The sequence below is a fragment of the Macaca nemestrina genome, chromosome 8, assembly GCF_043159975.1.
Source record: "Macaca nemestrina isolate mMacNem1 chromosome 8, mMacNem.hap1, whole genome shotgun sequence".
Taxonomy (NCBI): domain Eukaryota; kingdom Metazoa; phylum Chordata; class Mammalia; order Primates; family Cercopithecidae; genus Macaca; species Macaca nemestrina.
This window is the reverse complement of record NC_092132.1, coordinates 120,924,810-121,068,988: the sequence shown is the minus strand read 5'-3', so window position 1 is coordinate 121,068,988 and position 144,179 is coordinate 120,924,810. Positions and strand designations below refer to the sequence as shown.

At 42.5% G+C, this 144,179-nt stretch overlaps 1 protein-coding gene and 1 pseudogene across 3 annotated transcripts; both read right to left on the bottom strand.

Annotated features, from left to right (window-relative positions):
- Positions 1-30,173: 30,173 nt before the first annotated feature.
- LOC105476614 (fucosyltransferase 10) lies at positions 30,174-132,840 on the bottom strand. 3 transcript variants are annotated; one of them, XM_071068411.1, is made up of 5 exons: positions 132,718-132,840; positions 123,884-124,178; positions 54,510-55,345; positions 32,275-32,435; positions 30,174-31,842 (listed from the first exon to the last, which is right to left on the bottom strand). In XM_071068411.1, exons 2-5 carry the CDS (start codon positions 124,173-124,175, stop codon positions 31,770-31,772), a joined length of 1,362 nt encoding a protein of 453 aa, XP_070924512.1. In that variant the 5' UTR covers positions 124,176-124,178; positions 132,718-132,840; the 3' UTR covers positions 30,174-31,769. The 3 variants fall into 3 exon arrangements, with proteins under 3 accessions (XP_070924512.1, XP_070924510.1, XP_070924511.1); XM_071068409.1 differs by having other exon boundaries at positions 132,602-132,816; XM_071068410.1 differs by having other exon boundaries at positions 30,174-32,435; positions 132,602-132,816.
- On the bottom strand, positions 98,558-112,466 carry LOC139355875 (RNA-binding protein 4 pseudogene; annotated as a pseudogene).
- Positions 132,841-144,179: the final 11,339 nt, after the last annotated feature.

Here is a 144,179-nt window from a genome sequence, read left to right as displayed (position 1 = left end):
ATATATACCAAGATAGGCCATATATCTAGCATCACAAAACAAACCTAAAAATTTTAAAGTATTGGAATCATACAAAATGGGTTCAGTGTCCACAGTGGAATCAGACTGAAAATCAATAACAGAGCACTAAGAGAAAAATACTTGGCCAGGTGTGGTGGCTCACACCTGTAATCCCAGCACTTTGGGAGGCCATGGCAGGCAGATCACTTGAGGTCAGGAGTTCAAGACCAGTCTAGCCAACATGGAAACCCTGTCTCTACTAAAACTACAAAAATTAGCCAACTGTGGTGCCATGCACCTGTAATCCCAGCTACTTGGGAGGCTGAGCCAGGAGAATCACTTGAACCCAGGAAGCTGAGGTTGCAGTGAGCTGAAGTTGTGCCACTGCAGTCCAGCCTAGACAACAGAGTGAGACTCCATCTCAAAAAAAAAAAGAAAAAGAAAAGAAAATATCCGAATACTTGGGAACTGAATAGCACATTTATAAATAATCTTTCAGTAAAGAGGAAGGCTCTAAAGAAATTGAAAATATATTGAACTGACAAAAAAACACAACTAAAGCAATACTGAGAGAGGAATTTATAGCACTAAAGGTATACATTAAAGGTGGGGGGAAGATAAATAATCCAAACTCTCACCTCAAGAAGCTAGGGGAAAAAAAGAGCAAGATAAATCTAAAGCAAACAGAAGCAAGGAAATAATAAAAATAAGAGTCAAAATCAATGACATTGAAAACAGAAAAACAATAAAGAAAATTAGGCCAGGCTTGGTGGCTAATGCCTATAATCCCAACACTTTGGGGAGCCAAGGCAGGAAGATTGCTTGAACCCAGGAGTTCAAGACCAGCCTGGGTAACAGAGCAAGACTCCATCTCTACAAAAAAATCAAAAAAGGCTGGGCGTGATGACTCATGACTGTAATCTCAGCACTTTGGGAGGCCAAGGCCTGCGGTCAGGAGTTCAAGATCAGCCTGGCCAACATGGTGAAACCCAGCTCTACTAAATATACAAAATTAGCCAGGCATGGTGGCATGTGACTGTAATCCCAGCTACTCGGGAGGCTGAGGCAAGAGAACTGCTTGAACCCAGGAGGTGGAGGCTGCAGTGAGCTGAGATCACACCACTGCACTCCAGCCTGGGTGACAGAGAGAGATTGTCTCAAAAATAAAAATAAAAATAATTTAAAAATTAGCCAGGTGTGATGGCTCACACCTGTGGTCTCAGCTACACAGGAGGCTGAGGCAGGAGGATTGCTCGAGCCCAGTAGGTCGAGGCTGCAGTGAGCTGTGTTTTTACCACTGCACTCCAGGGTATCTGACAGAGCAAGACCCTGTCTCCATAAAAAAAAAAAAAAAAAAAAAAGAAAACTGACAAATCTGTAGCAAGACTGACCAAAGGGAAAAAATATTGTAACAAAGGACTAGTATTAGAATATATAAAGAACACTCAAAACTTAGCAGTAAAAAAAAAAAAAAAAAAAAAAAATCCAATTAGAATATGAGCTAAAGACATGACCAGATATTTCACAGAAGATATACAGACAGCATAAAAACCCATGAAAAGATGTTCAATCTTCTTAGCCATTAGGAAAATGTGAATTAAAACCACAATTAGATAATCACTACACATGTATCAGGGTGGCCAAACTAAAACTAGTGACAACACTAAATGCTGGTGAAGAAGCAGAAAAACTGGATCACTCAAACGTTGTTAGTAGGAATGTTACAGCCACGCTAAAAACCATTTGCCAGTGTCTTTAAAAACTAAATGTGCAGTTACCATATGACTCAGCAATTCCACCTCTAGTCATTTATCCTAAAGAAAACTGGCCAGGCACAGTGGCTCACGCCTGTAATGCCAGCACTTTGGGATGCTGAAGCAGGCAGATCACCTAAGATCAGGAGTTTGAGACCTGCCTGGCCAACACGGTGAAACTCCATCTCTATTAAAAATACAGAACATTAGCTGGGTGTGGTGTCGTGTGCCTGCAATCCCAGCTACTTGGGAGGCTGAGGCAGGAGAATTGCTTGAACCCAGGAGGCACAGGTTGCATGCAGTGAGCCAAGATCGTGCCACTGCACTCCAGCCTGGGCGACAGAGCAAGACTCCGTCTAAGAAAAAAAAAAGGAAAAGAAAACTTATTTTCACGCAAAAACCTACATCAAGTTTAATTTTAAAATATTTAGTTTACTTCTCAAGGGTTCCACAGGTGTGTACAGACAGATACAGGACTAGATCTCTGTCCTGACCTCTATCCTTTACTACATATCTGTCCATGATGTCTGGAATGGTGTTAAATTTTGTCTTCATCTGATGGACAACGGTTGCTCAAAGTTCTGTGCTGAAAAGGTTTCTAAGGCCTTGGGATTCTAAAACTAGCAGAAAAATTGATTAGAGGTGTCTGCCATGAGTGTAACCAACAAGAAATGCAATAGACAAGCTTAATATTTGCCAATCCTAAATTGAAATATGCTGCCTCTCCAATTATAGAATATTCAAACCAAAAGAGATATTGGCAATGACCAAGTACAAAATCCCTTTATTATACTTATGAGGAAAAGCGAAGTAAAATAAGAGAGATCCAGACCCCAAGTTTACTATCTCACTTGTCCATCCTTGTGTTTAGAGCTAATTGACTAGATATTTCAAGTCAGTGAGTTTTTTTCTGAAATAATTTTACTTGTTCAGTTATTTTTCACAAACAATTTCTTGACGCTAGAGGTTTCCTAGAAAAATGGGAGATGATCATTCTAGAAGAGAAAATGTCCAACTTCAAAATTTGGAGCAGAAACTTACACGCATCATCCTGAAAGTCAAGCTAACATTTTCTAAGGATATCTTGTCTTATTTTAAGAAGTACATGTGTTCTCCTCTCATATGGCAGAAAGTGGTAGAGAGATATAATATGGGGTGTTAGAACCCCCAACCCACACTTCCTTGTGGGGACCCCCAAACCCTCACTTCCCTTTGCCTATGCAAATCATTACCCCATTGTTTCAGGAATTCCCAGAAGTCTTTTCAGCCTTCCAAAACTAACAGGTTCCATTTTTCCGTTAGTTCGTTTGTCTTGTTAATATCAAAGAGACCCCTAAGAATGAATAAATGGAGTAAAATTAAAATTTCCAGGGGTAATCACACTCCTGAGAGTTTCCCCTATGCATGTTAAAAATAAGTTTTGTGTGCCTTTTTCTCCTATTAAAAAAAAAAAATGTCAAGTCTGGATACGCTTATGTTTTTAAAAGAGGGAAAGAAGCCAGCTTCTTAAATCCTTCACTCCTAAGAACAAGCTGTGCTCAGAGATGTGAATTCATTACTGGTTACTTTGGTTCTGTGCGCCTTGAGGCCTTACCGTCTGAAGCCTTGCTGCCACCTCCCTGAATAACCACATATCGATGGTTAATGAATATATAAAGATTTGAGGATCTGACTGGTGTGAGCAGGCCTGACACTTGATCTTTTGAGTGAAACTTGTGATAACAGCTCGCAGAGGCCCCTCTGAAAGCTCTCCATGGCCTTTTCTGCTGCCAGCCTCCTGCCTTATCAGCAGGCACCAAAAGCCTCAAATTACAGCAGCTAATTGGATGAAAACGGAAATGCATCCTTCTAATGGAGTGAGATTAATGCCCTGATCTTCTTCCTTCACTTGCTGAGGGAAAACAAAAACACAGATGAAGGTTGTGATACAGAAAAGTAAATTAGCTTGCTTCAGAGCCACAGAGTAGATGTCCCAGCTAAAATCTAAGGTGACTAGAGCCACGTATCAAAAGCACAGAAAACAACCCAAGATAGCAATTTCCAAATTATTGAAGAGGCAACTTGCCAAATCTCTTGCTCAGGAAAAGTTAACAGTAGGATTTACCTTTGTACACGGATAAGTCACTTGTCCCTAAAGGTAATTTCATTTATGGCCTGATTTTATGACATTTTTATAACTGTGACGCCCTATTTGGGTCCCAGGAATAAATAGAGCTGAATAATAAGAGAAATCAAAATAAAGATTGAATGTGAAATTGTCTAATGCAACTGAGACGGTGATATAGTCAACTGAGACGGTGATATAGTCAACAGGGCATATTTTTATGAGCATTCTGTTGCTCCAGTAGGTTTCTTACGGACTAAAATAGTTTGCATTAAAACACATTTGCAGTTGATTCAGGAGAGAGGACTTGGATGACATCAACCTATTTTATCTCAAGAATTGCAATTAAAAACGTATGCAGAGTAATTTCATCTTTTTATTAAATTACCCCGAAAAAAAAGAGCAATGCTACTATAGGGTGATTCAGACACTAAAATTCAAAGGAGCTTGAGAGTGACAGACATTGAATTTACACCATTTAAAACACAGGTCTGACATCAAGGCCCTGGGTGATGTGCTTGTGACAATTAATCACCATATGTGGTATATTTTAATTTTTTTTTTTTTTTTTTTTTTTTTTTTGAGGCGGAGTCTCACTCTGTCACCCAGGCTGGAGTGTAATGGCATGATCTCGACTCATTGCCACCTCCACCTCTCAGGTTCAAGTGATTTTCGTGCCTCAGCCTCCCAAGTAGCAGGGATTATAGGCACCCGCCACCACGCCCAGCTAATATTTGTATTTTTAGTAGAGACAGGGTTTCACCATGTTGACCAGGCTGGTTTCAAACTCCTGACGTCAAGTGATCCGCCCACCTAGGCCTCCCAAACTGCTGGGATTACAGGCTATTTTAATATGTTTTTATACTCCATTTGCAAGGGATGAAATGTGTGAGTGCCTTAAGGAGGTACCAGCATGATGGCAGGAGGAACAACGGGGTGTGGAAAGAAGAAAAAAGACAGTAAAGCAGCTACAGAAGGTGGTATTTATTACTTTTTTTTTTTTTCTTTGAGATGGAGTTTCGCTCTTGTTGCCCAGGCTGGAGTGCAATGGGGCGATCTCGACTCACCACAACCTCTGCCTCCCAGGTTCAAGCGATTCTCCTGCCTCAGCCTCCCAAGTAGCTGGGATTACAGGTGCCTGCCACCACGTCCAGCTAATTTTGTATTTTCGGTAGAGATGGGGTTTTTCCATGATGGTCAGGCTGGTCTTGAACTCCCAACCTCAGGTGATCCACCCTCCTCAGCCTCCCAAAGTGCTGGGATTACAGGCGTGAGCCACCGCACTTGGCCCTACATTTTTAAATTACAGTCACTCAGTGCAGTGGAAAGAAAAAAAAACAAAAACAAAAACTCGGTGAGAGGCACTCAAACTGCCTAATTGTGAGCTAAATTTCCTTAGAACTTAAACCTAACTGCTTTGCATAAACTTCTAGATCAACAGATGTCCATCCTCTTCTATTATCTGAGGGTCTGGTTTACACTGTCAGCCAACAAACCCTTCTCTATTAAGCACCAATTACAAGTCGAGCTTTAGATTACACACTTCATGAATGACCAGTGTGGAATAAATATAATTATCAGATAACATAAAAAATATACCACGCCCATAACTAACCACTGCTGCCTCTCCATTTTATTTTGTCAGCGAAAGGACCACTAACTGTTTCCTTTGGAAGAATTCTGTTTCTTTTCTGAGCGTACTGCAGAATGATCATAAACTTTGCTCTCAATCTGGACACTACCCCTTGTTTGCTGCATACATTTGGATGTTACTCAATATTCCACATCTGTTTTTCAGGCTGCAGAAATCAGACTTATAATGTTTCCATCTTACAAAGTTGTTTTGAGGCTCAAGTCACATCAGGGCCATATGTAAAAATGTTTGGAACATATATTGAGCTATAGAGAATGCAAAGAAAGACATAAGGCCCCAGGATAAAATAATCTAGTAGGTGAGATACAATTTGGGATTATTCTAAGGCATCATATGAACAAACATAATATAAATATAGAGAACAGAGATAGCCCATGTGAATGTCACAGTTATTCAAAGCAAGCAAAGAGTCATCATGAGGTAGATTAGTCAGAGAAAACTTCTACGAGGTTTTAGTCCCTGAAGGAAGTATAATTTCTCCATAAAATCAAAAATTATAATACACTATTGGCATTTGTTAGGAATATAGATCTCCAAAGTGCCTTTTGAATGCTTTACCCAACTCTCTGACACTTAGCAATACAGCCTATTCTTCAAAATATATCCAGGTGTTCCTTCTCCTGCGCCTGTCACCATCTGCACAAAAACAAGAGAAATGCTCCAGGTTCTTCCAATCCCTAAAAAAAACAAGCATCTCCACCTTGATCCCTGCAATCAACACTCTGAACTGACACTTAGCTTCCTTTTCTGGAAGTGCTAATGAAAAAAGTCTGCACTGTTTGGTTGTATTTTCTCTGATCATTTATTTTATTCCCTTTTAAAGTACCATAGGTTCTGCAAATACTGTTTGTACCTATATATTACGTCTACATGTCCACCACCAGCAGTAAGACTTGACAAATTATCTAAATTAATTATTCAGACTTGGCTTTAGTTTCTATTTTAAAATACGATGCATTGAATTTGAGGCATTGGCACATGAAAATATTACTCATGCTTGTTGCAAATTTTAAATGAGAAAATGTTTTAAATTCAGACATATATTCAAGTACATTTTATTTACTCATGGGCAAGTTTTTAATTAAGGCAAAACAGGCTACTTAACATAAACCATTAACTGGCAATAGAAGTATAGGCAGAATTCAAAGTCATAAATTCATTCATTGATGGATTCTGCCAGGCACTGTGCTAGGCATTAGGGATGTATACAGAAAAAGATACCATCTGACGTTCAAGGAACTCAGTCTGCAGGAGACAAATACGTAAACAGATTCTAAAATTTACAATGTAATAAATTCCTTTACAGACAATGCAGGATTGATTTTTCTTTTGCCTCCTGATGACATGTGCATACCAGACTAACATAAGAGAAGACAATAGGAGAGAGATATTTTAAAAAGACAACTTAGTGGCCGGGTGTGGTGGCTCACACCCATAATCCCAGCACTTTGGGAGGTGGGATTACAGGTGTGAGGTGGGCGGATCACTCGAGGTCAGGAGTTTGAGACCAGCCTGGCCAACATGGTGAAACCTGGTCTCTACTAAAAATGCAAAAATTAGCCAGACATGGTGGTGGGCACCTGTAATCTCAGTCACTCGGGAGACTGAGGCAGGAGAATTGCTTGAACTCGGGAGGCGGAGGTTGCAGTGAGCCAAGATCTGCACTCCAACCTGTGTGATAAAGCAAGACTCTGCCTCCAAAAAGACAACAACAACGGCCATCTACAGACAATGCCTGTGGTATTGCAGATGAATGCTACATAGTCCAGAACATTGAAGACAAAGAACATACTGTCTCAGAACCAGTGAAAGAATCCGGAGAAAGAAAAACTAATAAAATGTGGCAGAAGAGTCACTCCCAATTGATCATGAGTCAAAATAATGAGTTCACCTCCTCATTAAAACTCTCAAAGAGCCAGAATGTAGAATTTCAACCAAAAAAAAGGAGTCAGAGTGTTGGGTGTGTCCTTCCTTGTTCCTTGTAGGTGTGTGGATGTGCACACATGTAAGTGTATACGTGTGAGTTAACCAGGTCACTGTTAAGACCATGTAGGGAATGGGTTGTACCACTTCCTCCTTTTCCACATTGGTGTATAACCTGGTAATTAACCAGGAGAAATACAAATATGTAATGAAAGAAGAGTAATAGCCTTTGGGGATATTAGGGCAGGCTTCACTGAGAAAACAATTTGAACCGAGTCCTGAAGAAAAAACAGGAATCATTTATATCATGATATTCCTGGCAAAGGAAATAAAACAGGGTCTACAAAGATTTAGAGGTATGAAGAGAGCATGGAGTGTTTAGGGAACAGGCAAGCAGTTTGATGCAGGCAGAGCACGGGGCACATGAATGGGAGGTGAGAAGGAGGTGAGCCTAGGAAGTCAGACAAGGGCTATATCAGAAAGTCTTTATTCTAAAAGTGATGAGTGGCTCTTAAAGAATATTGTGCTAGAGAGTGTTTCATTTATATGAGAAAAAACCCTAAAATAAGCAGCATATAAAGGTTACACCACATAAATACATTGCAAAAAGACTATGTGAAGTTCATCTAGGCTGAGAGCCAAAGTATGTGGACTTGACCTTGGAGGAGATCCGTGGAGCCTAATGTATGGGGCATGCATCTAGAGAAGCCTCATGGAAAGGAGTAGTTCAGTGTCAAGAGTCTTCCCTGCTGTATTGGCTACCAGTGCCAGATAACTGTAGGAGTCAAGCCAGTGGCCACAGACATTTGTCCCCATTCATGAATGTAGCCCTTTTCCTGGGCAAGTAGCCAACCCAGCTGCTCTTCTCCTTGCTTTTTTCACAAGGGGCTTTAAAAAATTTTTTTTTGATAGTTTTGGGGGAACAGGTGGTTTTTTGTTACATAGGCAAGTTCTTTAGTAGTAATTTCTGAGATTTTGGTGCACCCGTCACCTGATCAGTGTACACAGTACCCAATGTGTAGTCTTTTATCCTTCACATCCCTCCTACCCTTCCCCCTGAGACTCCAAAGTCCATTGTATCATTCTTATTCATTTGCATCCTCATAGCTTAGCTCTCACTTATAAGTGAGAACATACAATGTTTGGTTTTCCATTCCTGAGTTACTTCACTTAATGGTCTCCAACTCCATCCAAGCAGCTGCAAATGCCATTATTTGGTTCCTTTTTATGGCTGAGTAGTAGTCCATGGTGTACATATACCATATTTTCTTTATCCACTCATTGGTAGATGGGCATTTAGGCTAGTTCCATATTTTTGCAATTGTGAATTGTGCTGCCATAAACATGTGTGTGCAAGTATCTTTTCCATATAATGACTTCGTTTCCTTTGGGCAGATACCTAATAGTGGGATTGCTGGATCAAACAGTAAATCTACTTTCAGTTCTTTAAGCAATCTCCATATTGTTTTCCATAGTAGTTGTACTAGTTTCCATTCCCACCAGCCGGGTAAAAGTGTTCCGTTTTCACCACATCCACACCAACATCTAATTTTTTTTAATTTTTAAATTATGGACATTCTTACAGGAGTAAGGTGGTATCTCATTGTAGTTTTAATTTGCATTTCCCTGATACTTAGTTATGTTGAGCATTTTTTTCATATGTTTGTTGGCCATTTGTATATCTTTGTTTGAGAATTGTCTGTTCGTGTTTTTTGCCCACTTTTTGATAAGTCCCTTGTAGATTCTGGATATTAGTCCTTTGTCAGATACATAGTTTGCAAGTATTTTCTACTATTCTCTGGGTTGTCTGTTTCCTCTGCTGATTATTTCCTTTGCTGTGCAGAAGCTTTTTATTAACAGCTTCTTGCATGTTGCCTGTGGATCATCTGTAATTGAGATTCATCTTGGCTGAGGGTATGTTGAACCCCATCTGAAATGACCCACATCCTCTTCCCAGGCCCCGTCTTCTCCCTGAAACAGAGGGTGGTGTCCTTGACACCCTAAGGGACAAGGATGAGTGGATGTGAAAATCCACAGCCAGCTCCTGAACTTGATAAGACTAGATTGTGGTTAGTTAGACCCTGCCCAAAAATAGTAGCAGAAGGAAGGGACAGATGTGAATATATTAAGGAAGTGGAATATTGAGTGGGATTGATTGACATGGGAAGAGGAGGCAAGGAAGAAATATAGGATGATTCACAGACGTACAATTTTGATGACAGAAAAAGATCCTGATTTCCATTGTTTTAAGGTCAAGGGGCTTGCATGCATCTAAGTCAAGTTTCCCAGTGGGAAATTGATCATATATATATTTGGATCAAGATTAGAAGCATGGCTTTGAAGACAAAAAAATGTTTGGTGTCAGAAAGGAGATCAGTGATTGTCTAGGGCCAGGAAATGGGGAGTATTGACTACAAAGAGAAACTAAGGGACTTATTGGGGTGGATGGACGTTTTAAATGTTAATTGTGGTGGTATAAATACATCTATACACATTTGAAAAAATTCAGTAAATGTGAAATGGGTGCACTGTGTTTTATATAATTATAATGCAATAAAGTTCTGTATTTTTGTTTTTATTTTTTGGGACAGAGTCTCACTCTGTTGCCCAGGCTGGAGTACAGTGGCACGATCTTGGCCACTGCAACCTGCCTCAGCCTCCCAAGCACCTGGGATTACAGGTATGCACCGCCACACCCGGCTAATTTTTGTATTCTTAGTAGAGACAGGGTTTCACCATGTTGGCCAGGCTGGTCATTAACTCCTGACCTCAGGTGATCTACCCACCACCTCCTCCCAAAAGTGCTGGGATTACAGGCATGAGCCACTGCACCAGGCCTAAAGCTCATTTTTAAATATGTTTTAAAGTCATAAGTATATGCTATAATTTGAATGTTTGATCCCTCCAAACCTCATGTTGAAATTTGGTCCCCAGTGTTGGAGGTAGGGCCTAATGAAAGGGGTTTGGTCATAGCAGCAGATCTCTCATGATAGATTAATGCCCTTCCTGGTGATGGGGAGTTGGCGGGGGGTGGGGGGTGGGGGTGAGTTCTTGCTCTATTATTCTTGAGACAGCTGGTTGTTAAAAAAGAGCCGCGCACCTCCCTCCCTAACCTCTTCCTTGCCATGTGATCTCCGCATGCACCAGCTCCACTTCCTCTTCCACCAAGAGTGGAAGCGGCCTAAAGCCTTCATCGGATGCAGATGCTGGCACCATGCTTCTTGCACAGCCTGAAGAACTGTGAGCCAAATAAACCTCTTACCCAGCCTCTCATATTTCTTTATAGCAACACAAAAGGACTAAAACAGTAAATTAAAACAGATGAGGTGGAAAATATAAAACAGGCAAGACAGATGAGGAGCATTAGAGAGTGAGATTAAGCTGATAAGCAACTTCAGCAAAGTCTCAGGATACAAAATTAATGTGCAGAAATCACAAGCATTCTTATACACCAGTAACAGACAAACAGAGAGCCAAATCAGGAATGAACTTCCATTCACAATTGCTTCAAAGAGAATAAAATACCTAGGAATCCAACTTACAAGGGATGTAAAGGACCTCTTCAAGGACAACTACAAACCACTGCTCAGTGAAATAAAAGAGGACACAAACAAATGGAAGAACATATCATGCTCATGGATAGGAAGAATCAATATCGTGAAAATGGCCATACTGCCCAAGGTAATTTATAGATTCAATGCCATCCCCATCAAGCTACCAATGACTTCCTTCACAGAATTGGAAAAAACTGCTTTAAAGTTCATATGGAACCAAAAAAGAGCCCACATCTCCAAGACAATCCTAAGTCAAAAGAACAAAGCTGGAGGCATCATGCTACCTGACTTCAAACTATACTACAAGGCTACAGTAACCAAAACAGCATGGTACTGGTACCAAAACAGAGATATAGACCAATGGAACAGAACAGAGTCCTTAGAAATAATACCACACATCTACAGCCATCTGATCTTTGACAAACCTGAGAGAAACAAGAAATGGGGAAAGGATTCCCTATTTAATAAATGGTGCTGGGAAAATTGGCTAGCCATAAGTAGAAAGCTGAAGCTGGATCCTTTCCTTACTCCTTATATGAAAATTAATTCAAGATGGATTGGAGACTTAAATGTTAGACCTAATACCATAAAAATCCTAGAGGAAAACCTAGGTAGTACCATTCAGGACATAGGCATGGGCAAGGACTTCATGTCTAAAACACCAAAAGCAATGGCAACAAAAGCCAAAATTGACAAATGGGATCTCATTAAACTAAAGAGCTTCTGCACAGCAAAAGAAACTACCATCAGAGTGAACAGGCAACCTACAGAATGGGAGAAAATTTTTGCAATCTACTCATCTGACAAAGGGCTAATATCCAGAACCTACAAAGAACTCAAACAAATTTACAAGAAAAAAACAAACAACCCCATCAAAAAGTGGGCAAAGGATATGAACAGACATTTCTCAAAAGAAGACATTCATACAGCCAACAGACACATGAAAAAATGCTCATCATCACTGGCCATCAGCGAAATGCAAATCAAAACCACAATGAGATACCATCTCACACCAGTTAGAATGGCGATCATTAAAAAGTCAGGAAACAACAGGTGCTGGAGAGGATGTGAAGAAATAGGAATACTTTTACACTGTTGGTGGGATTGTAAACTAGTTCAACCATTATGGAAAACAGTATGGCGATTCCTCAAGGGTCTAGAACTAGATGTACCATATGACCCAGCCATCCCATTACTGGGTATATACCCAAAGGATTATAAATCATGCTGCTATAAAGACACATGCACACGTATGTTTATTGTGGCACTATTCACAATAGCAAAGACTTGGAATCAACCCAAATGTCCATCAGTGACACACTGGATTAAGAAAATGTGGCACATATACACCATGGAATACTATGCAGCCATAAAAAAGGATGAGTTTGTGTCCTTTGTAGGGACATGGATGCAGCTGGAAACCATCATTCTTAGCAAACTATCACAAGAACAGAAAACCAAACACCGCATGTTCTCACTCATAGGTGGGAACTGAACAATGAGATCACTTGGACTCGGGAAGGGGAACATCACACACCGGAGCCTATCATGCGGAGGGGGGAGGGGGGAGGGATTGCATTGGGAGTTATACCTGATGTAAATGACGAGTTGATGGGTGCTGATGAGTTGATGGGTGCAGCACACCAACATGGCACAAGTATACATATGTAACAAACCTGCACGTTATGCACATGTACCCTAGAACTTAAAGTATAATAATAATTTTTAAAAAAAAAATACTGAACAGTAGTGTTAAAAAAAAAAAAAAAGGATAGAGGCTATAACTGTATATAACAGGTAGAAGATGAAAACTAGCAAAATCATTAGCCAGTGGTTAGCCATGAGAATTATATCATTTTAAAGCTGTTTGGGAATTTATGTGTCATCTAGTTTCACTTCATTCTACAGATGAAGGAGCTGGGGTTCACACTGAGACAAAATGTTTTGCTCAAGGGTCATAAAGGTTTAATAACAAAGATAAAACTAGATATAAGCCAGAACTCCCAGGCCTGGGATGGCTGTGTGTTGAACGGCTCTGTCAATGGGACCCAGCTATAAATGACACTTTACACAAAAAGAAACCCCACTTGTGTCCTGCTGAGGGTGAAGCCACAGTCACTGCTTTCTGTGTCTAGTGTTCATCAAATAGCCATGCAATTCCACACGCTTGTAAAAAGCCTTAGAAAGCAAAACCACCTTATGAGGAAGGAGAGGTGTTCCTGGCCGTCAGTACCTGAGATTTTGGAGTTAGAGAGAAACAAAATGTGTACCACTTGGCTGGAGAATGAAGGGGCCACTTTTCTTTTACACAAATACCTTAAACAGGGCTTTATTTCCCCGTGCGATGATGCATTTCTTCACATTGCACACGCACTTTCTGACAAATCAGATAAATAAATACGTCCACAGGCTAGTGAAAATCAAGAAAGTGTGGAGAAGTTATTTAACAATGTATCAAGTCAAATATCCTATTTTTATTTTTAATTCTTTTTTTTTTTAAATGAACCCACATACGTGTATTTTCACTTATAATGAGAAAGACAAAAAGTTGACTTCATCAGTGAATATCTAACAGATGGAACCGGAGACATCTAGGGGAGAGGAAATAGAGACAAATATGGTTGTCATGGTTTCTTTGAGAGGCAGTAAACAAAGGGACACAAATGGACAATGAAATCGCCCATTGGGAAAAGCCACATGTCGCTCTTTTCTTTGTTAGATAATTGCCAAGCTCACTTTGAATGTCGGGACTTGGCAGGACATGAGAGAACAGAGATACTGTCATTCGCCCCCGGCTATCCTCAAATCAGATTACCCTGGGACCACCCTATCGTCCTCTACAACAGACATCAAACAATTAATGACCACCTCAGATTAATCAATTATCCCAGTGGGCAGTGCCCTGAGGACAAATGGGACACATGTAAACATGAGAGAAGCTATGCACAGCCTGAGACCAAGTTTTCTGTTTAATTGGGAAGCAGCATGCCTATATGAGGAGAGCAACATTTCAAAAGCTTTGTAAATCCCCTTGAACGCATTCAGGTTTGTAGTCCCCAGTGTCACTTTCCCGCCATCTCCAAATTCATCTAAACTCAACTCCACCATATCTGGTTAATACATGAATAGTGCAAGAGCTTGATAAATCTCCATTGTTGAATGTCTCCCTAGAATTTGCTTGCAGGGGTGTTAGACAAAGAGGGGACGGAGGTAGACAGGGATCCCTTCCCAACATCTTTTATGAGAGTAAAATTAAAGCCCAGTGCAATGAAGACTGTGCCTACATGATGTCAAACAGGCAAATGTTGGAAACAGTTAGTTTGGCTGAACGCACCAATGTTTTGTCTGGAGATTCTGATCAAGTTGACACAGACTAAAAGTCTTTTCCAAGGTCATCCTAGAGGCTGCCAGCACTGAGATCACTGCAGAAACCCCGGAGTTCTACAGCCATCCCCCTCCTTGCTATTGCCAAAACAGATTCTTTCTTGTCTGCACAAGATTAGAAGTTGTTTTCTCCTTGTTTTTCTTGCCCTTCATGAATGACCCCTTAAGTTTGCTAAAGGATTGTGCAACTTCAACGGAGCCCCTGTGAGGACATGGGGAATGTGGTTGTGTTGAGCAATCACTAGTGTTGGGGTGCTTGGCGGTGAGATCTGGCACCTGAGCCAGCTGCAGTCAGAGGGAGAAAGGTGGCTTCACCTTGGCTTTGTGACATGCCCTCAGAAGCCAAGAAATCACTGCGCAATTTTTAGGTTGTTAGAATTTATCTCTTTCCTGAGTCTGTCCCAAAAGCCCAAAGCTTGCAACATCTTATTTCCTGTTTGGGGATTTCCTGAAATCAAAACTAAGACTTTGGCCCCGGTAAAGAAACCAATAGAAAGCCTCTTTTTCTGGAATTATGCTGTGTGCATCAGCTCCACTGCACAATTCTGCTTCGCCAACTTAACACTATTTTTGTATCTCCTCAGAAAGTGCATTTTTTACTCTCTTTCTTCATTATCCATACAGCTCTGTTATTCGTTATTGTCATTCCCTCCCGCAACTTTTTGAAAATTTGAAAGCCTCTTATTATAGTAAAATTTGTTTGGTGTGTTGTTGGTGTTTCAAAAGATAGGCAGAATATGAATTTTGGAGAACGATGTCATATTTGTCAGGGTTCTTCAGTGAAACAGAACCAATAGGAGATTGCATATAGATAAGAAGATTTATTATGGAATTGGCTCATTCAGTTATGAAGGTCAAGAAGTCCCACCATCTGTTCCACAATCTGGAGAAGAGGAGGGTTGGTGGTGTAATTCCCTGTAAGTCCGAAGGCCTAAGAACCAGAGGAGCTGCTGATGTAAGCCCCAGTTGGAGTCTGAGGGCAGTAGAAGGGTAATTCCCAGTCTGAATCTGAAGGCCCAAGAACCTGGAGTAACAATGCATGAAGGCAGAAGATGGATGTTCCAACTCAAGAATAGAGAGATAATTCAATCTTCTTGGCCTTTTTGTTCTATCTAAGCCCTCAGTGGATTAAATAATGCCTGTTTTCATTGGCGATCTTTTTTACTCAGTCTACTGAGTCAAATGCTGATCTATTCTGGAAACATTTTCACAGACACACCCAGAAATATTTTACCAGCAACCTGAGCATTGCTTAGCTCTGTCAAGTTGGCATATAAAATTAACCATCACATGTTATCTTCTATAATTGCAAAAATAAAGAAAATTTTGGATAAGAATCAAATTAGAGAGAATAACAGACTTGACTAATGGCATCTTTGTTTCTTAGATCTGAGACTCATATGCGGAGGAGCATAACAAGTAGGGCATGGGGGATGACATCATATGCTATTTTTCTTTGAACTTTATAGTCATTTCCCATAACTATGATCATGGTTTACCATAGTGTTGCTTCCAAAATCCCAACAGTGCTTTTTTCTGAACTTTTGTTGTTTACACAAATATGTGATCTTTACTTCACAGTGCTTTGTGAGCCTTATTCTGCCAGTACCCACAATGGAGAAAGGGAAGTACTTTTGGATGCAGAATTACAAGGGCATCCTGCAAACAAATCAGGTGAGAGACCACCACACCTAGGCTTTCCTATCAATGGGAGTATCTTTTAAGGCTTACACAGCTGCTGCAGGATTTTCCAAGTGTTTAATAAGTGCAAACCAGATTATTTATTTTCCAATATCAGTATTACATCTTCCTTTCTAAAGAGGGGAAAAACAGGCTCACTTATAAGTGCTGACAGAGGCTCCCTTCCGCTTGTAAAGAACTCATATTTATATTAAAGGTTGTAAGAGTACAACTGGATTTTTCCATATCAATGCGGAAAATGAGCAGCTTTTTCAGGAGTATTGCAAAAAAAAATTGCAGCAGCCTCCATCGACTGATTTAAATGCTGATCTCTTCTGAACACTCCCTCACAGACACACCTAAAAATAATGTTTTGCCAGCTACCTGGGCATCCCTTAGTCCAGTCAAGATGATATAAAATTAACCATCATGCATTATCATAAACCAACTTGGGTTGAAATTTGGATCTGCCATTTGTTAGTTATATAACCTGGGATGTTATATTTATATTGATATGTCCTGCTTCATCATCTCAGACAACAACATCACATTTATTTTAATATGAGCTTCTATCTTTCCTGTCTCAAAAAGGTTTTGATCTTCTTTTCTAACTATTCTAATAAATCTAAGAATTTTGGGGGGCCTATTAGCCCAAGGAGTTGTTCTTGGTTACAGAGAGAAAACTAAAAAAATTAATCGGTACATTAGAAGACTCCATTCTCTATCACCATTACACCCTTGCAAATATATATATATATATTTCTCTCTGTATATACCTCTTAAGTTTTCTTTTGTTTTCCCCTATTCCCTTTCCTCCTATTTTTCTCCTTCTCTTAATTCTCTCAATCCCAAAAATTTGTTGTAGATGCACATACACGTGCACATACACACACAGAACTACATAAAAAACTGTCCTGTAGACCTAGGTGTTAAAGCCTGAGTCACCACCCCAGACTCTGTTTTCCCAAATAATCTCCACTGATAGGCAACTGGTCTCCTCTCTAATAGGTTGCCTCGATCAGGGTTCTTTAGTCCATTAGAGATGTTCTAATAATGTTGAAGCTCAAAATGAAGGGGGTCCATGAATCTAATCATGAGAAGGCAATCAGATAAATCTACATTATGGGATATTCTACAAGACAAGGCTGGGCGCAGTGGCTCATGCCTGTAATCCCAACACACTGGGAGGCCGAGGCGGGCAGATCACTTGAGTCCAGGAGTTCAAGACCAGCCTGGATAACATGGCAAAATCCCATCTCTCTATACAAAAAATACAAAAAACTTAGCCAGGTGTTGTGTTTCTGTAGTCCCAGTTACCTGTGAGGCTGAGGTGAGAGAATCACCTGAGCCCAGGAGGTATAGGCTGCAGTGAGCCAGGATGGCGCCACCGCACTCCAGCCTGGGCAACAGATCAAAACCATGTCTCAAAAATAAATAAGTAATAAATACATTTTTAAAAGGGATATTCTGTAAGACAAATGTTTTTGACTCTTCAGAAATGTCAGTGTCATAAAAGACCAAAACCAAAGTGAAACAAAGTAAAACAGGAGAACTGGTCTAGATTAACAGAGGGATGTGTAAAAAATACATGCAATTCTCAGTTGGATCTTGAATTGGAAAGAAAAAAGAAAGATAGCAAATCATCATTGGGGCAGTTAGAAAACTATAAATATGGACTGTGCATTAAATAACAGTATTGTATCAGTGCTCAATTTATTAGGTGCAATAATGCTCTTGTGATTACTTAGAAGAATGTTACTGTCAGAATGTTCGTTCCCCTTCGAAGTTCATGTTGAAATCCTCACCTGCAAGATGATGGTATGAGAAGGTGTGGCCTCTAGGAGGTGATTAGATCATGAGGATGGAGCTCTCACGAATGGGATTAGTGATTAGTGTCCTTATAAAAGAGACCCAGAGTACTGGGCTCAGTCTGTAATCCCAGCACTTTGGAAGGCTGGAGCAGGTAGATTGCCTGAGCTCAGAAGTTTGAAACCAGCCTGGGCAACATGGCAAGACCCCATCTCTTAAAAAAAAAAAAAGCCAGGGAGACCCGCCAGAAACTCTCACTCATTTTGCAATGTGAGGTTATAGCAAAAAGAGGGTTGTTTATGAACCAGGAAGCAGTCCCGCACCAGACACCAAATCAGCTGGCACCTTGATTTTGGACTTCCCAGCCTCTAGAACTGTGGAAAATAAGTTTCTTTTCTTTGTAAGCCACCAAGTATATGACATTTTGTTATAGCAGCCGGAATAAACTAAGACAAATCACAGAAGATGGAGGGGTGAATTGTTACAATGGCTGCAACTTACTTTCAAACAGCAAAAAAATAGAGAAAGTAAAGGAGATAACGCAAATGTGGCAAGATATTGTCAATTGATGAATCTAACTGAAGAACATTCAAGTGTTATTTATAGTATTCTTACATCTTTTTTGTACTTCCAAAACTTCTTCAAAATAAGATATGGGAAAATGGGTTTTGTAAGGTGAGGAAGAAGGATCTCTAAGTCTCAATGATTTGCTTTCCAAGAGTTTATGGCACCTATTCTCAAATTGCCACTTCTTCCTATAATTGACTTTTGACTTTTCCGTAACTAAGATGTCTGGTGAAGGCACTACCCTTTCCAAACACAGAAAATTACTCCCACCCTATAGAATAGAGGGAGCCTCAGTGCCTTACATCACCATATGTAAAGGGCTTGCACAAGAGGTTCCAGCTAGAATTCAGATCATCTCCACCAAGAGGCTTTGGATCTGCTCTACAGCCACAAAAAGAAACCATTGGCACATCTTAACTATTGACTTCTCACAATGAAAAGAAGTTTAAGATTTCACCCCACCGTGGCTATATTATTTTCATTTTATTTTGTTTAGTATTATAAAAGCAAGGAAATAAAAAACTATCTACCTCAGCCAGGTGCAGTGGCTTATGCCTGTAATCCCAGCACTTTGGGAGGCTGAGGCAGGCAGATCACCTGAGGTCAGGAGTTCGAGACCAGCCTGGCCAACATGGTGAAACCCCATCTCTACTAAAAATACAAAAATGAGACAGGCTTGATGGTGCACACCTGTAATCCCAGCTCCTCAGGAGGCTGAGACAGGAGAATCACTTGAAACCGGGAGGCGGAGGCTGCAGTGAGCCAAGATCATGCCACTGTACTCCAGCCTGGGTGACAGAGCAAGACTCTGCCTCAAAAAAAATAAAAAAATAAAATAAAAAATAAAAATTAAATAAAATAAAAATAAAAATAAAAACAAAAACAAAAACAAAACAATCTACCTCAAATGGTTATTGTGTCAGATAAGGGCCATTATATATGACAGAATACAGCAAAGTGCCCGGCACACAGTGTACCCTTAATAAATATCAGTAACCTTTTTTCTCATCCAAGGATCCCATCACCAGAGACTGTTTCTGAACATAGTGGTACTGACTTTTCCTCCCCTACACCCCCTATAGCTCAAGTGACCACACATCCCAGTTTATGCTTATTGTCCTGGCTTAACCAATAGCGCCTCTTTCAATCTCAGAGTGCCCCAACTTGGATGATAAATTATAAGGTCACTCTACCTATTGTTGTATTCTTTCCAGAAAATGTATCCTGCTAAAAGGCACAGAGAGCTGCATGGTCTTTCTGAATAAAGGCTACCAAAATGTGTCTTCAATGGTAGCCCTGAAGTCACTGCAAAAATAAACACACAAGCAAACAAATTGGGAGGGGGTGCCCCAGCAGACACATTTTAATTTTATTGTGGAAGTGATGGAAGTGGTTCATCACTTACAGGTTAACCAAACATTTGAGGTGGATTTTAGACCACAGAAACAGGAAGTAGTAAACATCTGTGATGAAACTTTGATACTTCAAGATGCTTGTCCTAGGGACCAACATTTTCTCAGACTAGCAGATTATTTCCATGGTGAAAGAGTCTTATTAATGGTGTGTAAACTATATACATGATGACTGAAAGCAGCTCATAAGATAAAATTCATCACCTTTTCTGAGGCACTGAAGCTGAGTAAATATTGACTCACCCCAGCCTCTCTACTTAAGGTGAACAGATGTGGACTGGCTGGAGCAGAACTGCTTGCCCCTGTGGGCTCACCATAGTTATTTTCATCCTCCAAGCCCAAATTGCCCAGTGTTGACAGAAAAAAATGCCTCCTCTCCCAGGGAATAGGAATAAATACTGGTTTAAAAATAAAAAGGACTTATTCTGGACTTGCCAGCTCACTTCATATGTAAACTTTTAGTACTTTTAACACATCTCATTAATAATATAGCCCATTTAATATACTCTATAAACAGAATCCATTTGTATCACATTTCATGTTTCAAATAGAGTGACAGATATCCAGGAGGTAAATTATATCTCATGAGGCATCCACAAAACAGAAATAAAAGTTTCCTTGAAGTGGTTTACATTTTGCTAAAGCATTTCTGTTCTAATTCCCAGCTAGAATTAGAATGTAAGCTCTGTGGTGGCAGCGGTTTTGTGACTTCCATTCACTGCTGAATCCCATTTGCCCAAAATAATTCCTGGCACACAGTAAATGCTCAATAAAAATATATAGAATATGTTAATAAATTTCAGGCAGTTTAATATTCTGAGTAATGCAAAATAATCATAATTTCCTTGATACGGTTTTGAGGCACGTTCCTTAATACATTTTTTTCTGTGTTTCCCAATTGGAAAAACCAAGGCTTCTTTTCATTCATTGATCGATAGCTCTGGTTATCTCTTATCCTATTCCAATTTTCAAATTTAAAGAAATGATTTTTAAAATCTCCACTTAAGAGCAATCCCAAGACATGTAATTGTCAGACTCACCAAGCTTGAAATGAAGGAAAAAGTGTTAAGGGCAGCCAGAGAGAAAAGTCAAGTTACCCACAAAGGGAAGCCCATCAGACTAAGAGCGGATCTCTTGGCAGAAACCCTACAAGCCAGAAGAGAGTGGGGGCCAATATTCAACATTCTTAAAGAAAAGAATTTTCAACCCAGAATTTCACATCCAGCCAAACTAAGCTTCATAAGTGAAGGAGAAATAAAATCCTTTACAGACAAGCAAATGCTGAGAGATTCTGTCACCACCAGGCCTGCCTTACAAGAGCTCCTGAAGGAAGCACTAAACATGGAAAGAAACAACTGGTACCAGCCACTGCAAAAACAGGACAAATTATAAAGACCATCGATGCTATGAAGAAACTGCATCAATTAATGGGCAAAACAACCAGCGAACATCATAATGACAGGATCAAATTCACACATAACAATATTAACCTTATATGTAAATGGGCTAAATGCCCCAATTAAGAGACACAGACTGGCAAATTGGATAGAGTTAAGACCCATCAGTTTGCTGTATTCAGGAGACCCATCTCACGTGCAAAGACACACATAGGCTTAAAATAAAGGGATGGAGGAAGATCTACCAAGCAAATGGAAAGCAAAAAAAAAAAAAGCAGGGGTTGCAATCCTTGTCTCTGATAAAACAGACTTTAAACCAACAAAGATCAAAAGAGACAAAGAAGGCCATTACATAATGGTAAAGAGATCAATTCAACAAGAAGAGCTAACTATCCTAAATATAAATGCACCCAATACAGGAGCACCCAGATTCATAAAGCAAGTCCTTAGAGACTTACAAAGAGACTTAGACTCCTACACAATAATAATGGGAGACTTTAACACCCCACTGTCAACATTAGACAGATCAACGAGACAGAAGGTTAACAAGAATATCCAGGACTTGAACTCAGCTCTGCACCAAGCAGACCTAATAGACATCTACAGAACTCTACCCCAAATCAACAGAATATACATTCTTCTCAGGACCACATCACACTTATTCTAAAATTGACCACATAGTTGGAAGTAAAGCACTCCTCAGCAAATGTAAAAGAACAGAAATCACAACAAACTGTCTCTCAGACCACAGTGCAATCAAATTAAAACTCAGGATTAAGAAACTAACTCAAAACCGCACAACTACATGGAAACTGAACAACCTGCTCCTGAGTGACTACTGGGTAAATAACAAAATGAAGGGAGAAATAAAGATGTTCTTTGAAACCAATAAGAACAAAGACAAAATGTACCAGAATCTCTGGAACACATTTAAAGCAGTGTGTAGAGGGAAATTTATAGCACTAAATGGTCACAAGAGAAAGCAGGAAAGATCTAAAATCGACACCCTAACATCACAATTAAACAAACTAGAGAAGCAAGAGCAAACAAATTCAAAAGCTAGCAGAAGACAAGAAATAATTAAGATCAGAGCAGAACTGAAGGAGACAGAGACACAAAAACCCTTCAAAAAATCAATGAATCCAGGAGTTGGTTTTTTGAAAAGATCAACAAAATTGATAGACCGCTAGCAAGACTAATAAAGAAGAAAAGAGAGAAGAATCAAATAGACGCAATAAAAAATGATAAAGGGATATCACCACTGATACCACAGAAATACAAACTACCATTAGACAATACTATAAACACCTCTACGCAAATAAACTAGAAAATCTAGAAGAAATGGATAAATTCCTGGACATATACACCCTCCCAAGACTAAATCAGGAAGAAGTTGAATCTCTGAATAGACCAATAACAGGCTCTGAAGTTGAGGCAATAATTAACAGCCTACCAACCAAAAAAAGTCCAGGACCAGATGGGTTCACAGCCAAATTCTACCACAGGTACGAAGAGGAGCTGATACTATTCCTTCTGAAACTATTCCAATCAATAAGAAAAGATGGAATACTCCCTAACTCATTTTATGAGGCCAACACCATCCTGATACCAGAGCCTGGCAGAGACACAGCAAAAAAAAGAGAATTTTAGACCCATATCCCTGATGAACGTCAGTGCAAAAATTCTCAGTAAAATACTGGCAAACCAAATCCAGCAGCACATCAAAAAGCTTATCCACCATGATCAAGTCAGCTTCATCCCTGGGATGCAAGGTTGGTTCAACATACACAAATCAATAAACATAATCCATCACATAAACAGAACCAATGACAAAAACCACATGATTATTGCAATAGATGCAGAAAAGGCCTTCAACAAAATTCAACAGCCCTTCATGCTAAAAATTCTCAATAAACTATTGATGGTATTCATGGAACGTATCTCAAAATAACAAGAGCTACTTATGACAAATCCACAGCCATTATCATACTGAATGGGCAAAAACTGGAAGCATTCCCTTTGAAAACTGGCACAAGACAGGGATGCCCTCTCTCACCACTCCTATTCAACATAGTGTTGGAAGTTCTGGTCAGGGCAATCAGGCAAGAGAAAGAAATAGAGGGTATTCAATTAGGAAATGAGGAAGCCAAATTGTCCCTGTTTGCAGATGACATAATTTTATATTTAGAAAACCCCATCGTCTCAGCCCAAAATCTCCTTAAGCTGATAAACAACTTCAGCAAAGTCTCAGGATACAAAATCAATGTGCAAAAATCACAAGCATTCCTACACACCATTAACAGACAAACAGAGAGCCAAATCATGAGTGAACTGCCATTCAAAATTGCTACAAAGAGAATAAAATACCTAGGAATCCAACTTACAAGGGATGTGAAGGACCTCTTCAAGGAGATCTACAAACGACTGCTCAACGAAATAAAAGAGGACACAAACAAATGGAAGAATAGTCCATACTCATGGATAGGAAGAATTAATTATCATGAAAATGGCCATACCACCCAAAGTAATTTATAGATTCAATGCCATCCCCATCAAGCTACCAATGACTTCCTTCACAGAATTGGAAAAAACTATTTTAAAGTTCATATGGAACCAAAAAGGAGCCAGCATTGCCAAGACAATTCTAAGCAAAAAGAACAAAGCTGGAGGCATCACGCTACCTGACTTCAAACTATACTACAAGGCTACAGTAACCAAAACAGCATGGTACTGGTACCAAAACAGATATATAGACCAATGGAATAGAACAGAGGCCTCAGAAATAACACTAGACATCTACAATCATCTGATCTTTGACAAACCTGACAAAAATAAGAAATGGGAAAAGGATTCCCTATTTAATAAATGGTGCTGGGAAAACTGGCTAGTTATATGTAGAAAGTTGAAACTGGATCCCTTCCTCACACCTTATACAAAAATTAATTCAAGATGGATTAAAGACTTAAATGTTAGACCTAAAACCATAAAAACCCTAGAAGAAAACCTAGGCAATACCATTGAGGACATACACATGGGCAAGGACTTCATGACTAAAACACTAAAAGCAATGGCAACAAAAGCCAAAATAGACAAATGGGATCTAATGGCTTCTGCACGGCAAAAGAAACTACCATTAGAGTGAACAAGCAACCTACAGAATGGGAGAAAATTTTTGCAATCTACCCTTCGGACAAAGGGCTAATATCCAGAATCTATAAATAACTCATACAAATTTACAAGAAAAAAACAACCCCATCAAAAAGTGGGAAAAGGATATGAACAAACACTTCTCAAAAGAAGACATCTATGCAGCCAACAGACACATGAAAAAATGCTCATCATCACTGGTCATCAGAGAAATGCAAGTCAAAACCACAATGAGATACCATCTCACGCCAGTTAGAATGGCGATCATTAAAAAGTCAGGAAACAACAGATGCTGGAGAAGATGTGGAGAAATAGTAATGCTTTTACACTGTTGGTGGGAGTGTAAATTAGTTGAACCATTGTGGAAGACAGTGTGGCGATTCCTCAAGGATCTAGAACTAGAATTGCCATTTGACCCAGCAATCCCATTACTGGGTATATACCCAAAGGATTATAAATCATGCTAAATCATGCTACTATAAAGACACATGCACACGTATGTTTACTGCGGCACTATTCCCAATAGCAAAGACTTGGAACCAACCCAAATGTCCATCAGTTATAGACTGGATTAAGAAACTGTGGCATGTATACACTATGGAATATTATGCAGCCATAAAAAGGATGAGTTCATGTCCTTTGCAGGGACATGGACAAAGCTGGAAACCATCATCCTCAGTAAACTATCCCAAGGACAGAAAACCAAGCACCACATGTTCTCACCCATAGGTGGGAATTGAACAACGAGATCACTTGGACACAGGGCAGGCAACATCACACACCGGGGCCTGTGGGAGGGATAGCATTAGGAGAAATACTTAGTGTAAATGATGAGTTGATGGGTGCAGCAAACCAACATGTCACATGTATACCTAAGTATCAAACCTGAATGTTGTGCACATGTACCCTAGAACTTAAAGTATATATATTAAAAAAAAAAACCTTCATTTATAGAACTTCTCAACTAAAAAAAAAAAAGTATTTAACTTGTAAAAATTGCTCTCTCCAGTACTTAACACTTCCTTCTTTAGAATTATAAAAACAAATGATAAACAAACTAAAAACATTATTCCACATCATTATTTCTGCATTTATTCAGTGTCAAAAGTAACATTTGTTAATATTACCACCAATCTCCTCAGGAAAATCTTTTAAAGTATTACGAAGTTGTCAAACTCAATATGGTGGATATTCATTTTCCCAAATTTCACTTTTCACTTGAAAGCTGAGATTTTTATCATTGGCAACAAATTCTGTCTCTTAAAGTGACAGGCTCACTTTGTTTTCACAAAAATTATTGACAAAAACACAAGACTGAGTAAGCATAATTTGTCAGATTTTTTTAAGTAAAAATCATATTCCATGGAAAAAGCAGTTAGTTCAGCTCACAACTCAATCACACAAGCACTGTGAGACTCCTATTATACTGTAATATAGAGCACAAGTGCTTTACTCTTATTTTTGTCACACAGAATATTAAAAAGACATATACTGGCCGGGTGTGGTGGCTCACCTGAGGTCAGGAGGTTGAGACCAGCCTGGTCAACAAGGAGAAACCCTGTCTCTACTGAAAATAGAAAATAAAAAATAAAATAAAATAAGATGAAAAAGATATGCTCTTAAAGGTCAAGATGTAATAAAATTCATCATTTATATTGCTTCAATAAGGGCATTCTTATGTAAAACTGACTTTTTTCCCCCATGAGGGGACTCATCAGATTAATTTACTCCATTTATATAAGAAGCAACTTATGTTACATTCATTCCAAAAGCTCTTGGGATAATATCCTAACCCAAAATCATTACTATTACCCCTACCTACAGTAATAGTCTTTAAATGTAATTACTTTCATAATCAGTTTTAAAAAAAAGAAGTTTAAAATTTCAAATATTCATAACGGCCTATTTGGGCTAGTTGAATCATCTTCTCTGGTAAGCTGGGGTGGATGATGTGGTTATGGCTTGCCTGGGAAATAAAATAAACAATAAATTTTTGACCTAATGCTCAAAATGCCCTTGGAGGCATTAATCAATTCCAGTTCTGACTCATTTCAGAGGCTTAGAGACAATAATTTAACTGCTCGTGTCACTGTTCCAGGAGGATACAAAGGGGCAAGGGTAATATAGCAGGGAGGAGGCCTCAGGAAGATAAAAGAAGGTCTCTCCTTGCCGGGCGCGGGGCTCACGCCTGTAATCCCAACACTTTGGGAGGCCAAGGTGGGCAGATCACTAGGTTAGGAGATCGAGACCATCCTGGCTAACATGGTGAAACCCCGTCTCTACTGAAAATACAAAAAATTAGCCTGGCGTGGTGGCAGGCGCCTGAGCTACTCCGGAGGCTGAGGCAGGAGAATGGTGTGAATCCGGGAAGCGGAGCTTGCAGTGAGCCAAGATCACACCGCTGCACTCCAGCCTGGGTGACAGAGCGAGACTCTGTCTCAAAAAAAAAAAAAAGGTTTCTGCTGGTCATGACTGGTCATATGCTCGTTGGGATACAGCCATACCTCTGCCTGACCAGAGGCTTGGGTGTTAAGCCCAATGAGTTGAGAGGACAATAATTCTAAAGAGTCACTTCTCCTTGATGCCTCTGCCCCTTGCCGATCTCCTTAATTGGGCCTACTACCAGCACCAATGGGGTTGCTAAGTTAATGGGTTGAATCCCAGGATATTAGTGGGGCTACATTTTACTAGTGAGAAAGGTTAATATGACTTAAAAGTAAGTTCCCATGCATTGTACTCCATATTCTCGCATCCATATCACATGGAGAGCAAGAGAGGGCTTGTCTCTTAGGAGAAAGGCTGATCAGGCTCCTCTTCTCCTTCTTCAGTTGATCTTCAGTATGAGCAAGCAGGGTCAAGACCTACAGATCTAGTCATTTTTCTCTCCTCTTTCTTATTGTAAGCACATTGAATAGACTAGTCCCAAGATTCAGAATTGGGAAATGGAAAGACAGTAAAAGATTCTCTCCTAGTTAGACTTCAAATCTAAATAACATGCTCAGCTCCAGCTTATACAAGAAATCAGTGTACTGCATTTATGTGGTTTGCAAAGCTACTATAAAGAGGCTGTTTGAGTCTCATTATCCTAATGAGAGTTTTGTGCAAAACTCCACCAGAAATCCCATGGAGGGCGGGAAGAGTCAGAGAACAATTTAAGCTTTCCTCAGTCCTTGGTTTTAACACCATCATAATATCAAAGAGCCCTACCCAAAACCCTTCACACCTGTCTCTCCTATGTCTTACTCCTATCAGCAGTGGCGCCTAGTATAACACCTATTTTGTAACACGATAAATGTGTACCACCCCAGGTACTATCATCAATGATTCCCTTTTTCTGGACAAATCTCAATCAAGCTCTTCAAACACAAAAGGGTACTGACTACAGATAGTAACCACTACAACCAGCATCTATTGAGCTTAGTGAACACCAGCTTATTTAATCATCACAATAACCTCACGGGGGGTTGGATATTATAACATCCATTTTACAGACGAGCAAACTGAATCTTAGAAATGCCAAATAACTTGACCAAGATAATAAAGCCAGTATGCTGCACAGTGACAACTAGATATTTCTTTTTTTTTTTTTTTTTTTGAAACGGAGTCTCACTCTGTCACCCAGGCTGGAGTGCAGCGGCACGATCTGGGCTCACTGCTGGCTCTGCCTCCCGGGTTCACGCCATTCTCCTGCCTCAGCCTCCCGAGTAGCTGGGACTACAGGCACCCACCACCATGCCCGGCTAATTTTTTGTATTTTTAGTAGAGACAGGGTTTCACTGTGTTACCCAGGATGGTCTTGATCTCCTGACCTCATGATCTACCTGCCTCGGCCTCCCAAAGTGCTGGGATTACAGGCGTGAGCCACCGCGCCCGGCCAAAACTAGATATTTCTTAGAGTCATCATTCTATATCCCCTCTGAGTTTTTCAGGCATTTTTATGTCTGTAATCAAAAACAACAAGATATATGCTGATATTAGAATTATACAGTAAAGATATTACCATTAAAAATAAAGATTAAAAGAAAGAAATTTTCTTTTTTTTTTTTTTTGAGACGGAGTCTCACGCTGTTGCCCAGGCTGGAGTGCAGTGGCGCGATCTCGGCTCACTGCAAGCTCCGCCTCCCGGGTTCCCGCCATTCTCCTGCCTCAGCCTCCTGAGTAGCTGGGACTACAGGCGCCCGCCACCGCGCCCGGCTAATTTTTTGTATTTTTAGTAGAGATGGGGTTTCACTGTGGTCTCGATCTCCTGACCTTGTGATCCGCCCGCCTCGGCCTCCCAAAGTGCTGGGATTACAGGCTTGAGCCACCGCGCCCGGCTAGAAAGAAATTTTCTAAGGAAAATTATTTGTAAAATATCCAGGATTGCAAAATTACCTGAAACCAACTAACCACCACTATTCTTGGTCTATTAATTTCTAAATAGTATACTTTGAAGATTCCAAGGAAGACATATGTCACTTATCCAAAGTTGTACTCATCTTGCTTTTAGGGTAATCAACATAATTCAGTGAAAATTAACTCTATACTGATGCTATAGACTGAATTCTGTGTTTCCCCAACATTCATGTTAAAATTCTAACCCCCAGTGTGATGGCATTAGGAGGAGGAGACTTTGGAGAGTGAGGTCATAATGATGGAGACTACTGAGAGTTCTGTCACCCCTTCTGCCACATAAGGACACAGCAAGAAGACAGCCATCTATGAACCAGGAAGTGGGCTCTCCCAGACAACAAATCTGCCGGCACCTTGATCTTGTACTTCCCAGCCTCCAGAACTGTGAGCAATAAACTTCTGTTGCTTATAAGCCACCCAGTCTATCGTATTCTGTTATAGCAGCCTGAGCTCCTAATGAATTGTCATCTTTAGCAGGACTAATGTCCTATTAATGACTTTTTTAAATGCACATTTTCCTGGGCATTTTACTGGGCAGGTCGGCACTGTGCTTGGATTCATAGTCTTCTATAGATAATGAGCAGGTTCATCTATGTGTAATATACAATGTGTGGCTGAAGGAATGATGTTCATTTTTGCTTACGTCTTCTACGCATAGAACACTATACGTTTCCAATCTGTTACTAACAATGATAACAACCCCAACTGATATTCTAGTTACTAGAATCTAGTTCTTAACAGCAACAAAGAAGCCAGTCAGCATTCAGGTTCCAAAATACATTTGCTACACGATCAAGGGTCAAGGTTGCATTCATTTTTAGGCAAAGACTATTAACTAGCATTAGTGATCATTTTCTCCAACATTTCTGAAAAGGCTTCTGACTACTTTGTCATATGGCTTTAAAAAATTAGTCCTTGAATGGCTAGGCGCAGTGGCTCATGCCTGTAATCCCAGCACTTTGGGAGGCCAAGGTGGGTGGGTCACTTAAGGGCAGGAGTTCAAGACCAGCCTGGCCAATATGCTGAAACCCCATCTCTACTAAAAAAATACAAAAAAATTGTCCGGACCTGGTGGCAGGAGTCTGTAATCCCAGCTACTTGGGAGGCTGAGGCAGGAGAATTGTTTGAACCTGGGAGGTGGAGGTTGCAGTGAGCTGAGATCACACCACTGCACTCCAGACTAGATGATAGAACAAGACTTCGTCTCAAAAAAAATAAAGTTCTTGAAAACAATCCAAGTAAAGTGTTCTGAAGGACGAAGCAAAATGTTGCATTGTACAAACTCTTTCACAGCCATGAGGCATTCCTCACAACAGTCCTGTGAGGGAGGTTGCTTTCTTAGAATATTTCACAAACAGAGACAGTGAGGTAAAGTGAAAGGTATGGCAAAATGGGATCAACAAAGATTAATGATTTTATTTCACTAAATTTGTTCAGGGATACATACTTCAGAAACGCTTAGAGAGGATTTTATCTATGGACTTGATGAAGAACTAAGATGGAACGAGACTGCCTGAAAAGTTGAGGTTTAAGACATACATGCAGCCGCATAAGCACTGGGTATTTGCTTAAGGCATTTATGGAGGAGAACTGAAGTTATCATGATAATATCTTGCCAGAGGCACAAATCACCTCTCAGGCTTTCTTTTGAGGGTTCAAAAACAAAAAACAACTCACTTCATTTTATATGCAATTTAAAATCTGATCTTTAACAAGCAATCCCCCTTTCCAGTCTTTATTTATTTAATATTATCAAATAAAATGGCAGAGAGAAATTCCCTTTCATCCTCAATACTACCCATTAAGTATGCTCCTTCCTCCAAACAGCGTGCTTCCCTTGAATAATATACAGCGGTTCCAAAATAGTTTGTTACCCTCTTTAGTAAAAACATCTACAAAATTAAATTTCTTAAATGTTGATGAACAATTAAGAGTGTTACACAGGGAAAAAAAACAAAAACAAAAAACCTTCCAAGACCAGCCCAATCACTTCTTTTTAGATGTAAAAACTAAGGCCCATGGAGGTTAAGAGACATGTCCAAGATCATATTTAGTTAATGAAAGAGATGGGATTAGGAAGAACCCAGTTATAGACACCTTCTCTCACCCAATGTGATCCTTCTGGCTTCTATAAGGAGGTATTGGTTTTCGTTCTCCTTTCTCAATGCTGGCTGACAAAGCCCAGCCAGAGCTACCTAATGAAGATACTGCTCACTGCCAAGCACACCAAGGGCACAGTCTTCAATAGGAGCCAAAGCTAAGGAGAGACTTGTCAATTCCCCCTCATGCCATGACACAAACATGAGCATCACAGACTCTTCCTGTCCTCTGGCTGCCTTCTGAGGCTTGCAGCTTTCCATAATGAAGAATAGAAACTGTGACACAACAGTGGCAACAGGCTTTTAGTATCATCTAGAAGCCTCCCCTCCCTCACATGGAAAGAAAACGTGAACCAGTGTTTTCCTCCTTGTCTTCTGAGGTGCTCCAGTAGATGCCCCAGACAGGACAGCTCAACCTTCTCTGTGGCAGGATCAGAAATGACAGGAAATGCTTACAAACTGAATGCTGGTGGCTGCCACCATGACAGGCTGCGCATCATCCTACGAACAGACAAATCAGCTTCAGCACAGTTGGAGTTCCTGGGGGTATTCACTTCTACTCTTGCGCTGCTCAAAATGTCCAGGCTGTCCAGACTGAATCATAATCATAGCAATTCTTGATATTATTCTGCTCAGCAGAAGGGATAAGTGGTAACATCTCACTAATCAAAACACACAGGAGTTACTGTGTCTTTACAAGACATTCTACTTTGAAGGGAAAATGGGAGGCGATAGGGCAAGGCATTACTAAAGAAGGTTAGAGAGTTGGCTCAGGGTATGAAGAAGAAGGTAGACACACATATGTTCTTTTCACTTGAAGAGTGGATAGCGGATAAACTTGAAACAGCTTTTATTACTCACTTACGTCCCTGGAAACCAACAGATGGGATCTCTCATTTCCAAGTTCTAATGTATTTCATGGTCATGCTCAGCTGCAGGACACCGGGTTTGCCAAATACCAATAAGCTGTTGAGAATGAGGTGAGTATCAAGAATCTACAGCTAGATTGTCTCCCTCCACTGCACAAGGAAAGTGCTCACTTTAGGTGAATTTCCACAAAAGGCAGTAAATATGTGGGTCCACAGACATGGACATGGAAGATAACCAGTGTTCATAAGAAATATTTCCTTTTTTAGTATAAAAAATATAGAGGCAACCCCTAAGGGTAATTTACATCTACTCTTTGAAAGGGCTCATTATGAGTACTGCAGCAACTAATTATTATCCTGCTGGATAGTCAACAGAATAGCTATTATGTTCAAATATTAAGGCAACCTAGAAAATAAATCTCAAGAAGGCTCTAGTCTGTTTCATTCTGATCGTTTTTGAAATCAGTCCTTGAATACTAGGCCCCAAAACTCTTGAGATGAAAAGTTTTGATTCCTATCAACCAGCCACCTTAGTGCCTGGGCTTCTTTCTTGGATTGTTCAAAGCTGGATATCCACATCTCTCGCAAAGAGCTCAAAGGTAGAGCCCGGAGTGGTGAGAAAGCAAACACCGTGGGCTTTGGGCAACTCAGGTGGGTATCTTCTGCCTCCCATCTTTTGGGTGGTAAGCCCTGCATGAAGAGAAGAGAGAAATGAATTAAAAACATGTGATAAGGAAGCACAATTCCCGTGTTCCCATCTCACAATAATGCAACGCAGCCCAGACTTTCCTTAAAGCAACAGCTTTACCCCATGGGGATAAAGCATGGGAAAGAAAGCATCTCACATATTGCCTCACTTAATTCTTATGGCAAGCATATTAAATAGGTGCTACTACCCCATTTTACAGGAGTGGAAACTAAAGCACAAAAAAGTTACCTAAATTGCCCCAAACAGTATATACTTAAGATCGAATGTCGTTCTCTTTAGATTCTAAAGCCTCCCCCTCTCTCTGGTTATTTATCTGTTGATTTTTTTATTCCTTTTCCCCCTATTATCCCACCCCTACCCTCCTCCCCATAGGCAAATATTTTAAGATATTTAACACAGTTCTTTATATTTGCATGTAAGTGTATTTGAATACTCATTGTGAAATGTGTTCTCAATCTCTGGGCATTTATTTTTAATATACTTATATGTTATTGTATATCGCATTTGTTTGCTGCTTTTTCACCACGCACTGTTTTTACGTTTATCTATGTTGTCACATGTTACAACTAATCCCTTGTTTTTAATATATTTCCACTGCACTCAACTGTCCCCAGTACTAAGATGTTTCCACCCAACAATAATGATACCTGACATTTGCATAATACCTCCCAGCTTCAAAATGCCGCCACAAGCTTGGTCTGTGCTCAGTCTCGGCTTATTTCCATGGTCTCCTAACTAACCCCTTGATTCTACGTTTGATCCTCTGCAGGCTGCACTCAGCAGCCCTTCTCATTCCAAGTTAAAGTCTAAGTCCTTAAAATGGCCTACATGTTCAGGATTTGACCTTCCAATAATTTAGAAGCGAGAAAGGGAGAAAATTTTTAAAAAGTAAAAGAGAAAAAGGGGAGACAGAAAAACTCCAGAATAACAGAGTGAACACACATATCCAATTTCATTTCCTCCAGAAACGCCATTAAAATGAGAGTAAAAGGACTGTTCTTGAAAGGCATTAACCTGTAAGAATTGGGAGAATGGAAGAGGGCAGATGAGTAACAAAACATAGAACAGGAAAATTAACAACTTCACAGTGGGAAAACCTAGCACATACCACCTGAACCAAGCAATCAAAGCTAATGTTACCAGTTACACATTATGTTGGTATAATGCATCCCCTGATACAGGGGTCCTCAGCACCCAAGTCATGAACCAGTACTGTTCCGTAGCCTATTAGAAATAGGGCTGCAGAGCAGGAGGTGAGCAGCACACACGTGAGCATTGCTGCCTGAGCTCTGCCTCCTGTCAGATCATCAGCGGCATTAGATTGTCCTAAGAGGGTGAACCTTATTGTGAACTGCACACACGAGGAATCCAGCTTGCTCACTCCTTATAAGCGTCTAATCCCCCACCCACCCACCGGTTTGTGGAAAAACTGTCTTCCACAAAATCAGTCTCTGGTGCCAAAAAGGTTGGGAACAGCTGCCCTAACAGGATGCAGTGAGAACACGTTTACCTCAGTGGTATTATTCCCCAAAATCCATAACCCAAGTGTTAACATGAGAAGACATTAGACAAACCATATGAAGGGACATTCTACAAAATATTGACTAGTACTCTTCAAAAGTTATTAAAAATAAGAAAAAGCTTGCCATCAGAGACTGGAGGAGACTAATGAAACGTGCTGGCTTAATTACAGCCTGGTATCCTGGATTTGATCCTAGAGCAGACAGAGGATGTTACAGAAATATGGCCAAATACGACTGAAGAGAAATATGACTAGACTCTACAGTTTAGCTAGCAGTAATGTGCCAATATGAATTTCTTATTGGTGACAAATGTACCACAGTTACATAAAATGAATAAAATGACAGCATAAGGGGAAGCCAGGGAAAGGGCATACAGAACTCTGAACTATCTTTAAAATGTTCTGTAAACAAAATTAAGTTTTTTTAGTAAAAGACAATGGCAAAATGCCTTCAAAATTCTGAGAAAAATGGATGTACATTTTAGTGGTTTATAGTCAGCTAACCTATTGCTTAAATTCAGGGTAGAATGAAGACATTTTCTTTCCTTTCTTTCTTTTTTTTTTTTTTTGAGAGGGAGTCTCGCTGTGTCCCCCAGGCTGGAGTGCAGTGGCGCGATCTCGGCTCACTGCAACCTCTGCCTCTTGGGTTCCAGTGAGTCTCCTGCCTCAGCCTCCCAAGTAGCTGAGACTACAGGTGCCTGCCACTATGTCCGGCTAATTTTTTTTTTTTTTTTTTTTTTTTGTATTTTTAGTAGAGACGAGGTTTCACCATGTTGGTCAGGTTGGTCTCGAAATCCGGACCTCAGGTGATCCACCCGCCTCAGCCTCCCAAAGTGCGGGGAATACAGGTATGAGCCACCACGCTTGGCTGAAATGAAGACATTTTCATACATTCTCCCATGTACCTCTTCTCAGGAAGCGACTGGAGAGTATGATCATCCAAAACAAGAGAATAAACTAAGAAAACAGGAGACATAGCATGCAGGAAACAGATGTCAACAGAAGAGAAAAAAAGAAAAGAAAGAAAATTCCCAAAATGCTGGGGAAGTGACATCTCAGGCTGCTGCTCCACACTAAGGTAGAGGACAATGAGCACACAAGGGAGTGGGTCAGAGGCTCTGGGAGAGATCCCTTCCACAAGGTCAAGAGAGCTGGACGCCTGCCGTATCTCAGCATCTTCAGAGGAGAGTTAAACAATCAACAAAGACTGAATGATTGACAGGTACCTGGAAAAATAATCAAATAAGAAGGCAATTATTACCTGGGAAAAAACAAAAAACTGTATATCTAAGGGGGGAAAATGATAGTGTACTACGTGGTTTATTTTTTAATAATAGTCACACAGTTATAATCAAACACTGAATATTTTTTTAAAAGTATGTAAATGTGTTACTTTGTAGAAACAGAGAGTAAATAGGCCAGGTGTGGTGGCTCACTCCTGTAATCCCAGCATTTTGGGAGGCCAAGGCAGGTGGATAATTTGAGGTGAAGAGTTCAAGCCCAACATGGTGAAACCCTGGCCAACATGGTGAAACCCTGTCTCTACCAAAAATACAAAAATTAGTCGGGCGTGCTGGCATGTGCCTGTAATCTCGGCTACTCAGGAGGCTGAGGCAGGAGAATCACTTGAGCCTGGAAGACAGAGGTTACAGCGAGCCAAGATCATGCCACTGCACGCCAGCCTGGATGACAGAGTAAGATTCCATCTCAAGAAAAAAAAAAAAAAAAAACAGAAAAAGAAACATTAGGTAAATACCAAAATAATTAAATAATTAGCTAAATATTGTGGTTGCTTCTTGTGGAAGGACACAAAAGGGAAAAGAAGTGGAAGACTGCTGTTTTTATTAATTAACTTTGTAGAAATAATTGATTCTTCAACCTACATGCATGTATATATTTTTCTTTAAAAAAAAATTGTCTTAACGGGAAGACAGTCCATTATGTGTCAGGTTTATAATAATTAGAATATTCATCCGTCCCAAATTTAGAAAGCATGGCAGAAAAACCAGTTTGGAAATATAAAAATGTGGGGGCTACCTATGATTGGCTCAACAAATTTTCTTTTCCTTAAAGCTCCCATAGGAAATATATGAGGAGATACTAGGAGTATTTAGTGTGAAGAGGTGATGACTCTGAGCGAACAGAGTTTTGTCTTCAAGCAAAGAAGTCCCTTCAAGTGAAGGGACTATGTAAGTGGAAGTGTGAATTAACTTGTTCGGTAAAATGTGAAGGATAGAGATTGCCAAGTCCTCCTTTCTCTTGGGAACCACTGATGGATTATCATGAAGTCTCATTTCCAAGGGCCTAGACCTTGAGCAGGAATTCTTTACCAAGCACAGAGAACCAGAGTGCAAATTGAAATTGCAAACCGTTAGGAATGCTAAGACTTAAAATCTGGAAAATCTATGAATACCAAGTTCAAAGGACCAAAGGTAGGCTCAAAATTGTGATTACGTTAGCCAGAGTTCATGGCAGGATAAAGACTGGATTTGAAGCAAGAGCAGAACAAAATCAAGTAAGGAGATGCAAAACAACTTTCAACTTTTGAGAGGCCACTGTTCACCCCTATTGGCTGGTAGGCACAGATGCCAGACTGTACCCTGCCAAACTGAGGAATCAGAGCAGGTAGCTAAGAATTGACTATAAAGGCCGGACATAGCGGCTCACATCTGTAACCTCAGCAATTTGGGAGGCCGAGGCAGGTGGATCACGAGGTCAGGAGTTCGAGACCAGCCTGGCCAACATAGTGAAACCCCCATCTCTACTAAAAATATAAAAAATTAGCTGGGCATGGTGGCATATGCCTGTAATCCCAGTTACTCAGGAGGCTGCGGCAGAAGAATCACTTGAACCTGGAAGGCAGAGGTTGCAGTGAGCTGAGATCACGCCATTGCACTCCAGCCTGGGCAACAGTGCAAGACTCCGTCTCAAAAAAAAAAAAAAAAAAATTCACTATAAAAGGGGAAGTTTCAGTTCAACAGAAAGAACCATATAACTGTCAAGACAAACAAAAGATAAAATAAGCTACCTTTAAAAAGAATGAAATCACCAACACTGAAAATGCCCCAGCACAAATTAATGGACGCCTTGTTCATGATACTCGAGCCACCAGTCAGCTGGTAATTGTACGGATCACATAACCTTCCATGGTCTTCCCAACCCTGACCTTGCATAACTGTTTATATGAGAAAGTCAGTAATAATACCCTATTTCCTTGCCTTCCCACTCAGGAGAGGAGCCCATTAAGTGTAGGATAAAGTTCCAACTCAAGGTGACATCACAGAGAAAAGAATCTTATGAAATGAACTCTTTTCACTCTAATATTCTGCCAGAAATATTTCACAGTATGACCCGAAGGAAGTGTGTCTGATGAAGTAGTTATGAGAGTTTTAGAAGTAACTTTAGTTTTAGCATCCGTTTCCAGCTGAGGTCTTGGGCAGAAAAACCAGCTGTTTCTAAAGTATGATTTTTAAAAGATTTTGTTTCCGAAGAGAACATGGTTCCTAGCAATGAGAAAAATACAGATAATCCTCAAATTCATAACTTCTTGAGCCCATTAGGGAACTGAATTCCAGAGGGTGACAGAGCCCCTTTGAGGAAAGATGGATAATCTGTTTCACCTTTGGCAGAACACAGGAGAAGAGGTGATCACCATAAAAACAGGTCACAAGAAATCAGTTAAGCCGGGCGCGGTGGCTCAAGCCTGTAATCCCAGCACTTTGGGAGGCCGAGACGGGCGGATCACGAGGTCAGGAGATGGAGACCATCCTGGTTAACACGGTGAAACCCCGTCTCTACTAAAAAATACAAAAAACTAGCCGGCCGAGGTGGCGGACGCCTGTAGTCCCAGCTACTCGGGAGGTGGAGGCAGGAGAATGGCGTGAACCCGGGAGGCGGAGCTTGCAGTGAGCTGAGATCCGGCCACTGCACTCCAGCCTGGGTGACAGCGCGAGACTCCGTCTCAAAAAAAAAAAAAAAAAAGAAATCAGTTAAAATTTTAATAAATTCTTAGCAGTGGAGTAACCATATCAGCTGGAATAGCTGGGATGCCCAGACACAAAAATGAGAGTTCAAACTCATCAAAAGCTCTTTTCTATGGGCCTCATCAAATGCTCAGAAGGAAGACTGAGGGCAGCACAGGATTGGAAAGGATCCCCCTCCTTGGCCCAGCACGGTGGATGATCTTTCTCTGCTAGGGGACATTCAGGAAGCCTCTCCACCCTCCCCAGACCTTTTCCTCATAAATGTAAAAGCCTTAAGCCACTGCGGGAGCGGTAGCACACCCTTCTGCTCCCAGATCCAAGGGAAAAATCTATTACTTCTGGGGGAGAGGGAGAAGTAGAACTCCTCTTTCTCATGGTTGGGGGCAGGATGGAAACCATTTTGGGCCTAGGATCCTATCATGGTACCAGAAGTTACACCACTGGAGAGGGGCATAAACTCTCCCTCCAAACTAACCACAGATACAAGGCAGAGCTTGGCTGCCAACGGAAGAAGAGGCAAGGACACTGGAAAAGCTTCACCCCTGAGACCCAGGAATCTAGAATCTGCCTAAGCCTGAGGCTGTGAAGATAGCAAAGAAGTTGCCCTACTCCCAACATAAGCCTACTGCTAAGGAATGAGTAACAGGAGTTTGCTGGTGGGGAGAAGCAAGAATATTGAAATAGACCTCATCTGTGGCATAGCAATGCAGGAATTGCTAAAAGCTGAGGGTGGAGGAGAAATACTGAGAAAAACTCTTTAACACCCCAGGCCCCACTTTAAACATAGGCAATACCAGTGCTTAGCTACTGGATAATTATTATTACTGGAAACACTTGAAACCTGGGGAGCACAAAAGGTAACAATAGCAACACAAAATCCAAATCTAGCTCAACTCTTTACTAAACTGACTCTACCTCCCTAATATGGTTTGGTTTTGTGTCCCCACCCAAATGTCATCTTGAATTGTAATCCCCATGTGTCAAGGGAGGGAACTGGTGGGAGGCGATTGGATCATGGGGGTGAGCTCCCCCATGCTGTTGTCGTGATAGTGAGTTCTCACGAGATCTGATGGTTTAAATGTGTGGCATTTCCTCTCTCTCTCCCTCTCTCCCTTCTTCCCCTCCTGCTTTGCCATGGTAAGATGTGTTTGCTTCCTCACTTTGCTTTCCACCATGATTCTAAGTTTCCCAAGGCCTCCCTCGCCATGCAGAACTGTGAGTCAATTAAACCTGTTTCCTTATAAATTACCCAGTCTTGGTTGGTTCTTTATAAGCAGTGGGAAAATGGAGTAATACACATCCCTCCTCCCCCACCCACACACATTAACAGCCTTGACAGAAAACAGGCATGTCCATTGCCACACATAAACATTGATCTCAGTCTCTATGTGCTTGTACATAATGTCCAGGAATCAAAAAAAAAAAAAAAAAAAATCATGAAACACATAAAAAGAGGAAAAAAAAAAAAAAACCACTATCAAGAGATAAAGCCATCAACAGAACCAGGCTCATAAATGACTCAGATGTTGGAACTATCAGGCAGGAACTTTAAACTACCATTAATATGTTAAAGAATATAGTAGAAGGCTGGGCGCGGTGGCTCACATCTGTAATCCCAGCACTTTGGGAGGCTGAGGCAGGTGGATCACGAGGTCAGGAGTTCTAGACCAGCCTGGCCAACATGGCAAAACCCCGTCTCTACTAAAAATACAAAACTTAGCCAGGCGTGGTGGCATGCACCTGTAGTCCCAGCTAGTCAGGATGCTGAGACAGGATAATTGCTTGAATCCAGGAGGCAGAGGTTGCAGTGAGCCAAGATCATACCACTGCACTCCAGCCTGGGCAACAGAGCGAGACTCTGTCTAAAAAAAAAAAAAAAAATTGAGGGGGGCGCCAAGATGGCTGAATAGGAACAGCTCCAGCCTCCAGCTCCCAGCATGAGCGACACAGAAGAGGGGTGATTTCTGCATTTCCAACTGAGGTACCAGGTTCATCTCACTGGGGTGTGTTGGACAGTCGGTGCAGGACAGTAGGTGCAGCCCAACGAGCAAGAGCCGAAGCAGGGCAAGGCATCGCCTCACCCGGGAAGCGCAAGGGGGAAGGGAATTCCTTTTCCTAGCCAAGGGAAACCGTGACACACAACACCTGAAAAATCGGGTCACTCCCACCTAATACTGCACTTTTCCAAGGGTCTTAGCAAACAGCACACCAGGAGATTATATCCTGTGCCTGGCTCAGAGGGTCCCACACCCACGGAGCCTCCCTCATTGCTAGCACAGCAGTCTGAGATCTAACTGCAAGGCAGCAGGGAGGCTGGGGTAGGGGCACCCGCCATTGCTGAGGCTTAAGTAGGTAAACAAAGCGACCGGGAAGCCACTGAGCTCAAGGAGGCCTCCTAAGCTCAAGGAGGCCTGCGTGCCTCTGTAAACTCCACCTCTGGGGACAGGGCATAGCTAAACAAAAGCAGCAGAAATCTCTGCAGATGTAAATGTCCCTGTCTGACAGCTTTGAAGAGAGTAGTGATTCTCCCAACACAGAGGTTGAGATCTGAGAACGGACAGACTGACTGCTCAAGTAGGTCCCTGACCCTCGAGTAGCCCAATTGGGAGACCCTAACTTGGAGTAGCCTAACTGGAGTGGACCTCAAGCAAACTCCAACAGACCTGCAGCTGAGGGTCCTGACTGTTAGAAGGAAAACTAACAAACCGAGAGGACATCCACACTAAAACCCTATCTGTACATCACCATCATCAAAGACCAAAGGTAGATAAAAACCACAAAGAAGGGGAAAAAGCAGTGCAGAAAAGCTAAAAATTCAAAAAATCAGAGCACCTCTCCCCCTCCAAAGGAACGCAGCTCCTCGCCAGCAACGGAACAAACCTGGACGGAGACTGACTTTAACGAGTTCAGAGAAGACTTCAGTCGATCAAACTTCTCAGAGCTAAAGGAGGAACCACAAACCCAGCACAAAGAAACTAAAAACCTTGAAAAAAGATTTGACGAATGGATAACTAGAATAACCAATGCAGAGAAGTCCATAAACAAACTGATAGATGAACACCATGACATGAGAACTACGAGACAAATGCACAAGCTTCAGTAACTGACTCGATCAACTGGAAGAAAGAGTATCAGTGATTGAAGATCAAATGAATGAAATGAAGCGAGAAGAGAAGTTAAGAGAAAAAAGAGTGAAAAGAAATGAACAAAGCCTCCAAGAAATGTGGGATTATGTGAAAAGACCAAATCTATGTCTGATTGGTGTACCTGAAAGTGACGGGGAGAATGGAACCAAGTTGGAAAACACTCGGCAGGATATTTTCCAGGAGAACTTCCCCAATCTAGTAAGGCAGGCCAACATTCAAATTCAGGAAATACAGAGAACGCCACAAAGACACTCCTCGAGAAGAGCAACTCCAAGATACATAATTGTCAGATTCACCAAAGTTGAAACGAAGGAAAAAATGTTAAGGGCAGCCAGAGAGAAAGGTCAGGTTACCCACAAAGGGAAGCCCATCAGACTAACAGCAGATCGCTTGGCAGAAACCCTACAAGCCAGAAGAGAGTGGGGGCCAATATTCAACATTCTTAAAAGAATTTTCAACCCAGAATTTCATATCCAGCCAAACTAAGTTTATAAGTGAAAGAGAAATAAAATCCTTTACAGAAAAGCAAATGCTGAAAGATTTTGTCACCACCAGGCCTGCCCTAAAAGAGCTCCTGAGGGAAGCACTAAACATGGAAAGGAACAACCGGTACCAGCCATTGCAAAAACATGCCAAAATATAAAGACCACTGATGCTAGGAATAAACTGCATCAACTAACGAGCAAAATAACCAGCTAACATCATAATGAAAAGATCGAATTCACACATAACAATATTAACCTTAAATGTAAATGGGCTAAAGGGTCCAATTAAAAGACACAGACTGGCAAACTGGATAAAGAGTCAAGACCCATCAGTTTGCTGTATTCAGGGGACCCATCTCACGTGCAGAGACACACATAGGCTCAAAATAAAGGGAAGGAGGAAGATGTACCAAGCAAATGGAAAACAAAAAAAGGCAGGGGTTGCAATCCTAGTCTCTGATAAAACAGACTTTAAATCAACAAAGATCAAAAGAGACAAAGAAGGCCATTACATAACAGTAAAGGGATCAATTCAATAAGAAGAGCTAACTATCCTAAATATATATGCACCCAATACAGGAGCACCCAGATTCATAAAGCAAGTCCTTAGAGACTTACAAAGAGACTTAGACTCCCACACAATAATAATGGGAGACTTTAACACCCCACTCTCAAATAAGACAGATCAACAAGACAGAAGGTTAACAAGAATATCCAGGACTTGAGCTCATCTCTGCACCAAGCAGACCTAATAGACATCTACAGAACTCTCCACCCCAAATCAACAGAATATACATTCTTCTCAGCACCACATCTCACTTATTCCAAAATTGACCACATAGTTGGAAGTAAAGCACTCCTCAGCAAATGTGAAAGAACAGAAATCACAACAAACTGTCTCTCAGACCACAGTGCAATCAAACTAGAACTCAGGATTAAGAAACTCAATCCAAACCACTCAACTACATGGAAACTGAACAACCTGCTCCTGAATAACTACTGGGTACATAACGAAATAAAGGCAGAAATAAAGATGTTCTTTGAAACCAGTGAGAACAAAGACACAATGTACCAGAATCTCTGGGACACATTTAAAGCAGTGTGTAGAGGGAAATTTATAGCACTAAATGCCCACAAGAGAAAGCAGGAAAGATCTAAAATCAACACCCTAACATCACAGTTAAAAGAACTAGAGAAGCAAGAGCAAACACAAAAGCTAGCAGAAGACAAGAAATAACTAAGATCAGAGCAGAACTGAAGGATATAGAGACACAAAAAACCCTCCAAAAAAAATCAATGAATCCAGGAGCTGGTGTTTTGAAAAGATCAAAAAAATTGATAGACCACTAGCAAGACTAATAAAGAAGAAAAGAGAAAAGAATCAAATAGATGCAATAAAAAATGATAAAGGGTATATCACCACTGATCCCACAGAAATACAAACTACCATCAGAGAATACTATAAACACCTCTACGCAAATAAACTAGAAAACCTAGAAGAAACGGATAAATTCCTGGACACATACACTCTCCCAAGACTAAATCAGGAAGAAGTTGAATCCCTGAATAGACCAATAGCAGGCTCTGATATTGAAGCAATAATTAATAGCCTACCAACCAAAAAAATTCCAGGACCAGACGGATTCACAGCTGAATTCTACCAGAGTTACAAGGAGGAGCTGGTACCATTCCTTTTGAAACTATTCCAATCAATGGAAAAAGAAGGAATCCTCCCTAACTCATTTTATGAGGCCAACATCATCCTGATACCAAAGCCTGGCAGAGACACCACAAAAAAAAAGAATTTTAGACCAATATCCCCGATGAACATCAATGCAAAAATCCTCAATAAAATACTGGCAAACCAAATCCAGCAGCACATCAAAAAGCTTATCCACTATGATCAAGTGGACTTCATCCCTGCGATGCAAGGCTGGTTCAACATACACAAACCAATTAATGTAATCCAGCATATAAACAGAACCAAAGACAAAAACCACATGATTATCTCAATAGATGCAGAAAAGGCCTTTGACAAAATTCAACAGCCTTTCATGCTAAAAACTCTCAATAAATTTGGTATTGATGGAACATATCTCAAAATAATAAGAGCTATTTATGACAAACCCATAGCCAATATCATACTGAATGGGCAAAAACTGGAAGCATTCCCCTTAAAAACTGGCACAAGACAGGGATGCCCTCTCTCACCACTCCTATTCGACATAGTGTTGGAAGTTCTGGCCAGGGCAATCAGGCAAGAGAAAGAAATAAAGGGTATTCAGTTAGGAAAAGAAGAAGTCAAATTGTCCTTCTTTGCAGATGACATGATTGTCTATTTAGAAAACCCCATTGTCTCAGCCCAAAATCTCCTCAAGCTGATAAGCAACTTCAGCAAAGTCTCAGGATACAAAATCAATATGCAAAAATCACAAGCATTCTTATACACCAATAACAGACAAACAGAGCCAAATCATGAATGAACTCCCATTCACAATTGCTTCAAAGAGGATAAAATACCTAGGAATCCAACTTACAAGGGATGTGAAGGACATCTTTAAGAACTACAAACCACTGCTCAATGAAATAAAAGAGGACACAAACAAATGGAAGAACATTCCATGCCCATGGATAGGAAGAATCAATATCGTGAAAATGGCCATACTGCCCAAGGTAATTTATAGATTCAATGCCATCCCCATTAAGCTACCAATGACTTTCTTCACAGAATTGGAAAAAACTACTTGCAAGTTCATATGGAACCAAAAAAGAGCCCACATTGCCAAGACAATCCTAAGTCAAAAGAACAAAGCTGGAGGCTTCACGCTACCTGATTTCAGACTATACTACAAGGCTATAGTAACCAAAACAACATGGTACTGGTACCAAAACACAGATATATACCAATGGAACAGAACAGAGCCCTCAGAAATAACACCACACATCTACAACCATCTGATCTTTGACAAACCTGAGAAAAACAAGAAATGGGGAAAGGATTCTCTATTTAATAAATGGTGCTGGGAAAACTGGCTAGCCATAAGTAGAAAGTTGAAACTGGATGCCTTCCTTACTCCTTATACAAAAATCAATTCAAGATGGATTAAAGACCTAAACCCATAAAAACCCAAGAAGAAAACCTAGGCAATACCATTCAGGACATAGGCATGGGCAAGGACTTCATGTCTAAAACACCAACAGCAATGGCAACAAAAGCCAACATTGACAAATGGGATCTAATTAAACTAAAGAGCTTCTGCACAGCAAAAGAAACTACCATCAGAGTGAATAGGCAACCTACAGAATGGGAGAAAATTTTTGCAATCTACCCTTCGGACAAAGGGCTAATATCCAGAACCTACAAAGAACTCAAACAAATTTACAAGAAAAAAACAACCCCATCAACAAGTGGGCAAAGGATATGAACAGACACTTCTCAAAAGAAGACATTTATGCAGCCAACAGACACATGAAAAAATGCTCATCATCACTGGCCATCAGAGAAATGCAAATCAAAACCACAATGAGATACCATCTCACACCAGTTAGAATGCCAATCATTAAAAAGTCAGGAAACAACAGGTGCTGGAGAGGATGTGGAGAAATAGGAACACTTTTACACTGTTGGTGGGACTGTAAATTAGTTGAACCATTGTGGAAGACAGTGTGGCGATTCCTCAAGGATCTAGAACTAGAAATACCATTTGACCCAGCCATCCCATTACTGGGTATATACCCAAAGGATCATAAATCATGCTGCTATAAAGACACATGCACACGTATGTTTATTGCGGCACTATTCACAATAGCAAAGACTTGGAACCAACCTAAATGTCCATCAATGACAGACTGGATGAAGAAAACATGGCACATATACACCATGGAATACTATGCAGCCATAAAAAGGATGAGTTCATGTCCTTTGTAGGGACATGGATGCAGCTGGAAACCATCATTCTCAGCAAACTATCACAAGAACAGAAAACCAAACACCGCATGTTCTCACTCATAGGTGGGAATTGAACAATGAGATCACTTGGACACAGGAAAGGGAACATCACACACCAGGGCCTGTTGTGGGGAGGGGGGAGGGATAGCATTAGGAGATATACCTGATGTAAATGACGAGTTAATGGGTGCCGCACACCAATATGGCACATGTATACATATGTAACAAACCTGCACGTTGTGCACATCTACCCTAGAACATAAAGTATAATTTAAAAAATATATATTTTATATATATATATATATATATATATAGTAGAAAAGGGAGACAATATGCATGATATGCATGAACCTAAGGGGAATTTCAGCAGGGAGATGTAATATAAAACAAGAGTCAAATGGAAATGCTAGGTTTCTGCAGCTAAAGAGATGGTGAATTAGGTGATCCCTAAGCTAGTTTTAATTCTGACATTGCATGATTCTAAGACCACCACTTTAAGAAGGTAAGAGAAGATAAATAAGAAAATGGATGGTTTATATGTAGAAAACATGAGATAACTAATAATCTCCCATTTGGAATTGTTCCTTCTCATCTTCAACTTAAAACACAAAAAATGATCATGTACAGTGGCTCATGCCTATAATCCCAGCACTTTGGGAGGCCAAGGTGGAAGGATTGCTTGAGGTCAGAAGTTCAAAACCAGCCTGGGCAACATAGCAAGACCCTGTCTCTACAAAAATAAAAGTTACAAAATTAGGCATGGTGGCACATACTGTAGTCCCAGCTACTCAGGAGGCTGAGGCAGGAGGACTGCTTGAGTCCAGCAGTTCAAGACTGCAGTGAGCTATGACTGCACCACTGCACTCCAGCCTGAGTGATAGAATGAGACCCTGTCTCAAAAAAAAAAAAAAAAAAAAAAAAAAAAAAAAAAAAAAAAAGGCCAGGCACTGTGGCTCACGCCTGTAATCCCAGCACTTTGGAGGGCCAAAGCAGGAGGATGGCTTGACCCCAGGAGTTTGAGACCAGCAGGGACAACATAGTGAGACTCCAACTTTACAGAAAAACTTTAAAAAATTAACCAGGCATGGTGACATGCACCTGTAATCCTAGCTACTCAGGAGGATGAGATGGAAGGATCACTTGAGTCCAGGAAGTCAAAGCTATAGTGAACCATGACCACACAACTGCACTTCAGCCTGGGCAACACAGCAAGACCCTGTCTCAATCAATCAATCAAATTTTTATACATACATATAAAATATATAAAGCAATGGAAAATTACTACAGGCAACTCCAGTTAAAAAGTAAATTCTATTAACCTTAAGACAGATTGTCTGTTTTGTTCAGTTTAAATACAGACAGGAAATCACCAAACTATCTTGTCTTTTAGTCCTTTCGTACTAAATCTTTTTTTCCTAGAAGCCTTCACCCATTTTTATAGCTTATCATTCTAACTTAAAAAGAAATCCAAACTATTTAAAACATCACGTTTAATCTATAGGAAGAAAAATTTTGACCAAAGGTACATCTATCTTTGAACAACTGACATCGTGATACAGGAAGTATAAGATCTCACCCTTCATAGATAGTAGATAAAACTTTTGTTCAAAGAAAGGTGATACAGGAAGTGTAAGGTCTTACCTTTCATAGAGAGTAGATAAAAGTTTGTTCAAAGAAAGGACATGTAAAGTAGTTCATGCTCTCCTAGTAAGTGCCCATTTGATGACGTAGGGTTATTACTTCTGGTGGTGATTTAGTACCAAAGGGTATCTTATGCTAGAAAGCTTTAAAATGAAGAGAGTGCACTTAAATGCAGCGTTTGTTACGAGTTCATCATCTTAGCATGGTAGTTAATGGAATCACTGTAACAGCTGTATTCTGATACTGTGGCAGTAGTACTAACAGCTGGCTGCCAGTGATTAAGATGGCCTTTTGGAAGACTCTCGTAGAATATTTATCAAAAGTATCCAGATCTCCCACGTTAGAGAATTTTTCCTTCACAGTGCACAAAGCTTATTCCTTTATTTAATAATGTCTATCTAAATTGTAAGCCCTATGACAAGGGACCATGTCTTTTCTTGCTTACCATTATCTAGCACAATAACGCCCAAATCAGAGTGCACCTTCAATACAATTTTTTTCAACTACTTTGTTTAATAAATAAAATAGTCTGGGCACAGTGGCTAACACATGCAATCCCAGCATTTTGGGAGGCTGATCGGGCGCATTGCTTGAGCTAAGGACTTTGAGACCAGCCTGGGCAACATGGCAAAACTCCATCTCTACAAAAAATACAAAAATTTGCTAGGCATGGTGGCATGCGCCTGAAGTCCCAGCTACTTGGGAGGCTGAGGTGGGAGGACCACTCAAGCCTGGGAGTTGGAGGTTACAGTGAGCCGAGATCGCACTACTGTACTCCAGCCTGGGTGATAGAGACCCTATCTCAATCAATCAATCAATTGGAGACTTTCAAATAAAAATGATTGACTAGACACACACTTTTAATTCCCTCCTGAAATCCCATAAAATGACAGTAAGGTGTTTTTTTATTATGGCATAGATTCCTGAAGAAAAACAAAATGATAAAGAAAACAAAAAATTTTGGAAGTTGCAAAGTTAACAGATGGGTGGCAAATGACTTAGTTGATGTGAGAAAGCTGAGTTCTAAGAAGCAGCGGGAAAGCAGAAAAGCAACTCAACGTTCACTGCAGCATGCACAAGATGCTGCAGAATTTGGTGGCACACAGAACCTCTGGAAATGGATGTAAAGAAGGGGCTGAAAGGGAAGTGGCTGCCCATTTTGTAGGAGGCAACTGAAGACCCAAATCATCACTGTGCACAAGCAAGAACTGATGTTCTCCTACCCCAGCAGCAGTTGAGTATCGTCCAAAGAAACTTAACAGTAGATCATTAGACTAGGGGAGAGCAGGCATGAACGAGGGTAAGAGTACCACCGTCTAGCGCATTCCTGAACTTCTCAACTTCATCTATTCCTTGCTCCACCTGCGCAGAGTTCTGGCTAACAGCACACCTCACCTCCTTCCATGTGACTTCCTGCCCTAGAATTTAACTGTTGGAGTCACTGTGGAACTCTTCTCAGCACTCATATCACACACGTGCAACCCAAAATGTGGAGCGAGTTAGGACCAGTGGGGCAAATTTTGGACCACGGAGAAAGCAGGGCCCATGGATCAATTTTTTCCCCTTCCTTACCTGGAAGGACTGATCCCAAGTGCAGTATATGCATCTCAGGGGCAGGGTCCTGAGGATGAACCAATCACTCCCACTTAACACTCAGCTGAGTAACATCCTCGCATTGCCCTCCCTCCTTCCCTGGTTCACTCCCCTGTTCCTCCCTCCAACCCTCTAGGACTGCACTCCCTAACAGAATCACGGCACAGATGCCTCTGCTTCCCTTTTTGTTCTCTGTGGAAGCCAGGTTAAGATCGTTGGTACCAAGAGTGGCGCTAAAGAGCATTATTCACCTGATGGCAATAAAAGCCCCATCACTGGTGGTCAATCCCTGTTAAAATTAATATCACCTGCTTTATCACCAGCATTCATCACCTAAGTGAGAAAGAGGCCCTACTCTGAGAAGAAATAGCTTATATACTAAGAGAAACAGCAAAAGCTAGGGTGTACTGTCAAGAACTGGGTAAGTGGCCAGGCGCAGTGGCTCCTACCTGTAATCTCAGCACTTTGGGAGGCTGAGGTGGGAGGATCACTTGAAGTCAGGAGTTCAAGACCAGCCTGGCCAACATGTTGAAACCCCCGTCTCAACTAAAAAACACAAAAATTAGCTGGGTGTAATGGCCCGTGCCTGTAATCCCAGCTACTCGGGAAGCTGAGGCAGAAGAACAGCTTGAACCCGGGAGGTGGAGGCTGCAGTGAGCTGAGATCATGGGCAACAGAGCGAGACTCTGTCTCAAAAAAAAAAAAAAAAAAGGGCCATGTGCAGTTGTGTCCACGCACTTTGGGAGGGGGCGAGGCAGGTGGATCACCTGAAGTCAGGAGTTCGAGACCAGCCTGGCCAACATGGTGAAACCCTGTCTCTACTAAAAAAAATACAAAAATTAGCCAGGAGTGGTGGCGGGCACCTGTAATCCCAGCTACTCTGGAGGCTGAGGCAGGAGAATTGCTTGAACTCGGGAGGCAGAGGTTGCAGTGACCCAAGATCATGCCATTGCACTACAGCCTGGGCAACAAGAGCAAAACTCCATCTCAAAAAAAAAGAAAAAAAAAAAACCTAAAAAAATGCAATTGGAATGTTCCTAACACAAAGAAGTGATAAATGTTTGAGGTGATGGATACCCCAGTTACTCTGATTTGGTCCTTACACATTGCATGCCTGTATCAAATCGTCACATGTACCCCCATAAATATATATAACTAGTATTCACCTATAATAATTACAAATAAAGAGTTAAACAAAAATTGAGGAAAATGGTCAGAAAGCTCAGGGAGTTAGAATGTTCAGAAAACTCCAATTTTTAAAGACTGTTGGATATAGGGTCTGAGTTGGTAATGTCACTGGAGGCTCGAAGCTCTAAAATCACAGTTCCCTGATAACAGTGGGAGCACATAATGGCCAGTTGATAAATGGAGTTTCTGCCTATGCCCAATTGCTTCAGTGGGTGTGAGAATCCACCTAGTGTTTATTTCTTTGGTTACCAAATAAGTATCTGGGATGGTTATACTTAGCAGCCAGGAGAAACTTTACATAAGTTTCCTGACCTGTGAGGTAAAAGACATTATGGTTAAAAAAAAAAAAAAAAAAAAAAGTCAAATCCTTAAAACTGCCCCCTCAGTGAGACCAGCCTGGCCAATATGGTGAAACCCCGTCTCTACTAAATATACAAAAATTAGCTGGGTGTGGTGGTGCATGCCTGTAATCCTAGCTACTCAGGAGGCTGAGGCAGGCGATTCGCTTGAATCCGAGAGGCAGAGGTTGCAGTGAGCCTAGATCACGCCACTGCACTCCAGCCTGGGCGACAGAGTGACACTCTGTCTCAAAAAACAACTGCCCCCTCAGATAGGATAGTAAGTCTGAAGCAACACCATCATCTTGGAAAAACTGCAGAGATCAATGCCCCATAAGACCAAGGAGTTTTCCCCATCATAATCCCCATCACCACCATTTAATTTACCGTTCTGACCCCTGAAAAAAAAAAACAGATAAATAATGGCAGATGTCAGGGGACTACCAGGAACTTAACCTGACAGTAGTTCCAACTGCAGCTGCCTTGCTGAAATTGGTATCTATACAGGATCAGCATGGCTCCAATCAATATCTGATACTGATGCACACCAATAAGCAGCCACTGAGGGAAAGCTCACAACAAGCAGGTAGGTATTATGAGTTATCATTGGATTTCAGCTGGCCTGTCCCTTTGTTACCCCAATACTGGTTCCATTGACCCATGAACAGGACATTGTGGGAATGATGGAGGCTATGCATGAACAGAAGAACTTTGGCTCTCACTCAAAGGCAGAATTCATCACTGCGACTGTTGAAGACCTGATCTACTAGCAACAATGATCAATGCTGAAGTTTCTAATAAGGCACCATTCCTTGAGGAGAATGTGTAGCCTCTAGTCTCTCAGTGACAGGCTAAAATCCTTTTACTCAAGAAGGAATAGCAATTAGTCCTTACTGAAATTGACACCTACCTTAGATACACTCATAGGGAACTTCCTTGTCCCCCATACCTCTGCCTACTCTATCACTCAGGGGTTACAGAATACCTTCTTCAGGCCAGGTATGGTGGCTCACATCTGTAATCCCAGCACTTCGGGATTGTGCCATATAGAACATGTTGTGTTCATATAGAATATGTTGTGCCATATAGAACAAATCCCATAAAATAAGTGCAAATGAAAACTGGTGGCTGGGCGCCGTGACTCATGCCTGTAATCCCAGAGCTTTGGGAGGCCGAGGTGGGTGGATCACCTGAGGTCATGAGTTCGAGACCAGCCTGGTCAACATGGTAGAAACTCTGTCTCTACTAAAAATACAAAAATTAGCCGGGTGTGATGGCATGTGCCTGTAATCCCAGCTGCTTGAGAGGCTGAGGCACGAGAATCACTTGAGCCTAGGAGGCAGACGTTGCAGTGAGCTGAGATCACGCCACTGTACTCCAGCCTGGGTGACAGAGCAAGGCTCTGTCTGGAAAAAAAAAAAAAAAAAAAAGTGGTCTAATACCTTTTCATTTACTTTCATAGAATGTTTTATTCTGCTTTTCAATAATAAGCACATTAGCATTTTGGAATTGGAACTACTTCATTAAAATCCAAGCAGAGCCTCCTAATCATCTTCACTGACCACCTCTCTGGGAGGAATCAGAGCACACTGGAGAAAAGCCTAACTCTCATTTTCCTCAATGAGTCCAAAGAGAAGGACATTCAATCATACCACCTTTGGGCATTCTGAAATGCCACATTCAGTTAGCTGTTTCTGTTAGAACCGAAGGAATGATCTCCTACATCTTTTTTAAAGCTATTTACCGGCCGGGCACGGTGGCTCACCCCTGTAATCCCAGCACTTTAGGATGCCAAGGCGGGCAGATTATGACGTCAGGAGATCAAGACCATCCTGGCTAACGCGGTGAAACTCCGTCTCTACTAAAAATACAAAAAATTAGCCAGGCGTGGTGGCGGGTGCCTGTAGTCCCAGCTACTCGGGAGGCTGAGGCAGGAGAATGGCGTGAACCCGGGAGGCGGAGCTTGCAGTGAGCCAAGATTGTGCCACTGCACTCCAACCTGGGGGACAGAGTGAGACTCTGTCTCGGGAAAAAAAAAAAAAAAAGCTATTTACCAATGCCAGCATACCCTCTCTTCCAGTTCCCAATAATTATCTCAATAGGGTTTTTGTGAGGTACAGAAGCAGTTAGGGTTTGCATATTTCAGTTTTCTGTGAATATAATCTTGAAGCCTTGAAATGATCTTGAAACCTAGCCCAAGCAAATCATCACCCTGAGAAATTCTGTTTTCTATCTTGATATATTTTGAGAATAAATAATTGGTATAGCATGGACAATTAATGTAGTCTCTACTCTCTCATGTTTTCACAGGGGTGGGTGTGTGAATGGGTAGTGGGGGGTGTGTGTGTGTGTATTTAATTTTTTGCTTATGGCCCTATAAATTAGATCATACAGGAAGCCATCAGAAATCAGGATGCATTCTCTGAGAAGAATGATGTAATATTTAGTGTTCATGTTGCAGACCAAGACAGTCAGCATAAAATACATGATTTTATGAGTTGAACAGTTATACAAAACAAGAAAGAAGAATTTAAATTTTCATAATTCTTAAAATCTTAAAAATATATATTTCAAATATTTTAAATTTGTCTACCAAATACATAATTAGTATTTGAAAGCCCTGTATGGTATACATACAATACCTAAAGATAATTTCACATACTGTTTAGGTTTATGTTTGACCTAAAATTTATATAATAACCAAAGTAAACATGTAAATATTTAAGAAAAGTTGTTGGCCTTTGGAAAATTTAGATAAGGCCAGGCATGGTGGCCAAATTTAGATAAGGCCAGTGCTGGTGGAATTCCAGCACTTTGGGAGGCTGAGACAGGCAAATCACCTGAGGTCAGGAGTTCGAGACCAGCCTGGCCAACATGGTGAAACCCCGTCTCTACTAAAAATACATTAGTCAGGTGTGGTGACTCATGCCTATAGTCCCAGCTCCTCGGGAGGCTGAGGCACGAGAATTGCTTGAACCTGGGAGGTGGAGGTTGCAATGAGCTGAGATCGTGCCACTGCACTCCAGCCTGGGCAACAGAGTGAGACTTGGTCTCAAAAAAAAAAAAAAAGAAGAAAAATTTTAGATAAAACCTTACACATCTATGAGAGTCTGGCACAGCAATGATGGGTGACAGGCAGGTGCTATGTGTGGGCCACCTCACTCTGTAAACATTTCAGGAGAAGCTGGAAGTAATCTTTCTTTTTCTTTCAACAAATTTCCTTTGAACAAATTCAGTTACACATAAAGTAGGTTCATTCCCATTATAAATTAATAAAGTAAGCAAACAAACACCAAGCACAATCTAGAAATTTGAAGACATTACTAAGAAGTTCGTAACAATTTAATAAAGTTTTTATAAGGATTATCCTCATCTTTGAGTAGTTTCTCTCTATATTAATAAGCACGTGTGTGCCAGAAAGAGAAAGAGTAAATATCAGAGCAGCAAGCGAAATGAAAATGAGTTTGAAAGTGCAGGCTGCAGAGCGTCAGTGTGAGAGGTCTGGCAGAAATTATCGTACTCCTTCGCCACGGCACTGATGGAGAGGCTAAAGGATTGACTGTGTGCATAAGCAGAACTTTTTTTTTTTTTTTTTTTTTTTGAGACAGAGTCTTGCTCTGTCACCCAGGCTGTAGTACAGTGGTGTGATCTCGGCTCACTGCAACCTCTGTGTCCTGGATTCCAGCAATTCTCTCACTTCAGCCTCTCGAGTAGCTGGAATTACAAGTGCATGCCACCACACCCGGCTAATTTTTGTATTTTTAGTAGACATGGGGTTTTGCCATGTTGCCCAGGCTGGTCTCGAACTCCTGGGCTCAAGTGATCCACCCGCCTCAACCTCCCAAAGTGCTCCAATTACAGGTGTGAGCCACCATGCCTGGCAAGAACTCTTAATTTTCTATGTTTGGGACTTCGTCACCTTTTCTGCAGCTTTCTGTGTCACTGCCCAGCACCTGCAGCACGGGGTCCTCCAGAAAAAACAATAAAGGAGAATGAAGGCTTTCAGGAATGAAGGCCTGTCCGGGGCTTGTAAACTTCACGACAGTCCCAAAAGGTAGTAATGGAACATTCAACCTTCCTGCAGAGCCTGGTCTCTCTGATAGGAATGAAGAACACTGATGAGGTAGCAACAACAGAAGGAAACGCAAGAGAGCAGAGAACATCAAGACGGCCAGCCTGCTGGCTCTATGCCCACCTTTGATTTGCTTACCTTTTCCTGAAGCCTGATATTATCCCACACCTTGGTGCACACCATACACTCAAATGCATCGATGTAATTGTCCTGGCTGATGTCTTGCACTCCCCATTTCCGTTCCCTGAGAGCTGTCAGAAGTCGCTGGTTAGAGATCTCACCCTTCAGCTTCCATTCTACATAGGCCTCATACAATCCGTCATCAGAATCCAGTCGTCTGATGTAAGTTGCCAGTTCCCTGGGGTGAGAAAATTCTGATACAAGAATAGCACTTTTGTTACTTGGAAGCCAGTCTGTGATGCTGGGGGATCCGTAATATACAGGGACCACCCCCAGTTTCAGTGGCCTCCAGAACTTCTCAGTGATGTAGTCATCACAAACTGCATTCTCAAAAGCTAGGATAAACTTATACTGTGCAATGATCCTATAAAAGCCATCGGCATCCATAGAGGCTGGATTTTTCAGCTGCTGAGGGAGGTCTTTGTTGCGTAAACATTCACCATAGGAATCAACCTCGATGTAAGCCATGAGCTCGCGAACATAGCTGTCCCTGTCTGACGGTGGGTCACAGTCTGACTGTACATAGACCAGCGGAGCAAGTCTTTTTCTAAGCTTGTTTTTGGACTGCAAAGGAACTAGGTATCGGAGTGACTTCAGGACTTCAATGCTCTCCAAGTATTGGGTAGTTAGTGGCAAGTGGGAATGCCTGCTGAATGTGGCAGTGTAGTTGAACAAGGTGATCACCGGTTTATGAAAGAGCTTATAATTGTTTTTCGGGGACTCTTCGTGAAAAAGAGCCCAGTCATGATGGGCTTTCCGAGGCAGAGGTAAGCTGTCTATGTTAAAGTCAGTACCTAGGAGAAGAAAATGAGATATTAATTAGTATTTCCAAAAGAATGTTGCTAAGTTTGGGTCTACCTGGTAAGATTAGAATACAGGGGAGTCTGAGGCTATGAATAAGAAGCATGTGGCCAGGTGCGGTGTGGCTCATGCCTGTAATCCCAGCACTTTGGGAGGCCAAGGCAGGTGGAGCCCTTGAGATCAGGAGTACGAGATCGGCCTGGCTAACATGGTAAAAATACTAAAAATACAAAAATTAGCTGGGTGTGGTGACACATTGCCTGTAATCCCAGCTACCTGGGAGGCTGAGGCATGAGAATCACTTGAACCTGAGAGGCAAAGATTGAGCCACTGCACTCCAGCCTGGGTGACAGAGCAAGACTCCTTCTCAAAATACGTGTGTGTGTGTGTGTGTGTGTGTGTGTGTATATATACACATACATATACATGCATACACACACACACACACACACACACACACACACACGAAGCATGTTACAGTATCACCGCAAAGTGCCTGGCAGTCAGTCACAAGGCTTTCACCCCAGAAACTACTCAGGTAGAGGATCACCAAAGAGGGGGAACTATCATTTCTCATTTGATGAAAAAGGAAACGGGAGTCGTGTCTGGCCAGGTTCTAAAGGAGAGTTTACTCCACTGCCTCCTGCAATGGGCTTTTCTTCCTGAAAGTGTTGCCTACAAGAAAACAGGAGAAATAAAGAGATAAAGATAGTTCTTTAAAAAGAAAAGAGCAAGAGAAAGGAAGCCATAAAAGGACAGCAACCAGGTCGGCAGGTTGAGTAATCACAAAAAAAAAAAAAAAAAAAAAAAGTGAAACCATGCAAAAGTAGCCAGAAGAAATATAGAGGATATCTTTTTTTAATCCAAAATGATCGATTTCAGCAAAGTGCAGTTAATCAATCTTAGTCAAAATGGTAGACAAGAGGCTTTTAAAGACGAAAGAGCTGATAATAGTACTATGTTACAGACCACTGCAGGATGGACAGGAATTAACAAGCGCATCAAGAAATAAAGAAGGCCTAACAGGATTACAATTATGAGTGACCCTAGCATCCACAGGATTAATTGAAAAACCTCTGAAACATGATGATGTGCAGACAGAAGTGATGGATGTGGTAAGCGATTGTTTCCTGACTGCATGGGTAGAGATCCAATCAGGGAGAACTTACTTCAATAACTGAGAAAGAAGAACTAAGACAATAACACAATAGGTAATATACAATGTCTGAAGTATTCTTGACGTAGATAATTTTGTAGACCCTTGAGTTTTTAAAAAATAAATATAAGGAAATGGGAAAAAAAATCCACCTTCCAATACCCACCAGAAAAAAAAAATACCAAATATATATTTACGCCAAAACAAAACTTTATCAACATTTTCTGGCAGAGCTCATAAAAATTAATTATTTAATGCTAGTGTACACTCCCACAAATAGATAAACTCTTCGGTGCCAACACTACGTCAATGAGAAATCAATTAATCAAGAAAGGCTTTTAAACAAAGATCAGATAAGATTATGTCACAGGATATATACTAAGCACAGAGAAATTGCTGAAGAAAGTGCCTCTGTTTTGATAACAGGCTTTTATTCTCAATCATCGGCAATGAAGTACTAACATGTAAAAATGGGCTTGTCTTTGTTTATTGGCATTTGCTATATTTGACCTTAGGCTTCAAAAAGAATACTCACCCATATACTTGCAATCTAATGGCATATAGAGTTGGATGGCTGGCAAAGGTTAATAATCATTAAGACAGAGAAACATGAGGATATGAAAGAGAATGTGAGAAGAAAGGCAACTGACTGCATTGAAGTACAACAGTTGCTGCTAAAAAAGGGTCTAAGCTGGTCGAGTGGCCAATGATAGGAACCAGAACCTATAAAATTGAGTTAGAACACAAAGTTGCCGCCTAAGGCCTAGCAGAGAATCAAGGCCATTACCTGGGAGAGAAAGTACTAGAGTCCGATCCACAGGAATCAGAAGCAGGGATTCAATGTATGAGATGAGAGATTAAAGAGGATATGATTAAAACAAAAGTGGGTCCACAGTCAACTGGGGGGATTAGGCACAGGGGTTTTGAGTGAGTGACCCAAACACCAGTCACTGCTGCTACCTGCTAGGTGGCACATGGAAGATTCTTAACCTGGCTCAGCATGGGTGCACCTCAGCAAAGATCCCAGATGCAGAGCTGGGAAGCAGAAAGACACAAAGCCTGCCTTGGGTGCTTCAGAGAATGGACAGGGCTCAAGTCCCATCTCTGCTGGTCTACATCAAGAAAGAAGAGGAAGAGCTGAAGGCAGTTGTGTCTAGACTCTTGTGGCCACTACGTAGGTCCACTCAGGCTGTGTTGGTAATAGGAGCAGGACTCCAAACCTGTCACTCATGACAACTAGGAGATGCAGGCTTACAGGCTCACTCATAGCTCTGCTGATATGAGAATCTCCATGTGGGAAGGAAGGGGAGAAAATCCCTCTTGCATACAATCTATAGTGGCCAAAAATGCCTGCAGAATCTATTCACACACATGCATGAAGGTCATTTTTAAAATGAAAATGAGGTCTCCTGCATTCATCTGAATTATGTTTAGTCTGCAGAGGTGCAGCTGCCTTTAATAGTGGGAGACACTTCTTAATAGACAGGAAAGTTAAAGGGACCTAGCGTTCCAGAAATATTTCCCATGTTTGCTATCTATAAAAGCATTTCCTGGTAACTTCCCTGAGATACATCCACACAAAACACAACCACACATGCGTGTGCATCTGCGCAATCATGCTAATATAGGTTTTCTGTAAGATTGTCAGATTCTTTCAAACTAAACTTCTCTGGAGAAGATTAAAAATAGGTCATTTTGGCAAGGCACAATGGCTCACACCTATGATTCTAGCACTTTGGGAGGCAGAGGCAGGCAGATTACTTGAGGTCAGGAGGTCAAGACCAGCCTGGCCAACATGGTGAAATCCCATCTCTACTAAAAATATAAAACTTAGCCAGGCATGGTGGCACATGGTGGTAGTAATCCCATCTACTCGGGAGGCTGAGGCAGAAGAATTGCATGAACTGGGGAGGCAGAGGTTACAGTGAGCTGAGATCACGCCACTGTACTTCAGCCTGGGCAACAGAGCAAGACTCTGTCTCAAAAAAAGTCATTTTGCCCTGCAAGCTTCTCTCCTAAGCCTAGAGCTTCAGAAGGTAAGTGCTGAAGAATACTGAAATTAGAACCATGACCAACCTGGCCAGGCATGGTAGCTCACACCTGTAATCCCAGCACTTTGGGGGGCTGAGGAGGATGGATCACCTGAGGTCAGGAGTTCAAGACCGGCCTGGCCAACATGGTGAAACCCTGTTTCTACTAAAAATTCAAAAATTAGCTGGGTATGGTGGCACATGCCTGTAATCCCAGCTGCTCAGGAAGCTGAGGAAGGAGAATCGCTTGAACTTGGGAGGCAGACGTTGCAGTGACCCAAGATTGCACCACTGCACACCAGCCTGGGCGACAGAGCGAGACTCTGTCTTGAAAACAAAACGAAGCAAAAAAAAGAACCATGACCAACCTAAACTACTTCACTGGGGATATCATGGCCTAGAATGTAAGTGTCAATATTGACCAATTTCTAAAAGGTATTGGATGTGGCTCAGAAAAAAACTGAGTTATTTAGCTCTCCCCAACTCCAGCGCAATGCCTACTATAACAAGAGTTGGAACTGGAGTCTATAGAGAAATGAAAATCAATTAACCTATGGTATATCCATAAAAATGTGACTAACGTATGTGCAACTGGCTCACTAGTTTTCTAGTCATGCTCACTGCTCTTAAATTTAACAACTTCAGATTCAAACTTTCACTCCTCTGGGTTATTTTGTGTTTACTGAATTCTGACAAATGTATTCGTTCCTTTAAACAACAGCTAAATAGATCTTTAGCACTAATGTGCACTGTAAAGGGAACTGCAACTTGGAATACAAATGGAATAAAATGAATGCTGGCAAAGGGTGCCAGATTGCTGACTATGGAGACTGGATCTGAAATAGAGAAGAGCCTGAGAGCGACATACTTTACGGGACGTGTTTATGTGCCCCTCTCCTTCTGCAAGGGCATGGCCTCTTCTTTCATTACTCCCACACAAACTGGTGAAAACAGAAGGCAACATACATTATTAACCTCACTTTACTAACGAAGCGTGAATCACTCATCTATACTGAAAACCCCGGGTGGGGACAAGAACATCAGACCAGCAAATAGGAAAGGACCGGAGGGATGACAGGCCCTGCTGCAATGTTGATTCCATGGAATGAGTAACTCATTCTTAGTACTTGCAATTACACCCACAGAAATGTTAGCCAGCTTTAGCACACTAATGATGTGGAAAGCCCAGCCTGCCTTAATTTGGAAAAGACAAGTGCTCCTGCAGAATGCCATCCAAAGGTAATCTGTTTTAAAAAATAATCTCTACCATAAAACTGTTGTGTCCTTTTGGGAGACTGAGGCAGAAGGATTGCTTGAGCCCAGGAGTTCAAGGCCAACCTGGGCAACACAGTGAGTCCCTGTCCACAAGAAATGTTTTTAAAAAACTAGCTGGATGTGATGGTGCACACCTATAGTCCCAGATATTCAGGAGGCTGAGGTAGGAGGATCGCTCGAGCCCAAAAGGTTGAGGCTGCAGGGATTCAAGGTATGAGATGAGAGATTAAAGAGGATATGATTAAAACAAAAGTGGGTCCACAGTCAACTGGGGGGATCAGGCACAGGAGTTTTGCGTGATTATGCCACTATACTCCAGCCTGGGTGACAGAGCAAGATCTTGTCTTGAAAAAATACAAATAAAATAAAATAAAAATTACCATCATTTTCTGCCAAAGGCTGTGATTCTTCTTGGGACCTGCAATGAGGTAAAAAAGGGGAAAGAAAGGACTCTCCCTTACTTGCTAACTGACCCTCACCTAATCCCTCAAGCCTTCCCATCCATCCACTCAGGACCCGCACAAGTGAACCACTCATTTCCTCTTCCTCTTTGGAGTAAGAGTGGAAGTTCACTCATACCCTGTTCCAAGTCTTGCCCCCCTTTACCCACAATGTCCAGACTGACTCCAGATCACATAAGGACCTGCCACGTAGCAACACTGCCCCAGATCTGAGTAACCCCTTAATCTTTCACATGCTGAACCAACACTGTAAGCCAGCAGATAAAGCTGTTTTTCACGTTCATATTTTTTCTGGAATGATTTCAAATATACCAATGCCAAATTCCTATAAGAAACAAAACATGATATACATGAAAGGTTTTGTTCTTAAAAATTAAAAAAAAAGCATCTCCAGCATAATGGGTCAATGTGCCAATGCTTCAAATAAACTCATCTCTAAAGCAGAGACCTCCTTTCCAGTGGAGAAAAATTTCTTCCAGATACACCAATGCCCCTGACACACCTGCCTTTGGGATTTAAAACACTAGCCCTATTGTACAATAGTCTTTTGCCCAAGATTACAGTACTGTCAGCCAAACCCGGGTTCATAAAGAGCACAGAGTCAGCTTAGTACTTTTTGCTAAGAGGAAGCTGCATGAGTCATTGGCTTCTCAGTTGCTCAGCTCCATGTCCAACCTTCTATGCTATGCTCCTTATTGTATGGGGCTGAAACCCTGCAAACTTTACACCTCAGGTTCCTTGGACAACTGGCTTGCAATTAGGTGTTACAAGTAGGAGCACTGTAGGAAGACTGAAGGTGGGAATGATACAAACAGGAGGCAGGGAAATACTGGGTAGAAGAGGGCAGGGTCCCTGGCGAGGGTTCTACCCTCAAGCCTGAACCCTTGGCCCTAAATGAGAAATTTACATCCCCGCTTTCCCACCCGAATGTTGCCTTTTGACCTGCCCCACCCCCTATCCTGTGCCCATAAAAACCCCAAGCTCCCCTGGCAGAGAAGCAGAGCGGTGTGGCAGAAAAGGAGAGATGAGAAGGAGCATCTGAACATCGAGGAGATGAGACAACTGGACATCAGAGATTATAGTCAGAGAGGAGTTTGGCCAGGGATGGTTGGAAAGCAGTTTGGCCTGGGACAGTCAGAGAGGAGTTTCGCCATCCCTGGCCAAACTCCAGGGGAAGATTATCTTCCCACTCCATCCCCTTTCCAGCTCCCCATCCCACTGAGAGCCACTTCCACCACTCAATAAAACCTCCACATTTACCATCCTTCAAGTCCGTGTGACCTCATTCCTCTTGGGCACTGGAAAAGGAACTAGGCTTAGGTGCAAGAGGCTGTCACACTGACTCTCCGCTGAGCTGTTTAACACTTAGCCATCCATGGATGGCACGTGCTAAAACAGCACTGATTGTAACACATGCCCTCTGGGGCTCCAGAGGTCACAGGCAATCCCTAGACACTGCTGTGGGCTGGTACACAGTTTGTTCCTGCTGGTGCCCAAAAGCACTTGCCCCAGCTCCTGCACCCGCTCACCTGCGTGCTCCCTTTCCTGCAAGGGGTTTGAGCATGGTGGCCAAGTAAACAAGCCACCCCTGTTGCAAGGCCCGCAAGGGGGTCATGGGAACTATCCTGTCTCAGAAGGAAGAGAGAAGGAACCTCTTCCAATGCTCATGTAGCAGAGCAACCATTAGCACTCCTGACTGTGATAAGATCAGCTGTAGCATCAAGGAGTAGTGGCAGTGGTGACATGAGCTAAGCAGAGAGTGGTGATAGTGATAGTAGCAGTGACAATAACCTGGGAGTGCTGGCTAGAGAATTCTTGCCCGGCTAACTCACCCCCAACAGTAGAGTCTCAGAGACCCACTAGCCCACACTCTGGGCAATGCTACTTTTCCTGTGCCTCTCCAGTCCAAGCGTAGCAGGGATTTCCTGCAGTTATTCATTCTGTATAACCTTCTCTTCCTGTCTTTTGCTCCACCAGCCCTTCAGCCCCTTTGTAACCAATTCTTGTAATACATTTCCACTGTTTAAAATACCTAGAATAATTTGTTTTCCTATCAGAATATGACTAATACAGAGGTCCATTTCAAAAGCTTGGAACTTCCATCTGATCACAACTGATTATTCCAAGTTCTGCTGCAAGTTTTCTCTTGCTGTCTTGCTCCTAGATTTTCCTAAAAATACCATGTTTCTTGGTGCTATCCCCTTGTTACCACCATCCTAGGCTTCTATTTTCCCTTCTCTTCATCCATCTGGTGATAATGTAAAAGAAAAATGCAAGTCTTGTATTTAAGAAGGAAAAATATAAAATCAGCAGATGAGATCCCTTTTAAGAAAGAAACCATCAAAATACTTGAAACCAAAAACACATTCCCCATTCAGGTACTGTGCTATAAATTCCTTCTCTGGGCTAAGAATCAAAATATACAGAATACTGAGACCCAGGTAACTACAAAGAATAATTAGGTTGGGGTGAAGGCCTCCAGTAACACTGTTTGACTACATTCTAATTGTATCACAAATGACAAATCCTCTTCACTGTGTTCTCGACACTTAATTAAACAGAGATAAAGACTTTCTTTTTCCTAAAAGATTTTACTATAGAGCCTTTTACCCATCTGAAGGAAAAACTATGGCCAAAAGACGTTAAAGCTCATGAAATAATTGGCAAAATATGACTATTGTATGAATAGCAATAGTTCATAAATTACAACCATTGTTAATCACCTCAGCTGTAACTAAACTTGCAGTGACCTGAGTTTTTTCTCATTTCCTGCTTTGGGTTAAATCGTTTGTTTCACAAAACTCAGACAACTTCTAGTGTTTGAGATAACTATGAGTAGTACTACTTCCCTATTAGAAGTCCCTAGAATAAGCCTAAAGTAAAGTAAAGCATTCTGACGACGTCAATAATCCAAGCACAAAACAAAATTCAGTTTCTTTCAATAATAAGAAAAAGTGAGAATTAGGTGTTTGGAAGAGAAGAGGTTTTGGGAAGAGAATTGTCCAGAGTGTAGGTCTGTGGGTCTCTGAGGTTCCACTGATGGGAGTGAGCTAACCGGGCAAGAACTCCCTAGCCAGCACTCCCAGGTTATTGTCACTGCCACTATCACTGTCACCACTGTCTGCCCAGCTCATGTCACCACTGCCGCTACTCCTTGATGCTACAGCTGATCTTATCACTGAAAAGAGAAGAGGAGTAACAGTTTAAGGCACCACCCTTCTTCACTCAGGGAAACAGGGGCTGAGATGGCCTTAAGGGGCTGGCAAAGCCAGTTCAGAGTCCCAGAATGTTCTGCAGAACTCTGACATGAAACTTGCATGATGAGGCTACATAACTCTGTAGAGGGTTTATTGCTACCTCTTAATTCTTAATTATTAAAGGCCACATACAGATGTATCACACTCTGGTTTGTTGGTTAGTTACTAAAACTGGATTGACTGATTGATTGATTGATTGATTGATTGGGACAGCATCCTCACTATGTTCCCCAGGCTGCTCTCAACCTCCTGAGCTCAAGTGATGCCTCCCACCTTGACCTCCTAAAGTGCTTTCTATTGCAGTCAACATATCTGGAGACAGAAGACATTACTAACTCAGAGAAGCATAGACATTTCTAAAAAGTAAGGTTTTACTGAGTCCTATTATTTGAAAAGTATTGAGCTGAGAATTCTGGGACTTCTAGATGAACAAAATAAGCCCCAAGGGATATTATGATTATGAATGTAAATGTTAAACCATTAGCCGATATTCAATCTAGACTAACAAAAATGCAAATGGCCATGGTGGGAGAAAGGAGTAATTATTTCTGACTGGTTAAAGAGTTTGGGGTTGAATTACTGATAAGTATATAGAAAACCCAGCAATTAAGAAAATGAAGACCCAATTACCCAATTATTAACTCGGGCAAACAAGAAAAGTAATCCGTGTGCTCTCTGGTTCACCTATGAATATTATTTGCATAGTCATAATAATGTAAAGAGGGAATATTGATCCATCAAACATGATAATACAACTATAAGTGGATGGGGGATATAGGAAGGATGAGTGTGTATGTGTTGAACAGGAGAGGGTAAAAGAGTGATTCCTCATCTTCCAAGACAGGGAGTCAATGATAATGCTTAATAGCGAAAAATCATGAAATACTAATATCATCATGTTATTAAGAGATCTGATGATAACAACCAAGAGTCAGAAAAAACTATTGAAAGTAGTAATTCTTTTTTTTTTTTTTTTTTTTTTTTTTTTTTTTTTTTGAGAGGGGGAGTCTCACTCTATCACTCAGGCTGGAATGTAGCAGCACAATCTCGGCTCACTGCAACCTCCCCTACTGGGTTCAAGAACTCCTTTCACCTCAGCCTCCCCAGTAGCTGGGACTACAGGCACGCACCACCATGCCTGGTTAATTTGTGTATTTTTTGTAGAGACGGGGTTTCACCTTGTTCGTCAGGCTGGTCTTGAACTCCTGACATCAGGTGATCTGCCCATCTCGGCCTCCCAAAATGCTGGGATTACAGGCCTGAGTCACTGCACCCAGCCTAAAAGTAGTAATCTGAGAAGATACCTATTCGCTATTGAAATGTGGAGCATATATAGCTGTGATAAAAATGAAAGTGAAGTGAACAAAAGATTATATGGGAAAAGTAAGTCTTCTTCCCCACACCCCAGCCATTTAGGTCCCTTCCCTTTGTTAAAGTTCCTTTTGTTAAGTTCATTAAAAAAGAAAAAAAGGTGGTGGTGGGGGTGGGGGGACCAGGCGTGGTGGATCATGCCTGTAATCCCAGCACATTGGGAGGCCGAGGCAGGCAGATCACCTGAGGCCAGGAGTTCAAGACCAGCCTGGCCAAGATGGTGAAACCCTGTCTCTATTAAAAATAGAAAAACTTCACTGGGAGTGGTGGTGCACGCCTGTAATCCCAGCTACTCGGGAAGCTGAGGCACGAGAATCACTTGAACCCAGGAGGCAGAGGTTGCAGTGAGGCAAGATCGCTCCACTGCACTCCAGCCTGGGTGACAAAGTGAAACTCTGTCTTAAATAAAAATAAAATAAAATATAAAATAAATGCAGGAGTAGATAGACGGATGAAGGAAGGAATGCGGGATAAAGGAAGAAAGGAAGGGAGGGAGGGAAAGTATATCCAATTAAACTATGATATAATGCTTTCTTATACCTAGAATTTGTATTTATAGTTAGTGAAAGAGCTCTTTTAAACTTACTTAAATATACATTTTTATTATTTATCACTCTTGTGAATACTTAGAAAAAATATAAGTCAAATTGGTTTAAGTATCAAAACTTCTTCAGAGTCTAACTCTTTTGAATCACTTTTTGATCTCTGATATCTGTGTATTTCTATACAATATTTTGCTCGGTAACATTAAGACCGTAAGCAATACAGCATTGCTTAAAAGAACGCTCTACTATCATCTCTGAGATTTGCCTCCAAGCTACTGACACCCATCTCCAAGTTTTAATGTTGATGCTGTCTTAATATTACTAAAAGTTGTCAAAGAAAGTTTTCAGACACCAACTAGACTCATACTCTTTTTGTTCTGTGGTTTTTTTTTTTGTTTTTTTTTTTTGAGATGGAGTCTCGCTTTGTCGCCCAAGCTGGAGTACAGTGTCGCGATCTCGGCTCACTGCAACCTCTGCCTCCTGGGTTCAAGTGATTCTCCTGCCTCAGCCACCCAAGTATCTGGGATTACAGGTGCCCACCACCACGCCTGGCTAATTTTTGTATTTTTAGTAGAGACAGGATTTCACTTTGTTGGCCAGGCTGATCTCAAACTCCTGCCCTCAAGTGATCTGCCCACCTCAGCCTCCCAAAGTGCTGGGATTACAGGCATGAGCCACTGCGCCTGGCCTAGACTCATATTCTTTTGTCAAATGGTCATTAAATGGTGTGTTCATGGAAGCATCAAAGGGCTGTAGTTGCCCCATCATTCCAGGTGGAAGAGCAACCCAGTTCATGCCCATGCAGGCATTCACACTACATCATTGCTGCTGCCCAGCTGACAAAGACGGGCAGGGGGCTATCAGTTGCCAAATACATGTTGATTTCAGAGATATTCAAATGTAAAAAGAAAATAAATATTTTTATAATTAAGGAACATCTTTTCACATACATGAAAACATATACACTATTAGAAACCTGGTATTATCCGTGTAACTACCATGGAAATACTTCATTATTGGTACACATAAAGCTACCCTATTTTCAAGAACGATCACATGGTATTATTCCATTGTGTATATGCAGTCAGTCCAATATTCTCTCAATTATTCCACTTTGTGGTGCAAAATGCAAATTATGAAAAGTGGGTTGAGGCCGGGCGCGGTGGCTCACCTGTAATCCCCGCACTTTGGGAGGCTGAGGCGGGTGAATCGCTTGAGGTCAGGAGTTCGAGACCAGCCTGGCCAACATGGCAAAACCCTGTCTCTACTAAAAATACAAAAATAAGCTGGATGTGGTGACACACCTCTGTAGTCCCAGCTACTCAGAGGCTGAGACACAAGAATCGTTTGAACCCAAGCGGCAGAGGTTCTGTGAGCCGAGATCATACCACCGCACTCCAGCCTGGGCGACAGAGCGAGATCCTGTCTCCAAAAAAAAAAAAAAAGAAAAGAAAAGTGGGTTAAGAAGCTGCTATTTTTCAAGTTAGGTGCATTATATCCTAAGACACTCAATAATTGCTGATATCTTCAAAAGCAGCTAGAATTTCAGTGCACATTGTCCAGGTGTCTGCCCCAGACCCTTAGCTGGAGGGACATTTTACAGAAGTCAACACTGAACACAGCAATCAATCTCCAAATTAATTAAATCAGAGGTTTATCCTCTGAAACTAACGATCAAGATACCAACCAAGTGTTTTTTTTGAAAGCAAGTCTATCTACCAGGTAGATATGGAAACTGCCAAATCATTTTACAGCACTTAGCCTTTGGGATACATTTGACATCAGTTAGAAGCTATGACCTGGAAAAATAAACTCTTTATTCTCAAAACCTGCAGTGTTCCACTCCATTTAATCATCTTAGAGTCTCTCTCTACCCAAGAGGGAAACAGCACAGAATAAAGCACTGTCCTCCAAAGTTAACCATATCTAGGATACTCCTACCTTGATTTTCTGATATACAGGTCTCATCACTGAAACAGCAAAACACTTGGTCTGGGATTTTTGGTCCACATTAAGAATCCCTAGTAATACAATGTATACATTGTATTTTATATGCCCAGGTCTAACACTGTAAACAAGTAAGATGCAATTCTCCTATGGTAGTCAAAAAAGAATGAGACAGTAAAAGCATAAAGCAAAGGACATCAATATTTTCCAATAATTTTTTTTTATTTAAATTGTTGGCCAGACGCAGTGACTCATGCCTATAATCCTAGCATTTTGGGAGGTTAAGGCAAGAAGGTCACTTAAGCCCAGGACTTTGAGACCAGCCTGGGTAACACAGGGAGACCTGTCTCTATAAATATTTTTTTTTTAAATCAGCCAGGTGCAGTGGTGTGTATCTATTGTTGCAGCTACTCAGGAGGCTGTGGTAGAAGAATCACTTAAGCCCAGGAGGCAGAGGTTACAGTGAGCCGATATCGCACCACTGCACTCCAGGCCGGGTGACAGAGTGAAACCCTGTCTCAAAAAAAAAATTGTTTTCATCAAATTTCCACTAATAATATATACTCAATAACGAGAAATTCTATTGAGCTTAAATACATAAAAGAAGGAAAGGGGGTAGAAAGAAAGAGGAAAAAAGAGGAGAAGAATCATCAACCATATTCCCAAAGAAAAGAAAGGCTCAACATCAGGGTTTTTTTCCATATGTGTGCATGGTTGTATGGCGTGTGTGTGTGTGTGCGCGCGCGTGCGTGTGTATGAAAGACAGTGTGTGGACTGTGTGTGTATAGGACTGAGTAAGAAAACAGTGATTTCAGCTGGGCGCAGTGGCTCACGCCTGTAATTCCAGCACTTTGGGAGGCCGAGGCAGGCAGATCACGAGGTCAGGAGATAAAGACCGTCCTGGCTAACACAGTGAAACCCCGTGTCTACTAAAAATACAAAAAATTAGCCAGGCGTGGTGGCAGGCGCCTGTAGTCCCAGCTACTTGGGAGGCTGAGGCAGGAGAATGGCATGAACCTGGGAGGCAGAGCTTGCAGTGAGCTGAGATCGTGCCACTGCACTCCAGCCTGGGCAACAGAGTGAGACTCTGTCTCAAAAGGAAAAAAAAAAGAAAAGGAAATACTGATTTCAGCTCACTACTGATCAGTAGTGAAGTCACTCATTACTGATTAGTAATGAAGTCACTACTGATATGTCTTGAGAAAAAGAAGTTATTGGCTGGTTGTAATGGCTCACACCTGTAATCCCAGTACTTTGGGAGGCCGAGGCAGGAGAATCATTTGAGGCCAGAAGTTCAAGACCAGCCTGGGCAACAGAGTGAGACCCTGTCTCTACAAAAAAAAAATTGAAGTTAGCCAGGTGTGGCAGTGCATGCCTGTAGTCCCAGCTACTAGGGAGAGAGTGTGAGGTGGGATGATGGCCTGAGCCCAAGAGTTCAAGGCTGCAGTGAGCTATGACTATATCACCGCACTCCAGCCTGCATGGGAGAGTGAAAGCCTGTCTTTAAAAAAAAAAAAATTTAAATAAAAAATAAGTTTATAGTGGGTTAATTTTGTATTATTTATATCTAAAGTAAGATGAAATCCATCCAAAACACCCTATCCTGTAAAGACTGTTGTTCAAAGAAGGAACGGAATGGACCCAAAATAAGAGGTGAAAATCCCCACATACACTCTAGTCATGCCAAGGGCAGCCTGACAGGCAAGGCTTCTTGCTGCATGTCTCAACTTATCCCCGTCCTGCAAAGCTGCAGTAGGACACATCTGCAGCTCAGCATAGCAGACAGGCACAGGAGCACAACATGGGTAAGAAAATGAAGCTTCTCAGGCCAGGCGCGGTGGCTTATGCCTGTAATCCCAGCACTTTGGGAGGCCGAGGCAGGCAGATCACCCGAGGTCAGGAGTTCGAGAACAGCCTGGCCAACATGGCGAAACCCCGTCTTGACTAAAAATATAAAAATTACCCGGGCGTGGTGATGCACGCCTGTAATCCCAGTTACTTGGGAGGCTGAGGCACAAGAATTACTTAAACCTGGGAGGCAGAGGCTGCAGTGAGCCAAGATCACACCACTGCACTCCAGCCTAGGTGACAGAGTAAGACTCTGTGTCAAAAAAAAAAGGGAGGGAGGGAGGGAGGGAGGGAGGGAGGGAGGGAGGAAGGAAGGAAGGAAGGAAGGAAGGAAGGAAGGAAGGAAGGAAGGAAGGAAGGAAGGAAGGAAGGAAGGAAAAAGAAAGAAAATTAGGGTTCTCAGAGAGGGGTCTCATTATACAAAGTTTGGGAGTGTGGGATGTGTTTGGATAGGTGAGTTCACAAAGCTTTCAGCTGCTACAGCCTTCATACCACAGCTTCCCCACCAAGTGGAGAAATGGCAGAGTAAAAGGACGTCTTCAGTGACAAGTTGAACTGCTGAGCAAAACAGGTCTGCCTGCCCCAGACTTCTGACTAATTTAATAAATAAATGCCTTTATTGCTAAGCCACTTTGGGTCAAGTTCTTGATGGATGCAGCCTAATGCATTTAAATGACAATGGCAGGTCTCATTATGTTTGGGAAGTCTGCATACTGGTGTTAAGAAAAAAGAAAAGAAAAGAAAAGAAAACTATTCCATTACATAGCATCAAATATGAGAAATTACCTAATGGGTACAATGTATGTTATTAAGGCTATGGAAAACCTAAAGCCCTGACTTGTATGTAACAAAATTACACTTGCACCCCATAAATTTATACAAATAAAATTTAAAGTATCATCACAACAACAAAAAAGAAGGAGCAGAGTTGTAGATGAGAGCGTTCCTGCTCTTTTTTCTATACATGATAATTTGCTACTACCAATAGGACTCTGGAAAGTGAATACTTTTGCAGGAAGAACTTTCCAAATTGCTCAAGTCTTCATGTTGCTCCCTATCCAGTGATCTCATGGCTTTTTGTATGGATCGGAACTATAGTGTTTATCATACTCAACTGCAATTATGTGTGCACCTGTCTAGCTTCCCACCAGACCAGGAGCCCTACTAGCATCCATGTCTTGTTCATCTTGGCCCATAAAACTTAACACAGTACCCGCAATTTAGTAGGTACTCAAAGATATTCAGAGAATAAATAAATGTATTTTTAGGTCTCACTTTGTAAAAGTCAGGCCTTAGCTCATTTGGGCATTATAAGGTAGAGAATAAATCAGAAGTAAAAGTAGAAATTGTACGTTGACAGCAAGCATTGGTCAGGAGGATAGAGCACAAATGTGGAACCATAAGGAATTTTCTTAAATCTTAAAATTAAGTCAAAGCATTGAAATACGGGACAGCCTCCATACAAGTGCCATCTGAAAGTTGTATCAGTCCCATCACAAGCAAACAGGAATTTCAGTTCACATTACTAGGTGTTAGATTTTATGACTTGCATCTCCACCTAATGAGGACAACAGATTTCTAAGAACATAAAAGGTTATATTAAGCAGAAATGGGTGAGGCCAGTCACGGTGACTCACACCTGTAATCCCAACATTTTGGGAGGCCAACGTAGTCGGATCACCTGAGGTCAGGAGTTCAAGATCATCCTGGCCAACATAACACAACCCTGTCTCTACTAAAAATACAAAAATTAGCCAAGCATGGTGGCACATGCCTGTAATCCCAGCTACTCGGGAGGGTGACACAGGAGAATTGCGTGAACCTGGGAGGCGGAGGCCGCAGTGAGCCAAGATTACACCATTGCACTCCAACCTGGGCAAAAGAGCAAGACTCCGTCTCAAAAAAAAAAAAAAAAAAAAAAAAAAAGAGAGAAAGGGGTGAAGCAAATTGATGAGAAAACAACTACATCGTCTTACGAACTTTTTCCTGCCTCATTTACTCTGACAAGTGTGGCAGTTTTAATTACTTATGATGGTAGTCTAGTAGTCTAGTAGGTGGCACTACCACCTCATTAAAAAATAATGAAGTGTTAGCAACACTTAGGCATTCAGTTATTCTTTACAAAAAAAAAATTAGTCAATGATTTGAGAAAGAATTAGTGAGTTGTAAGAATGGAAATGAAATATTAAGGAAATACTAAAGAACTCAACTTTTAACCTGACTTTTGGTATGAAAGATCTTTTAGGTGGAGGTAATTTCTTGATTATTCCAAGCTAATCACATTTTCATTAGTGTTTATTATATAGAAACATCTTATCAGTCAGTTATGGGGAAACACTAAGATTCATTCTAATTCAGAGCTCATGTGAAGTCTATGAAACTAAAACTGGCAAATAAATCAATAAGCCAAGTGTCCTAAGCTTTTCTGAGAAGTTTTTTACCAATCACATGTATAAGTAAACAATAAATAAAATTTTGTTTAAAGCAGAGCAAAATCCCAGTTTGTGGTTTTGGGCCTACAAAATTTAATTACGTGTGTTTACTTTGTTTCCACTTTTTCCCATCAAAAAAATTCAAACTTGGAGGAAAAACTGCTATAGCCTTTTCAGAGACCAATTTAGTAGTATGTAACAAAATTTTAATTTAATTTATACATTGACACAGCAAGTCAAATTTCTAGATACTAGAGAAATAATAGCACATATAAGCAGAGACAGATAAATATGTTCATAGTAACATAACAAAAAACAAAAGTAGCCTTAAAAAACCATTGACAGGGGAATGGTTAAGTAATTTTAGTTATAGCCATACTTCAGAATCAACATAGCTTTAAAAATAATGAAGTCAACGGATATATTCTAACATGAAAAAAGTCTTTAAAATCTACTTAAATGTAAAAAGCAGTATGTATCTATGGTATGATTCAATTGAAAAAAATAGACAAAATTACAGGCTGAATTCAGTTGTACATAAAAATTCTGGAAGGATAGCTCTTAATCTGACTTGGATAGGGCTTGACATGGTAATCACTGATTTTCATTTTTACCTGGTATATTTCATTTTTGTTTTTTGAAACAGGGTCTCACTTCAGCCTCAGCTGGAGTGATCACGGCTCACTGAAGCCTTGACCTCCCAGGCTCAAGCAATCCTCCTGCCTCAGCCTCCAGAGTAGTTAGGACCACAGGTGCACTATCATGCCTGGCTAATTTTTAATTTTATTTTAGAGAGGGGGGTCTTACCATGTTGCCCAGGCTGGTTTTGAACTCCTGGGCTCAAATGATCCTCCTGCCTCAGCCTCCCAAGTACACGGGACTGCAGGTATGCACCATCACATCCAGCTAATTTTTATTTTTTGTAGAGACGGAGGTCTTGCCATGTTACCCAGGCTGATGACAAACTCCTGGGTTCAAGCAATCCTCCCACCTCAGCTCGCCAAAGTGATTACAGGCATGAGCCACTGTCCCTGGCCCCTGGTAGACTTCTTTATTGTTTAAATTTTGACAGTGATACATTCATTCATTCTTTGTGTAATTTTTAAAAATCAAAAAATTAACGAGAAGAACAAAGGCATTTCTTTGAAGTCAAGCATAAAAAAGTCCTCACAAACCTTGTATAATATGTAAAAGTTCACAGACAAACTTCAAAACCATCACATCATCCTCCATGATACCTAGGAAATACTGCCCTTGGAATCCTACCTGCTTATAAGAGGATGATATTTCAAAATGTGTATGGAAAATTATGTGGCACAGTAAAATGCCAGAGATTTCATCTATCCCAAAAGGAAAGCTGGTAGGTTATATTTATTTGAACATCAACAAGAGAACATGTTCAGCTAACATCCAGCTAATGAATTATTTCAGCTATAAATGAGAGATTAGCACACATCTTCTGAGAGGCCCTGATAGAACAATGCCTTCTAATTCAGCTGAAAAACTGGCTGGATTTGGAAAATTAAACTGACTTCAAAATAATCAAGCTGGAGTCCATCAAGTCAAGCAGCTCAAAATCATAATAATTATTAATTTTTTAATCTTAGTGCTTTCAAATACTTCATAATCTTGATTACATTTAAAAGTATTAAATGCTGGCAATGTTAAAGCTCTTAAAATAGTATTTTGGAAGGTAGAAAAGTAATAAAACACAATATGCCCTTAATAAAATAGAAAACCAAATTATAAAGAAGGTTTAAAAAAAAAATTTAACTCAGTTGAAATCAGGTAAGTAATGCCAGCCCTCAGCAAACCCTCCAGCTGGATTTAGTTTCCACAGGGACTCTACCAAAGTTGGGTCCTTTGTAGCTGAGAGCCTTAAGTTAAAGAAACATAAGGCAGGCACGGTGGCTCACGCCTGTAATTCCAGCACTTTGGGAGGCCAAGGCAGGTGGATCACCTGAGGTCAGAAATTTAAGACCAGCCTGGGCAACATGGTGAAACGCCATCTCTACTAAAAAAAAAAATACAAAAAACTAGCCGGGCAAGGTAGCGGGCACCTGTAGTCCCAGCTACTCGGGAGGCTGAGGCAGGAGAATGGCGTGAACCCGGGAGGCGGAGCTTGCAGTGAGCTGAGATCCGGCCACTGCACTCCAGTCTGGGCGACAGAGCGAGACTCGGGATCGGCCTGAACCTGGAGGTGGAGGTTGCAGGGAACTGAGATGGCATCACTGCACTCCATCCTGGGTAACAGAGCAAGACTCCATCTCAAAAAAAGAAAAGAAAAGAAACATAAAATCCGGCAGGGAACAATGGCTCACACCTCTAATTCCAGTACTTTGGGAGGCCGAGGTGGGAGGATCACTTGAGGCCAGGAGTTTGAGACCACCCTGGGCAATATAGCAAGACTCTGTCCCTACAAAAAAAAATGTAAAAATTATTTGGGTGTGGTGGTGCATGCCTGTGGTCCCAGCTACTTGAAGGCTGAAGCAGGGGTATCACTTGAGCACAGGAATTTAAGGTTGCAGTGAGCTATGATCATACCACTGCACTCCAGCAAGACTTTGCCTCTTAAAAAAAAAAAAAAAAATTCCTACCCTGGTGTCTAAGGTTCTTTATGGTACTTCCTAGAGGAGGACAGGTAACCCACCTGTCTCAATTTGCCTGGGACCTTCCAGTTTTACTACTGAAAAATCTCATATCGGGGAACTCCCTGAATGCTAGGCAACTCAGGACAGTCAGTCACTTCCTGGACACATTCCTATCAAAGAAGAAAAATGTTCAGGATCTTCAATTACCTCAGCATGGGCAAAAGAAGCATGCAATGATGCTGATGCTCAGCCTGGTCTTATTCCATGTCATATAAGTGTACAACAAAGGCTGGAATTCTCTTTATTTTAGTCTCCTAATTGGAAAACAGAGGAACCTCAGAAACATGCTGTGCAAAAGATGCCAGACAAAAATGAGTACATAGGGTGCAATTCAATCTATATGACATCTCTAAACTGGCAAAACTAACCTGCAGTGATAGAAATCAGGTCAGTGTTTTTTATGGGAGGAGAGTTGGGGATAAACTTACAAAGGGGACACAGGGAACTTTCTGGAGTGAGGGAAATGTTCTATATCTTAATTGGGATGGTGATTACATGATTCACTTGTCAGAACTCACCAACTGCACACTTAAAATGTATGCATTTTAAGTAAACTTAACCTTTAAAGTGTTGGTTTTAAAAAGAGATGTGAGATCCTCCATCACAAAAAAAGATTTAGGACAGATTAAGCAATATCTTTTAGGGATGTCATTGGTGGGATTTCTGAGTTAGATATAGGCTGGAGGCATATCAAAGATCTCTGGTCATTTTCTTCTTTTCTTTTTTCTTTTTTTTTTTTTTTTTTTTTTTTGAGACAGAGTTTTGCTTTTGTTGCCCAGGCTGGTGTGTAGTGGCACAATCTCGGCTCACTACCACCTCCAACTCCTGGGTTCAAGCAATTCTCCTGCCTCAGCCTCCCAAGTAGCTAGGATTACAGGCATGCACCACCATGCCTGTCTAGTTTTTATATTTTTAGTAGAGACAGGGTTTCGCCATGTTGGCCAGGCAGGTCTCGAACCCTTGACCTCAGATGATTCACCCGCCTTGGCCTCCCAAAGTGCTAGGATTACAGGTGTGAGCCACTGCTCCTGGCCTGATCTGTGGTCATTTTCAACTCTCATTTATAGGATTCTAAAAGGGCACCACATTACTCCACTCCTTTATCTAAAATAAATTTAAAATTCATCGGAATTTGTGCAGTCATCCATCACTGGACAATGTACAGATTCCTTCTCTGGAAATATCTAAAGAAAAGTACAGCTTATGTTCCCCCATTTTGTGTTGTTTTGTTGCTTCTTTACAAACTCATCTGGCCGGGTGCGGTGGCTCACGCCTGTAATCCCAGCACTTTGGGAGGCCAAGGCGGGCAGATCACGAGGTCAGGAGATCGAGACCATCCTGGCTAACACAGAGAAACCCCGTCTCTACTAAAAAATACAAAAAATTAGGCAGGCGTGGTGGTGGGCGCCTGTAATCCCAGCTACTCAGGAGGCTGAGGCAGGAGAATGGCATGAACCCGTGAGGCGGAGCTTGCAGTGAGCAGAGATCACACCACCGCACTCCAGCCTGGGCGACAGAGTGAGACTGTGTCTCGAAAAACTATGAACTCATCAAAGACTGGAAGACACAGTAGAAAAGGAGGTGGCACAGATGTCAGTGCCTTTGAATAATGCAATGGAGCAGCCCAACATCAATAGCTTCTAGCACAGAGATAATCCCAGCTGTGGGAACTTAATCTAACAAAGACTTGTGAAGTGGCTTTGGGTCAGGAGGTGGACTCCATTCTGAGCTGGAGACCGTATTTACTTATTTCAAGGAAGTGTCTGAGAGTTGACTAGATCCTAGGGAATAGGCTTCCAGGATAGAAAGATGCAAGTACCAGGGAGGGGACCAAAGGGCCCAAAGAGATGCCCTTCGATGCATCCAGTGACCCTTCCAAGGGACGCAGTCCTTGCATCTTTGATTGTTAGAGTGTTAACTTGCCCTGAGCCAAGGAAATGATCCCTTTTCAGTTCCCCACCTCTTCTGTGATTCTAATGCTGCCCAGCGGATTGGTATGCACTGCATATAGCTGGCATCTGGGCCAGTGTCGCTGGACAGCCCCGAGATAAGAGTGTAGCACCCACAGGGGAGGAGGAGCTGCCTACTGGGGGTGACTGTGAGAGAGGAAAGCACCTCAACCCTTAAACAGCCCATAGAGATGTTTGCACTGAACATTTCTCAAGTGAAAAGCCAGAAGTCTCCCACTCGATACACATTTGGCAAGGGATGAGACTCAGGGGCCTTTGGGTGTGTGCGTGTGTGTATGTCACCACGTGCCAAATGTCTGCTGGTTCCTATTAGCCAGTAACACAGCCCTTTGCATTGCACCGATAGAGCCAAACATCTTCCCAGAATTATTTCCCGGTTGGGAAATGGAAAGTTATTGGGTGGACTCTTCCATCTGATGGTATGTAATGAAGTCAAGTACAGAGCTGAGTTCCTGGCCCAGTAAAACAGCAGATCCAATTCTCTCCTCTGCAACCTGAAAGCAGAGCTGGCACGCGGGGGCCCCGATGCAGTGCCGTCTGCCCAGGCCAGACCCTCCAGGCAGGTTGCCTGTTCCTGATCACCACCCCTAACAGCCACTCACTCGGGTTTCCTACCATACCATCAAGTCCCCTCTGTCTAATAATGAGCTGGAGAAAGCCACTGGGTGTTATGGTCTGGGCCATTCAGATGCCAAACCCTGAAAATAAATCCTCCCCCAGTAACTTGGAGCTAGTGCTCAAGAAAAATAATGGCACCACAGAGATACTGTTGAGCTTGCATGAAAGGAATTAGAGGATTAGAATTGGTGAATGACGTTATGAGAAAAATAGCAAATTCACTGATCCAAGGTACATACGAAAATTAAGATCGAATAACACAAAATCAGGATGGAGGGGTGAGACAGGGCAATGCTGAAGTCGTTTTAATCTACAGCACAGCTGGAACGAGCCCAAAATGAACCAGGGAGTCTTAGTTTTATTTTCCTTTAATCTGCTCCCTAGCAGACCTGCTGAAAAGGATGTGCTGGTTTCAACTTTATTGAATGCCTCTATATCAAAAGGAAAAATACATGGCGCCATTAGTTCCTAAGAAAATAGATTCTGAATTTTTTTTAAATCTTCATTTGGATTTAAAATGACAATGTGGGCTGGGCGCCGTGGCTCATGCCTGTAATCCCAGCACTTTGGGAGGCCAAGACGGGCAATCACCTGAGGTCAGGAGTTCGAGACCAGCCTGGCCAACATGGTGAAACCCCATCTCTACTAAAAATACAAAAATTATCCGGGTGGGGGTGACACATGCCTGTAATCCCAGCTACTCGGAGGCTGAGGCACAAGAATCACTTGAACCAGAAGGTGGAGGTTGCAGTGAGCCGAGATGGTGCCATTGCACTCTGGCCTAGGCAAAGAGAGTGAAACTCCATCTCGAAAAAAATTAAAAAATAAAAGTGATAATATGCCAAACCTAGAGGGAGTCATCTACCACACGGTCTTAGGACCAGCTCCAAATCAAGTACCTGGGAATTTCACCGGGCAGCGCCAAAGAGCTCTGACACTCAAAAGTTCTTCACTGTACTTGTCCAGGGCTTCACCATTCACAGCTCAGAACAGGCGTTTGACAGTTCCTGAGTTTTCATTCACAGGTTGCACATTGAGAGTCACATCTCCTCACGCATATCACACAAGCAATGCAAACCACTTGGCAGAGTTAACATATGAGCACTGATTAAACAACAAGGCTGTGTATTTACCGAACACACATCTTCATCTTCTTTAGTCTAAAGAACCGGCATGGAAAATCCTCAATGTAAGTAAAACTTGGGCTTTGAAATCAACATGATCAAGTTAGTTGTTTTAATAAAGCATCACATATCTTCAAAGATATTAAATACAGGGTGAAGGAAACCAAAAGTGAAGCATTGGGAATTAACAGTAAGTCAAAGCAAAAGCAGAAAAAGGCCTCCAAGACTAAGACTCAGCAATGACAATACAGCTAGAATTGGAATTTGATCCATTCAATTCATTCTTCAACTACTGCGCCACCAAGGAGGCAAGATCTAAAATGACTGGGCTCCTTCACCAGTCATCAGCCTAGCTGCAGGTACAGCACAGGGAAATGCTTAGGCCTGGGCTGTGATTTTTGCTCTGCGTCTGAGTAGATCCACTGGTATGAAGCCTGTCCAGCTAACTACTAGAAAGTACTCTTTATTCAAGCGAAAAGCTCTCCTATCACTCATTGCATCTCTGCTTTGCCATCTTTCATTGTTGTTGTTATTGTTGTTTGAGACAGAGTCTCACTCTGTTGCCCGGGCTGGAGTGCAGTGGCACAATCTTGGCTCACTGCAACCTCTGCCTCCTGGGTTCAAATGATTCTCCTGCCTCACCCTCCCAAGCAGCTGAGATTACAGGCGTGCACCACCATACCCGGCTAATTTTTGTATTTTTAGTAGAAATGGGGTTTTGCCATGTTGGCCAGGTTAGTCTCGAACTCCTAGTCTCAAGTGATCTGCCCACATTGGCCTCACAAAGTGCTGGGATTACAGGCATGAGCCACTGCACCTGGACTGCTTTGCCATCTTAAGAAGCCCTGGGCACCCAGGCATTGCAGTAATGGGTTCATACACAGGAAAATCAAAAAGCACACACATACACACACAAAATTTCACTTTCTAGGTATACAAGACCATGATAGTTGTGTTCATTTCATTTTTTTATTTATTCACATCTTTTTCTTCCTACCTGTTCCTTTCACATATATTTATTTTCAAAAACAAAAACAAGTGCTAGCACTTTGCTAAAGACTAAATGTTTGTGTCCCCTGAAAATTCACAAGCTATAGCCCTGATGTCTTTGTACTGAGAGGGAGAGTCTTTGGGAGGTAATTAGGTTTCGATGAGGTCATGCCACTGGAGCCCTTATGATAGGATTAGTGCTCTTCTAACAAGAGGAAGAGACTAGAGCTCTCACAGGCACTCACTTGCTTGCTCACTCTCTCTTTCTCTCTAACTCTCCCTCTCTCTTGCTCACTCTGCCATGTAAAGACATAGCAACAAGGTGGCGGTCTGCAAACCAGGAAGCCAGCCCTACCAGACCTCAGATTTGCAGACACCTTGATTGGACTATCCCTGCCTCCAAAACTGAGAAATGAATGTGTGTTTAAGCCACCCATCTGGAGTAACTTGTTATAGCAGCCCAAAGTGACAAAGACACACTCATATCTTGGAAACATTATTCAACAACTCTCTTCTCCTCCTCTGCCATCTCTGTCCTTCTCTACTCTCTCTAGCAAATGTCCTTATCGTACCAACTAAGTAGGAATTTAAGTGAGCAGTATGCCAAGGATGCTGGATGAAGCTATCACAGTGCCTTCTGCCATAATAGCCCATCAAAATAATACATATAATGAATAATTGCAATACATATAATGAAGATACATATACCATAAGTGCATTTCACCCTCCAAAATGAGCTAAGTGGAATAATTGGACATAAAGATGAACCCAATTTTGACTTATTATCTAGTAAGTATCTCTCCTTTGTTGGGGCTCAGAAAATGATACCCAAAGGTTTGGCACTCTGGTATGCTGAACACTTGGAACTAAAATAGGAAGGCCTTAGAAGCTACCTCAGAACCAAAGACTCTAATCTTCTCTGCCCCCCTTCACCTCCACCCCCAGTGCAGGGAGGGGCTTCTTATCTGACTAAGGAAACTTATTTCCAAAAGAAATACAATTGTCTTAAGATTCCCCTCCATGGGAATCTCCTTGAATAACCAGGAAAGATTAACCACCAAGAAGAGATTAAAAGTCCATTACCCAGCCCAGATAGGTTTTGTAATCTATTTTTCTGAGGGCAACTCCAAGAGATTGCCTGGGAGACTTTATCTGCATAATAAAACAAACTTTGTTCACAGTGAACTTCTGTCCCTCACCTTTCCACCACCTCCCCCAGAGCTCAGAGGAACTCTATCCCAGGCCATTGTTCTTTCAGCTCATTCATTCCTCCTAAAAATCATTTACTACCCCTCTAAAAACTTACCTACAGCCCCCTCACCCCTCTCTGCCCTATGAAGGGAGTATTTAAGCTTCAACCATCTGGCCTTTCTTTGAGTCTCCTATCTGTGGGACTCCCCTGTCTATATACATGTTAATAAATTTACCATGGCTTTTGCCCCCTATTAATCTGTCTGTTGTCCATCATTCAACAAACCCTCAGTGAGCAGAAAGAATGTTTTTCCATCTCCCCTACACCTTCAAATAGCATAAAGCTCTGTGGTTATTAGCTCAAATTTAACAATCTAATCTTCCTTAATTTTGGATAATCTTCCTTCTTTTATTTCCAAACAACACACTGCCTTCTTTCTCTCTCTGTTTACTGAAAAACTCCCAAGATTGACTCAGACATCTAAACTCACAGGCAGGGTAAGAAGAACATTGAGCTCAGTGCCTGGCTCATTGTGTTAATCATTCTTCAATCTCCAAGCTAAATGCAAGTTCATGTCTTCCCCCATCACCAAACCCCACTAAATGAACCATAAAGAAAAAAAAAAAAAAAGACCAGGCGCGGTGGCTCACGTCTGTAATCCCAGCACTTTGGGAAGCCGAGGCGAGCAGATCACCTGAGCCCAGGAGTTCAAGACCAGCCTGGCCAACATGGTGAAACCCTGCCTCTATAAAAAATACAAAAATTAGCCGGGAGTGGTGGCATGTTCCTGTAGGCCCAGTTACTCAGGAGGCTGAGGCACGAAAATCACTTGAACCCAGGAGGCGGAGGTTGAAGTGAGCCGAGATCATGTCACTGCACTCTAGCCTGGGCAACATGAGACTCTGCCTTAAAAAAAAAAAAAAAAAAGATATAAACCTACAAAGACAAATAGAGAAAAGTCTGAATCAGATGAGGGACTTAAATTCCTTTTTGAAAGAAGTGGAGTTGGTGGGCCCAGTGGAGGAGCTGCTTTGGAGGAGAAGGGAGCCAAGAGAACCCAGGGGACACTTGAAAAGTGCAGGACCAGACAGTGACAGGGACTATGAAGGGGGGTAGCGGTGAAAATATCGGAATTTAATGAAAAATCTAATTACAGAGTAGTCAAGTACCAGGTCCCCACCCTCATATATGTAGGCTGTGATCAATACACTCCCAGACAGGTGACAGATTTATTCTCCCCATAGTTTTGAGATAAAAATCTTCAGACTTGGTTTCATCCAGCATAATAAAGGGTAGCGAGAGATCCTGAACCACAAATAGGAGGATAGAGGGAAAATAGGATTAAAGTCCCAGGACCTATCCCCATCAGCTCCCAGAGTATTAACAGCCAGGCTTATGTTACTCAAACACTTCCCTTCAGAAACTGAGCAGCCCACAGAAATGACCTGCATTAACTGCACTAATATTAAATGGTCCCCCAAGGGAAAAGCGGGTTTAATCAGCCTCCCCCTAGAAGCCACATGTCATGCTTCTCTCCCTCAGAACTCCCAAACAGTTTTTTAGTGCCTTACTCTAAAATAAAAACAATCAAAAATCATTAGTCAATGCAAGGTAAACCTCCAACACAAATTACAAAGAATAAACAAAAGTGGAACTATTAAAAAGCAGGATTTAAGTATTAACATTTATTTCATCACAGAAATGTTGCATTATTGCATCCACAAAACAAAAACAATCAAAGAAACAAAATTAAGAGCAATATAACAAAATGTTTAAGTGTAACAGAAGAGACAGGAAATAAAACGGAAACCTGGAAAGCAGAATAAAATGGCAAAGTATGGAAAGTATTTGCAATAGTTAATGCAGATAAGCAAATAATTAATGCAGGTAATTAATCCAGGAAAGCGGATGTCCACGTAGTAGTCGTTTTAAGAATAAAATCACAGAGGTGGATGTGATTCAGAAAATAGTATGGGCCAGGCGCAGTGGCTCACACCTGTAATCTCAGCACTTCGGGAGGCGGAGGCAGGCGCATCACTTGAGGCCAGGAGTTCAAGATCAGCCTGGCCAAAATACAAAAATTAGCCAGGTATGGTGGCGCACGCCTGTAATCCCAGTGCTTTGGGAAGCCAAGGCGGAAGAATCACTTGAAGCCAGGAGTTCGAGACCAGCCTGGCCAACATGGATAAACCCCATCTCTACTAAAAATACAAAAATTATCCAGGTGTGGTGGCACACGACTGTGATCCCAGCACTTTGAGAGGCCAAGGCGGGAGGATCACTTGAGGTCAGGAGTTTAAGACCAACCTGGCCAACATGGTGAAACCCAGTCTCTACTAAAAATACAAAAATTAGCTGGGTGTGGTGGTGCACACCTGTAATGCCAGCTACTTCTGAGGCTGAGGCAGGAGAATCACTTGAACCCAGGAGACAGAGGTTGCAGTGAGCTAAGATCGCACCACTGTACTCCAGCCTGAGTGATAAAGTGAGACTCTATCTCAAAAATAAATAAATAAATAAATAAATAATAAAATAAATAAAGCTGCAGCAAGCATCCTTGCCCCTTCTGCCATGTGAGGACACTGCAAAAAGGCACGATCATTGAAGCAGACAACAGCCCTTACCAGACATCAAATCTCCTAGCACCTTCCTCTTGGATTTCCAGACTCTACAACTGTGAGTAGTAAATTTCTGTTAATAAATTATCCAGTGTAAGATACTTGTTATAACAGCAAGAACTGACATGGTATTTTTCCTGTATAGTTACTCATGTATATACATGAAGCTATATAGTTATCAATCAAAATCGACAATCTAATGCCCCTTCAATGAATTGGCTGTGTGACTTACTAGTCACAAAGTCCACTTACAAAAGAAAGGGGATCAGAATACATCAGTCTTTTAGAAGACATTAGAGCAAAACCCTCAAAGTTCTGAGTGAAGGCCTGGCGCAGTGGCTCACACATATAATCCCAGCACTTTTGGTGGCTGAGGCAGGCAGATCACCTGACCTTTGGTGGCTGAGGTCAGGAGTTCGAGACCAGACTGGCCAACATGGTGAAACCCTGTCTCTACTAAAAATACAAAAATTAGCCAGTTGTGGTGGCACATGCCTGTAATCCCAGCTACTCTGGAGGCTAAGGCAGGAGAATCACTTGAACCCAGGCAGAGGTTGCAGTGAGCTGAGATCGTACCACTGCACTCCAGTCTAGGTGACAGAACGAGATTCTGTCTCAAAAAAAAAAAAAAAAAAGAAAAGAAAAGAAAAAAATAGTTCTGAGAGAAAAGGATGTTTGGCCTCAAAATCTTCCTTTATTACTCTACTTGGGAAACAATTAGAACAGAAGTCCCCAACCCCAAGGCCATGGGCCAGTATCCATCCTTAGCCTGTTAGGAACCCGGCCCGACAGTAGGAGGTGAGTGGCGGGAGTGAGAGAAACTTCATCTGTATTTACAGCCACTCCCCAGTGCTGGCATTACCATCTGAGCTCCGCCTCCTGTCAGATCAGCAGCAGCATTAGATTCTCACAGGAGCATGAACCCTACTGTGAACTGCACGTGCGAGGGATCCAGGTTGCGTGCTCCTTATGAGAATCTAATGCCTGATGATCTGTCACTGTCTCCCATCACCCCCAGATGGGACTGTCTAGTTGCAGGAAAACAAACTCAGGGTTCCACTGATTCTACATTATGGTGAGTTGTATCATTATTTCATTATATATTACAATGTAATAATAACAGATATAAAGTGCATAATACACGTAATGCCCTTGAATCATCCCAAAACCATCCTCCCCTCCCCACCCCACAGTCTGTGGAAAAATCGTTGCTGGTGAAACCAGTCCCTAGTGCCAAAAACGTTGAGGACTGCTGAATTAGAAGAAGAGCGACAGCCACTCAACGGAGCAAATCGAGAGAGAGGAAAATGTGGGAAATGGGAAACAGGGACTCCATCGTAAAGCAGTAAAAAGTAAAATAAAATAAATCCTTAGGATATCTGAAGCTCCACAATGAGAATATTCAGCAGGGTTAGAGAACAAGTCCAGTTTAAAGGAGGAGGAGGGGTGGGGGCTTCGAGAAGGCTGAATAAGAAGCATCTGGTACTCGCCTCCTCCACCAAGAACCAAAATAGTAAGTAGATAATCACACTTCGAATAGATCATCTAGGAGAGAACGGAGAACAGAGAAGTGACAGGAAATGTCTAAGGCAAGGAGGGAAAAGGAAGGCAGGCAGCCTGCTCAGCCAGGATCAGTTGGAAGCCCAGAGAGGCTCCCCAGTGCAGGGAAGGAACTGTGGAGAGACCCCCAGGGGTCCACATTCCCACTCTGAACTCCTGCAATCCTAGCCACGGGAGAACACCGCACCCTCAAATGCCCTGATACTAACACTGGGAGCTGCCAGGAGACTGTATGACCACACTGCTTCAGAGAGGGAGCTCATACCGGGATCTAAACCACGCCCAAACCTAAGTGGCTACATTAACACACCATTTTGAGCACCCAGCCCCCAGACTGCCTCCTGCACTGGGACCCAACAGCCCCTGCAGTTCCATATTCGTGGTTCCCCAGTGATATATCCCTTGCTAGCTGCTGCCCTGGGGCCAAAGCACGAGCCACAGACAATGATCCCACTGGTCCCCCCACCACCATGGCTGCCCCACAGCAGGGCCTCCAAGCACTTTCATCCAACTGGAGGACAAAATGAAAACTAAAACCACGATGCGTGTCATCTTATGCCAGTTACAACAGCTAAGATTAAAAAGACAAAAAAAAAAAACAGATGCTGGTGATGATGTGGGAAAAAAGGGAACTCTTTTTTTTGTTGTTTTTTTTTTGTTTTTTTTTTTTGAGATAGAGTTTTGCTCTTGTTGCCCAGGCTGGAGTACAATGGTGAGATCTCGGCTCACTGCAACCTCCACGTCCTGGGTTCAAGTGATTCTCCTGCCTCAGCCTCTCAAGTAGCTGGGATTACAGGCACACACCACCACGCCCAGCTAATTTTTGTATTTTTAGTAGAGACAGAGTTTCACCTTGTTGGCGGGGCTGGTCTTGAACTCCTGGCCTCAGGTGATCTGCCCACCTCAGCCTCCCACAGTGCTGGGATTACAGGTGTGAGTCACCACGCCCAGCTGAAAAGGGAATTCTTATATACTGTTGGTATAAATGTGAGTATAGCCACTATCAAAAACAATATGAAGATTTCTTCAAAAACTAAAAGCAGAGCTACCATATAATCCAGCAATCCCACGACTGGGTATATTTCCAGAAGAAGGGGACTCAGTATGTCAAAGCAACACCTGCACCCCCGTCTTTATTGCAGCACTATTCATAATAGCCAAGATATGGAATCAACCTAAGTGTCCAATGGATGATGAGATAAAGCAAATGTGGTATATATACACAATAGTATACTATTTAAAAGGATGAAATCCTGTCATTGCAGCAACATGGATGGAACTGGAGGTCATTATGTTAAGTGAAATAAGCCAGGCACAGAAAGACAAATATTACGTGTTCTAACTTATATGTGGGAACTAAAAAAGTTGATCTCATTGAGGTAGAGAGTAGAATGGTAGCAACCAGAGGCTGGGAAGGTTGGGGTGGGGTGGATAAAGAGAGGCTGTTTAATGGGTACAAACACACAGTGAGGTAGAAAGAATAAATTCTAGTGCTTGACAGCAGAGTAGGGTGACTACAGTTAGCAACAAATTATTGTATATTTTGAAATAGCTGGGCTAGAAGACTTGAAATGTTCCTAACACATAGAATAGTAGAGGTGAGAGATACCTTAAATCAGCAGTCTCCAACCGTTTTGGCACCAGGGACTGGTTTCACGGAAGACAATTTTTCCACGGACTGGGGTGATGGGGGATTGGTTTTCAGATGAAACTGTTCCACCTTAGATCACCAGGCATTAGTTAGATACTCACAAGGAGCAAGTGATCTAAATCCTTTGCGTGTGCAGTTGACAATAGGGTTCACGCTCCTATGAGAATCCAATGCTGCTGCTGAGCTGACTGGAGGCAGAGCTCAGGAGGTAATGCTGGCTCACCCGCCACTCGCCTCCTGCTGTGCAACAGGCCATGGGCAGGCCCTGATGTTGGGGGCCCCTCCCTTAAATGCCATGACCCCCTAACTTGATCATTATACATTCTATGCATGTAACAAAATATCACATGTTCCTCATAAATGGGTACAAATATTATGTATCAATAAAAAGAAAAGAAAGAGGATGGGGACTGCAGAACAATGCTTTCTGGGGGAAAAATAAAGTTGATACAGTATGTAATATGTTAGGTCATTTATTTAAACTTCATTTATTTATTTAAACTTCATTTATTTATTTAAAATTTATGGCCAGGCATGGTGGCTCAGCCTGTAATCCCAGCACTTTGAGAGGCCAAGACAGACAGATCCCTTGAGACTAGGAGTTCAAAGCCAGCCTGGGCAATGTGGCAAAACCCTGTCTCTACAAAAGATACAAAAATCAGCCAGGTGTGGTGGCACACTCCTACAATTCCAGCCTCTCTGGAGGCTGAGGTGGGAGGATCACCTGAACCCAGGGAGGTCAAGGCTGCAGTGAGCCATGATCACACCACTAGACTCTAGCCTGGGCAACAAACTGAGACTCTGTCTCAAAAAATAAATAAATAAATAAAATGTATGTACTTATTTATTATATATATGTGTGTTTCATATATCTAATGGAACACTGTTAAAATAAAATCAATGATAATTAATAAAAACTAACAAAAATGTAAGAGACAATTATTAGCTTTAGACAAATAAAATACACAAAAAATGTAATTGCTGGTTCTATGTTGAGCAATATTTTCAAAGCCATAGTAATATAAACAATGCTGGTGAAATGACAAGGTTTAAAATTTGTTTAAAATAATTGAGAGGAGGAAGAGAGAATGTGGGAATAGTTAAACACAAATGAGAAAACTGATGGTTGTTGAAGCTAGATGAACAGCAAATGGGCATTCTTTATATCAATCTGTCTGTTTTGTTTGCATAAGAAAATTGCCAAAATGAAAAGTTTCAATTATAACACCTCATTGTAAATAATGATTTCTGATGTAATAAAATTGGACTATATTAGATAGATTAGGGGAAGCAGAAAAATGTATCTGGGAAAATTCATTAAAAACAAACCAAATAATCACTTGCCTCAAGAAATATAAGCATGAAAATTACAGCTAGATAGAAGGAATAAGTTCTCATGTTCTAAACCACTCTAGGATGACTATAGTTAACAATAATATATTACATAGTTTCAAATAGCCAGAAGGATATTGAACGTTTCCAACACACACAAAAAAAGATAGATGTTTGAGATGATAGATTTGCTAATTACCCTGATCACATTATATGTATCAAAACATCACTATGTATCCCATGAATATGTACAATATTTGTCAATTTAAAAAAAAACAGAAAATTAAATTTTAAAAAAGAAAAAATATATGTATGTTCATATTAAATAGAAATACAAACATAAATCCAGAAGAAACTATAGGAAAGACAGGTGGCACAAAGAAGGGGCAAGAACTTCCTTTTTATGAAAGAAATGTTAATACTATTTAATTTTTTAAATTATTATCAAATTATTACTTTGATAAATATTAACAAAATTCTTCATCCTCAAGATATTTTTTATGATGATATGTAATTTCAATATATTTTCCCTTTATGTAATGAAATGAAAAGACTTCAGAGCTGACATCTGAATTTTAAAAAGCATAATTGGAAATGGGAATTCAGTCTTGTTCCATTGCAAGGTTTTGCTGTATGCACTGCCCTCTAGTGTCACTTCGTGGGCCAAGCATCTTGAATTTCATAAACTAGAAATTTAACTAAATCTTCAAATGCCATATTCTCTCTTCTTCTTGGATCTTCCATCTCCTCCATGTTCATATCCTATTAGGATATGACCTAGGACCCAGAATTCAGGGCAAGGCTACTAGTTTTATAGGATGGTTCATTATGGATTCAAAAGGTTTTAATGAGAGGGCCTTGGAACCTGGTCTTGATTAATGGGGAAATGTGTCTGAGTTCTAAACAAACGTTTATTCACTTGAGGGAAAGAACTCATTTATTTGTCTTCGACTCCTTGAGAGTACTGTACATGCCTCGAATCAAATGCAGTGCTGGACAGAAGTCTGGTATGTGTTGGATGCTCAGTGAGTCTGGCAATGACTGTTCAGAACTCGTTTCATTATTTGCAGGCAATCTGAAGTATTCTTTTAAGCATGAAGTGCCATAAAGGAGAGTGATCATTGTCATCATTAATAACTGTCCAAGCCAAATCTCTAATGCATATGGGCAAGTCAACACAGATGATAGAATCTAAATCATTTCTGGAGGAGAAAATGGAGAGATTAATGGGTGAAAGGCCCACCTTGATGCCTTCCATCATCCCCTAAAAGGAAAAAAAGAACAAACTTTTTAGGCCAACTTCCCTAGATCAAATGGTTTTAGTCTAAGAAAAAACAACCATACAAAAAAAAAAAAAAAAACCCTGCTTTTCCCCCACAGTCTTTTCTTTGCAATGAGAAGAATGTATTTTCTTCCTCAGCATTATTTACTTTTTGATAAAATCACATATTTCTCCCTGCCAAAATTCTGACACATGTTCAGTTCCAAGATGTTCTTCCTTTGCTACTAGATAACAGAGGAAGTGTGCCTTGTTTCCCCTTGACTTTAACAGTTTCTGGTTTCCAGGCCTGGCGCGGTGGCTCACGCCTGTAATCCCAGCACTTTGGGAGGCCGAGGCGGGTGGATCACCTGAGATCAGGACCAGCCTGGCCAACATGGTGAAACTCCGTCTCTACTAAAAATACAAAATTAGCCGGGTATAATGGTAGGGGGGCACCTGTAATCCCAGTTACTCAGGAGACTGAGGCAAAAGAATCGCTTGAACCCAGGAGGCAGAGGTTGCAGTGAGCTGAGATCGTGCCATTGCACTCCAGCCCGGGTGACAAGAACGAAACTCTGTCTCCAAAAAAAGAGAAAACACAAAAAACACCACAGTTTTCAGTTTCCACAAAGTTGTTGCCCCTCTATCCCAAAGCCCCAGGCTCTGAGACCTCAATCTTATACACAATTTGCTAATCAGGAAGATTAACTTTTGCTAAAGACTGGCTTGGACTGGAGTGTTCAAGTCATGCTACAGTCTATACCTACAATAGGGTGGATTTCACAAGAATGTTTCTTCTCTGATAGTTATATTCCAGGTTAGAAATCATTTTTTTTTAGACAAGGTCTTGCTCTGTTGCCCAAGCTGGAGTGGCACAATCTTGGCTCACTTCAACCTCCGCCTCCCAGGCAGCCTCAAGCAATGCTCCCACCTCAGCCCCGCAAGTAGGTGGAACTATAGGCATGTACCACCACACCTGGATAATTCTATGTATTTTTTGTAAAGACAGGGTCTTGCCATATTGCCCAGGCTCGTCTTGAACTCCTGGACTCACGCAGTCCACCTACCTTGGCCTCCCAAAGTGCTAGGATTACAAGTGTGATCCACGATTCAGAAATTCTTTAACTCGCTTTATGGTGCTTCTAATTTTGGCTTATGATCCAGGAGCAGAGTTCCTATTCCCTACATTGGTATTCACGTGATTAACACTTTGACCAAAAACCCTCCCCATAAGTTTGTATCCTTTGATATAAAATCAAGACAACAATTCTTGCAATTTTTTTTTTTTTTTTGATACAGGGTCTCACTGTCACCTAGGCCATGGTACAGTGGCACAATCATAGCTCACTGCTGCCTTGACCTCCTGGGCTCAAGTGATCCTCCTTCCTCAGCCTTCTGAGTAGCTAGGACTACATGTTCGTGCCACTATGCTCAGCTAATATTTCAAATTTGTTATAGAAATAGGGTCTCACTATGTTGCCCAGGCTAGTCTTGAACTCCTGGGCTTAAGTGATCCTCCTGCCTCCATCTCCCAAAGTGTTGAGATTACAGGTGTCAGTTACCATTCCTGGCCCAATTCTTGCAGTTTTTGACTCTCACAGGCATGCCATATAGAACTTGGACATTTCAAATTCTGAGTCATTGTTGACAATCAGAGATTATATGCTGTTAGCTTAAAATGCAACATTTTATATTTATGTTAATAAATTTCCCACAAGCCAAATCTAAAAACAAGGATAACAGTTTCTAGTATAGATTTTGAATCTACCAATAGGGCACATAACTGAGAAGGGTCTGTTTCTCTTTAGGCACAGCAAGTAAAAAAAAAAAAAGAGCCATTTCTGGCCAGGGGCGGTGGCTCACACCTATAATCCTAGCACTATGGGAGGCCGAAGCGGGTGGATCATTTGAGGTTAGGAGTTCAAGACCAGCCTGGCCAAAGTGGCAAAACCCTATCTCTACTAAAAATATATAAATTAGTTGGGTGTGGTGGTACATGCCTGTAATCCCAGCTACTCAGGAAACTGAGGCAGGAGAATGGCTTGAACCCACAAGGTGGAGGTTGCAGTGAGCTGAGATCGCATCACTGCACTACAGCCTGGGCAACAGAGAAAGACTCCATTTCAAAAAAAAAAGAGTCATTACTAAAATCTTTAAAAAGTCACCAAAGTATATGAGAAAGAACATGGGTTTTTCAGTCACGGGAATTGGGGTAAAAACTGAGTTTAGCCAGAATATGATTTGGGCAAATTACTGTAACTCTCTGAGCCATGACCCTTATCTTTCATATAAGGAAAATACTGGCCATATTGGACTCCTTTGTGCCTGCAACACAGAAGCTACTTAGGAAATGTTAGTTTCCATCCCTCTCTACTTCTTCCCTGTGTCCCAGAGCCCAATCTCACTGGTCCTATGTCCTGTGCAAGGGATAGGAGCACTACCCACCTGCCATGCAGAAGCTTCCAAAATGAAGCTGCTACCAGCAAGAAGTAATTGTTCTCTGCTCTTCCTATCGCACGTCTGTCTGCATCGTTAGGGCTTTCAGGTATACTGGGACAGGATGCTTTCCAACCCTCGAAAGGCCTAGAGAGAAGCAGGATGCCCGGCCACAGACTGAGTACCACTCACAGCTGAGATCCCTTTCCAGCTAACTCCAGCTCGGAGTTCCTCCCTTTCACTCCATTTTTCTCTTGGATAATCCCCGTTCTTTTGCTTCTTGGATCCCCCTTCGACATTCTGCCCTCTCCTCCACTCCGGATTAAACAGCCTGACAAACTGGATTTGCTAACCCAAAAATCAAAGCAGAGGCCTCTACTCTGGCAGCTCTCTGCTGCCCCCTCTTGTCGCCAAATGGAATAGGTCACTGCTCTTGCCACAAAAATCTCATTTCACGTTTCAGGAACTTGCAGCACTTATTATGGTCGGGGCCAGGCATTGTGCTAGGTATTAGAGATTCAACAGTGAGCAAAATAAGCAAAATCAGAAAATGCCTTGTTCTCATGGAGCTTACACTGCAGTGAAAAAGGCAGGCGTTAAACAAATAATCATATTAGTGAGTATAATATCAGAACTCAAAAGTGTGATTAAATGCTGAGAGGCCGGGTGGTGGCTCACACCTGTAATCCCAGCACTTTGGGAGGCCCAGAAGGGAGGATGGATGGAGGTCATGAGTTCAAGACCAGCCTGGGCAACACAGTGAGACTCAATGCCTACAAAAACATTTTTTTAATTAAGGCATGGTGGTGCACGTCTCTAGTCCTAGCTAATTGGAAGCTGAGACAAGAGGATTGCTTGAAACCAGGAGTTCCAGGCTGCAGTGAGCTACAATCATACCACTGCACTCCAGCCTGGGCAACAGAACAAAATCCTGTCTCTTAAAAAAAATAATTTTTTTTAAATAAATGCTATGAGAGCCTATAATATGGAATCTGACCTTGTCAGGTCAAAGAAGTCTTCTTGGAGGTGGTGGTTAAGGCTGAAACTGAAGGATGAGTGGAATAAACAGAAAAAATGAGGAGAAGGAAAAAGTCCAGAGGGGGAAGCAGCTTGAGTATAAGGTCTAGGGTAGGAGGAGCATGTTAGGATGTTAGGAGGGAAACAAAGAAAATCGGTGTAGCCAGAGGAAGGGAGAGGGTGGAGGAAGGAGCAGCAGAAGGGGCTCAGTGGGCCAGGCATGGTGCCTCACGCCTGTAATCCCAGCACTTTGGGAGGCTGAGGTGGGCGGATCACTTGAGGTCAGGAGTTCAACACCAGCCTGGCCAACATGGTGAAACCCCCATGTCTACCCAAAAAATACAAAAATTAGCCATGCCTGGTGGTACATGCCTGTGGTCTCAGCTACTCAAGAGGCTGAGGCAGGAGAATCACTTGAACGCTGGAGGCGGAGGTTTCAGTGAGCCAAGACTGCACCACTGCACTCCAGCCTGGGTGATAGAGCAAGACTCCGTCGCAAAAAAAAAAAAAAAAGGGGGTCTCGGTGGATGCAGGTGGGTAAATGGTGAATGAGAGGCTACTATAGTGACCCAAGTAAGAAGTAGTTTAGATTCAAGATGTTAAGGCAGAGCTTGAAAGAAGTGAAAAGATTTAGAAAAAAAGAATTCGAAAATTTTTTAGTTACTTAATAAATATATTCCAAAGAATTTTATGATAGATTGGAAACCCACCAAAGGTAAAGGGAGGGAAGGCTCCAAGGATGAATACTAGTTTCTTGGTTTGCGTAGCAGATGGGGACTGCAACCACTATCTGGGTTTGGTGGTAACTGTGTGATCCATAAATTGGACAGCAAGCAGCTAACAGGTTATCCCCATATGGGACTCAGAAGAGAGGTCTGGAGTGAAGATGTGAGTGCCTGTGCAAGCTGCAAAAGGGCTGCCAGCCGGGGTGGTGGGGGAGATTGCTAAGCCAATAGTTCTCAACACTGAGTGGGACCTCGAGGGGGCTTTTTGGAATTTTACAGGGTGGGGGAAATGAGGACGGGTGTCTCACAGCAATTTGGGACTGCTACTGCCATTCAGTGGGAGAAGACTAGGAATGCCAGACATCTTGCAAAGCACAGCACAGTTCACAGAGAAGAAACGTCCCATGTCCCATAGCCCCCTACATGCCCAAGCATATAAATATTGAAATACTTATTTAATATAAATTATTTCCCTTTATATTACAGATAGGGCATTATATATACAAATTGTTACAAGAGGCGGGCATTTAGGCTAAGAGGATTGTGAATTGGTTGGGTACAGTAGATCACACCTGCAATCCCAGCACTTTGGAAGGCTAAAGTGGGTAAATTGCTTGAGCTCAGAAATTCAAGACGAGCCTGAGCAACATGGTAAAACCCCATTTCTACAAAAAATACAAAACTTAGCAGGGCATGGTGGCACACTCCTGTGGTCCCAGCTACTTGGAAAGCTGAAGTAAGATCGCTGGATCCTGGGAAGTCGAGGCTGCAGTGGGCCATGATCATGCCACTGCACTCCAGTCTAGTGACAGATGGAGATCCTATCTCAAAAAAAAAAAAAAAAAAAAAAAGGCTGGGTGCAGTGGCTCACACCTGTAATCCCAGCACTTTGGGAGGCCAAGGCAGGCGGTTCACCTGAGGTCAGGAGTTCGAGACCCACCTGGCCAACATGGTGAAACCCCATCGATACAAAAACTAAGAAAATTAGCTGGGTGTGGCGGCACCCATCTTTAGTCCTGGCTACTTTGGAGGCTGAGGCGGGAGGATCGCTTGAGTCTGGGAGGCGGACGTTGCAGTGAGCTGAGATGGCACCACTGCACTCCAGCCTAGGCGACAGGGTGAGCCTCCATCTCAAAAAAAAAAAAAAAAAAGGATTGTGAACCACCGGTCCAGGAGGAGTCTAAAGTGAGAACCATAAAATGCCTTGGATTGAGTCTTGATGAATTGCCACATCCAAAGGCAAGACAGAGTGGCCTTGCAAGGGCAGATGATGAAGAAAAACAGAAATGCTGGGTTACAGAAGCAAAGATATTTCAAGAAGAAAGGCATAGTTAATGATATCAAGTATTGCTAAGAAGTCAAATAGGATGAGAACTAAAAAATACCTGCATTTTATTTAGCAATATGGAGGATTTGGCAACAGGGAGGTGGTTGATAATTCACCCAGAGCTCTTTCAGTGGAGGAATGGCCCAGAGCCCGAGTCGAGAGTTGAGAAGTAAGAAATAGCAAGAGAGTCAGGCACAATGGCTCACGCCTGTCATCCCAGCATTTTGGGATGCCGAGGCAGAAGAATCAGTTGATGGCAGGAGTTCAAGACCAGTCTGGGCAACATATCGAGACCCCATCGCTATAAAAAATTTAAAAATAAAAAATTAGCCAGGCATGGTGGCATGTGCCTGCAGTGGCAGCCATTTGGGAGGCTAAGGCAGGAGGATCACTTGAGCCCTGGACCTGGGAGGCTTGGGCTTGGGAGGCTTCAGTGAGCCATGATTGCACCACAGCACTCCAGCCTGGCAACAGACTAAGACCCTGTCTCACCAAAAAAAAAAAAAAAAAAAAAAAAAACAGAAAAGAAGTGGAGTGAGAAGACAGAGATGCTATGATATAGTTCTCAGGGAAGTGAGGTTCTACAGTAGGAATGATGGAGGAGGTGAGAAGATAAATAGGAGGTTGTTCTTCTGTTTAAGGGAGAGATTTGTCTACATAGGTTTGCTTACATGACCTTCATCCCTCCAACGGAAACTGATGACCTGGCTCCCTCCATTCAGGGGAGCTTAAGCTGGCTGAAGTTGGTAAAAGAAGAAGAGAAGAAGCTGGGATCATGGGCAGCCCCTGATGCTGGGGCCCAGAATCAGACCCCCCCCCCTCCATTCACAGAATGTGATATTTTAGAGAGCCCATAAAATTCACCTTATTGGATTACATGAAGTTAAGTTCAAGTTTGTGAGTTCTGACTTGATCCCTCACATTCTAGGTTCCTATGAGCAGGTAAACAGGCAAGGGAGTAGCAGAGACTGTCCTAACTCATCCCGATGTCAAAGACAAAAAGGAGGTTGTTTAAAAAATATATACTATCTCAGCTGGCGGTGACTCACATCTATAATCCTAGCACTTTGGGATGCCACAGCAAGAGGATCACTTGAGGCCAGGAGTTCAAGACCAGCCTGGGCAACAAAATGAGACCCTATCTGCTAAAAAAATAAAAATAAAAAATAAAAATAAAAATAAATAAAAATATATAGCCGCCGGGCATGATGGTGCACTCCTATAGTTTTTTTTTTTTTTTTAGACGGAGTTTCGCTCTTGTTGCCCAGGCTGGAGTGCAATGGCACAACCTTGGCTCACTGCAACCTCTGCCTCCCGGGTTCAAGCAATTCTCCTGCCTCAACCTCCTGAGTGGCTGGGATTATGCCACCATGCCCAGCTAATTTTGTATTTTTAGTAGAGATGGGGTTTCTCCATGTTGGTCAGGCTGGTCTTGAACTCCCGACCTCAGATGATCCACCTGCCTCGGCCTCCCAAAGTGCTGGGATTACAGGTATGAGCCACCGAGCCCGGCCTACTCCTGTAGTCTTGAACTACTCAGGAGACTGAGGTGAGAGGATCACCAGAGCTCAGGAACTTGAAGCTGCAGTGAGCCGTGATTGCACCACTGCACTCCAGCCTTGGCAACAGAGTGAGACTCTGTCTCAAAAATCAATCAATTAATTAATTTAATTTAATTAAAAACACTATCCAGACGTTCATCAGGCCACATGTTTAAGATCAGTGAAATTTATAAATGTTATACCTCAATTTAAAGCTTGTTTTAAAACACCACTCTCGGTAAACATGCCCCAACTTTAGATACAATGTGTCCCTGAAGAGCTTTTTTTTTTTTTTTTTTTTTTTTTTTTGAGACAGAGTTTCACTCTTGTTGCCCAGGCTGGGCAACTGCAGCCACTGCCTCCCGGGTTCAAGCAATTCTCCTGCCTCAGCCTCCTTAGTAACTGGGATTACAGGCACCAGGCACCACGCCCAGCTAATTTTTTGTATTTTTAGTAGAGATGGAGTTTCACCATGTTGGCCAGGCTTGTCTCGAACTCCTGGCCTGATGTGATCCACTCGCCTCAGCCTCCGAAAGTGCTGGGATTACAGGCGTGAGACACCATGCCTGGCCTGAAGATCACTTCTTAAGGGGATTATAGATATAAAGTAGACTCTACCTGTATATGAAGTATTACCTATCTCGTGGTCAGTATTGAATGAGTAGGAAAATGTGAAGTAGTGAAAAATGAGGACTGTCTCTACTTCATTTTGATGTTAAATATTTTTAGAAAAGTGTTGACTATAAGCTATGAGGCTCACAGTGATCTTGTCTAAATAGCTGGAGAGACTTTAGGAATGACAGCACAGTGAAGACACAAAGAAGCTGTAGGAAAAAGTAATTGTTCATTGACAAGGCTGCAAAATTTGCTCACCTAGCACTCAGTGTTGCAGAGGAAGTGAAGTATATCTTCTCTGTAACTAATCCAGTTATTCTCATGAGTCCCCATCCACTGGGCATACAAAAGTAAAACAACAGATTCAATCCGATCTAAGGCAAAACCTTAAAACTGATCTCAGGTAACATTCACTCTAAGTAAAAATGGCTGCCTTTCAGATTTCCCAGGTCCTACCTCCCTCCCCAGCTTTCTTCCATGACTACATTTGCCAGGGGAAAGGAGGGCCTGGAAGCCATGTAATGTCTGTCCTCTGATTTCTCCGACCTCAGAATGCTGAAGTCGGCACCTGGCGTCCTTGTGATCTGGCCCCTAGGGACCGTCTCAGGGCCTGGGGGATGTTCCACTGAGGACTCAGCCCCACTCAGGGCTCACAAGGGTACCTTCTCTGGAATAACCACATAATTTATGGTATAACTGAGACAAGTTGGTACAACTGTATGGTATGGTACAACTGTACAAGTGTGCTAGTTGTACCATAAATTATATGGTTATTACAGAGAGTATCAGTGACAGAGGGTACCAACTGCAGAGAAGCGTACGACAGCAGGTGAAAGCCGGGCTGTCCTGAGCAAACAAGCATACAGCCCCCTGCAGAGGAATCGCTGCCACACAGTCTGCCCAGGCTTTGGCCCAGGTGCTCATTTTATAACTTCACTTTAAGCAGAACATCTAACGTGGGAACAAAGGGGCTTGGTGAGCAGCCAGACATGGTGGCACACACCTGCCATCCCAGCTACTTGAAGGGCTGAGATGGGAGGATCAAGAACAGCCTGGGTAACGTAGGACACCTTGTCTCTTAAAAACAAAAACAAAAAAGGCCCAGGTGTGGTGGCTCACGCCTGTAATCTCAGCATTTTGAGAGGCCAAGGTGGGCAGATCACCTGAGGTAGGGAGTTCAAGACCAGCCTACCAACATGGAGAAACCGTGTCTCTACTAAAAATACAAAATTAGCTGGGCATGGTGGCACATGCCTGTAATCCCAGCTACTTGGGAGGCTAAGGCCGGAGAATCACTTGAACCCAGGAGGCAGAGGTTGCAGTGAGCCAAGATCGCGCCATTGCATTCCAGCCTGGGCAACAAGAACGAAACTCTGTCTCAAAAAAAGAAAATAATTATCTTGCTATAACCAGTAATTACAAAGAAAAAAATTTTTAAAAACCAAAAGATTGGAAAGCAGACCACAAGCCCACTGCCTGCCCAGCCAATCTATCAAAATAACTAGTTTATCTCAAAACCTGTTGTCTTTATGGTTTCCTCAACTTAACACAACATTTCTAAAATCTTGTCTTCAAAAGTTATCCCCAAAGCAAGATTTGGGGTTGGCAAGAGCAAATATAAAGACTGATCTCGGCCTGGCGTGATGGCTCACGCCTATAATCCCAGCGCTTTGGGAGGCCAAGGTGGGCAGGTCACAAGGTCAAGAAATCAAGACCATCCTGACCAACATGGTGAAACCCCATCTCAACTAAAAAATATAAAAATTAGCCATGTGTGGTAGTGCATGCCTGTAGTCCCAGCTACTTGGGAGGCTGAGGCAGGAGAATCACTTGAACCCGGGAGGCAGAGGTTGCAGTGAGCCGAGATCTCGCCACTACACTCCAGCCTGGTGACAGAGCGAGACTCCGTCTCAAAAGGAAAAAAGAGGCCGGGCGCGGTGGCTCAAGCCTGTAATCCCAGCACTTTGGGAGGCCGAGACGGGCGGATCACGAGGTCAGGAGATCGAGACCATCCTGGCTAACACGGTGAAACCCCGTCTCTACTAAAAAATACAAAAAACTAGCCGGGCGAAGTGGCGGGCGCCTGTAGTCCCAGCTACTTGGGAGGCTGAGGCAGGAGAATGGCGTGAACCCGGGAGGCGGAGCTTGCAGTGAGCTGAGATCCGGCCACTGCACTCCAGCCTGGGCGACAGAGCATGACTCCGTCTCAAAAAAAAAAAAAGGAAAAAAGAAAAAAAAAAAAAACTGACCTTCCTCATCTCCTCTCTCCTGCTTCTCTTCCCAACACCTAAGACTAAAAGACATAAGGCTGTCTCCCCTTCCTTCAACCATGGAGTGTCAAGGCTCCTGACCAAGCTGTCACCACTGGAAGCAACACGCTCTCAACAGGAGAAATCTAAGCACTGAGTGTTCCAGTCTTCATTCTTATTATGTTAAAGGAGGAACTAAAGAAATTTTTTAAATCCCTTCAAGAGAATAGTCTGACTTTAGACTCTTATTATTTTATAGGAAAGACCCTATTATGAATGTCAAAACTGAATATGAATGTCAAACTTTTCTCCTGCAATAGTCCTATTCTCCCCAAAATAGATGGATGCTTTAGACTAACAAAGGAGATGGTAACCCATTCAAGAGAAGAAGAAGAAAAGCTTTTTCCCCCACAAAACCATCTTGATTAGTACAGCTTTTAAATACATTTGCTGTGGTTTGAATGTGTCTCCCAAAAAGCATGTGTTGGAAACTTAATCCCCAACACAACAGTGTTGGGGGGTGTGGCCTAATGGGAGGTGGTTAGATCATGAGGGCTCCACCCTCTGAATGGATTAATGCCGATGATAAAAGGGCTTGAGGCTATGAGTCCAACTTCTTGCTCTCTCACTCTTTTTGGCATCTTCCACCATGGGATGACACAGCAAGAAGGACCTCGCCAAGTGATGACCCCTTCCATCTTAGACTTCCCAGCCCCCAGAACCATGAGCCAATAAATTTCTGTTGCATATTAATTACCCAGTCTCCAGTATTCTGTTACAGTAGCACAAAACAGGCTAAGACAATATTATAATCCTATTGCCACTGCTCTTTAACTTTGTACAGCAGTTCATCTGAACAAACGTATGATGCTAAGTCACAGAATACAACTTACTGGGCATCCACCCTGCCCCAGGCAATATGTTGTATACTCTACATGAATTATACTCGAACCATACAAAAACCCTAAAGAAAAAAATGGTTTTATATTTTCATTTTACAAATAAGAAAAGAAGCTTAAAGATATTAAGTAATGATGCCAATGTCAGAGATCTAACATGTGGTGATGAATTCAGCCCAATATTTACTGCAGTACTCTCGGACCCAAGGTCTTTCCATTACTCCAGTTTTTCAAGCAATTCAGGGTAGAGAGTTTAGTTATAACATGCCTCACATCACCCCTCTCCCTGCCAAAGAAGTCACTATTATCTCTGCAAAGTATGGAAATGTATAAAACTAGATCTGCCATTGTTCATAAAGACAGAAGTTGTTTCTGTCAAACTGAGTATGTAATCTTTGTTTGACTAATGTAAATCAACTTTGGCTTCTTTCTTCCAAGGAATAATACAGTATAAAATAGAGCATGTGGGGCGTTACAAAGAAGATATGTACTTTCTATAATTCATGGCAGATGCATGAAGCAATTGAGGGGGAGGGCAGATGGAGGAAAGGGAGGAAGAGACAGTGACAAAAAGCTGAGCAAGAAAAGGTACAGGAGGTATGGGTGTATGCAACCAATGACGAGGAGAAACACTTGATCTTAACTAAAATGAAAAAAATAATAATAATAACGGGCCGGGCAGGGTGATTCATGCCTGTAATCCCAGCACTTTGGGAAGCCGAGACAGGCGGATCACTTGAGGCCAGGAGCTCGAGGCCAGCCTGGCCAAGGTGGTGAAACCCTATCCCTACTAAAAATACAAAAATTCGCTGAGCATGGTGGTGGGCACCTGTAATCCCAGCTACTCAGGAGAGTGAAGCAAAAGAATCACTTGAACCCAGGAGACAGAGGTTGCAGTGAGCCGGGATTGCACCACTGCACCCTAGCCTGGATGACAGAGTGACTCTGTCTCAAAAAAAAAAGAAAAAAAAAAGGCTCCAGTTTATACATAAGCCTAGCAAACTTTCCCATGTGCCAAAACTCATCACCCTCTACTCCACCAACGCCATTACCAACCCCCATTTCACACCCAGGCTGTGACTGAGAAAATCTATGACTTGTATGAGCATAATGGTGTCCTGGCACCAAATGTCATTATTACCCTTGGAAGACAGAGCACTGGCTAGGGAGATCAATGTTACAGGATGAGCAAAAGCCAAAGTAACTTGTTTGCCCCAAAAAAAAAAAAAATCAAAAATGGTCCTTTCATCTTTATGCCTTCAACTCCTCTCAATCTTTTGGTAACTTAACCAGGGGTGCTTGGAAAACCAAATTTAGAGGCTGAAAGTAGGAAACCTGGGAATTTAGAGTGTGATTGTTTCCCTTTGCTTCAAACTATGGGACAATTTGACTAGGAAGGTTGCAAACTGCTGAACATCATGTATGAAAATAAAAACTAGTGTTTAGTTACCTTGAGAAAAAAGGGAATATGGACCACCCAAGCCAATCACGTGTCAAAGACTTGAGAAAAACCAGGAGTTTTACAGTTATTGCTCACAGAAGAAATTTAAAGACATCATTTCATTTATTTTTTTTTTCTTTTGAGACAGAGTTTTGTTCTTATTGCCCAGGCTGGAATGCAATGGCAGGATCTCGGCTCACCGCAACCTCCGCCTCCTGGGTTCAAGCAATTCTCCTGCCTTAGCCTCCTGAGTAGCTGGGATTACAGGCATGCACCACCACACTTGGCTAATTTTGTATTTTTAGTAGAGACGGGGTTTCTCCACGTTGGTCAGGCTGGTCTCGAACTCCTGACCTCAGGTGATCTGTCGCCTCAGCCTCCCAAACTGCTGGGATTACAGGAGTGAGCTACCATACCCTGCCAACGACATCGTTTTAAAGAAAACTAGGACTACTTGTATACTGTGTGGCAGACAACTAACTCAGATGACCCCAGAGCCCCATCAGCCTCAAGAGTTTTATGGTTTTATGGCAACATGCACACTTACCCTTGGAAAGTGTGCATTCTGGGTCTGTGTGGGCCTGGGTGGAGATAGTAGAGAAGGATTTCAAAGTCACCCCTACTGGATCCATGCTTTTGCTCAGCATCAGCTAAGTACCTCATTCAAAGCAGAGACCAATCGCTTTCACACTTTCAGATATCACCAGATGCCATATTAGTCCAATAATTAAGTGCTCCTCAAAGACTAATCATGCCCATGTGGCTAAAAGTGTACTCTAGGTGGCCAGGCACGGTGGCTCACACCTGTAATCCCAGCACTTTGGGGGGCCAAGGCAGGCAGATCACTTGAGGCCAGGAGTTCAAGACCAGCCTGGCCAATATGGTGAGACCCAGTGTCTACCAAAAAATACAAAAATTAGCCAGGCACAGTGGCACAAGTGCCTGTAGTCCCAGTCATGTGAGAGGTTGAGGCACAAGAATCGCTTGAACCTGGGAGGTGGAGGTTGCAGTGAGCTGAGACTGAGTCCCTGCACTCTAGCCTGGGCAACAGAGCAAGACTCTGTTTCAAAAAAAAAAAAAAAGAATACCCTAATTGCATAATTCCTTTGAAGGAATCATCAAAATTCACATTCTTGATTACAAACAATTTTCCAATTTCAACACAAAACATTCCTGGAAACTTTTGTTACAGGGCTGATGTATTAAAGAGGATTATATATTTCCAAAGGCATAATGCTGTAATTGGATTTTTTTTTTTTTTTACCAATCAAAGCTAACACCAAATAAATAATAGGCATATAGGAGCAATAACAAAAGATAAAGCCAAAGATACATCTACAAATTCCCATGATGAAGCTTAGAGATTTTATATTTAGTCATAAATCTTAGCAGTGGAAACCACCTAAGAGATCTTCTAGGAGCTGTCCCCAACACATTCCCTCTGAGGGACCACACCATTATCTCCTGGGAAGCTTCATAAAGAGCACAGATTTTGGGACCTGGCACAGTGACTCACACCTATAATCCTAGCACTTTGGAGGCTGCAGTGGACAGATATCTTGAGCCCAGGAGTTTGAGACCAGCCTGAGCAACATAGTAAGACGCTGTCTCTATTTAAAAAGTAAAATACAGCCAGGCACGGTGGCTCACGCCTGTAATCCCAGCACTTTGGGAGGCCGAGGTAGGCAGATCACATGAGGTCTGGAGTTCGAGACCAGCCTGGTTAACATGGTGAAACCCCATCTCTACTAAAAATTAGCCAGGCGTGGTGGGCACGTGTAATCCCAGCTACTCGGGAGGCTGAGGCAGAAGAATTGCTTGAACCTGGGAGGTGGAGGTTCCAGTGAGCCAAGATCACGCCACTATATTCCAACCTGGGCAACAACAGTGAGACTCCGCCTCAAAAAAAAAAAACAAGTAAAATATAAAGTAAAAATAAAAAACAACACAAGTTCCCAGGCCTCATTCCTATTGGTACGGGTAGGAAACAAAATGCTGTCTCTTAATTTTTCCAGGTGATTCACATGTACATTTAGATTTAGGAATGCTAGATTGGTTATGTGAATTGTTCACAGTTACATGACTAGTATTAGAGCTGGATCTCAAACCTAGATATTCTGACTTCCAAATCAATGCTCTTTCCACATCAGAGTGCCTGCTATACGGAAATCCCAAATATGCTGCTTTATATATAAAGGCCTGAATATACTAAACATTATAGTGCTAGAATACATTAAAATGTGCAACCAAATAGAAATATTTAGCTATCAAAAAGCTATTAAAATATTTTAACTAATTCCACATGCATTTTTTAATATAAAAGAATTTTCAGGATAAACAAAATAATCAAGGTCTAAGTAAGCTCTTCAAAGGACATTTGCACTGCTCCTTTAAATTTTGATAAATTTCCTTGTAGCATAAAGAAGTACTTAAAATCATTCATTGAGGCCAGGCACAGTGACTCACACCTGTAATACCACACTTTGGGAGGCCGAGGCAAGTAGAACACCTGAGGTCAGGAGTTCGAGACCAGCCTGACCAACATGGCAAAACCCCATCTCTACCAAAAATACAAAAAGTAACCGGGCGTGGTGGCACACACCTATAATCCCAGCTACTCAGGAGGCTGAGGCAGGAGAACCACTTGAACGCAGGAGGCAGAAGTTGCAGTGAGCCGAGATCACAACACTGCACTTCAGCCTGGGCAATGGAGTGAGGATCAGTCTCAAAAAAAAAAAAAAAAAAAAAAATTATTCATTAATCATTCTTTTCAAAAATAGCCCTGCAGAGTCTGGGCAACATAGGAAGACTTTATCTCTACGAAAACTAAATTTGAGGCTGGGTGCAGTGGCTCACACCTGTTATCCCAGCACTTTGGCAGGATGAGGCAGGTGGATTACCTGAGGTCAGGAGTTTAAGACCAGCCTGGCCAACATGGTGAAACCCCATCTCTACTAAAAATACAAAAACTAGCCGGGCGTGGTGGCGGTGTCTATAATCCCAGCTACTCGGGAGGCTGAGGCAGAAGAATCACTTGAACCCAGGAGGCGAAGATTGCAGTGAGCCAAGATAGCACCACTGTACTCCAGCTTGGGTGACAGAGCAAGATTCAGTCTCCAAAAAAAAAAAAAACTAAATTTGAAAAATTAACGAGGCATGGTGGTATGTATCTGTGGTACCAGATACTCAGGAGAATGAAGTGGGAGGATCACTTGGGCCTAGGAGGTCTAGGCTGCAGTGAGCTGAGATTGTGTCACTGCACTCTAGCCTGGGCAACAGAGCAAGACACTGTCTCAAAAAATAAATAAATAAATAAATAAATAAATAAATAAATAAATAAATAAAATAAAAAGCCAGGCGCGGTAGCTCATGCCTGTAATCCTAGCACTTTTGGAGGCCGAGGCAGGCACATCATGAGGTCAGAAGATTGAGACCAGCCTGGCCAACATGGTGAAACCCCATCTCTACTAAAAATAACAAAACTTAGCTGAGTGTGGTGGCGCATGCCTGTAATCCCAGCTACTCGGGAGGCTGAGGCAGGAGAATGACTTGAATCTGGGAGGCAGAGGTTGCAGTGAGCCAAGATCACACCACTGCACTCCAGCCTGGGCAACAGAGCAAGACTCCATCTCAAAAACAAAGAAAAACAGAAGTTTCCCTGCAGCAGGTCCACATTAAGCATTTTACTTATAGGACCCTCTTGAATCTGATTCTCTTATTCATCTTGTCTTTGCTCTTCCTAGCTTTGTTTTCTCTCCATCCCTCACCAAGACACCCCTCCTACTGCCATATTCCCAACGTGTGGAGGAGAAAGGAAGTCCCAGACGGCATGATGGAAAGGCCAGCTAATGGGAAGGCCACTGATTCCTCTTTCATGACCCTGCTACTTAGGACCTAGAGTTTAACGCAGCTCCGTGGGTTCTTTAAAAACAAACCAAGTAAGCATAAAAGCTACTTGATTCCTTTTTCCCCTTCCCATGATCACTCGTGGCCTCCTGTAGAACTGGAGAGAGCTCCTGCGCAGGGCACTAGACCTTGGCTTTCGGTGCAGTGCTGCTGATGATTCCAGGAGGACCACCTGGAATCAGCTATGGCCCCAGAAAGGAGGTTCCAACCCTCCCCAGAGCAAGGCTCACTGATGTGCACCTCCACTCCTGCTAAAGCCACTGCAGGGCAGCTCCTCGCTACCTGGGGGCTCCCACATCACCTAACAGGGCCTTGCCGCCTCCTGGGGTCTTCCCTGCCACTGCCACCAGATAACAAGAGGCTGGCTGGGCACACACGCAGGTGCACTGGCTCGCTGGCTAGTGCTGCAGACACTGTCACTGGCTCTAGTTTTCCCAGTGGCTGTCCAAGAAACAAACTAACATGACCCAGAGTGCTGGGGAAACCTTTGATCAATCACAAACAGGAAGGAGACAGGGAGGAACTGAAAAATATTTTCTTATTCATTCCTCCCTATCCAAGACATGTTTCCTTTCCAGAGACTTCTCACGACTATGCTTCCTGGTGAAACTGCCATCTACATGCTCTTTTCTTTTAATATTTTGCCCATAATTTATTCATATCTTGCTTAATTTTATTTAGTTTTTAATTTTTTTTTTTTTTTTTAGATGGAGTCTCGCTCTGTCACCCAGGCTGGAGGGCAGTGGCGCGGTCTCAGCTCACTGCAACCTCCACCTCCCAGGTTCAACTGATTCTTCTGCCTCAGCCTCCCGAGTAACGGGGACTACAGGCATGCACCACCACATCTGATTAATTTTTGTATCTTTAGCAGAGACAGGGTTTCACCATATTGGCCAGACTGGTCTCGAACTCCTGACCTCATGATCTGCCCACCTCGGCCTCCCAAAGGGCTGGGATTACAGGCATGAGCCACGGCGCCCGGCCAATTTTCTTTTTTTTTTTTCTTTTTTTTTTTTTTTTTTTGAGATGGAGTCTTACTCTGTCACCCAGGCTAGAGTGCAGTGTTGTGATCTCCGCTCACTGCAACCTCCACCTCCCGGTTCATGTGATCCTCCTGCCTCAGCCTCCAGAGTAGCTGGGATTACAGGCGTGCACCACCACTCCAGGACAATTTTGGTATTTTTAGTAGAGATGGGGTTGCACCATGCTGGCCAGGCTGTTCTCGTACTCCTGACCTCCAGTGATCTACCTGCCTCAGCCTCCCAAAGAGCTGGGATTACAGACCTAAGTCACCATACCTGGCCTAATTTTGTTTTTATATAATTTTTTTCAATTTTTTTTTAAGTTGAAAAACCATTTATTTCACCGTAAAGAAAAAAAGTGATCCAACTCTATAGATCTAGCCTTTGGACCAAAAAAAGACCCAGGGGGCAGTGAGACCCTCGCCAGGGTCATTCCCAAATCCAACAGCCACAGGAGGCAGGGAGGAGACAGCACGGCCCCCACCACAGTTTCTGCACACAACGAGGCCTGCTGGGAGAATAGAACATGAATGGGAAGCTACAGAAGTATTGAAGGACAGAAGAACAGGAAAATGGGCAGAAGAGGAAAGGAAAGGAAGAGCAGGTCTCAACTTAGCAAGGTAAATTAAGGTCCACGGTTCCTGAGGGACTGAACGCACCGAGCCGAGAACGTCTCGGAGACTGGGTACCACTAAGGGTGTGTATTCTCATGCACGATCACAGCTCGGAATTTCAACCCACACACATCCCACCGTGAAACTCTGTGTTATCAAGACCCCTGATGGCCGCCACTGAATCCTCTGCCCACATGCAACTTGGTTGAGGTTTTGCTCTTATTCTTGCTGGCTTCCATGTTGATCTTTACCCCATGAAGCTTGTAATGGTGCATTACAAGCATCTTCCTCTGCAGTTTTGGCATCTTCCTCTGCAGTTTTATCTTTTATGTGCACAAAGCCTAATTCTTAATGATGCTACATTCCAGCACCTTCCCATACTGCTCGAAGAGTGAGCGAATCTCCCGCTCTGTCGCCTCCCGGGGCAGGTTTCTGATGAACAGCTTCACCATCCCGACAGCAGCCAGCACAGAAATTAGCAGGGCCTCCTCCTCGAGGCGCAGACGCTTCTGACTAAACGCTGAAATGGCGGCCAATTTTCTTCAACTTTTATTTTAGAATCAGGAGGTCCATGTGCATGATGCTGAAGTTTACGGTATGAATGATCTCGTTACCCAGGTACTGAACGTGGTAGTACCCAACAGCTTTTCAACCTTTCCCCCCTCCCTCCTTCTCCCCTCTAATAGTCCCCAGTGTCTATTGCTGCCATCTTTATGTCCCTGCCTACCCAATGTTAAGAGTTCCCACTTCTAAGAGAGAACATGTGGTATCTGCTCCTACATTAATTCTGATTCACTTAGGATAATGGCCTCCAGCTACAGCTGCATTCATGTTGCTGCAGAGGACATGATTTTGTTATTTTTTCTGGCTGTGTAGTATTCCATGGTGTATATGAAGATTTTCTTTATCCAATCTGCCATTGATGGGCACCTGGATTGATTCCATGTCTTTGCTCTTGTGAACAGTGCTATGACGAACATGCGAGTGCATTACATCCTTTCTCTTCCTTTCCAGCATCACTTCCCTTTCCCCCTCACTCTTGCTTCCCTAGCACTGTACCCATAATGGAGCTCGAACTCCCCTAGCTAAGACAGAGGAAACTGAAGCATCAGTCACATAGCAGAGGTTCAGTTAAAATTTAAAAAAAAAAAAATTAATAAAAATAAAAACACAAAAGCATACTGCCAGCTTTCAAGACACTTTTACTGGAGGGGGAAAAAAACCTTATAAATGCCTCTAGATGTTTTTCTTCTAGATTTACTAATTAAATGGCTTCATCAGTTAAAAAAGGAGTCTGAAGGCAGGACATGGTGGCTCACACCTGTAATCCCAGCACTGTAGGAGGCTGAGGCAGGCAGATCACGTGGAGTCAGGAGTTCGAGACCAGCCTGGCCAACAGTGTGAAACCCTGTCTCTATTAAAAACACAAAAATTAGCTGGACATTGTGGCGCATGCCTGTAGTCCCAGCTACCTGGGAGGCTGAGGCAAGAGAATCGCTTGAACCGGGGAGGGAGAGGTTGCAGTAAGCCAAGATTGTGCCACTGGGTGGCACTATCACTAGCCTGGGTGACAGAGTGAGATTCCATCTTAAAAAAAAAAAAAAAAAAAAAAAGAGTGTAAGAAATTTGTATTTACATTTTTAGACATAAAGTTTTGGGCTGTGAATTATATGACTGCCTACCAGTTGCATACTTAAATTTTTTCACAGGCCCTCCATGCAACCGAAATATATAGTTATCAATGATTTGATGTCAAATTTAGACACTTGTACTCAGGAAGGTAAAATATGTAGATATCAATTACCTTAAAGATTAAATATTTATATGCCTATGGAAGCAAAATATTTTGTGATCAATAATTTACTGACGTTTTTATACCCGTCAGGAAGGAAATTAATAATTGCATTTATGTTTTTTATGCATCACAGTTGCATTAAATTGATAACATGAGGTTCAACAAAGCATCTGAAAAGTCAAGGGGTTAAATAAATAAGCACAGTTAATTCTCTCTATATATACATATACACACATATATATAAAGTGTATATATACATATATACACGTGTGTGTGTGTGTGTGTATATATATATATACCTGTATTTATGAAAACAGATACCATTAAGTCATCAGCAAGACATAGTCTGGCCAGATGCAGTGGCTCATGCCTGTAATCCCAGTACCGTGGGAGGCCAAGGTAGGAGGATCGTTTGAGCCCAGAAGTTTAAGACCAGCCTGGGCAACATAGGGAGATCCTGTCTCTACAAAAAAATTTAAAAATTAGCCAGGTGTGGTGGCGCATGCCAGTAGTCCCAGGAATGCACCACTCAGGAGGCTGAGGCAGGAGGACTGCTTGAGCACAGGAGGTTGAAACTGCAGTGAGCATTGTTTGCACCATTGCACTCCAAACTGGACAACAGAGCAAGACCCTGTTCCTCTCCGACACTGTACTAGTCCGTTTTCACACTGCTGATAAAGACAAACTCGAGACTGGGTAATTTATAAAGAAAAAGAGGTTTAATAGACTTACAGTTCCACATGACTGGGGAGGCCTCACAATCATGGTGGAAGGCGAAAGGCACATCTTACATGGTGGCAGGCAAGAGAATGAGAGCCAAGTGAAAGGGGTGAATGAGAGCCATGCAAAACGGGAAGCAGACAGGAGAGAATGAGAGCCCTTATAAAATCATCAGACCTTGTGAGATTTATTCACTATCATAAGAACAGTCTGGGGGAAACTGCTCCCATGATTCAATTATCTCCCACTGGGTCTTTTCCACAACATGTGGGAATTATGGGAGCTACAATTCAAGATGAGATTTGGGTGGAGACATAGCCAAACCATAGCACCCACAAAAAAGACATAGTATCTATCTTCAAATCACATCTCAAAGCTACCACTTTCTTCTCCTCTGCATCTCACCCTAATCCAGGACACCATCATTTCCACTTATTGAATAGAAACTGTGTTTTGCAGCTGGGCACAGTGGCTCACACCTGTAATCCCACCACTTTGGGAGGCCAAGGCGGGTAGATCACTTCAGGTCAGGAATTCAAGACTAGCGTGGCCAACATGTTGAAGCCCCATCTCTACTAAAAATACAAAAAATTAGCTGGGCATGGTGGTGTGTGCCTGTAATGCCAGCTACTCGAGAGGCTGAGGCAGGAGAATCACTTGAGAATCACTCCCGGGAGGCGGAGGTTACAGCGAGCTGAGATCACGCCACCGCATTCCAGCCTGAACAACAGACAACAGAGTGAGACTTAGTCTCAAAAAAAAAAAAAGAAAGAAAGAAAGAAACTGTGCGTTGTTTCCATGTTCCCATTCTAATCAGTTCTCTGTGGAGAAGTCAGAGGGATCTTTTAAAAGCATAAATCAGAATCAAACAAAATAAAAATCAGATCATATTACCCCTGCTTAAAACCTCCTGATATTTTTCCCAAGGCACTCAGAATATATCCAAACTTCGGCCAGGCGCGGTGGCTTATGCCTGTAATCCCAGCACTTTGGGAGGCCAAGGTGTGTAGATCACAAGGTCAGGAATTCAAGACCAGCCCGGCCAAGATGGTGAAACCCTGTCTCTACTAAAAATACAAAAAATTAGCCGGGCGTGGTGGCAGGCACCTGTAAACCCGGCTACTCGGGAGGCTGAGGCAGGAGAATTGCTTGAACTCGGTAGGCAGAGGTTGCAGTGAGCCAAGATCTCGCCACTGCATTCCAGCCTGGGCGACAGAGTGAGACTTCGTCTCAAAAAAAAAAAAAAAAAAAGAGTATTTCCAAACTTCCCACTGTCTGATGAAACCCTGATGGCCTGGCTCCTGACTCCCATTCAAACCTTATCTTATGCTGTCTTCTTTCTCTTCCTTCCACCTTCAAACTGCTTTCTCTTCAAGTCTCTGCCTCAAATGTTAGGTCCTCAGAGAGGCCTCCCTGATCACTCTGTCTAAAGTTAAAATGCAACAGAACCTGATGGCTCACACCTGTAATCCCAGCACTTTGGAAGGCTGAGGCAGGAGGATCACTTGAGCTCAGGAGTTCAAAACCAGCTAAGGTAACATATTGAGACCATGTCTCTGTGAAAAATTAAAAATTAGCCAAGCATGGTGGCATGTGCCTGTAGTCCTAGCTACTCAGGAGGCTGGGGCAGGAGGATTTCTTGAGCCTGGGAGTTCCAGGCAGCAGTGAGCTATCATCATGCCACAGCACTCCAGTCTGGGCAACTGAGCAAGACCCTCTCTCAAAAAACTAATTAATTAATTGATTAAAGTCAAAATGCTCATCTCTATCTGGTGGCATGCTGTATACATATCTCATAAGCTCCATAAGGGCAGAGCCTGTTTTGTTTGCCACTATAACTCCCTGCACCTAACCCATAATACGTTTCTAGATACCAATCGTATAAATGAATAAACAAAAGACTCTGACAGTAGCAAGGGATACATCCTGAGACACCCTCAAATTATCCTAAATTCAAATATTATAGCATATGATTTCTTCAAAAAAAATGGAGTCACGTGAACCATTTCACACGGATGCAAACCATCAAGTTAGTCCAATGTTCTACAATTTAATCTATTTAAACTGCTATCTGCTGCCTAATAAACTGCTGTTTTAAAACACTTGACTTTTGTCTTCATTTCCATTATCAGTACATGTATTTGCCTTCCTTTCTTCTGAGGGGTCATTTTCTCCACTAAGAAGCAAAATTTTTAATATTTCAAGGGAGTTCCAACATATGCAAAAAGTATATAACACAAAGCTGGTTGAGAGACAGACACCGGTTCTCAACAGTGGGCAAGTGACTCTCTGGCACCCACATTCCTTAAAGGCCAGGGGATTCGAATCTGTTCCCTAGAACAATCTAGATAAGATAGATCAAACTACAACTGTAAAATCTGTAAAATAAAATATAAATAAATAAATGGTTCTGGCCGGGCACAGTGGCTCACACCTATAATCCCAGCACTTTGGTAGGCCAAGGTGGGCGGATCACATGAGGTGAGGAGTTCCTAACCAGCATGGCAAACATGTTGAAACCCCATCACTACTAAAAATACAAAAATTAACCAGGCATGGTGGTGCACGCCTATAATCTCAGCTACTCTGGAGGCTAAGGCAGGAGAATCACTTGAACCCGGGAAGTGGAGGTGGCAGTGAGCCAAGATCACCCTGCTGCACTCCAGCTTGGACAACAGAGCAAGACTCCATCTCAAAAAAAAAAAAAAAAATGCAAGTTTAAATTGTTTTAATATTTTTTCCTCCTTTTTTTTTTTTTTTTTTTTGAGACAAGGTCTAGCTCTATTGACCAGGCTGGAGTGCAGTGGTACAATCTTGGCTCACTGCAACCTCTGCCTCTGAGGCTCAAGCAATCCTCCCACCTCAGCCTCTGGAATAGCCAGGACTATAGGCGTGTACCACCACGTCCAGCTAATTTTTGTACTTTTTGTAGTGATAGGGTTTCCATATGTTGCCCAGGCTGGCCTCAAACTCATGAGCTCAACCGATCTGCCCTCCCCAGCCTCCCAAAGTGCTCGGATAACAGGCATGAGCCACTGCACCCAGCCTTGTTTTAATTTTTGAGAGCAAAGAAAAACAAAACAATTAAAGCTACATGGTTTTATTCTGCATGCCTATGAGATACAATTGTCTGCTCTGCAGAATGGAGCTGCCAGCACATCTCAGAGGATTTCTGTGGGTCAGAGAATATGCCTAGACCTGGATGGGGGCCATCAATTCCATCGGCCTCAATTGCTGTAGCTGCAGTAGTGAAATCTGTGCCCTGCCTCCCAACGCCAGCCAGAAGGGAAGCCAGACAGGTTTGGGCACCTGTCACTTCTTTTTTCTTCTTTTTTGAGACGGAGTCTTGCTCTGTCACCCAGCCTGGAGTGCAGTGGCATGATCTTGGCTTACCACAACCTCCGCCTCCCAGATTCAAGCGATTCGCCTGACTCAGCCTCCTGAGTAGCTGGGATTACAGGCGTGCACCACCATGCCCAGCTAATTTTTGTTTTGTTTTGTTTTTTTGTTTTGTTTTGTTTTTTTGTTTTTTGGTTTTTTTTTAGTAGAAATGGGTTTCACCATTTTGACCAGGCTTATCTCGAACTCCTGACCTTGTGATCTGCCTGCCTCAGCCTCCCAAAGTGCTGGAATTACAGGCGTTAGCCACCGCGCCCAACCTCATGTGTCACTTTTTTTTTTTTTTTTGAGATGGAGTCTCGCTCTGTTGCCCAGGCTGGAGGGCAGTGGTGCAATCTCAGCCCACTGCAAGCTCCACCTCCCGGGTTCACACCATTCTCCCGCCTCAGCCTCCTGAATAGCTAGGACTACAGGCACCCGCCACCACGCCCAGCTAATTTTTTTTTTTTTTTGTATTTTTAGTTACAGACGGGGTTCCACCATGTTAGCCAGGATGGTCTCAATCTCCTGACCTTGTGATCCACCCGCCTCAGTCTCCCAAAGTGCTGGGATTACAGGTGTGAGCGACCACGCCCGGCCTCATCTGTCACTTCTTAACCAAAAAAAAAAAAAAGGGCTACCGGATTTTCAGCCACTTTTTTTTTTTTTTGAGATGAGGTTCTATGTTGCTCAGGCTGGTCTTGAATTCTTGAGCTCAGCAATCTGCTCGCCTTGGCCTCTTAAAGTGCTGGGATTATAGGCATGAGTCACCATTCCTGGCAAGACATTAATATTTCCTATACCTACAATACTTATTTCCTTTCATGAAAAGATGACATATCAACAACATCTGATTTTTAATCTTTCCAGCTAAAAATGTAAGTTAATAAGGTTTTGCTAGATTTAGTTTGGTGTAAGGACACGGGCTTTGGTGAGTCCCATGATGTTCAGCAACATGGCAAGACTCCATTTCTACTAAAATACAAACATTAGCCAGGTGTGGTGGTGTATGCCTATAGTCCCAGCTACACAGGAGGCTGAGGTGGGGGGATCAGCTGAGCCTGAGAGGCAGAAGGTGCAATGAGCCAAGATCGCACCACTGCACTGCAGCTTAGGTGACTGAGCCAGACCCTACCCGTGAAAAAGAAAAGAAAGAAAGAATTAATGTCTTTTACATAATTAAAATTTCCCAAAAGTTATCTTATGAAACAAAGAAGCCTAGGAATTGCATAATTCATTAATAATTTTTTACCACCTTTCTGTGTAACTATCTCCTGAGACAAAATGTCTTTGTTAGTTAAATTCTAACTTATATCAAATGAATACCTGCACAGAGTTTTAAAGTGAAATGATTTTTTTCAGGCTTATAACATAAGACAGCAGTGTCCTGCCTCATCCCCACTCCCGATTTTCACATGCCAGAGCTCACCACTCCGACACTTTCAGGTGTTTCATCTATATTCATACTTCAAAAATATCTAAATAACATGCTTAATATGCTATGTTTTGATTTCTTAGCTTTGTTTTTTTTTTTTTTTTTTTTTTTTTTGAGACAGAGTCTGGCTCTGTCACCCAGGCTGGAGTGCAGTGGCATGATCTTGGCTCACTGCAACCTCTGTCTCCTGGGTTCAAGCAATTCTTGCGCCTCAGCTTCCTGAGCAAGATGCCCGCCACCATGCCTGGCTACAGATGCCCGCCACCATGCCTGGCTAAATATTTTGTATTTTTAGTAGAGATGGAGTTTTGCCATCTTGGCCAGGCAGGTCTCGAACTCCTGACCTCAAGTGATCCACCCTCCTCAGCCTCCCAAAATGCTGGGATTACAGGCATGAGCCACTACATCAGGCCTAGGATGAGGCCCGTTTCATGCATAAAATCATTTATTCAACAATGTCTACTGGCCAGGATGGGGACTCATGCCTGTAATCCCAACGCTTTGGGAGGTTGAGGCAGGAAGACCACTTCAGGCCAGGAGTTTGAGACCAGCCTTGGCAACACAGTGAGACCCCATTTTTACAAGCTTTTAATTTTTTTAAAGAAAAACAATGTCTACTGAGGCCTGCCATATGCCAGGCACTGTTCTAAGCAGTAGGGCTACAGCAATGAACAAAGCAAAGTCCCTGTTCTTCCTACGGCTGATAAACCAGTCACCAAATGAGTAAGAGAACTTCAGGAAGTGATAAGGGTTATGAAGAAAGAAAACACAGCAGGGGTTTGTGTCCTCAGAGTGGTTAGGGAGGGGAGCACTATGTCAGAGAGAAGGAGAGGAATGAGACCTCCCTGAGAAAATGTCATCTGGGCACAGATCTGACCAGTGTAAAGGAGTAAGCCAGAAATGCATCCCAGGTGGAGCAACGGCAAGTGAAAGGCTCTGGGGCTGGAAAATGCTTCCATGTCTGAGGGCTGTGAGCAGAGCAGCATGGGGAGGAGGAACAAGGAGGATGGTAAGGGAGAAGTGTGGGTAGAACGGGCGGGCTTGCAGGCTACCATAAGGACTAGGGACTTGAATGAGGTGGGGTCATTCGAGAAGCCTGAGAGAGCTCCTGGGCTGGATTACTTTATGTCAAATACTATAAAAATAATTATTTGGGCCGGGCACAGTGGCTCACACCTGTAATCCCAGCACTTTGGGAGGCCAAGGCGGGTGGATCACCTGAGGTCAGGAGTTTGAGACCAGCCTGGTCAACATGCAGAAATCCCATCTCTACTAAAAATACAAAAACTAGCCAGGGGTGGTGACATGTGCCTGTAATCCCAGCTACTCAGGAGGCTGAGGCAGGAGAATCGCTTGAACCCAGGAGGCAGAGGTTGTAGTGAGCTGAGATCGCACCACTGCACTCCAGCCTGGATGACAGAGTGAGACTCCATCCCCCAAAAATTATTATTATATTTATTTAAATAAAAATGGAATGTCTATTTTAAACAAGGTATCTAATTGGAGCAGATACACATAAAATCTGTTGTTCAGTTATGACCTTCATCTTTTTTTTTTTTTTTTTGAGACAGGTTCTCACTCTGTTGCCCAGGCTAGGGTGCAGTAGCGCAATCTCAACTCACTGCAACCTCCACCTCCCAGGCTTAAGCAATCCTCCCACTGCAGCCTCCAGAGTAGCTGGGACTATAGGCATGCGCCACCATGCCCGGCTAATTTTTGTATTTTCTGTATAGCCTGGGTTTTGCCATATTGTCCAGGCTGGTCTCAAACTCCTGAGCTCAAGCAATATGCCTGCCTTGGCCTCCCAAAGTGCTGGGACTATAGGTGTGAGCCACTGTGCCTAGCCACGATCTTCATTTGTGTGTCCACCTTTGTTACTGCCAAATACTCTAATTAAGCCCATTTCTTTGCCACTTCCCAAAAAAGTCTTAAATCTGGCACACTATAAATGACAATTATCTACTATCCGCATTCAATGCACAGTTTCCAAAATAAAGCTAACTTCTGGAGAAAAAAACGAGTAAGAATCAACATGAAATGGATGAGATGAGCTGAAATCTCCACCCCAGAGAATGGGTCATAGATATGTCACTCATGAAGTCTTAGGAGATACCCAGTACAAGATGACCAGGGGTGGCAGTATAAGGAAATCTATCAAGGTTACTATCCCATCAGTGGTGACATAATCATGTTGGACTGTACTTGTTCCTTTTTTGTGCTTCTCCAACACAGAAGGGGCCTGGCAAATGGTGACCCTCCAAAGAGACATTCTAGAACTGAATGTTGAGATGGAACTAAAAGGACAGATATCAAGATTCCAAAGTAACCATGAGGAGACAGAGACTAGAGAGCTCTGCAGAAAGAGGCTGGCTGTGGTCTGCAAAATGCCAGGTGCTGGGAAGCTGTCCCATATGACTACCCACAGCAGAGATGCAGCTTCCTAGGAAAAGAAACTATAAAAGCAACAAGTCCAGCAAGGAAATTTCAAATGCCAGGAAACCACCCCAGAATAAAAAAACTTCACTTGCATCACCTGCCAGACCCACCCAAAGACACCAGCTACAACCACCTGCTAGGTTCAGAGGACATAAAGCCACCCAGCCAATTAAGAAATGTCCTGTCTCCTTAATTCTCCTCCCTGTCCTCACTGTAACTCTGACAGGCTCTAGAAAGCAGCTAGAGAGGGAGGGAGAAGAGGAACCAGGAAAGGGTATAGAGCAGAAAGACCACAGCAGCCTTCCAGCAGGGAAGGGGTCTGAGCTGGGGAATGCAAAAAGATACAACTGGTGGCCAGGTGCGGTAGCTCACGCCTATAATCCCAGCACTTTGGGAGGCCGAGGTGGGTGGATGGCTTGAGGTCAGGAATTAGAGACCAGCCTGGCCAGCACGGTGAAACTTGTCTCTACTAAAACTACAAAAATTAGCCAGGTGTGGTGGTGCACGCCTATAGTCCCAGCTACTACGGAGGCTAAGGCACGAGAATCGCTCAAACACAGGAGGCAGCAGTTGCAATGAGCCGATATCACGCCGCTGCACTCCAGCCTGGGTGACAAGGCAAGATCCTATCTAAAAAAAAAAAAAAAAAAAGAATACTTGGAGAGTGTCCATTTGGTGCCTGGCACAGAGTAGGTACCAATTAATGACAGTGATCATTATTACTGCTCCTTTGTAAGGGACAAAGGAAGCTAATGAGGCTTTCTCATTTCTTGGATAGTCCATTGCTCAAGTGTTTACTATAATTCTAAGCTCAGTAAGCAACCTCATGATGCTAATGCCATTCTCTGTCTGACCCGATCATCAGAACTAGGTACCCTGAACAATAAACAACAGTATTCCTTTTCCCATGAAAAGACACCAACAAATTGGTTTTTTGTTGTAAGTATGAATCTCCTATGTAGGTCAATGCCATTCAGTTCATTAAACTTTTACTGATTCTTGGTGAACTGAAAAAACTGACTAGACATTGAAGAATGAGGACTGCAGCAGAGGTCTGACTCTCAAGAGGCTCTGTCTGAACAGTCAGGCTCCCTCCCAGGCATGCCTCTCTTTTTAATTATATGTGATCACATGAAGGCACTGAGAAATCCCGAAGCATGCTCTGAAACAAAGGAAGCATGGACTAGGTCTGCTCTCACTTGTTCTAAATGTATTTCATTACAAGTCTCTGGGAATTCATCATCCATAGATGGTGTATGTAGAGATACTTCACCACTCGAGAGACCTTTTCAACCAGAATACCCACTCTCTACCACATAGAGTCACGGGGGACTACAATAGTGATTCCAGCTCCAAAGCTCATGACAGCCTGTGACAGAGCCTCTCCATACTTTTCCTCTTGTATCCACAATGTCTTTCTAAAAACTTTCCTCAGCCAGGCACAGTGGCTCATGCCTGTAATCCCAGCATTTTGGGAGGCCAAGGTGGGTAGATCACCTGAGGTCAGGAGTTCAAGACCAGCCTGGCCAACATGGAGAAGCCCCATCTCTAAAAATACAAAATAATTAGTTGGGTGTGGTAGTGGGCACCAGTAATCCCAGCTACTTGGGAGGCTGAGGCAGGAGAATCACTTGAACCTGAGAGGCAGAGGTTGCAGTGAGCCCAGATCATGCCACTGCACTCCAGCCTGGGTGACAGAGCGAGACTCCATCTCAAAGGAAAAAAAAAAAAAAAGCTTTTTATTCTTTTCCTCCTCACTTCAATAAACTAGTCTAAAAAATAACTCCTTCACCGGTGGCTAGAGATTTGTTAATGTAGCTAAATCCTTGCATTTCTCAAAGACTCAAACCAGACAACAGTATTCGCATATTTCACTGCTTAAAGTCTTTAACTAATACCTCCAGAAACATGTTTATATTCAGAAAACGATTCATCTCTAGGAAGAAGGAAAAACAAGGAGGTTACAAAGGTAACAAACAAAATTTAAAATGTAAAATGTTTGCAAAAGCTTCGATGCCACATAATCCTGTGAGTTTCCTTTACCCTTAATTAGGTCAGCTTTTGATACTTCCACCATTTTTTCAGCATTTTCTTTTTCAATCCTGCTGCCCCAGAATCCCATTCGCAGTTTTAATTGACCTACTTAATTAGGATTTGGAACACTCAGACAGAAGAGTGTGTTGTCTTCATTCTGTTGTGCTCAATAGACCTTATAAATAAATTGAATTTCCAATTCTGTTTGTTAAAAACCAGGCACCTCAGGCAATTCCAAGACCCAAATATTCAGGTTTAATTATGGTCATGAGTGTCCATTCAAATATGGTCTAGGCCAGGCATAGTGGCTCACACCTGTAATCCCAATACTTTGGGAAGGCGAGGCAGACAGACTGCTTGAGCCCAGGAGGTCAAGACCAGCCTGGACAACATTATAAGACCCCCATCTCAGCAAAAAAAAAAAAAAAAAAAAAAAAATTTAAAATTAGCCAGGTATGACAGCAAGCATCTGTAGTCCCAGCTACTTGGGAAGCTGAGGCAGGACAAAAGGGAATAGCCTTTTGTCCTTCAAAAGGTTATTCTAACTCCAGTGACTCCTCAATACCATCCTATGATGTAATGGAAAGTCTTAAGCCAAAATTTGAGCCCAGGAGTTGGAGGATGGAGTGAGCTATGATCATGCCACTGCACTCCAGCCTGGGCAACAGAGTGAGATCCTGTCTCCAAAACAAACAAAAAACAAATATGGTCTAGGTGAAGGAGCACACAGTCAGGAGTCAGTACGCCTTGGTTCTCCACTGGGGTACTGCAATGGTACTAACCACTGCAATCTTGGCACATCCCTAACACTCCTGAGTCTCAGTCTCTCACCTTTACAAAAAAGAAGGTAGACTCTCGGGTTTAGAATGGGTCTCTCTATTCATAAAGACTCTAACTCTTGGCAGGGCATGGTGGCTCACACATGTAATCCCAGCACTTTGGGAGGCTGAGGCAGGTGGATCACTTGAGGTCAGGCGTTCACGACCAGCCTGGCCAACATGGTGAAAAAACACAAAAATTAGCCAGGCATGGTGTCACACTCCTATAATCCCAGCTACTCAGGAGGCTTAGGCAGGAGAATCGCCTGAATCTGGGAGGCGGAGGTTTCAGTGAGCTGAGATCATGCCACTGTACTGCAGCCTGGGTGACAGAGTGAGACTCCATCTTAAAAAAAAAGTACTATAAGTCTCTAAGAATATTTTCTGAGCACCTACCGTGTACAAAGCAGTACACTATATACAGTGGGTGGGAGGAGGAACAAAGATGAATTGATGTTGCTCTATTGTGAACTCTACACTGCACTAGGGAAGAGACGGTCATATAGTACAAGACCAAACACCATAGCTACCTTATTTATCTTCTGTATTCCTCATGATTGGCACTGTGCCTGATATATAGTAGATACTCAATTAAATGACATAAAGGAGATATAAAATGCTCTGTGGGCATTGAGAGAAGAAAGGATTCATCTGATGGAGAGGCATCAGGAATGGTTTGTAGGTGTTATATCTGAGTTGATTTTTTTTTTTTTTTTTTTTTGAGACAGAGTCTTACTCTGTCACCCAGGCTGGAGTACAGTGATGTGATCTCGGCTCACTGAAACTTTCTCCTCCCAGGTTTAAGCGATTCCTGTGCCTCAGCCTACCGAGTAGCTGGGATTACAGGCACACACCACCACACCTGGCTAATTTTTTATTTTTAGTAGAAGTGGGGTTTCACCAGGTTAACTAGGCTGGTCTCGAACTCCTGACCTCAGGTGATCCGCCCGCCCCAGCCTCCCAAAGTGCTGGGATTACAGGTGTGAGCCACCGCAAATGGCCTGAGTTGACTTTTAAAAGGTGGTTTTAACTCCAGTGACTGACTCCTCAACACCATCCTATGATGTGATGGAAAAATCTTAAGCCAACCTTGAAGGTTCTCCAAGCTCTGGTCCCAATATGTCCTTCAATCTTTATCGTTCCCTTACCCAGAACTAAGCTATAGCCAACCACTCTGCTTGCTGTACCTCAGATATTATTCACAATTGTTTTCCTCCATGCCTCCATTCTTGCTGTTCTTCATACTGAAATATCCTCCAATCTCAACGTTATCCAATCCCAATATCCTTCAAGGCCCGCTTCAAATTTCTTACTTTATAAAGAAGGGCTTATGAAGCCTTTTTTTTTTTTTTTTTTTTTTTTTGGAGACAAGGTCTCACTCTGCAGCACAGGCTGGAGTGCAGTGGCACAATCTTAGCTGGGATTACAGACACACACCACCATGCCCAGCTAATTTTTGTATTTTTAGTAGAGACGGGGTTTCACCATGTTGGACAGGCTGGTCTTAATCTCCTGACTTCAGGTGATCCACCTGCCTCGGCCTCCCAAAGTGCTGGGATTACAGGCATGAGCCACAGTGCCTGGCCTATGAAGCCTTTCTTGATCCCTCCAATAGTAGGTGCTCTCTCCTGCCTTTGAAACCCATAAAGACTTGTTGGCTTTTCTCTCACGGTACTCATACCATTTGTCCCTGCATTACAGTTGGGTCATATCTTTTTCTCAAGATAATAATCTTTGACATCAGAAACTATATTATTCATCTATATTGCCAAATAAATGGAAGGTATTCAGTAGATTATTCTGACAGGACAAATACAAATACAATCTAGGACATAGAACTGAATGAACGATGGTGCAAAGTTAGGAATATTTGTGGCTTATGCCTAAAATGGGGAATATTCCAGTTTGACTTTTGAACATAAGGTTTAGTTGGTAGAATCAGAGGGGTTAAGCTTGGAAGGTAGGTTGGAGTCAGATTACACAGAGCCTTGAGTGCCAAGGTAATAAACAGCACAGATTCGGTTCTCCATGAGAGTCACTGATAGTTTTAGGCACTGGAGAGTAACACAGGATCTGAGGTATGGAAGGTCAAACCAAAAGTCTCCTAGGAACTTGGTTGGAGATAAGTCCATCCTAGACAGAAAAACCAACTCTTAAGTGTGCTGACAAAATTAAGTGCATGACTCTGTAGATCTGTGAGTCCCGGAAAAGTCACCAAGTTAAATACTGTTTTGCAGGCTTCCTGGCAACCAGACATTTACGTTCCCACTTCAGTAAAAGGATACAGACTCACACCAAAGCAGTTATTACTAAATTTCCAAACTGGTGAAAAAGAGAAGATTCTATATGCTTCCAGAAAAGGGAGAGAGAAGCAAAGAAGTACATTATACACAAAAAATGTGTGTGTGTGTGTGTACACATATATGTACATACATACAGATTGAGTATCCCTTAACAGAAATGCTTAGGACCAGGAGTTTTTCAGATTTTGGATTTTTTAAAATTTGGAACACCTGAATTATACCACTGAGAATCCCAAATATGAAATTCTGAAATCCAAAATATTCCAATAAGCACTTTCTTTGAACATCATATTGGTGCTCAAAAAGTTTTGGATTTGGCGGCATTTCAGATTTCAAATTTTTCAGATTTAGGATGCTCAATCTGTATATATACACATAAATTACAGTGTGTGTATGTATCTAAGTGTATGTATTTATATACATGTATACGTGTGTGTGTGTATATGTATGTACATATGTGCATGTGTATATGTGTATATATGCATATATGCATTATGTAGATGTATATGTGTGTACATATGTATATGCCCACGTGTATGTATGCATAAATGTGTATGTGTGTATATATGTATGTGTGTACATATGTGTATGCATGTGCACATATGTATAAGTATATGTGTATATATGTGTGTATATGTGTATATATGTGTATATGAACATATATGTATGTATACTGTATTAGTCCATTCTCATACTGCTATAAAGAAATATCCGAGACTGGATAATTTATAAAGGAAAGAGGTTTAATTTACTCACAGTTCTGCATTGCTTGGGAGACCTCAGGAAATTTACAATCATGGCAGAAGGCAAAGGAGAAACAGGCACTTTCTTCACAGGGTGGCAGGATGGAGTGTATGCCAGCAGGGGAAATGCCAGATGCTTATAAAACCATCAGATCTCATGAGACTCACTCACTGTCATGAAAACAGCATGGTGGAACTGCCCCACGATCCAGTTACCCCCACCTGGCCCCGCCCTTGACACGTGGGGATTATGGGGATTACAATTCAAGATCAGCATATATGTGTGTATATATGCATGTATACATGTATATGTGTGTGTATATATGTGTGTGTATGTATGTGTATATGTGTATGCATGTGTTTATGTATGTATATGTGTGTACAACTTGTTGTTTCCCCTGGAGCAGCATCACATATTCTTAAATGAATTTCTACTACAGACGGCCGGGTGCAGTGACTCACGCCTATAATCCCAGCACTTTGGGAGGCAGAGGCAAGTGGATCACAAGGTCAGGAGTTTGAGACCAGCCTAGCCAATATGGTGAAACTCTGTCTCTACTAAAAACATAGAAATTAGCCAGGTGTGGTGGTGGGCACCTGTAGTCCCAGCTACTTAGGAGGCTGAGGCAGGAGAATCACTTAAACCCGGGAGGTGGAGGTTGCAGTGAGTCAAGACCGCACCACTGCACTCCAGCCTGGGCGACAGAGTGAGACTCCACCTCAAAAAAAAAAAAAAAAAAAAAAATTATACTACAGATTTCTAACAATAACATAAACAATGCAGAGTAGTGTTATATGTAACTTCCTATCTGTAACTTAGTTTTGAGGTTTATCAAATTTTCATGCTCACAGCTCTAGTTCATTTTCATCATTGCATAGTATTGCACTGAATTTATATACTTCATGTAATCATTTTTCTGTTATTGGACATTTCAATTACTTTAAAAGCTTTACTTATGATGAACAATGCTATAATGAACAATCCAGGTATATATGTGAGATTTCACGTGGTTATAAATTTAGTAGTGGAATTATTAAGTATGAATTCACATTTACTAGACATTGCCAAACCAGTATCTAAAGTGGTTGTACTACAGTCAACATTTAAAACACTTCAACATTTAAAAACCTTTTTTAAAAGTTTTAAACATTTAAAAAACTTTTTTAACAGTTTTAAACATTTAAAAACCTTTTTTAACAGTTTTAAACATTTAAAAAACTTTAACACACATGTATATATAATTCCTATATGTCTAAATAACATATATTGTTACACAAACACACACACATATATATCATGATTCCCTCTGAAGTATCAGGGAGGGAAATGGGATCGGTCAGGGAGGGGCCATATTGATTTTCAATTATACATGTAATATTTTATGCCTTAAGCTATGTGATAGGTACATAAATGCTCATTATATTATCTATTTTTGTGTGTGTATGCAATGGAAATCTTTCTAGAAGCTTCTGTTAAAATTTGGGAAATTAAACTCAACATTTAACTTTGCTTCATCTTAACGCACAACTAGAAGATCATAATCCCTTATCCAACCCTTCAGAGATAAACGTGTTAGAGAATTCAGAAGCCACCACGCCCAGCCAGGCTTGTTTCTTTTTTGTATCTGCTAAATGCTCCGGCCTTCCACAGAGCAAATGCAAAGGAAATCAGGGGTGTTAAAGTGTTTTCAAGGGGAGCTCCACCATCACTTTTCAGTGGTAAGCAGTAACTCAGCGTTGGAGTAAGACCACAGCAAACAAAGGGAGAAAGGCGAAAGCCCTGCTTACCATAGAAGAGGAATGCTTTGGTCATGTGATGACGCAGGTAGGTCCGGTTGATGGTGAAGAAACAAGCATCTGCTCCACATTGGCCTAACCTCCCAGTTTCCCCTGTCAGCGGGGACCACCAGAGCATAATGGGGTAGCTGTCCAATTCCCATTTTCTTTTCCTGTGGAAAGTTAATTCTTCTTTCTTAAGAAATGAATTAAGGTGTGTAGGTGCTTCCTCCATTTTTGTATGTCCATCTTGCAAACTAGAACTTTTAAACTCCTTCCTTTCAAACTTCCCCAGCTCAACCATGACCTAAAAGAGAAGACAATTATTACCAGAGTCAAACTGTTTGGTTCTCTTTTGCACATCTCTCATTTATCTTGATGATTTAGCCCCTGACTCGTTTTCAATTGCTGCTGTAACAAATTATCACAAACAGTAATTTAAAACAACACAAATTAAAGCTAGGTGCTCTGGCTTACACTTGTAATCTCAGCACATCGGAGTGGGGCAAGGTGGGAGGATCACTTGAGGCCAGGAGATTGAGACCAGCCTGGCCAACATGGTGAAACTCCGACTCTACTAAAAACTACAAAAAAAAAAAACTAGCCGGGCGAGGTGGGGGGGTGCCTGTAGTCCCAGCTACTCAGGAGGCTGAGGCAGGAGAATGGCGTAAACCCGGGAGACAGAGCTTGCAGTGAGCTGAGATCAGGCCACTGCACTCCAGCCTGGGTGACACAGCGAGACTCCGTCTCAAAAAAAAAAAAAAGTACAAAAATCAGTCAGGCGTGGTGGCAGCGCACGCCTGTAATCCCAGCTACCCAGGAGGCTGAGTCAGGAGAATCGAATCACTTGAACTTGGGAGGCAGAGGTTGCAGTGAGCCAAAATCACGCCACTGCACTCAAGCCTCGGCAACAGAGCAAAGCTCCATGTCAAAAAAAAGAAAAAAAAAAAAATCAGCCGGGCATGGTGATGCATGCCTGTAGTCCCAGATACTCAGGAGGCTGAGGCAGGAGGATTGCTTGAGCCCAGAAGTTAGAGGTTGTAGTGAACTATGATTGCACCATTGCACTCCAGCCTGGGCAACAGAGCAAGACCTTGTCTCAAAAACCAATCAATCAATCAATCACAAATTTGTTACTGCACAGTTCTGAAGTCAGAAGTCTGCAATGGGTCTCACTGGGCTGAGACCCAGGGGTCAGCAGGGCTGCATTCCTCCCTGAAGACTCTAGGACAGAAGTCTCTTTCTTGCTTTTCTTTTAGAGCCAGCACCATTCTTGACTCATGGCCTCCTTCCTCCTCTTCAAAGCCAGCAACACTACATCTCTCTGACTCTTCTAATGTCACCTCTTCTCTCTGACCATGTCACGGAAGGCTCTCCATCTTTAAGAACTCATGTGATTACATGGGGCCCACATGAATAATTTGGAATAATCCCCCCACCTCAAAGTGGGTCACATTGATCCCATCTGCAAAGTCCCTTTTGCCACCTAAAGTAACATATTCACAGGTTTCAGGGATCAGGGAGTGGACACAGCCTCCAAATATCAACCAACAAGAATGGCCAACGATTCTACTAAACACTTATAACAAATACATTTCCCCTCATTTTCCAAAGTCTATAGGATATCCAGAAATAGTTTTGCCTCTTTTTTTTTTTTTTTTTTTTTTTCCGAGACGGAATCTCGCACTGACACCTGGGCTGGAGTGCAGCGGCACGATCTCAGCTCATTGCAACCTCTGCCTCCCAGGTTCAAGCGATTCTCCTGCCTCAGCCTCCCAAGTAGCTGGGATTACAGGTGCCAGCCATCACACCCGGGTAACTTTTTGTATTTTTAGTAGAGACGGGTTTTCACTATGTTGGCCAGGCTGGCCTCAACCTCCTGATCTCGTGATCTGCCTGCCTCAGCCTCCCAAAGTGCTAGGATTACAGGCTTGAGCCACCGCGCCCGGCCAGTTTTGCCTCTTAATGAAACCTATGACAGGATAATTACCTGACTACTACTAAAGAATGTACTCTAGGGAAAATGAGTTATAAATTACCAACTGGTTTCTTTTTTATTACAATTAAAGTAGTAATAACATGGGTTTTATGTTTCTAGTAATGCTCACTAGAGCATTGAGATGGTGAAATAATACCTAATGTCAAAATTCCCTAGAGTCTATTCCACTCACTCCCACTTACAACCACATTTTAAAATTTATTCCAGTATAGTCTAAGTCTGGGTCACTGGACAGCTTGGACATCAGTAACAGTCATCTGGAGGGCAGGGTGAGTGTAGCAGAAACTCCAGAAGTGCTGCCTTTTCATCAAATTTTAAGATTTGGTATTGTGCTGAGCACAGTGGCTTGCACCTAGAGCCCCAGTTACTCAGGAGGCTGAGACCAGAGGATCGCTTGAGTCCAGGAGTTCAAGGCTGCAGTGCGGTATGATTGCACCACTGTACTGCAGCCTGAGCAACAAAGGGAGGCTCCATCCCGGAAAAAAAACAAGATTTGCTATTAATATGATCATTGATATGGCACTAATTATAGAAATATACTGGAGAAAGCATTGATCTGCTCCATATGTAACTGAAAGTTTAGCAGTCAGACCATGAAACAAATAAAGCAGTTAAAGTAAGGCACATTTACATTTCTGTGTGTTAACTGCTCCACCAGTCAGCCACAGAGGCCGCTCCCTGTGCAGCCCTCGGGTCCTGCTTTTAGCAGCCAAGAGTGGTACCTCTTTTATGTGCTCGCTGCTCCTGGTGTTAGATAAAGGCCACTCATCATCGATGCATTGCATGGAGTCTGAAACTCCCTGGGGAGGGCCCGTGACTTTCATTAGATTCTCAAAGGTATCCAAGGCCAAAAAAAAAAAAAAAAAAAAAAACCACTGAGTGAAAGCCAAGTAGCACTCCAGAAGGAGTAAGAAATTATATTGGCTTTAAAAAGTCATGGATCACCTGAGATGCCAAAGTCAACACTAGAACAGCAGAGCCATCACTGAAAACTAAAGTCTGCCTGTTGCCAATAGCTCTCTCAGCATTTTTATGATGGAACAATATGGCTCTCCCCAGTAGTTTGATCCACGGGAGATGACTTGTAGCCACAAACTATCTTTTCATCTGACGTTCTTCCCCTGAAAATGTACAACCAGTCACTTAAAAGAAAGGCTTTTAGAAAGCCATAGGCTTTCTAAAGGTAAAATTTATTCCACATTTCAAATCAATATCTACTATGTGAGTTATAAGTTCATTTCCAAATAATAGAGATGCTTTTAAGGAGAGATTCTTCTTCTGCCAAACAACTTTTTTTTTTTTTTTTTTTTTTTTGGTTTGAGACAGAGTCCCTCTCTTTCTGTCGCCAGGCTAGAGTACAATGGCGCAATCTCAGCCTACTGCAGCCTCCTCTTCCTGGGTTCAAGTGATTCTCCTGCCTCAGCCTCCCGAGTAGCTGGGATTACAAATGCGAGCCACCACACCCTGCTAACTTTTTTGTATTTTTAGTAGAGACAGGTTTCATCATGTTGGCCCAAACAGCTTTTTAAAAGACATTACCTTTGGATATCACTACCTGATTGTAGGAAATATGGCAGAATAAAGGAATGCATGAAATAAAACCATAATCAGCCAATCCCACACTCCAGAAAAGTCAAAAGGACAAATGACCCAGTTTTAACAAGTCCATGACATGGAATAAAAGGTGGGGCAGAAAAGCCTTTTTTTTTTGAGACAGAGTCTTGCTCTGTCACCAGGCTGGAGTGCAGTGGCATGATCTCGGCTCACTGCAACCTCCACCTCCCAGGTTCAAGCAATTCTCCTGTCTCAGCCTCCCGAGTAGCTGGGACTACAGGCATGCACCACCACGCCCAGCTAATTTTTTTGTATTTTTAGTAGAGACAGGGTTTTATCATGTTGGCCAGGATGGTCTCGATCTCTTGACCTCATGATCCACCTAACTTGGCCTCCCAAAGTGCTGAGATTTCAGGTGTGAGCCACCATGACTGGCCAAACCTTTCAATAGTGAAAAAAACAAAAACATAAAACTTGAGACTCACCAACCCAATGCAATGTATAGGTTTGTTTATTCCAAATTCAAACCAACTCGGGCCAGACGTGGTGGCTCACACCTGTACTCCCAGCATTTTGGGAGGCCCGGGTGGATGGATCACCTGAGGTCAGGAGTTCGAGACCAGCCTGGCCAATATAGTGAAACCTCATCTCTTCTAAAAAATACAAAAAATTAGCTGGGCATGGTGGGATGTCCCATCTCTCCTAAAAATAAAAAACTGAGCTGGGCGTGGTGGTGCACACCTGTAATTTCAGCTACTTGGGAGGATGAGGCAGGAGGATCATTTGAACCTAGGAGGTGGAGGTTGCAGTGAGCCAAGAACGTGCCACTGTACTCCAGCCTGGGCAACAGAGCAAGACTGTGTCTCAAAAAGAAACCCAACTCATTATGAAAATTCTTTTTTTTTTTTGAGACAACTGGGAAAATTTAACATGGCCTATCATACAGAGAATATTCAGTAACTGTTAATTTCGTTGGGTGTGATAGTAGCAATATGGTTACATTAAATTTTTCAATGTTCCTAGCTGCAAAGTGAGAGAATCATATTAACATATATCCAGGTGAAATGCTATTATGTCCTGGATTTGCTGTAAAATACTCCAATATATATTCCTAAACTATTTATGCAACTAAAAAGTAAAATTAAAAAATAAATATACATATATACCCAAAGAATTTACAGACAGTTTATACAAAATATAGTTAAATGTGAATGGAAAACAATGTCTAAGTTTTCCTCCAGAGAACTATGTTTTAGCTTAAGTGTAGCTAACTATAAAATTTTGATGTTTAGATTAATATTAATTAAATAATTTATGTTATAGAATCTTCTATGGGCTAAACTGTATACCCCAAAAAAATTCATATGTTGAAGTCCTTACTCCCAGTACCTTATAATGTGACAATATTTGGAGACAGGGTCTTCAAAGAGGTAACTGAGTTAAAACAGGTGGGCCCTAATCCAGTATGACTGGTGTCCTTACAAAAAGGGGAAAATTTGACACACACAATTACAGAGAGAACGCAGTGTAAAGACACAGGGAGAAAACAGCCATCTATAAGCCAAGGAGAGAGGCCTCAGAAGACAGAATCCGCTGACACCTTGATCTTGGACTTCCCAGTCTCTGAAACTGTAAACAAAAAACTAATTTTGGTTGTGGAAGCAAGTCACTCCATCTGCAGTATTTTGTTACAGCAGCGATAGCAAACTAACATAGGATCCATAACATGATTTTTTTCTATTTATCCTATCTTTACCCTACTTATGCGGCAAAGTATTTCATTTGCCTAAAAACAGGAATGGAGGCCATGTGCGGTATGGCTCACGCCTGTAATCCCAACACTTTGAGAGGCCAAGGCAGGTGACTCACTTGAGGTCAGGACTTCGAGACCAGCCTGGCCAACACGGTAAAACCCTGTCTCTACTAAAAATACAAAAAATTAGCCAGAAGTGATGGCAGGCACCCGTAATCCTAGTTACTCAGGAGGCTGAGGCAGAAGAATCGCTTGAACCCAGGAGGCGGAGGTTGCAGTGAGCCCAGATCGCACCACTGCACTCCAGTCTGGCAACAGAGCAAGACACCGTCTCAAAAAAAAAGCCAAAAATAAACCTTCCCACAGAAAGCAGCAGAAAACTGAAAACGCCAGGCCAACTGTGTAGCGGGTCCTAGATACCTACAGCACAAACAAGGCAAGAGGCACATGTTGCCTCTCACGAGAATCCCAGTCTGGCAGAAGGTGGCAGTACCAGTCCCACAACCGTAACTATTCACATCCACAAATAACCTTTAAAGGTTGTGTGGAGAACCAGGCGTGGTGACTCACGCCAGTAAACCCAGCACTTTGGGAGGACAACGCAGGTGGATCACCAGAGGTCAGGAGTCCGAGACCAGCCTGGCCAACATGGCAAAACCCCGTCTCTACTAAAAATACAAAAATTAGCCGGACATGGTGGCGGGCACCTGTAATCCCAGCTACTCAGGAGGCTGAGGCAGAAGAATTGCTTGAACCCGGGAGGTGGAGGTTGCAGTGAGCCGAGATAATGCCATTGCACTCCAGCATGGGCAACAAAAGCAAAACTCTATCTCAAAAAAAAAAAGTCCTGTGGAAGCCAGGCACAGTGGCTCACACTTGCAATCTCAGTGCTTTGAGAAGCCAGGTAGGTGGATCGCTTGAGCTCAGGAGTTCAAGACCAGCCTGAGCAACATGGTGAAACCCCATCTCCACAAAAAAATAGAAAACTTAGCCATGAGTAGTAGTACACACCTATAGTCTCAGCTACTCAGCAGGCTGCGTTGGGAGGATTGCTTGAGCCTGGGAGGTGGAGGTTGCACTGAGCCGAGATCATACCACTGCACTCCGGCCTGGGTGACAGAGTGAAACCCTGTCTCAAAAGAAAAAAAAGTTCTGTGGATTTTGAAATGGACGGCTCGGCTGGCACCTGAATGGGTGCAAAATCTATCTGAGCTGATATCTATACTTTTACTGTCACTGCCCAATTTTTATTTCAATTTGAAATCAGTGAAGGGGCTGGGAATGGTGGCTTACACCTGTAATCCCAGCATTTTGTGAGGCCAAGGTGTGCAAATTGCTTGAGCCCAGCAGTTCAAGACCAGCCTGGTCAATGTGGTGAAACCCCGTCTCTACAAAAAAATACCAAAATTAGGCCAGGTGTGGTGGCTCACGCCTATAATCCCAGCACTTTCGGAGGCCAGGGCAGGCAGATCACATGAGGTCAGGAGTTCAAGACCAGCCTGGCCAACATGGTGAAACCTCATTTCTACTAAAAATGCAAAATTAGCTAAGTGGCAGGAGCCTGTAATCCCAGCTACCTGGGAGGCTGAGGCAGGAAATTGCTTGACCTGGGAGGCAGAGGTAGTAGTTAGCCAAGATCACGCCACTGCACTCCAGCCTGGGCGACAGAGTGAGACTCCATCTCAAAAAAATAAATTTATAAAAAAAAATAAAAATCAGCCAGGCACCGTGGCACAAGCCTGTGGTCCCAGCTACTGAAGATGCTGAGGTGGGAGGACTGCCTGAGCCCAGGCAGGTTGATGCTGCAGTGAGCCGAGACTGTGCCACTGCTCTCCAGCCTGGGTGACAAAATGAGATCCTGTCTCAAAAAATAATAAATAAATAAATAAAGGAATAAACAGAAATCAGTGAATGAAGTTCAGAATAACTGACTAAGGGATACAGGTAGGAGAACTAAGCACACATTTCAGTTCATTCATCCATATACAGTCCTTGGTCTAGAAGCACATGTCAAGATTTACTTATAATATAGATGTCTGTGTTCTACACTTACTACAAGATACAGACTATCTTGTTCTCAGAACAGTCCTTGCTTCTCCAAGAACGCAGTCTTTCGGGCCGGGCACGGTGGCTCAAGCCTATAATCCCAGCACTTTGGGAGGCCGAGACGGGCGGATCACGAGGCCAGGAGATCGAGTCCATCCTGGCTAACACGGTGAAACCCCATCTCCACTAAAAAATACAAAAAAATAGCCAGGCAAGGTGGTGGGCGCCTGTAGTCCCAGCTACTCGGGAGGCTGAGGCAGGAGAATGGCGTGAACCAGGGAGGCGGAGCTTGCAGTGAGCTGAGATCCGGCCACTGCACTCCAGCCCGGGCGACAGAGCGAGACTCCGTCTCAAAAAAAAATAAAAAAGAAAAAAGAACGCAGTCTTTCAAAAGTGATAACAATAGGAGACTCTGAGGAAGGCATCCAATTTTGACCCAGGAAGACAGACTGAGCTTTACTTTCTGTTTGTCTACAACCAGGAGCCTATGATAATCTCAAACTCACCTTCTATCTCAGTGACTTTTCTTCTGACTAACACGTCCATTCACTAAACCTGTTTCACCTGTTTAAAAAAGGGGGTCAGGGGGTGAACTTGAAGGGTCTCCCTGCCAGAGGTCTTTTACTGGGAGGAAAACTGGGAGGTGTTTTCCTCCCATTAGAAAACCTCTGATCCTGGCCGAGCACAGTGGCTCACGCCTGTAATCCTAGCACTTTGGGAGGCCAAGGCAGGCAGATCACTTGAGATCCGGAGTTCGAGACCAGCACGGCCAACATGTTGAAACCGCATCTCTATTAACAATACAAAAAATTTAGCTGGGCATGGTAGTGGGCACCTGTAATCCCAACTACTCAGGAGGTTGAGGCACGAGAATTGCTTGAACCCGGGAGGCAGAGGGTACAGTGAGCAGAGACCGCGCCACTGCACTCCAGCTTGGGCAACAGAGTGGAACTGTGTCGAAAGAAAAGGAAGGAAGGCAGGAAGGAAGGAAGGAAGGAGGGAGGGAGGGAGGGAGGGAGGAAGGAAGGGAGGGAGGGAGGGACGGAGGGAGGAGGGGAAGGGGAAAAGGGGGAGGGGGGAGGGGGAGGGAAAGGAAGGAAGGAAGGAGAAAGAGAGAGAAAGAGAAAGAGAGAAAGAGAGAGAAAGAATGAGAGAAAGAAAGAGAGAAAGAAAGAGAGAAAGAAAGAGAGAAAGAAAGAAAGAAAGAAAGAAAGAAAGAAAGAAAGAAAGAAAGAAAGAAAGAAAGAAAGAAAGACCCCTGATCCTGAACACCCCTGATTAACAAAAAGTGAAATACTTGAAGTTTTGAGAAAATAGGGGGTAGGGGGACATGGCAAAGGCCCTGCTATCAACACTACACAACCCACATTCTTGGTACCTGGAGTGTGACAAGCAGAAAGACGGTGGCTGTGATGCACAGGCAAGATGCCAAAAGCTTCCTCCTCTGAATCCGCACCATGCTGCCCTGCCCTAGGTGACTGACAGAGGGCTAACCTGGTTACCAGGTGTTCTCTCGTCAGCCCAGAGCCCGAGACAACTTCACATGGAAGAACCATCTGGGCGCCAATTTCCTGCACTGCCATTCCTGCTGGGACCTGGTCTCCATGAAGGACTGAGATCCGAGGTTGCGAGAGGGCCTGGCTTGGCATCAAGAGGAAGCAGCATGCAGTCTTCTTAGGCTATCACCAGAGCAGCTGGAGATTTATCCAAATAAGAAGGCATCAAAAAATTCTGCAACAAAAGATCATCTATTAGCCATAGTGCACATTTAATAAATGTAGTCTTGCAGGCGAGTGATCATGAAAAAACATAGAACGTTTTAAACTAAAAGGAAGCACTGAGATCATGTAGTAAGGAAATCAAGGCTGGGTGTGATGGCTCACTCCTGTAATCCCAGCACTTTGGGAGGCCAGAGCGGGTGGATCATTTGAGGTCAGGAGTTTGAGACCAGTCTGGCCAACATGGCAAAATTCCGTCTCTACTAAGAATACCAAAATTAGTCAGGTGTGGTGGCACACACCTGTATCCACAGCTACTCAGGAGGCTGCGGCAAGAGAGTCACTTGAACCTGGGAGGTGGAGGTTGCAGTGAGTAGCCTGGGCAACAGAGAAAGGAAAGGAAAGGAAAAGAAGGGAAAGGAAGGGAAAGGAAGGGGAGGGAAAGGGAGGGGAGGGGAGTGGGGGAGGGGAGGGGAGGGGAACCAGAGAGGTGAATTGACTTACTCATGGCCACCCAGCCCATCAGAGGAGAGTGACAAATCTACAACCAGATCCCAAATCTACAACCAGATCCCAAATCCAAAATTCTGCTTCCACTTAATGCTCTCTGCCATCAGAAGACTGAATTCCAAGAATGTTATATGAAGTCACTCCCTTCTATCTAAGTTTCAAAGGAGTTTAGAAATGGAATAAAAATTACCAGGACTATCCACCCACTCCCATAAAATTTAGGAAGAAAATAAAAGATTCAGGCTTTAATCAAAAATGGATAATGATCATGTGGCCCCAATGCCCACGAAGGAAACCAACTTTTGCCACAGCATAAGCAATTCTGAATATGATTTGTCTTTTACAGCAAGTGAATAAAGCAGTGGGCTGTTGGAGCAATATTATTCTTTGGAAGTTTTCAAATAAAATTTTCATCTATCTGAAATAAATGATCTTTTCAAAAAAGTTGTAAAAATGAACTAAATGAGGGCCAGGTACAGTGGCTCATACCTTTAATCACAGCACTTTGGGAGGCCAAGGCAGGAGGATGGCTTGTGCCCAGGAGTTTGAGACCAGCCTGGGCAACATAGTGAGACCCTGTCTGCATAGAAAATTTTACAAATTAGCTGGGCATGGGGGTGTGCACCTATAGTCCCAGCTCCTCAGGAGGCTGAAGCAGGAAGACTGCTTGAGCCCAGGAGGTCAAGGCTGCAGTAAGCCATGACTGCACCACTGCACTCTAGTGTAGGCAACAGAACAAGACTCTATCTCAAAAAAAAAAAAAAAAAAAAAGGTAAAAAAAAAGATTGAAAAAAATGCCCCCATAGAATGCCCTTTATCCCTATGATATTCTATGAACTTCAATGTCCTGGGCAAATGGCACTGTGTAGTTCAGAGTGGAGGAAGGGTCAACTTTCCAGAGGAAGGGCAATGTTGCTGCACAGTAATTCACAGATGTGAATCTAAGTCAGACCTACATCATGCCCCTGGCATACAGAGTTAAAGATATAATCAGATATAATTAGACCTATAAAGATAATATAGAACCCTGGTTAAAAACTTTAGTCTTAAAGGTGTGCTCCCAGCCAGGCGCAGTGGTTCACACCTGTAATCCCAGCACTTGGGGAAACCGAAGCGGGTGGATCACTTAAGGTGAGGAGTTCGAGACCAGCCTGGTCAAGATGGTGAAACCCCATCTCTACAAAAAATACAAAAATTAGCTGGGCGCAGTGGCGGGTGCCTGTAATCCCAGCTACTCAGGAGGCTGAGGCCAGAGAATCACTTGAACCCAGGAGGCAGAGATTGCAGTGAGCCAAGATCGTGCCACTGCACTCCAACCTGGGTGACAGAGCCAGACTCCATCTCAAAAAAAAAAAAAAAAAAAAAAAGGCGGGTTCCCCTCTCATGAGTCTACCTTGATTTACTTTTTTCTGAGACAGGGTCTTGCTCTGTCACTCAGGCTAAAGTGCAGTACTGTGATCATGGCTCACTGTAGCCTCCAACTCCCAGACTCAAGCAATCCTCCCACCTCAGCCTCCCGAGTAGCTGGGACTAATGGCATGTGCCACAATACCCAGCTGATTTTTGTTTGTTTGTTTGTAGAGACGAGGTCTCACCATGTTGCCCAAGCTGGTCTTGGACTCCTGGGCTCAAGTGATCCTCCTGCCTTGGCCTCCCAAAGTGCTGGGATTACAGGTGTGAGCCATCTTGACCGGCCTTACTTTTAAATCCAGGATATTTTTTTTTTCCTTCAACCACAAAATAACACTGGGACTCAGAAATCACCAAAAGTGCATTTTTCTTCTTTCATCCATGAAATTCCCAAAACCCAGTGACTAAGAGAAGGTCTCAAGTCAGCCTTCCAGGATTCAAATCCCAATTCCTCAGCTGGCTTAACCTAACCTCTCCATAACTCACTTTCCAAAAGTAGATCCTCATGAGGCCTAATCAGAGTTGTGAGAATTTTATGAGCTATGATTGGTAAAACACTTATTTCAGACTCTGACACATACTAAATACCCAATAAATGTTTGTTATCCTTACATTTAAATATTATTTTAATTTATTATCCCTTTAGGTGGAAAATGAAGCATATAAAATAGATTGCTACCCCATCAACTGGAACTTTAAAAGGAAAAATGCTCACTTTGCCAAAGAGAAGGAAATCACTAATATCTGCTGAGTAACCTATCATGGGCAAGGCCTTTCCTAAGTACTTAGCACACAGGCAGGCGCTCATTCAATCCTCCCAACAACTCCATTCTCATTTTCAAATATAAGAAAACTGAATCTGAATGAAGTAAAGTAACTTGCCCAAGACTCTAACTTTGACAAGTATTACAATCTGAAGTGCACACGTTCTTTTATATTTTTTAGCATTAATATCATAAAATTCCTTGGCTGTGCACAGTGGCTCATGCAGGTAATCCCAAAACCTTGGGAGGCCAAGGCAGGAGGACCAGCCTAGGCAACACAGTGAGACCCCATCTCTACAAAAAATAAATTAACCAGGTGGTGGGTGTCTATAGTCCTGGCTACTTGGGAGGCTGAAGCAGGAGGATTGCTTCAGCCCAGGAGATTGAAGCTGCAGTGAGCCGTGATTGTGCCACTGCACTTAGCTTGGGTGACAGAGCCAAGCCTGGTCTCAAAAATACAAAATAATTTAAAAAAAAGAAATACTATAAAATTACCACCAGACAATACCAATCCTCACAGGTTACCTGCCACAGAAAACCACAGAAAACATATGTAGTACAGTTGTCAGCTGCTATATCAGAGAAAAAAGGAATAAAAATCTCTAAGAACCTGTAAAGTACCTTTGCTCCTACTTAGTAGATGCTTGTAGCTATTAACTACATACAGTATGGAGCTAGCACTTTGGGTCCCAATCCTGGTTCTATTACTTATTATAAATTTAGACAAGTTACTGAATCTTTCTAAGTCTCAGCTTCTTCATAGTAAATAATAAATGTTAACTATCACTATTTCTTTCCCTTGCATAACAGAAAGATTACCAAATTTTCATTTAATGTGCAGAAGCAATTTACTATAGTTATCATTAATGTAACCCAGATTATGTAGTAAAATGATATCACCTACTTAAATGGGAATAAAGCTATAATGTTTTCAAAAAATGTTTAGCTATATCACTCTACTCAATCTTATTTATAACCACTTGGAAAAGTAGGCAAGGTAGGTATTATTATTCCCATTTCCCACGGAAGCTAAGCCTCCTCAAGTTTAAGTGATTTCCCCAAGGTCATATATATACACACACACACACACACACACACACACACACACACACATACACACATATATAGAGAGAGTTGTTGTTCTTGTTGTTTTCGTTGTTGTTCTGAGACAGGGTCTCGCTCTGTTGCCGAGGCTGGAGTACAGTGGTGCGATCTTGGCTCACTGCAACCTCCGCCTCCTGGGTTCAAGCGATTCTCCTGCCTCATCCTCCTGAGTAGCTGGGACTACAGGTGCATGCCACCACACCCAGATAATTTTTCTATTTGTAGTAGAGACAGGGTTTCACGATGTTGGCCAGGCCGGTCTCGAACTCCTGAATTATCTTGAACACCTCAAATGAGCCACCCGCCTCAGCCTCCCAAAGTGCTGGGATTACAGGTATGAGCCACTGTACCCAGCCACAAGATCATATTTTTTAAAGACAGAAGTGAGACTAGGTATCAGCTCACCCAACTCGAAGATGTGTGGAAAGCAAACAAAAGAAGGAACATAGTGACAGCTTGTGAAAAGTACAAAAAGAATCAGGAATAAAGGAAAACAAAAGATACAATTTGAGGACAGAGTTTGGGATATTTTTATAGCTACTGTACAGCTCAGGTCTATCCTAGGACCTTTTCGGGACCTTCGCATAGCTTTATGAACTATGACAGAAGAATTTAAGATTATGAATTTCCTTATATTTAAAGAATATCAACCTAGGCTATCTTCCCAAAGCCAGAAGTGTAGTAGGTCTCAGGGGCCAATCTATGGTTAAATAACGACCACTAAAGAACAGAGTCCGCCAGGTGCGGTGGCTCTGGGAGGCTAAGGCAGGAAGATCCCTTGAGCTCAGGGGTTCAAGACCAGCCTAGGCAACAAAGCAAGACTCTGTCTCTACAAAAAAAAATTTTTTTATTTAAAAATTAGCTGGGCATGGTGGTGCATGTCTGTGGTCCCAGCTACCTGGGAGGCTAAAGCAGGAGAATCATTTCAGCCCGAGTTCAAGGCTGCACTGAGCCATGATTATGCCACTGCACTCCAGCCTGGGTAGCAGAGTGAGACACTGTCTCAAAAAAAAAAAAAAAAAAAAAGAAGGAAAGGAAAGGAAAAGGGGAAGAGAAGGGAAAAGGAAAGGGTAGAGAAAAGAAGGGCAGGGAAGGGAAAAGAAGGGCAGGGCAGGGCAGGGCCCAGCCAGGGTAGACAGTAGTATTTTGACTTAGAGCATGCAACAATTATCCAGGCCTGGGGGTACATTTACAACAGTAACAGTCAATCTAATACTGTATATGGCATTAGTTACCCAGGAGCCTGACATCAAGTCAGCGGTCCTCCAACTGGTAGGACAAACAGACTTGCAGAGAGCACTATGAAGGACAGCGGGCTCCAATTCAACAGAGTAGACCAAAAGAGAACAGTAAGGGAGAAAGGGACACTGGAAGCCATGTCAATCAAGACTGGTGATTAGGTCGGGCGTGGTAGCTCACACCTGTAATCCCAGCACTTTGGGAGGCCGCGGTGGGTGGATCACCGGAGGTCAGGAGTTCGAGACCCAGCCTGACCAATATGGTGAAACCCTGTCTCTACTAAAAATACAAAAATTAGCCAGGCGTGGTGGCAGGCTCCTGTAATCCCAGATACTCGGGAGGCTGAGGCAAGAAGGACCGCTTGAACCCAGGAGGCGGAGGTTGCAGTGAGCTAAGATCACACCACTGCACTCCAGCCTGGGCTACAGAGCGAGTCTCTATCTCAAAAAAAAAAAAAAAAAAACACGTACACACACAAATAAGCCAGGCATGGTGGCATGCACCTGTAGTCCCAGCTACTCAGGAGGCTGAGGCAGGAGAATTACTTGAACCCAGGAGGTAGAGGTTGCAGTAAGCCGAGATCACGCCACTGCACTCCAGCCTGGGTGACAGAGCAAGACTCCATTTCAAAAAAAAAAGACTAGTGATTAATCAAGAAGGTGTGGCTAGAGCACATTTCTATTACAGAACTGAAGGCAATGTCATTCTTAAATTCCAGACACATACTGAAGCACTTAAATTATGAGACTCCAAGACAAAAGCTCTCATTCATCATTGCCTGCAGGATGAATCTGAGTCCTGCAAGGGGGTGCCCTAGAATACTCCTTCCTGGGACAGAACAATATGTATATTCAGACAACCATGGCAGGCACCATCTGAAATGGACTCTCACTCACCAATCCTCTTACCCCTAGAAGCTGAGCTTCTAAAGTGCACTGCATGGCTGGTGTGCACCACCAGGGTTGGCCATCTGCTGCACAGAGCAGGGTTTGGAGCTGAGTATGACTACCTCATACTCTTCTGCGTGCTATGCCATCAAAACCAGCAAATTTTCATCCTAAAATAATTCTAAATTTTCAACTGTATTTTGAATTAAGATGGACAGAAGAGAGACTGAATATCTTATAGGTAATTAGCAGCTTGAGGGTGCCAGCTTCAAATTTTGGCCATTCAGGGCCAGTTGAAGGTATAAGAGTCTCAGAAATGGAACCAAGGGATGATTTCTTTCCTGCATGTCTGACTGTAAAATGAAAAGCCAACCTTAGGTGACACTCTGAGCTTTCCGAACCTGGTAGTTTGTGAGGCTGGGTGCGGTGGCTCATGCCTGTAATCCCAGCATTGTGGGAAGCCAAGGTGGATGGATCACCTAAGGTCAGGAGTTTGAGACCAGCCTGGACAACACAGTGAAACCTCATCTCTACTAAAAATACAAAAATCAGCCAGGCGTGGTGCCAGGCACCTGTAATCCCAGCTACTAGGGAGACTGAGGCAGGAGAATCCCTTGAACCTGGGAGGCAGATGATGCAGTGAGTTGAGATTGCACCACTGCACTCCAGCCTGGACAACAGCGTGAGACCGTGTCTCAAAAAAAAAAAAAAAAAGAAAAGAAAAGAAGTAGAACCTGGTAGTTTGTGTGCCCCTCCTCCTCCTACCTCTCCCTACTTGCAGGAGAGGCGAGGCAGAAGGCAGGGAGCTCTGGGAAGACTCCTTTGCCCATTTCTGTTCTGGTAATTGGGGGGTTAATGGGGTTAATAAGCTAGAGGTTATACCACGGAGAGTTTTTAGAAGAAATGTATCTAATTATCAAATTTAAACTATTCACACTAAAGCGCCACTTATTAATGTGAGGCCGGATGCAGTGGCGCATGCCTGTAATCCCAGCACTTTGGGAGGCCAAGGAGGGTGGATTTCTTGAGGCCAGGAGTTGGAGACAAGCCTGGCCAACGTGGTAAAACCCCATCTCTACTAAAAATACAAAAATTAGCTGGGTGTGGTGGTGTGTGCCTACAGTCCTAGCTACTGTGGAGGCTGAGGCAGGAAAGCAGAGGCAGGAAACCTCTGAACCCAGGATGCAGAGGTTGCAGTGAGCCAAGATCACGCCACTGGACTCCAGCCTGGGTAACAGAGCAAGACTCCATCTCAAACAAAACAAAACAAAAAAACAGAAAACACAATGTGGGCCATGCCCTACCTCTGTGGCTTCCTTTCCTGGTTCGCAGCATAAGGACTCTGTTCCTGGTATCCTGGAACGCGGCTTCCCATTCTGTGGTCTTGTGCCTATCTGGAAGCCCTTCCGCCTCTTTCACTGTGCTAGCCATTCTGCAAGACTTTCAAGGCTACCTCCTTTGGGAGGCATTACCCCTCCCAACACCAAGTCAGTTTTTGTTTCTTTGTTTTGTTTTTCAGACAGGGTCTCCTCTGTCACCTAGGCTGGGTGCAGTGGTACAATCTTGGCTCACTGTAGCCTCAAATTCCCAGGCTCAAGTGATTCGCCCACTCAACTTCCAGAGTACCTGGACCATAAGCGTGTGCCACCACACCCAGCTAATTTTTTTTTTTTTTTCCGTAGAGGCAGGATTTCACCATGTTGGCCAGGCTGGTCTCAAACTCCTGAGCTCAAGCAATCTGCCCACCTCAACCTCCCAAAGTGCTAGGATTACAGGTGTGAGCCACTGCACCCAGCTAACAAATCAGTTTATAGATTCATATCATCACATGCTTGTTTCCATCAGGACAATGAAGAGAACACAGGAAGCTGGGGGATTTTAGTAAACTTTCTAAAGCTGCTTTATCAGATGCATAAAAAGCCACTGATGAACATTTAAAAGTTGGCCTATTTTGTTAATTTGCAGACTTCCGTAGTGCCTGTGATTATTCCTTGGGCATCTGATGAACATGGTGTAATACCTCCACAGTTTCCATTTTTACTCAATTTTCTTTAACAAGACTTCTGTTAATGGCCAGGCCTGTGGCTCATGCCTGTAATCCCAGCACTTTGGGAGGCTGAGGCAGGTGGATCACTTAAGGTCAGGAGTTCAAGACCAGCCTGGTCAACATGGTGAAACCCTGTTTCTACTAGAACTACAAAAATTAGCCGGGTGTGGTGGCGCATGCCTATAATCCCAGCTAGTCAGGAGGCTGAGGCAGGAGCATCGCTTGAACCCAGGAGGCGGAGGTTACAGTGAGCCAAGATGACACCATTGCACTCCAGCCTGGGCAACAAGAGCAAAACTCTGTCTCAAAAACAAAACAAAACAAAAACTTGTGTTAATGTGTTCCTCACTCTTTTTCAGTGAACTTCATATTTTGCTGAGCATTTATTTTTATATAAAGCATGCTCTGGATTGCAGATTTCTATGTGGGAAAGTCATCCTCTTCATCCTAGCAGAAACTTCAGGCGAGACCAGTAGAGAACAGTAAGGGAGAAAGGCACACTGGCAGTCATGTGAATCAAGACTGGAGATTAATGGGGAAAGAGAAGGTGTAGCCAGACACCTCTGCACTTCTATTGCAGAAATGAAGGAAGTGTCATTCCTCAATCCTTAAATTCCAGACATATACTAAACTGCTTAAATTATGCAGTGTTGATCATACAACCTCACAAGAGTGAGTATTCAGTGGATCTATTTGATGTAGAAACTAAAAACAAATCCGAAAGAGACAGAGAGCCAGATAAACAGACTGATGCAATGCCTCAATTAGAAGCACAGATTTTTTACTTATTTTTTTTGAGACAGAGTCTCGCTCTGTCCCCAGGCTGGAGTACAGTGGCGTGATCTCGGCTCACCACAATCTCTGCCTCCCAGGTTCAAGCGATTCTCGTGCCTCAGCCTCCCAAGTAGCTGGGATTACAGGTGTGCGCCTCCACACCCAGCTAATTTTTTTTATTTTTAGTAGAGACAGCGTTTCACCATGTTGGCCAGAATGGTCTCGACCTCCTGACCTCATGATCCACTTGCCTTGGCCTCCCAAAGTGCTAGGATTACAGGCATGAGCCACGGTGCCCAGCAAGAAGCACAGATTTTTAAAAGGCAAAGTTTAGTGTCGTGGCTCATGCCTGTAATCCCAGCACTCTGAGATGCTGAGGTGGGTGGATCACTCGAGCCCAGGAATTCAAGACCAGCCTGGGCAACACGGCAAGAACCCATCTTTACAAAAAGAAAAAAAGAGAAAAAAAACCTTAGCTGGGCATGCTGGTATGCACCTGTAGTCCTAGTCCCAGCTACTGGGAGGCTGAACAGGAGGATCCCTTGAGCCCTGGAGGTCAAGGCTGCAGTGAGCTGTGATAGTGCCACTGCACTCCAGCCTGGGTGGCAGAGCTAGACTCCGTCTCAAAAATAAAAAAATTAAAAGTGGGGTGGCAGCACAAGACTGTGAAGTTTATGTATCACAGTAAGAACCAAGGCAATTCTTCAAGAGCAGGGATTCTTTTTCGCCTTTGTTTTTCCTATGAGGTCTTATTAGTAAGTAGTCTTCCTCCAAGAAGGGCTTTTAGGTTACTTTGTCGCAATTTTCCTACCAGGCAGGATACCCGAATTAAAATCCCTCATCTCCAGAAAAAAATATAAATTAATAAATATTGAATAACTGCAGACTAGAAAAAGCAAATAAAATCCCCGATCTGCTTTTATCATTTATATAATCATGAACGAGGAGCTGGTTCAGTAACACTGATAAAATGTAGCTAATATTTCACATGACTAAAGACAAATCTTTAATCTAGACAAATTTAGACAAATCTAAATGACTAAAGAAAGCCGGTGCTTTCCCAGGGCATTTTCTCCATTAAATACACCGTGCGCTCTACAACTAGAAAGTCACAGTTGGTACGACTTCAACACAACATTTCTGGACCAAATGATCTTCTGAGGTTCCATCCCAAAATTAAGCTCTCTCATCCCATAAATTATATCCACGAGTAAAAACTCTCCATAAAAGATTAATCAAGAGACCGTAATCCAGACAACATGAGTCATCATAAAGATTTCTGGAAATATTTTTAAAAATATATATAACATGTCTAGGATTACTTTATCTTCATTTTCCTTGTTGGTAATTTAATATAATCTTTTGAAAACTCCAATTTCATTCTGAAAGAAAAAAATCTGAAAGACAAGGCCGGGCGCAGTGGCTCAAGCCTGTAATCCCAGCACTTTGGGAGGCCGAGACGGGCGGATCACGAGGTCAGGAGATCGAGACCATCCTGGCTAACATGGTGAAACCCCGTCTCTACTAAAATACAAAAAAAATTAGCCGGGCGTGGTGGCGGGCGCCTGTAGTCCCAGCTACTTGGTAGGCTGAGGCAGGAGAATGGCGTGAACCCGGGAGGCGGAGCTTGCAGTGAGCTGAGATCCGGCCATTGCACTCCAGCCTGGGTGACAGAGCGAGACTCTGTCTCAAAAAAAAAAAAAAAATCTGAAAGACATTGTAAGACAAACTTAACTTTAAAAAAATTTTCAAAAACCCATGTTCAGAAACACTATAACAAATGTTCATTGTAGAACGCTGGTAATTGAATTAGATATTCAATATCTTACTGAAATCAACTCTTTACATTCCGAAGTTTAAAGCATTTAAATATGGGTTGGAAATGTCTGCCTACTGAAGAATATTTCTACATCTATAAATAACATTATTGTTTTTTCCAAGCTATATTCTTTTAACTTCCTGAAGTTAACCCTAGTTTTGAATTTTTCAAAAATATTATTTGTACGATAAAACTTGAAAACCTACTTTTCTTCTTATTGAAGAATAAAAGACAAGCAATAACACAGTAAGAATGGAGATCGTGTTTTTAATTCATTGTTACACACTGCCATCTAGCAGGAAGCGAGCAAGAGTTATCACAACAGTTTCAAAATTGGAACAGACCTGAATGATCACCCGAGGCTAACCACTGTCTCCGGCTTCTCCTTACTCAGAAGAAAGTTTTTTTAAAACAGACTACAGTGCTGCTAGATTGGAGACTGTGAAACTTCAGTGTTCAAAGAGCTGAGCTGCTTATTCAATGCCTGAAAGGCCTCCATTTGAGACTACGGCAGACGAGGGAGAAATCCTGCCCTAGTTGTAGTGTGACGTTACTAACAATCCCAAGATTGGTCGTTGAGTTTCCTGAGTGTCTCATTGGAAAGAAGGATGTACAAAGGGAATAAAGTCCTTAAAGCCAACTTGCCTTATTCAAAACTGTGGCCAGCCAGAGCTGCATGCATTC

Coding starts and splice junctions, on each gene's coding strand:
- LOC105476614 (XM_071068409.1), bottom strand. CDS start 132,682: ATGGTGCGGATTCAGAGGAGGAAGCTTTTGGCATCTTGCCTGTGCATC. Junction 124,179..132,601: donor TTCTGCTTGTCACACTCCAG/GTACCAAGAATG, acceptor CTTCTCTTTTAG/GTCATGGTTGAGCTGGGGAA. Junction 31,843..32,274: donor AAAGAAGCCCAGGCACTAAG/GTGGCTGGTTGA, acceptor CATTCTCAACAG/CTTATTGGTATTTGGCAAAC.